Here is a 144,179-nt window from a genome sequence, read left to right on the forward strand (position 1 = left end):
GGGCTTACAAATCTAAATAAATTCATTTCTTCAGTGGATTTATGATTTTAGATATAAAAGAGGATGCTATAAGGTCTCGTTCATTGATAGACCATTCATGAAGACAATTATAGTGGTGATTGATGTTGATAATGGTCATCTCAAGGTGCGTGTGCAAGATGAAATAATGACATTCAATGTCTTAGAAGTCATGCAACACTCTGGAGATAGTAATGCTTTAATATGAAGGCTTTGGAAGAAGTGATTGAAATGAAAAAAGTCATATGCATGTGAAGTCTCCACTTGAGAGGGTATTGATTGAGGCTCGTGATGGTCTAACCCTTGAAAAGGAAGCAAGAAGTGACAAAGCAACCAAAAAAGGTCAACGAAAACTACCCCGTGAAAAGTTGAGTCAGAGAAAGAAAATGTTGATGGAAAAAAAAATGAAATTAAGCTTAAAATGTTGCTTGCTCACCTCAATTATGTTTTCTTGGAAGAGTGAGTGAAAAAGCTAGTAATAATCAGTAGCTCTCCATAAAAAAATGAAGAACAAAAAGTAGTTAAGGTTTTCAAGGCAAATAAAGGAGCTATAAGGTGACACATATATGACTTGAAGAATGCACAAGATCATGTTAAAAAAGGAGTTACAAGAACATAGCACAACCACAAAGGAGATTGAATCCAACTATGAAAGAAATAGCGATAAAGGATGTGTTCAAATTATTGAAGTCAGAATGATCTATTTGATCTTGGATAGTACTTATGTTAGTCTAGTACATGTGGTGCTAAAGAAAGGAGAAATGACTATCATAAAATATGTGAATGTTTAATTAATAATTTGGTTCTTAAATTTAGCCTTTTATTTACTTTTTATCCCTGTATTTGGGACCAAAACAACATTTTGCCCCATGAAAGTTATACTCGCCAAATAAAATACTCCTTTTTGGAAAAGTTGGCAAAGTCTAGTTTTTGATAAAATTAAGGAATATTTAGTAAAAAAACATAACTAGAGACAGAGACAAACATAAAAACTAGATACATCCAAAGCTTAATAACTTCATTTTTCATCATTCATTTCACTTTTTTTAATATATTTTTTCTCTCAATTATAATATTCCGATTCAACTTACATATATTTTTTATTTAATTTATTTTGTAAATTTTTTAAAATTATATAAAACTCATTTTGGTAACTATATTTTCATTTAATTTTGGACACGATATCCTAACTATGTTTTTTATTATAATATTGTTGCTAAATTTTACTCTAAATATTTTCAAACTACTATAAACCAAAATATTTTTATCTTGATCTCAACAGTGTATTTTCTTTTAGTATACTTTCAACTTTACCTCCATCAAAGTATGTTTAACTCAATTGTAACCAAAGTATATCATATTTGGTGTGGATTATAGTGTTTTAAATCCAACTTTAAAATATTTTCATATCAATGACTATGTAATCACTAAAAGTAGATCAAATATTAAAATTAAGCGATTAGATTGATCTTAACCCATATAACTTATATATATATATATATATATATATATATATATATATATATATATATATATATATATATATATATATATATATATTATATATTTATCTCTGTAGGCCAGCGCAAAAATTGGCGGAGTTGTACCCTTTTTGATGAGTCTACGACCATCTTATAAATTATTATATTTTCCAAATTCATTGATATTTATAATTATTATTTAAAATTATATGAATCACAATACTTTTTTTTTTAGTTGATAGTAGAGGATTTTGTAAATATAGTTACATTTTCTTTTTGCCTTCAAAGTTTCCCAATCTTGACAAATTCCGTCTTCCGAACTTTCTTTTCACAAATTTTTTGATTGATGTGCGTTTTTATAAGAAGAAATTCGTTTATTTTAAGAGTACCATCCAACAGCCTTGCATAAAAGATAACTTTTAAAAGTAAATAACAACAATAATTATACTAATAATATCTATATCGAGTACGAGACAGTGCCATTTTAATTCTTAAAAAAACTATTTTTTTTATAAAAAAAAATTGGTCTTTTTGCATAGAAAAGAAAAGCCTTCGTTTAGCTTTGGTAACTAAAATTTGAGTATTTTAAAAATATATTGATGGATGTGAGACCCTAAATAATTAGCAGTAATAAATCTATGTCACATCAAATTAATTTACGTCACATCAATGCTTATTTCCTTTGGAAGCTCATTCCCTAATGTTATACGTCACGCTTCTGTGCACTGGAAAACGGTACCACATCATTTTTCTGAAACATTAAAAACTCACTTTGCACCACATGCACATACGCCACCTGTCGCGGGAGAAGCTTCCAGTTCAGAATTTAGTGTGCAGGTGTCAGCTTGGGACACGTTCGTTCGAACGAATGTGGGATTAACAAAATCTGGATTTTTGGAAATCTCTCTCACCTGCACGCACTCATCTCCTTCCTCAGAACTCAACCCTTCATTTTCTCTACCTTCTCTCTAGAACCAGTTCACTTTCTCTCTACTGTAACTCATCACCTTCTTCTCCGATCACGTTTCAGAACCGTAGAAACGTTCCTGAAGACGTGAGCGTCATTCTGATCCGAACAGAAATTGGAACGGAACTGGTAAGTCCTCATTGCTAAGCTTTCGTCCTTTTAGTTTCATGCGAACCCTAGTTCTGGTTGCATGCACGAGTTTTAGGTCTGAGTCGTTTATGATTTTTTGGTGTTTTAGATTAAGTGTTAGTTGTTGAGCAAAACCTGAGGGTAGGACGCTGTTAGAGGTCGCACTAAATCTTGCTCTTTGGGAATACACTGCTATCCAGGTAAGGGAAGCTTATATGTTTAATTTATACCTGCCTGTTGTATGATCTGATTTGGATGTATGAACAGTATGCGGTTTGAGCTGTTAAGAACGATCACTGATATTGTATATGTTCTCTGTTGATTGGAATGCATGATGATTTGGATACGTATGAAAGTTGTATGATTATTGTATAGTTGGTTTTATTAAAATGATGAAATCTGTATGATGATGTTGAATGTGAATTAATTTGGAAATGAAGGTTATAAAGTGTATAAATTTGAAAATCATATGAAGCATAAAGTATGAGTTGAAATGTTGAAATCTGGAAATCTGTTAAGGTTGAAAAATCTGAAACTTAAATCATTACCTATGATAAAATACGCTCGTCACCATACGGTCTTATACCGTTCGGTTTTCCTGGAAATAACTTAGAATGGAATTCTTTCATTTGGAAAGGACTCCGCTCGAGAACTGTAAAACCCATAAAAATAAATATATATATATATATATATATATATATATATAGTAGTAAATTTTAGCATTTTATTAGTAATAATAATTTTAGTGGATAGAAAAATGTAAATTTTGGATATAAAATTATAGTAATTTTATAAGGAGAAGTTAAAATTTTTGATAACTTATTTAGTATTTTTTTTAAGAAAATCGAATAGTAAAAATTGAATAGTGAATAGTAAAAAGTGAATAGTAAATAGTAAATAGTAAAAAAAAATAATAAAAATAAATTTTCAGCATTAAGATTCCTTAGCATGGAAGAAATTAGTAGGTAGAAACTAAGATCAGATTTGGTGAGTAAATGATTAAAATATTATTTTTTAAATAATATTAAAATAATAAATAATATTAAAATATTAATGAATAGTAAATTTTTTTTACCTATAAATAGCCATAGGAGGGAAGGGTATTTTGCACCAAAAAAAAAGAGGAATCAAGTGAGAGCTTGAGAAATAGAGAAGAAAGAGTTAGGGAGAAATTTTTAGTTGCAAGAAGAGTAGAGGTTCTGAAGAATTTCAGGGAAACAAATTCGGAGTAGGAGATTAAGTCTGGAATAGAGGTAAGGGGAGCTAATCTTTCTTGTATATGATTTTTATCCATGTTATGATAATGAATATGAGTTATGAGTATGTTAAAATTTTGGTAATGGTAGTTATCTATTCACTTATATAAATTTAGTTTTCATGATTATAATTTTCTTATTTTCAAGTTAGTATGGTAAAAATTTTCTTTTAATTATTTTGACCGTTGGATTTAGCTAAAATTTTAATATATGAATCTTAAGACCTATTTCTTCACTTTGACCGTTGGGATTTGTAATTAGAAGTCTGTACTTAGAGAAATAAATCCTGCATGTTTGAGTAAATTAATTACCCCTGTAGATCTATTACTGAGGCATCTCGGTAAAATATATATTACGACTTATTTGACCGTTAGATCAACTTGAAAATTTTATATATGATTCCTAAGATATATTAATACACTTTGACCGATCGGATTATAAATTGAAAGTCTATGTTTGGAGAAAATAATTTTTAAGTTTTGAAAAATCTGATGAACACTATATTTCTGTTCTTAAGTTATTATGGTAAACATTTCATATATATTTTATTTACCGTTAGATTGAGCCCAAAATTTAGTATGTAATTCATAAGACATATTAAGTCATTTTGACCGTTCAGATTTGTAATTAAATGTTTGTGCTTAGGGAAATTAGTTCCGCATTTTGAGTATAATTGAAAACCACTTAAAATTCTGCACCTAAGTTACCTCGGTAAAACCTCAATATCTATCTATTTAACCGTTGGATCAACCTGAAATTTTAATATATAGTTTATAACAAATAGTGAATTATTGTGACCATTCAGATTTGAAATCGGAGTTACAGATTTATAGATATTAATTTCGTATCTTCTCAGAGATCTCAATATTGCTTAAATTTCTATTTTTTTGGATATCTATATTAAATTTCGGTGTTAATATTATATGCTGTTGTTTTAAATCTGTAAATAAGAAATTTGTTAAAAACTATTTGAGGAACACTTTGGCTAAGGAAAGACTTGGTACTTAAGTTGTCCATTGTGACGCACCTCTCTTTCCTGGAAGTCTACTCGACAAGTTTTTAACTTAAATCCTATTGAACAGATTTTGGACTGTTAAATTATTGTGTAATATATCTTGTTGGAATATATTCAGTTTGTATGATTTCTGAAATAATTGGATTTTATTAGATTTGAATTTATGCATCTGAACATGATTGTGAATTATAATAATGTGATTTATGTGGAAAGTATGTGAATGTATGTGATTTGTATGACTTTTGGGATTGATGGACGTGATGCATATTGGTGTATGCATTCTGATTTGGTGTTCGATGCATATTGGTGTATGCATGATGCATATTGGTGTATGCATTCTGATTTGGTGTTTGATGCATATTGGTGTATGCATTGATGCATATTGGTGTATGCATTCTGATTTGGTGTTTGATATATATTGATGCATGCAATGTGGTTTAGTGTGTAACTCATATTTGTTTATGTAATTTGATCTGGTATAGTGAGCATAGTATGGTTTGATATCGAGGTATGTTTATTGTATTGAATTGTTAGCTCACCCTTACATGTGTGTGCATGTGAATGCGATGATCGTATAATGCGTGATATTATACGGGAGCAGATGAAGGAATGTCGTCTGAAGCAATACCAATGAAGAAAGAGATCGAAGATAAGTTAGAAGGATTCAAGTTATACTTAGGAGTTTATAGTTGAAATATGAGTTTAAAATATGTATATCAACTGTGAATTTTTAAGTGTGAGATTACGGGATGTTACCGTAAATGTAATAATATGAATTATCCAATGTGAGATATTGGGATGTTACAAGAACGAGCGTCCCCATTTGAATGTCTGAGCGTTCGGTTCAGCTCAGCGGTATATAAATACTTTAAATTTTAAAATACGTAACGTTCGGTCTTATACCGAACGTTCGTTCTATATAGCGCTCGGTCTTATACCGAAGCGTTCGTCCTAAATAGCGCTCGGTCTTATACCGATGCGTTCGTACTAAATAGCGCTCGGTCTTATACCAAGCGTTCGTCATGATCGGTGCTCGGTCATCTACCGAGCGTTCGCGTTAATGAAGTGTTCGGTCTTAAACCGAACGTTCGTCCTTATCTTTGATTCCTTAAAGAACGTAACTAGCGTTCGTTTAAATATTATAATATTCATCCTCTTACGTTCGTTCAAATACTGGCATCGGTTCTTTCATATACAAAAATCTTCAAGGAAAATTCTAAGTGATATTGACCATCCTTGGTACATTAAATCTGGTCCAAGATCTATATTATGAAACTTTTCTAAGTATCATTATACCTTCAATAGAGTCAGTTCATTTAACTGGCCAAACAGAGAGTCACGTCCGTCCATCCAGTACTTTATTTTGGACGTTCGTCCTAATTCTTCAAAGGACTGAACGTTCGTCCTTTTGTGCTCTTAAAGTTAAAGATGAGAATGATGATAAATTATAATGAATTACACTGCGAACACTATATTGGGTGATTTTATGATGATGGATTTTGGACGAGCGTTCCAAGGAGGAACGTCTCAGATATGTTAAATATTAAATTTGGTAAAGTATGACCGTGGATAAGTTAAGACTCGCTGTCCATCCTGATGTTCCGTGATGCTCATCTTCATGTAGAGGAGGGTAGTCATGTGTGGGAACGGCAGGAGGTCCTTAGTCCATAAGTTAACATGGGCGACGTAAGAACGGATTAACCTCGAGTGGCAGCTGTGAGATTAGATCAGTTACTACACCACTCGGGTGCAAGGACGCTTGTAACTACATGGTTCATACAGTCCGGACGGTCTGTCTTATATATATATATATATATATATATATATATATATATATATATATATATATATATATTTATTTATTTCTATGTTGTTCTATGTTAAGTTACATGTTGTATGTGTGAATGGAAATGTTAAATGTATGTGTTAATTGTATGAATTAAATATTATAAGCTTACCCTGTGTATTTTTCCTTGTGTTGTCATACTGTCTTTGTACGTTCGTCCTGTCTTGCAATGATCATCCGTGTGGATGTGAGCAGAAGGCGAGGCTACCCTGGAGGATGTGATCGAAGAAAAAAACTTGGTTGAAGTTGAAGTAAAGGCGGAGCAGTAGTACGCTCGTCTTTACGTTATAGTTTAGGACGATCGTTTTTGGAATGGACGTTCGGTTATATCTTTTTGTAAAACCGTTCGTCCTTATATACTGTATTCATGTACTTAAACCGTTCGTTCTAGTTCCCTCTGTATACGCTTTAAGCGCGTTATTTTTGTACTAAAGCCGTTTGGCTCTTGAAATTCGCTTAAGTATTTAAAGACCGTTTATGTTACTGATAATTGTAATTAATTCTGATTTATGATAATTACTGTATTTTGGGATGTTACAACGGACCTTATTAATTTTAAAAATTAAAGATAATTTCATCTTGATATTGTAATTAATCCGACGTAAATGATTTTAGATATCGAGAATGTAACATAAATTAAATACTTTACAAAATTAAACTAAGATTAAAAATATGAAATGAACTATAAATTCACGATTTAGTGATAAAATAAATATATCCTTTGGTTATATTCACGCAATTATATCATTGATTTTGGTAAGACCATTCATGACAGTACGACTTAAGATATTGTGTATAGATAGGAATGAAGACTATAAAAAAAGCCATTTGAGATAAGCAAATAAAATAATAGGGTTATGAAATAATAGGGTTACGAAATTTAAACCTCTAAGATAAAATAAAATGAAATAAAGTAATAGGGTTATGATTGTATTGAAAATGTGAATATATGTATGAATGGGTGAGTTGAGGAGTTTTGAATATTGTTTTGTGGGTGAAGATTTTGAAAAGAAACAACACATATTGCAGAGATCATTTATGGTCCCCTCTTCCACTTTCTTCCCTATTGTAAGGCTTTTTATTGCCTCATGGACCCTTTTTTAATTCAATTATCTTCCTCCCTTTTATCATTTATTCTTCAAATTTCGTTAACCTAACTTATTCATTGCTCTCCAAAATTAACACTATTATCAATTTCGAATCTTTCATAGATTCATTTAATAATCATTTGGATTTTTGTAGATATATTTTTCAACATTATCAGTCCCTGAAGAATTAATGCTTTTCCGTTGGGAAGAAGCCCATGCAAAAAATTAGAAAAATCATATATAAAATATAAATTAGTATTTGAATGTGTATTGTTTTGATATTTTATTTTAAATATTATAAATTCGTTTGCAAGAAACTGAAAGTGAGAGGACATATGTATGACTTTATTTACTTTTGAAAAATTACAATTAGTAAATTTTGTATTTTAAAGGAGAGTTACTTAGAGATACAAGTATAGATATCTAGAGTTAAATTATGAAAGTCCGTTCCTATAAAAGTAAAAGAAAAGGTTTGCATGTATTTAAATATATTAGGATATGTAATCCTTAGTTTTAAGGCTAGAATTCAAAGAGGGATGTGATAGGGTTGGTTTGTCATGCAAAGTGACATATTAGTTATATAATTTGTTGACTTTGAAAAAAAAATTAAATTTTACTTGAATATTTAGTGTTGATTAGATTAATTAAATTAAATAAAATATTGGTACAATTATATGACTCTAAACATTTATTATTATTTTATTAAGAGTTAAATAGGTTTTTGATCATTTAATTTTAAGTGAAAATTCAAATTTTTTTTTTCAAAATTTTGATATAATTTAGTTCTTTAACTTTAGAACTATGTGAATTTAATTCTTTTAACTAAATTTTGTTGAGTTTATTTTATGTTTTAAACCCATGTCATAATAGCATTTGAGTTGTTTACACATATTTACACATTTTTTCTTCGATGTTAGTTGAAAACTATGTTTGAAACCTAGACAAAATTAACAAATTTGGTAAAAAGACTAAATTCACGCTGTTCTAAAGATGAGAGACTAAATTAGTCCAAAGTTTCAAGAAGGATTAATTCTAATTTTCACTAAAAGTTAAGAACTGAAAACATATTTAACCATTTTATTAATTATGCAGAAATAGTTGTCTTAATCTTTGTATTCTTTTAAGAGTTGGTGGTAGACAATAAAACATTTTTAAAATATTTTCTCAATTTACTCTAACTTGGTCAAATACTTCATTCTCAAAACACATAATTAGATCTTTTGTTTAACATCGAGAGGAAGTTTGGAGTGATATTTCATATCATAATTGTTGATATACCAAAGACTTGTTTTTTATCGTCATTTTGTTAAGCATATTGTTCGAATAAGAGGTAAGTATTGTAATATACATTTGAATAGTAATTGAAAAAGATGTTGAAAAGTAGAACACCAAATGTAATCTTGTAAAAAAACTTTCTTGATATTTTGAAAGGGATGAGTTTTAAAATGGTTTGATCTAACTAAAATTAGTGTGCAATAAATAAATGGGATTGCATAAAAATGATAAGTGAAACTTGGCATTTTTCTCTAAAACACAAACAATTTTTACAAAAGTATTTGATACATTAGTTATATTATTTTTTATAAATTTCACATAAACTAAGAACAAATACAAATCAATTTTTTAAAATAAAGTTAGAAACAAACCTTATTAATAAGACAATCCAATAGTAATGAGATATTAAACAATTTCTTTTATAGATTTTATAAAGAGATTTCATTTGTTAATCTATTATAAAAGCTCGCGTTTACAATATTAAAATTATATTTGAATGAAAACGAGTCTCGTACCTCTAACAATATATAAATTAAAGCTAAATAATGTATTTAAATGTACTTTAAACTAAATATATTTCATATAAAGCATGTCAAACTTGGACTTAATTATTTGTTGGAGACTTAAATCTAATATCACACAATAGACATTCTTTATTTGAAATATAATCTAACTTAATAAGAGTGTCTATTTGAAATATAATCTAACTTAATCAGAGTGTATGGTATGATCTTTCATTAGTCATACGACGATGTTAGTATACGTAAATGTTTTTTCAAAGACTACATGAGTAAACAAACCTTATAAATTAGAGGTAAGATATTGATGGTGAAAAAAAAATTATTTTAAAATAAAGGAGAATAAAGAAGAATAGAAAAAAAAGATAAGAAGTAGAACACTCTTCTAGTATTTTTAAACTTGAAATCCTCAACTGTGAGCGTTTTAGTCTGTCAATAGTTGTTCAAACTCTGTTTGTTTAACTTTTTATACATGTTACCGTTCTTTCTTCACTTCGTTTGGTTGTATTAGAAAGTCATTTGTAAAAAATATTTTGATGTCAAAATCAACAAAAAAATTGACAGTCTAGTAATAAATGCATATTAAATATAACTAACCTATCACAATATCATATTTATAAATTTTAAAATGGGTTTTGAATTAGTGCCGACCTAATTATGGTCCAACTAGTAATTATCATGATTTGACTTAAGATAATTATCATCAATCCTAATTCTTATTTAAAGCCGATCACTCAATTCATACTGTCTGACTGACCGATTCATTAGATATTTCTTATAGATAAAACTGTTTGATTTTAAATTGACTGTACGATTATACTATATTGTGTAGTAACCAAAATTCACAAAACTTCTAGAGTACGTTTGTGAGAAACAACACATACTATACTTCAAAATTAGTGATAAAAAACCGTAAACTAGTTTATTGTTGATAATATTATATTATTAAGAACCGAAATTGTAAAACTATTTTCATTGACACAAGGGAAAATTAAAGAAAAAGATATTAGCCTATTTGACTAAAAATCACGATACCAAACTACATTTTTTTAATAGGTATCCGTATCATATTTTATCAATTGACTTGCAACGCAATATATAACTTTTGGAGGGAAGTACGACAATGAAATACTTCCAAGTTAATTTTTGCGACGTGCTAAAGAACTTGAATTGACGTGACAATACATGGTGGTCCAATGACACATCACATAAACACATACATGATGCATCCATGGAATGAAAAGTAAAACAAGTAATTATAATAAGACGTTCCATCTCAATTAACTATAAGACCTAACTTAACAAACAAATACATATATGTATTTATTTATATACTCGTAATTAATATTAGTCATGGTCGTGTTTGCGATATCATTTTCAATTTGTCATGATGTTTCGTTACACGACAAACGGTGTCAAGAAAACATGTACGCCACCTAGTTTTAAACTTTGTTTGAGACTCATATTTTTAGGTTTTAATTTATGTGGAACATTGCGCCGTGGGGGGTTGGTTTTATATGAGCAATATAAAAACATTATTAAGGATCTGAAGAGATTAAAATTTTTAATAAAAGATTTATGCTCAGTAATGATATTTGAGCAGGTGTAACCAATTATAGTGTGATTGAGTTCAAGATTTTAATGGAATAGTTAATTTTCATTAAAGTCGGATTCATTGAATGGTCCAGCCAATTAATTCAATACTTTAAGAGATCCGTTTCTACTTTGAGATCTCTTTTACACAAACTATAAAAATACTCAATCCAAATATCGGAACACATGAATTCGATATTAAATTATGTATATTATTGTAGCACACAAAATTAGGTCTAAAGTATATATCATCCACATATCATCATGCACACACCATTCCAAAACTAAGGTATACCTAAAATATATTATATACTGAATGGCAATTAATTAGATATAGTTAATTATATGATTAAATATATTTTTTATTTTTAGATATGAAATACGTGTTAAATAATGTTGAGTTTAGATGTGTTAAATGAGACAAATAACTCAAACAACCGTTTAAAAAATATGTTTAATACATTAAAATGATTTTACTAAGTTGAATTAAAATAATTATATTTATTTGTTTTTAAAATTTAAATATCAAATTATATCAAAATTTAATATAAAAATATATTTCAATTTTGTGTACGAGAGAGGAAAAAAAATTAATCTTAATTATACACATATTTACTAGTATACAAGAGTGGTTCAATGACCCTATGATGCTACTAATCAATTTTGGACCACGAGGCAAGAGTATAGAATATTATTTATAAGCTATGCCAAGGTGAGAGATGAGAATAAAAGTGTTTTCTTCCTTTTCTCTTTGTTTCTGGCTTAAAGTTCTTTTCTGTTTTAAGTACCCTTTCTTTCTTTCTTTTTTTTTCTTTCTACTTGTCTTCTTCTGGCGTGTGATTGAGAGATTCAATAAAATTATTTTGACACAATTTATTCTAAAAAAGTTGTTGGAACCAAAAGGAATATAGTTGTTGAGATAGTACAATACAATTTAATAGAAAAGAAATAGGAAATCATAAATTTACATTAGTATAATTTTTTTTTATGATTTTCTATATACATTTATAACTAAATATGAAATATTTAAGTGTTGAATATTATGTATAATTTAAATATGGTGTTTGGTGATTACGGTGTTTAGTGACTACAAATTTGGTTCTTCTTCATATAGAATATTCTTTATGAAACAAAATTAGTTAGTTGTAGCATATACATAGTAGTTCATGACCTAGTCAGTTATGGTCTAAATAAATTTATTAATGTTGACTATGGACCGGTCATATGAAAATATTTATTTATAACTATACAATATAAAAATTGAAAAGAAATACAAATTACCACTTGACAAGAAAATGTCACGAATTGATTAATAATTGTATTAATTATTTGATTAAAATATTAAGCCTTTCAGGATGGTGGGGACTGGGGATTTTATTGAAAACGTAAAGCCCAACTCGAAAGTCAATTAAAATTAAATTTGGTTGACTTAAAAAAGACTTCCACACTGTCAGAACTTTACAAAATTAACTAAAATTGTTTACATAGATACTGAAAGAAAAAATTACTAATCATTTTGATTAATTAAATATTATTTTTTAAAAGAGACACTCTTATTAAAGGCATTTTTTTTAATTATATTCTTATTTTTTTAAAAGGAAAGTATACTGTTATATTAAGAAACGGAACTAGTAACCTTAATACTGTTAAGGTTGATAAATTGGGTTTGAGATTATATATGTTTTACATAGTTTATTGTTAAGGTTATTCAGACTTAAAAATAGTGTTATGAATAAAAATGATTTTTTTAATTTAATTTTATTGCTCTAATTTTTATGTGTTAAGGTTAGATTATCCATGGATCTTCAATAAAATGGATGGTTTTAATTTCCTCACCCATTATTAAACCTATTTTTTTTATAAGAATAAAGTCAAGATCATTGTCATTAATAAATAAAAATGATGTACGTATTCCATATATTTATTCACATATAAGATAATGTGATGAAATATTTGTGTTGGAGATAAAAAAGATTTTCATATTACTTGCAAATAATGGAGAATGAATTTTAATAGTTTTAAATAGATATTATTGGACATTAAGACTACACTTAATTTAATATATCATTTGAGTCCTTCAAATTTATTGATCAAAATTCATCAGTGTATGCAATTAATGATATAATATGTTTATTTTTGTATGATAAATTTTTGTTCTTAATTTTGTATGTTTTTTATGTTGTAAATGATGTGAAAAATTGTATACATGTAAAAGAATTTCACATATAAATTATTTAATAAATATCTTCGTAATATAATGTGTTCTTATGTATCACATTATGCCAATTATTCTGGAATATAGAATAAACTTATTAAAGCTTTGAAATTGAAATTTGACTATAGGATATATATTATTAAGTATGATTTTTTATTTAACTATGTTGATGAAAGGATTATGAAGTGAATAAGATGAATAATAGTTTGTACAATCATTCTCTTTTGTGAATATTAATACCATATCATTATATCAACCATATGTAATTTTTTTTTCAATAAACTTTTTATCAACAAAATTTAAAAATAAAAATATAAAAGTTGGACACTATGAGTGTTCTAATCCTCTTACAAGAAATGTTCAAGATATCATCCAACTTAAGATATACATATTGTGGTACCATTACACTCAATAGTGCCAAATCTTGTAAGGCTAAATGTAACTCACCACTATTACACAAATTAACAATAAATGCCAACTAGAAAATAAAGAGGGATAGGGAGAGAGTCTCTTGCTAGAACTGAAATGAAAAATAAACAATTTTGAACTGCAACAATTTGATGAGATTGGTCACATGTAGTATCCTTGTATCACAATCCGACCATTTTACCATGCTAACCAATTTCATGTTTAATAACTCATGTAATTTATTCATTGTCTTGGTTGTTCCAACAACGTCTCAAGTCTACAATCCCTTCCTACATAACTATACATGCCAACAAATCGATTATTTTTTCTAGAAAAGGGTGAATTTTCAGCACATGCCTAAACTTGTTATGTTTTTCCCTTGCAAGTCATCTATGCTCATTAACATTGACAAGAAAAGTTAGCAATCTTAACCGTGTCTCAGTTATGAAATTTGAGGCAATCTTTGTAGGTTAACATAACTAGTATGGTGTTATTCCCTTTTATAGAGATTTTAAGCATTGAATTGGACATTGGCACCAATCAAAATAAGAAACAATTGCTTTGGATAGTTTATGTTTCATCCATAACCATACATTCAACGGTGTCATGCAAAGTATTTTATCTACATCTACCCTCCTTACCTAAAAGCTACCATGTTTTTGTGGTTCCAAATAGCCTAAACTATTGATATCCACACTACCTTCTAATTATTGTTTTGTTTCACAATAAGTTCCATGAGCTAAAAGTATTGGTAATGGATTTTAGGTTGGTTATGTTTCACCGAGTATTCACCCACCCACCTATCACAAAAATCTCATACCTGTTGAGCTATTTTACAATAGTAAAATAAGTGATTAACACTTTAGTATCAAATGATGAGTAATTTGTCACAATATATTCTTAAGACAAACTTTAGTAGTATAGTTTATTATCAATTATAAATGTAAAAAGAAGTAGAATATATGCTTGAGTAAGTTAGTAAGATAATATTTATAAAGAAGTTAATATTAAAGAATTGATACATTTTTATTAATTATACATTTTAGTTAAGTGGGTGTTATCACTAGTGCAAAAATAGACATATTAGAACATGATATTAAATTGGTTATAAAGGAATCAATGTAATAAAAAATGTGGTGACAATTCTATAAATAGTTGGAAGTATATTAGAATGGTTATGAAGGGAACTGATCTAATATTCTTGGATTATATCGATTATGAAGAAAACCAATCTAATATGCCATTTTTAAATCAAAATAGAAAATCAAGATGTCATATTAGATCGGTTATAGGGGGAACTGATCTAATATGCTTCCTTTTCTAAGGTGTGAGACCATTTTCTCTCTTCTTCTTCCCTCTCGCACCTTCCTTATTCACACCCACTACCATTTTTCATGCCCAGTGTTTTCGCTTCTTTCCTCCATTGTTGAAGCTTCCATCTCCATTGGACCGCAACCATTAAAGCATCCATTGACCACCACTTTGTGTTGCACGTCTTAAGCACCACCTTGTCGTTGCCACCGCTGCACACCACATCCACACCGCCATGCACCACGAAACCATTAGTAATGAGACCACATTATTGAAGCTTTCGTTAAAGATCCTCCATCCACTAGTCACGAGACCACCTCTTACCTCTTTTCTTTGACTGTTGCTCCCATCATTATTCTATTGACAAATGTTAGTTTTTATGCTATTCAAAACTTGATTTGAGTTGAAATCTTTTTATTTATGATTTCTTTTGAAAGAATTACATTTTAATACTTAGTTCTTATACTATTTCAAACTAGATTTGAGTTATAAATTTTTTAAGAGAATCAGGCTTTAATAATAAAATATGGTTAATATAGTGATAAATTTTATTAATGATATATTATATTAATATATCATTCCTAGATATGTATAAACCTAAGATGTAGTTGAGATAGTTTTAACAAAGCAACCAAAATATTAAACCTCAAAATTCATCCAATGGAATGGTTTTCATTAACAAAACTATAATATATGAATAGGTCCTCAAAAACCATTTATCTTTTTTTGCACATCTTGTGTTAATTAAGAATCACAAAAAGTGAATGTTTATAAGCAACATAATCACATGATGTAGAATTTTGTAACACAAAGTATACAACATGTCTTTTAAACCAAGTTCTTATGTTGTGTAGTAATGGATCAAAGTTGGATGAATGTGAGAAATCATTGATGTGTATGAAAATTGAATTGAAGAGTTTTTACAATTTGGTCATCAGAATGAGAATGAGACATGGTTAGAAAATCTAGAACGAATATAGAGAACTCTAAAAAGAAAGAAGTTTAGAAAGATGATGCAATATAAGATAATGAAACTCGTTTATAAAAATTCTATTTATACTTTAAATTTTTATTATTAAAATAATCGAATCTCCTCGGTCTATATTATCAATTCTAAAATATTATTTTCTAAGTTCTTTCACTTATATATTTTAATTAAGTCTTCATTAAAAAAGTTTTTTTATTAAATATTTAAACTATTTTTTAAGTACTATATTATTTAATTGTTTTCATTAACAAGTAATCAATTCAATTTTTATTTTATAATTTATTTTAACTTGTAAATTAACTCAATCGATAGCTAACAAAAAAGTTAACTCAATCGATAAGCTAAGAAAAAAAGTAAAGTTAATTAAAGAATTACTTATAGAAATATGACAATAACAATTATTTTATTTGTTTGAAGGATTTAGTTAAAGCAAACACGAAACAGAAGAATAATATTTTAAAAAATGAATTAAAAAATATTTAAATTTGAAATTGTTTCGGTGTACATTTTCCTGCGTTGCTCCTGGCTGTCTGGGACGCGTGTTCTGCTGTCTGGGATGCTTGCATTTCTTCAATTGTTGTTCTTCATGTTCGTCAAAGGAGGGGGAGGTACCTGCAAAGATACTCCGACGCTCAAGTCAGATATGAGTTATGGAGCTGAAGCTCAGAAGAGAGCAATTGGATACTGCTCTGAAATATTATTCAGGATCTCTAGAGCATAAAGAGAGCGTACCTGGACTTGGGTCTTGTCACTGTATTTATAAGCAAAATAATGATAACCACCTTACCTAAAAGTGTGGTTAGTGGCTTTGACTGATATTTTAACTGTCTAAAATATCTAAGATATTTATGTTATTACATAAATATCCTTACTACATAACATGCCCCCCAAGTCCGAGTTAACCGTTCCGTTTTATGAACGTGGTAACTCTAGGACTTATGAGTTTGATGGAGGCTGTCTTCGCTGTAATTAGAGAGCGTGTGCAAGTAAGGAATTTGATGGACAAAAAGGAGGCGAAGACGAACGGCAAAAACCAAAAGGTTGAACAAATTTGAGGCCGAACGGCCAACTTCTTGAGTGCTCGTTAATCATGAATGTCGAGCGATGTTTGAACGCTCGCTGATACGGATTGGCGAGCGCTTATGGAATGCTCGTTGAAACGGAATGTCGAGCGATGTTTGGACGCTCGTTGACGTGCATTTGATTGTCGAGCGTTGAGGTCGACCGATTGACTGAGTGGACGATCGTTGACATTTGATTGTCGAGCGTTGAGGTCGAACGCTGACTGAGTGGACGCTCATTGACATTTGATTGTCGAGCGTTGAGGTCGAACGCTGACTGAGTGGACGCTCGTTGACATTTGATTGTAGAGCGTTGATGTCGAGCGTTGACGCTGTACGACTGACTGAATGGACGCTCATACACATGAGTTGGCGAGCGGTTGAAACCAAAGGGAGGCCAACGGCCGACTGCTTGAACGCTCGTACATGGATTGTCGAGCGGTTGAAACCAAAGGGCGAACACCTTTGAGGCCGAACGGCCGACTGCTTGAACGCTCGTCCATGAATTGTCGAGCGGTTGATGTTCTGGGTGTTCTGGGGCGAACATCTACCAACGGGAGTGTGTCTCTTTGTTCTATGCACCTGGGTGTTCTAGGGCGAACATCGGCCAGCGGGAGTGTATCCCTTTATGCACGTGTTTGTTCGATGCACCTGGGTGTTCTAGGGCGAACATCGGTACCAATAGAACGAACGTCATCGGATGTTGAGGCGAAATTGCCGAACGCTGGGGACAGAGTGGACGAGCGTTGGAGATCAAGCAGACGAACGTTAGGAGGCCGAACAGGAGTCAGGCCGAATACTGGAGCGCTCGTGTTGAAGATTGGTCGAGCGGTAGAGGTCGAGCGTCAGAGTGATGAACTAAGAGAACTGGAGCGTCATTGGACGAACGTTATACATTCGAATGAGTAATTGCTGGAACGCGCGTTTGAGCTTGGGACGCCTCAAAAACGAACGTCGTTGAGGTACGCGAAGCAGAACTTGGGACGTTCCAGGACGAACGTTATTGACGCACGTAAGGCTGTTTGCGGGATGCGCGAGGATGACCGTTAGTTAAAGAGGCCGAATAAGAACGTGGCCGAACGAAGTGACGAACGGCTTGGGCCGAACGCTTGGAACCGAACGTCAATGATGTCCGAAAATTCTAGGTCGAACGTTACTGAGCGAACGTTACTCAGCAAACGTTATGCGTGTGGACGAGCGCTTGGGATCAAAAAGGACGAACGTTCCCAGAAAGAACGTCATGAGGGACGTTCGAGGACGAACGTCATTAGGGACGTTCAAGGAAGAACGTCATGAGGAACGTTCAAGGACGAACGTCGTGAGGGACGTTCAAGGACGAACGTCGTGAGCAACGTTCAAGGGCGAACGTCGTGAGGAACGTTCAAGGGCGAACGTCGAGAGGAACGTTCAAGGGCGAACGTCGAGAGGAACGTTCAAGGACGAACGTCGTGAGGGACGTTCAAGGGCGAACGTTGCTGATTATTGAGAGCGGAGTGGACGAACGTCGTTGGGGATGGTTTGAACGTTCGTCCCATTATTGCCAAGCTGCCTAAACCAAGTGGAGTGTCGAGCAGTGTTTGAACGCTCGTTGAAATGGTTGGACGAGCGCTCGTTGAAATGGTTGGACGAGCACTCGTTGAAGTGGATGGATGTTAATGACGAGCGAACGGTGGAACGTTCTGGACCGAACGTTAATGACGACCAAAGCAAGCATCAGCTGTAGTTGAATGGACGAGCGCCTGCAGATCTGAGGCTGAGTAATGGACGCTTCAGGACGAACGGTGTTCATATGTCCGCTTTTACGTATAAGATATGATTATCTGCACTGTAAGAAACAATACGAATCCTACAGGTGAGATCATTTGGTCAAGTTGCAAACCTGATGGCTGAACGTTCATTAGCCCGAATGCTGTACTCTTGAGGACGAACGTCTTCTGTTTGAACGCTCGTCCACGTTGAGTGTCGAGCCTGCGAATCCAAGGCCGAGGACGAACGATCCGAGGCGAACGGCTGGTGGCTTGAACGCTCGTCCACAGTCTTTGTCTAGTGTTGGAATTCGAAGGGTGAGGACGCTCGCACATACTGATGGTCGAGCGTTCGAGTATATGCGAGGCCAAACGCTAGAGGCCGAACCTTGATGATAAATGAAGTGACGAGCGCTCTAGACTGAACTTGTATGGTCATGCAAAGTGACGAACGCTCTGGGCTGAACGTTGATATTGATTGCTGAGCGTTCGGTCCAGAAGGCGAGGTCGAACATCTGATAGCTGGAACGCTTGTCCACGTTGAGTGTCGAGCGTTCAAATCCGAGTGCGAAGACGAATGGTTGATTGCTCGAACGCTTGTCCAATGGCGTTGTCGAGCGTTCCAAAATGAGTGCGTGGACGAACGTCAGTGACGTAGGCTGAGTACAAGACGTTTCAGGACGAACGTAGTTGGCGTACGTTCCAGGACGAACGTAATTGGGGACGTTCTAGGACGAACGTAATTGGCGTACGGTTGGCTGAGCTTGGGGACGCTCCTGGACGAACGTTATTGGCGTACGCTAGGCGGGCTGGTTAAACTATATGGCGAACGCTTTTGAAACCGAACGTCTGATTCCTTGAACGTTCGTGTGGTACGTGTGGTCGAATGCTTGAGCGTCCTCGTAGCTGTGAGGCCGAACGTACACGAGGCCATGGCGGGACGTTTCAGGACGCACGTCCTTGCCGAACGCGAGACAAGTGGCACGCTCGTACAAATTTTGAATGGACGGCTGGCGTTTAAAGTTTGGGGAATAGAAATTGGGTTGGATGACGTGGAGGCAGAACCGCATGACGCGTGGATGACGCGAGTGTTGCGGAAGACGTGGATAATGGGTGACAACCGTCTTCTTCCCGCCTCTCTGCAACATCTATCTTTACCCCAAAAAACCCTAGAATCAATCGCACCGTGGAACGATTGGAGACAGCGCAAATTGGAGATGCAGGTGTTGCCACTGGTGAAGGCGGCACTTGTCTGAGTCGAGGCGGCGATGGAGGATGATTTGGTGGTGCCCCTGTGACAGCAGCGCCTGGTGGCGCGATGGAGGCTTTTCTGTTCTTAGTTTCAATTTGGGGATTTGGGGATTTTCGGTGCTCAATCTCGATTCTGTTCCTTGGGGTTTTGATTCCTGTGTGAAGAGTTCGCCATTTCGAAGGCGTGAAGATGGTATTGACAGCGATGCAGTGATTTGAAAGAGCGGCGGCGCTATGAGTTTTTGGGTTGCGATTTGGGAATTTAGGGTTCCCGTCGTTCTGCGATTTCTGGTGTAATTGGGAATTTGGGAAATTAGGAATTGTGTGGCTTTTGTTTGTAGAAGGAGAAGATACAAGGGTTCCCTGGAGAAGATGGTTGCACGTTTTGGGGTTCTGTTGGATTGAGAAAATGGTTGTTCCTAATCACAATTTGGGTGCAGATTGCCATGAAGAAGGCACGATTTCACGACGGCGTTGTTCGAAGATTGAACTAGGATATGCGAATCGAGTTTTCAGAGGTTGGGTTTGATCTTTGTGTCTTGAATTATTGCGTTTCAGTGGTTCAGGTACAGATTTGTGGCTTTGATCTTCGCAGAGGTGTTCACGGTAGCGTTAACGGCTCGCGGAGGAGATTCCTTGTGGCGATGCTGCAGTTTGATTCATTGAGGCCGAGGCTCCTCTTGTGGCTTCTTTGGGTTGGCACTCGGCCCCACGGTGGGCGCCAAAATGTTTCGGTGTACATTTTCCTGCGTTGCTCCTGGCTGTCTGGGACGCGTGTTCTGCTGTCTGGGATGCTTGCATTTCTTCAATTGTTGTTCTTCATGTTCGTCAAAGGAGGGGGAGGTACCTGCAAAGATACTCCGACGCTCAAGTCAGATATGAGTTATGGAGCTGAAGCTCAGAAGAGAGCAATTGGATACTGCTCTGAAATATTATTCAGGATCTCTAGAGCATAAAGAGAGCGTACCTGGACTTGGGTCTTGTCACTGTATTTATAAGCAAAATAATGATAACCACCTTACCTAAAAGTGTGGTTAGTGGCTTTGACTGATATTTTAACTGTCTAAAATATCTAAGATATTTATGTTATTACATAAATATCCTTACTACATAACAGAAATATTTAAAAATCTTAATTAAATTATGAAAGAAATAAGAAGACATAAAGGTTTGGGAGTTGAAGTTAGTCATGTGGCCCGTGATGAGCACATTCCTCGGTTCCAGCCTATACTAATTATAAAATTGAGCACCCAACAAACTATGCAAATTTTGTTAAACGTGTTGTGGTTCATTGAACCGTATCTACTTTATCTTTAAAATTATAGATTTTGAGAGTACTTTAAGGATTCCATGTGTTTAATTAATTAGTTTAATCATAAATTTAGGTCTAAAACAAATAATTAACCAAAACAAAACCCTGTCCTCAAGGATACGTGTTGGGACAACCTGGCTCTTTCCCTTGTCCCTCCGTAAGGTCACAGGGACATTCTTTCACTCTTCCAACCATTTCTATTTACTTTCCCAATCCTCACACAACTTTTACCTATTCATTTCTTTTATCATTTTTTATTTAATACCTATCATTTCACGTTAATGTTAAAAGTAATACAAAATTTTATCATAAATAGGATAATCAAATTTTAGTCTCCTTTATGTTTTTCACTGTTTGATGCTATACATTAATAAAAACTGCAAAAGTTTAATATATATTATATATTCTATTTTATTATACATAATTTTTGTGGCACAGAAGGTGTTATATATTTTTGATAAATTATTAATATAGTTAATTGTCTGATAAAATTTTAAGTCTTAAAAAATTTAAGTATTTGTAACTAAACTTTATTAAAAAATACATTTCATTAAATACATAAAATTTGTATATTTTTTAATATTATATCTTTATTATTAAATTTTATTCATGTGTCTTCGTGTTTAAAAAAGTAATTTAATTAAGTTTTAAAATTTTCTTTATTATTATTATTTTATTAATAGCCAACAATAAATTAAGTTTTAAAATATTATTTATTAATAGCCAACAATAAATATAAAAAACTAAAGAAAAACTCAATAAATAAAAATTCACCATTTTTTCATCATTTCACACTATTTTGTTTTCAAGTCTTTTCTTACTTTTATTATGTATTATTAAAAATCACCTACACCAAATACACACAGTTTTAACAAATAATCTTAAATTTATCCTCACAAATACCTACAAATAATAAATTATATATACGGCATTAAAGAGGAACACATTGACTATATAGTAGACTCTGCATTTTAACTCTCTTTGGACACTTTGAAAACTGAAAAGGTGTCAAAGCTAAAATAATCTCCAAATTTGTTCGGACAACACGATTTGGAGGAGGAGAAAGGTTGAAGAATTAATAATTATTACTTAAATTGAAATATTATAATATAACTTTTAAAAAAAATTCATTTGGTTTATCACCTACCCAAAAAAGCAGTTATTTATTTTTAGAATATATTGGTTATTTCTCTAAAAATAACATTACATATTATACAAATGAAAAATATTTGGTATTGAAATTATGAAGCGCACTCTATTATTACAAGTTATCAAAATTTAATTTTACTGAAGTTTGAAAAGAAAAATAAGAATAAAAAAAGTAACACTTCATAATTATTTATAAGTAAAACTAATTAGTTCGGATTGGTATTAATATTAACAATTAATATTGAAAAAAATTAAAATAAACTTAAAAATTATAATAAAATGATTATTTCTCCAATAGTCAACTAAATACTTGATGGGTTGAAAGATGGGCTTCCAGTGGACAATATAGGTGGGCCCTTAGGTTGAGCAGCATGCATCTGGGCTTGGGTTAGTGTATGGAATGTCATGGTAGTCAATAATCTTTCAATAAGAGTTTTTTCCCCTCTATTAAAATAGTTATACTAAAATACGTTAAAAAAACATTAAAGACATATGAATTTTTATTTATTAAGTAATAATACTAATAAAAATATATATAAGTAAAGTAAACATGGGACTACTTGGTTAATCAATTTATGGAAAAGCAAAGTAAAGTAAACAGTTCAACTACTCATTAAGCATATTTCACAATTTTATTTTTATATATCATTATTTTATAATGGTCTTAGTCATTAGTACTTGTTTACTTGCATTTATAAACATAACAGGAGGATTACAGCAACTTTATTTCAAATCTTCAAAGACAGACTAGTCTAATGACATAGTTTATAGTGGATGTAATGTAATGGTGGAAATGACACTGATGAAACTCGTTAGAAATATGGTGGTCAAACCATTTGAAAGTGTTAAAAGTCTTGATTTATGTCTAAAAATCATACTATTGTTTTGAACATTTACATTTTATTGTATATTAAAAAATATAGTTTCTATCAAAGTAGAAAATTGTGGGATGCATGAAGAAGTCATCTATTCACATGTAGTATATATACCATGTGTATTTATTTCATCATTTCCAGATAATAAAAAGAAACCTAAACAAATAATTTAAACATGAGAACAAATATCTCATAAATAAATTAATACAAAACAAAATAATATATATATATATATATATATATATATATATATATATATATATATATATATAAAGGTTTACATGTATTACATATATAAATTGTTATATCCATATATAATATTTACAATATATACATTTTATAATATAAATTATATTTGAAAATTTAAAATTTGAATTATTATAAACATATCGTTTTCGTGGATGCTATCATGTGTGTATGCAAAGAAGGATGTACGATGATTTTAGTTATTCTTTTGTGTTGATTGTAAAATGAGTAAGGTGCAGATTTCAGGAATGGATGAAGTTTTACAATTCTTCCAATTTGGTCGGATTTGTGTGGATTGATGAGGAAATTCCAAAATGACCCTACTACAATTATCATATTTACTTTAAAAAAGTTGAAGTTTCTATAAGGTTAAGATCTATAATCGATTTTAAGTGAGGAGGAACCAATTCCACCAACCTTTCAATGTTGTTAGGAGTTCATGTGCACCTTTTGCTTTGTCATAAACAATGTTGCTTTTGCTTTGAGTTGGAATGGTAGAGAGTCCTAAACAAAGAATCCTGAATGTACATAGTGCAAGATTTGAAAAATGTTGACTCGTTTGACTCCTTCACATAACCACTGTTGGACATTAACTATTGCTAAGTAGCATTGATGACTTATAATAAGTTCTTTGCTCAGATATAAACTCCCCACTACTGTTAGAGTGTGCACTGTGCATATTGAGAATATATTGAGAGTGTTGAAGGAAAAATATTTGAGTTTCGAAGAATAAGCCAAGTTAGTGTGTTGGAAGACAACCTAAGGTGAGTGTTGTGGGTTTCATTGGACAATGTAGTTTGTGGTTGTTCTATGATGTAGGTTTGGCAAGGTTAGTGGTAGATGAGGCTTGTTTCACATGAACACGAAGCATGCAAGTCGTTCCATAGTCCTTAACAATGAAGGAGATGCAACTTTGTGGTCTAGTTTGGACGTCTAAGTTGAAGAGGTTGAAGATGAAAGTCATGTCCATTGAAGAGGTTGAAGATGAAGGTGGTGTCCATGGAGGTTGTAGCTGGAATCGATTCTAGCGAGACTTTATTTGATTCCAAGCTGTGTGATAGAATATAATATAGGTGTATCCGATTTTGCAGGCAGTACATTCGGTTCCAGTGAGTTGTATTCGGTTCCAGAAGAAATGTATTTGATTACATCATCCTTTATTCGGTTCCATTGTTTCGTATTCGGTTCCAACATGAGTGTATTTGATTCGAGCTTTGGCTAACCCATTCATGAGCTTATGAGTTTGCAAACCTTGATGGTTGCTTGGAATAATAAAATAATTTGTAGTTATTTTATTATAATAAAAATATTCTATTTTTTAGTTTTATAAATAAATCAAGAAAAATAAAAAAGTAAGGGGACTAATGCATATGTTTTCTATTTTTTTTTAAATATTGATTTTATTTATGAAAAGTAGGACAATAACATTTTGAACTCTTTTTTTCTATTTGTGTTATGTATTTTTTAATTAACATAATTTTTTTGTATATTTATTTAATCAATTTCACCATCTTGTTTTACCGATTTAAATAAAAGTATTTCTTAATTTATGTATTTGCATTAATCTAAATCACACATTTTTCATTGTTAATAGAATCATGACGTAATGACACAGGTGTATATTTATTTCACAAGAGTAAAATAATTTAAAAAAAATAAATTTTTATATTTAAAGAAAAAAGTAAATAAAAAATATTAAATAAATGTAAAAAAATATTATGTGTGACGAATTATATTTTTCTTATTATTATTGCTAATTTATTCAACTTAAAGTCCAACCAAATCAAAATAGTCAACAATGGCAAGAAACCAAACGTCACATTCCATAGGTAAGCACGTGCAACTACTCACCAGTTCACCTTTGTTCTGAACAAACACAAGTTCTTATATTTTTATTTTTATAATTAATTAAAAAATACTTTATTATTATTATTATTTAGTTTTGTTTTTCAGAAAAAAAGAATCATTTGCCACACGTTAGTCTGAGAAAGATGTTGACAGAAGAGTTTGGATGTTTCAAAATTCAAAGCACTCCACGTTAAAGTGTGGAGGGACAAAGAAACAGAGCGCAACATACTCTCCTTCGTTCCTTCCACTGTTCAACTTTTGCGATTGGGAATGAACCCAGGGCTCCTTGCAGCTGCAACCTTGCTTGCCCTCTTAGCCATCACCTTCTCCTTCTTCAACCCTCTAGCCCTGTTTTCTCCGCCCCATGTTCCGGGATCCAAGGATCACCTCCACGCAGCGCGGATACTCCATGTCTCCGGCGCCGTCGGCCCTGAAAGTCTTGTTTTTGACGCTCACGGCGGAGGGCCCTACACCGGCGTCGCCGACGGACGGATTTTGAAGTGGGAAGGCGAGCAGCAGGGCTGGACTGAATTTGCTTTCACCAGTTCCAATAGGTACTGTTTTTATAATTATATATTGTTGTTACTATCACTGGTACCACTACTATTTCCCTTTTATCACGCCTTTGGTTTTCTCAGGCTGCATGTTAGTGTTTTGTTGGTGAGAGTTTAATTGGGTCACTGGGGTTTTGCTGATGTTTTAGACTGAAGGTTTCATTTTTACTCTAGACTGTGAAGGTTTATTGTTACCTTGAAGAAAGGTCCTTTCCCAGTTGTGGAACAGTGTAGAGTTGCTCTAACACACTGTTATCATGTCTGGCTTTTATATGCTTTAAGGGGAATTCTGCTTGGTAGGTTTTTGCATCATAATAAGTGTATGTGCTAATTCTAAATTATAATATTAGCATGATAGGCTTTGGAGAAGGTACAAAAAATGAAAAGAGAATATATGAAGTCTGAGTCTGTAGTCCAAATGGTCTTATCATTGTTTGAGCAGGCAATCATGGATACTTACTCAACTTTTGAATTGTATTTGACTGGATGTGCCACGGATTAATGGATAATGAATAGTTTTCTGTCAATTTCCTCCATTGAGTTCAGTTTACATGAACTTTCTCTGTCAAAGGAGATGAGCGGCATCGGGATTAGGCTGATTTTTATGTTTAGATGTCAGGACAATAATTGTACTTTAGGGTATCTTTAACTTATGAATTTAACAAGTTTAGTTGCCTGATTTTGAAGGTCGAATTGTGTTCGTCCATTTGCACCAGAGTTGGAGCATGTTTGTGGGAGGCCTTTAGGACTAAAGTTTGATAAGAAAACTGGAGATCTATACATTGCTGATGCCTATCTGGGCCTAAAAGTAGTGGGATCTGCAGGGGGTTTGGCCACGGAAGTGGTAACAGAAGTTGAAGGCCAGCCCTTGCAGTTCACCAATGACATGGACATCAGTGAGGATGAAGATGTGATTTACTTCACTGACTCAAGCACAATCTTCCAGAGAAGGTAAATTCAGCTCAAACACATCTTCCTTCAACCGAGGAAGGCTAGAAGTGTTTCTGCTCTCTTAATTGATAGTCCTTATTTATTATTGTTTTCTAGCTCTGCAGTGTATTAAATGAAGTTGAAAAGAAAATATTACAGTATAAAGATCCTGGTGTGGAATATTCAACCCTAATAAAGGAGCGAAATGCCTAACCAAGTATGAAAAGTATGAGTCACTTGCTCTATTGCTCAAGGCAAATACAAAATGAAGACTAATAATAAGACTTATGAGATTTGCATTTTCACCTAAAACCATAGTTTTCTGCTCTAATTTCTAGCATGCCAATCTCTTTGTAATGTGTATCTTCTAATAGGACATGCTCCTAGAAGATGCGTATGGAACTAGAATTATGCAAGTACAATAAGGCAACTTTTTATTTACTGAGTCTAAATGTTGGCCCACTTTTGTTTGCAGGCAATTTATGCTTGTGCTCCTTAGTGGAGACAGGAGCGGTAGGTTAATGAAATATGACAAGTCAACAAAGGAAGTGAAGGTTTTATTACGTGACATTGCTTTTGCCAATGGTGTTGCTTTAAGCAAAGATGGATCTTTCGTTCTGGTAGCTGAAACCACTACTTGCAAGATCTTGAAACTATGGCTTCGTGGACCCAAGGCTGGTGAAGTGGATACTTTTGCCGAACTACCTGGTTTTCCAGATAATATTAGAAGAAATTCAGAAGGGCACTTTTGGGTAGCTCTGCATGCAAAGGGAAGCCCTTTTGCGAAATGGGTTTCCTCCAATCCATGGGCGGGAAAGTTGATGCTAAAGATTGGCTTTAACTTCAAACAATTGCACTCATCAGTTGCAGGGTGGAAGGCTCATGCTGCTGCTGTAAAGCTAAGTGAGAGAGGAGAGATACTAGAAGTCTTGGAAGATTGTGAAGGGAAGACCTTAAAGTTCATCAGTGAAGTGGAAGAGAAAGATGGTAAGCTTTGGATTGCATCTGTGTTGATGCCTTTCATTGGCATTTATAGTTTGTGAGAGTAAGATGATGATCTTGCAGATCATCTTCTCCTAATAAGATGTAGTTGTGTACGCAGATTATGTAAAATTCAGAACTACTTTTAGTGGTTGATGAGGGAGGTTTTTTTTTTTTTTTTTTTTTTTTTTTTTTTTTTTTTACTTTTGTTCATTATAATAAAACATTGCCTTCTACTTCATGAACAAATGCACAAATATACATGTTATCTTTTAACTGCTTAAACAAATCAACAATGATTATACATTCATTTTCTTATTTAATTTTCATCATTTTTTTAAGAAATGTTGAAAGACAAGAGATATCTTTTTTGCTTAATATATTTAATTATAACTAGCCTAAACACAAAGAGCATGTGAGTACACATTTCTTAAATATTTATAAATTATTTAAAATTTAAAACTAGTAATTAAAAGAGTTAAATTGAAAAAGCAAAAAAGGTATATATAGTTATAGATATTATGAGTAATTATTTCAGTAATGTTGTGTAAATATTATTATGAGTAATTATTTAAATTTGAAAAAATAGTTATTAAAATGATAAAAGAGTAAATAGTTATTTTATAATGAGTAATTATTTGAAATATTAAAATAATGAAACCGGCAAATAGATTTTTTTTTTAAATTTAAAAGTAATGATTAAGAAAATAAAATTAAAAAAATAAAAGTGAAAAGAAAAACGTATTCTCTTTATATATAATTATTCTTTCATACAGTATTTCTAAGAAATTTTTTAAAAGAGTATTGTTGTGAGGAACTTTTCTCAATCTATTCTAATTTATTATTCTTACGTGTTTATTTTGAAAAATAAAAAAATATATAGATAACATAGTGATATAATATAACTTGTTTATTATAAGCTAAATTACTAATTAGAACAAAAACAAATGTGTGATTGTCTATTTACCTAATTTATTGATGAGAATAGAACCTTTTTGGTTGGGATGGCAAAGATATAAAATTAAAAATATTCTGTTTCCTAAAAATAAAAATATATTTTCGAGAATGTGATGTCGAAAACATAACATTTTAGGTTTATTATGAGTGACTCATATTTTTCAGCAATCTTCGTTTTCATGAGAGTAATAAAAGCATGTTTTACTTGATTTCGATAGAGGAGGAATGCAAAAGCTAAATTTTATATAGGATAACAATATTTTGAGAATATTTTTTTGACAACATTTTAACATGATCTACAATATTTTTTTGACAACATTTTAACGTAATCTATGATGACTCCAAAATTACTCCACAATCAATAATAATAATCATAAACATTAATATGGACTAATTACAGAATGACACGTAGATGATGTTAAAATGTTGTCAAAAAAATGTTGTCAAAGTATCATTATCCTTTTATATAAAAGCATCAGAATCATTTCGAAAGGATATATATTTAGGAATAATTCACTCGCGGATAAAATTTGCGACGGATAGTTAGTATCGGAGGATATTTACTATCCGCGGTGCGGTATTTTTATATCCGCTTATAAATATATAGATGCGGGTATTATACTATCCATGTTCGTGAATATCCACTACTTGCAAAAAATAAATTAAAAATTTAATTTATATTTTATTAAGTTAAATTTAAATTAAAATTAATTATATTTAATTAAAATTAAAATTAATTTAATTAAAGGTGTTCGGGAGTAGAAAATTGTATTTATTTTAAATATTTGTAGATGATGTTAGGTAAATATTAGATATATTCAAGATTACATTTTGAGTTTATGAACTATTTTATGTAACTATATTAGGTAAATATATTTATGAACCATGTTAGGTAAATATTACATTGACTTTAGGATTTATTTTGATGTGTAAATAGTAAAGACAATATTGATTATTTTGCTCGTAATATATTGATTATCCGGACTGTATTTTGGGATTGAATTTTATGCAAGTTTGGACATGGATGGTAGCATATACAAATTTGATATAAAAAAAAAGTCATTTTTTTTTTATTAAAAGTAAGACTTTTTATACATATTAAATTCATAAATTCATAAACCGGTATAAAAGTGAGACATTTTATACCTATTTTGACAACAACAGGTGCTAAGAAGTAGATTTTAAGCCTAACTCAACCCCACAAAATCGGCTTGTAAGGTGAGGTTTGCACCTACTTATATACTCTAAATTGACTTTATCTCTAGTCGATGTGAGACTTCCAACAACAGATATAAAAAGTGAGACTTTTTACACTTACTCTGTTTATACTTGTTTTGGCAATAATAAGTATAAAAAGTGAGATTTTGTATATACGTATTCTGGAAATAACAAGCGATGATGTTTATTACAATTTAGGTGACTACTTTCATCGATTTCTTTTACCCGTTTATGTTCGTTCTATCCTTGGTAATTTATTTTCCTACATTTACATTTTTGCACTTAATTGATGATTGGCATTATCATCGTTTTTATTTTATTTATTTTTAACTCTAAGAGAGAGACTCCTTCTAGAGGTTGAAAGCATTGCTCAATATATTCTTTTCTAGTATTCAAAATCTATAAGAGTAACTAACTCGCTTATTCATCTAATTGGACATAATGTATTTTCAATCTTTGTGATTTTTATTATTCAATATATTTATTTATCATTACTCTTGTGTTCTATTATTGATCTTAATTACATGATTTTATTGATTGCATATATGTGGGTATTTGATTATTGAACACAATGCCATAACCTATACTAGAATAGAACTAATTGATTGAGCATCATAAAGTTCATCGTTAGTCATTTATAATATCAAAATATTGAACTAATGCGAACTTATAATAAAAAATGCCAAGACATTAAGACTTTTATTATTAAAGTTTAGACTTGTCACTAAGAAATTAGGTATTTTACATGTAGTGTGATTGCTAAAGTAGGAAATATAAGTATATTGTTTAGTATTTTTCATATTGATTTGATGCATGAAATCTAACCTTAGTGAAATCTTTATCATAATAATTTCATAAATTTTATTGTTTTCTCAATTTTAGATTTATTTCATACACATTAACAAATTTCATTCTTTTAAATTTTTTAACCTTAATTAATTAATAAACATATTTTTCTTCAAACAATGAAAGTTTTTGTGAAAAATGATATATAGACTTGTTCATTTTATTACTTGTACGATTTGATATTTATCAAATTTTGTAACATTTACATTTTCAATTTCTCAAACATTTTCATTTTAATCATCTTCATTCAACAATTATCTTAATTAGATTCCATCTCCATTTAAATAATTCCACTTTTATCTAAAATCAAAAAGTATGATCATCAAATGAATTTCTTATTGGTATTCACGTAAAATGATAATTCAATAAATTAAACTTATTTTTGAAATTGATTCCAATATAAAAGGTTTACACATTATCTTTGTATTAATTGTAGAATCTTGAAATAAAACGCCCTTATTTGGATTGAAAGACAGTTTTGCTAGTCCTATTTACAATAGATCCACGTCGAGCTTATTTGATTCACCAAAATAGAATAAACAAAGTATCAAATAAAATTATCGAAAAACGCTTATATTTTAAAATATGATGTTGATGTATCTTGAATGGATTGAGATTAATTAATAATATATGATATGAGATTTTGTAATTTAATGAGTGAATAGTCCGTGGAATGTGGAATGAGTATTAAGTTAGGTAATTCATTATGACATTCATGTTCCAATGATATTCATATAAACAAAAAGATATGTTAAACATTGTTCTTTATATGTTAAAATATAAATTTATAAGTCATTCTTACTTTATTGTTTTATCTATCAACTTGTATTTTTATAAAAGAAAAATAGAAATTAGAACGAGTCTTATATTATGAGTATTATATCATCTGTCCATTTTAGGTATTTTTAAATGTTATTTTGAACATAAATTAAATATGACAGCCAGTTTTATGTTTGTTTTTATTTGAAACTATATATTCTTTTATGTATCATAAGAAATTTTGATATAATGAAATTTCAAAATTTTCAAAGATTTAAAATTAGAAAATTATGTTTCTTCTAATTGGTTTACCTTTCTTTTCGAAAAAAAAATATTTTTTTAATAAACAATTCGTTGTAGGAATAATATTTTTTTATATGAAAATATTTCATAGATGTAAGAATATAGTATACATTTTTTGTTAAAAGAAACCATGTACTCTCTAATGTAATAATATCACAGAGAAATTACGATTTCCTTACTAGGCATGCTTATTATATTCATTGTTGTTCGCATTGCATATATAAAAAAAATTACTGTGATGTTGACTCATAGGTCGGCAAAGTGGACCCATGATCAAAATATATTTTATTTATGTGTTAATATTTTGTTTTGTGTAAAATTACAACAAAGAAATACTTTTAAGAGTCTGCAGAAATCTTATTGTATTTGTAAGTCAGAGTATAAGAGTTAATATTTAAATTTTTAATAAAATGAATAGAAGGTCCATTAAAATAATATTAACATTTGAAATTGAGAGGAACTAAGATATTATAAGAATTAATGTTTCGGTTCCCGTTTCAGCAGAATATCCCATTTTCAAACATACAAAATGAAAAGTGTTTTTGCAAAGTAACTTATTTTTTCCGAACATAGACTACAAGTTAAAACTCCAACCACACACTCTAATCTCCCAGCCTATGGTGAATAGGTTGTTAATAACCAAGTACAATCATCTTCAAATCTATAAAGACAGGTATTATTATGTCTATATACACGTGGATACAACACAACCTTAAAAACATATTCATATTAGTTTAACGTTATAAAGACAAAAATTATATTTTCGAGATAATTTTGAAACATGTTAATGTAAAAATATTATAATTCAACGCATAAAGCCTGTAAAGGAAATCTAGTTATTCCATGAATAATGTAAAAACAACTATTCTTTATATTTTTCATCCTTTATTTTCATGTGAACTAATATAATCCTAAAAAAAAACAATTAACATACTTAAATCGAAAAAAATATTAAAAAAATTCTGCACATGACATTATTCTGGCTTATATATAATTTATTATACACATACTTAAATAGAAAAAGAATAGCGAATTGTTTTGGCATTTTCTATACTGTTGAAAAGGCCAGTGCACACAGACCGAAACTCAACTCCCTCATCCTTTTCTCTTCTCTCTCCAATCCACGATGAGGCTTCAACCGCACTTCGCGGCGGCCGTGGCGGCGTTTGTGGCGACCGCTTGGGTGGTGCACATGCGCAGCGACGTTCGGAAGTCAGGGGAAGACGTGGAAGGCATGCAGGATTGGCAGTACGAAGGTGTTTCGATTGACGGTGGCGTTGGACCGGAGAGTTTCGCCTTCGATCCTCGCGGCGAAGGGCCTTACACGGGCATTTCCGACGGTCGAATCATCAAATGGCAGCGCTCGGAGAATCGCTGGCTCAACTTTTCCGTTACTTCCCTGCAGAGGTGCGCTCTCTCTCTCCCCCTCTCTTCATGCTGCATGTGTACAAATTGGAGAAAATTACGCTTTATCCAAACTTTTTCATCTTCTCATGGAATCAAACAATTCCTAATTCAGTTAGTATTTGATGTTATTATTATAATTATTAATAGGGATAAAAAGATATCCAACATGTTTCTACAAGCTTCACGTGTGTCGATTGGTTGAGAGGTTTTTTATGCAAATTCAGCAAAAATCAAATTGAACTCATCCACAAATTCACCCACAAGCTCATCGTATTGTCAATTTACCTAAAATGATTCAATTTATGCTTTTAACTAATTAATCAATCAATAAAACCTAATCCACCTATTTAGACTATAATTCTATCAGACTTCGAAATATGTTAATTTAGTTTGTTTCACATAGAGAAAGGACTAAAACGAGTGTACATAATAGTAACAAAAAAAAGTGGAAACCATGTTAAATATAATAACATATTGGTTATTTGATAAACACGTTAGGGTATAATAATTCATTCACCCTTCTCAAAGTAGTGAATGATACGAAACGGAGAAAGTGAAATAAATACGTGATAAAGGAAAATAAATGAATGAGAAATAGAATATTGCTTGTTTGCTTTAAGAGAAATATAAGCAAAATAATATAAAAATAAAACTGTAAAGTTATTTGTTTTAACAAAAGAAAATAAGAGAAATCACAGTGTATTCTGTTTTCATGTAATCAAGCTTTGCAAATTGATTCTGCCTTAAACATGATGAGTTAGAGTTTAGCAAAATTATTATACGGAGATTGCTTTGATATTAATTAATTATTTAAGACTTAAAGTAAACATAAAATTTAAGACTTATATATAATAAATATACTGTGATCAATTTCATTTTATTTTAAAACTATTTTATTTATCTAAGCACTATACATATATTGCATATTTAATTAAAGTATTTATCAAATATAAATTTACTTAAATGTTTAATATGTTATGTTTTTATAACTAATTGGGATATGAAACGGAATTTTTATTTTATTAAAGTATAAACAATGTGTTTGAGTCAAACATTAAAATTAATATATTATGAATATGTATTCAGAAAAGATTATTTTCCCAGTAAAAAGAAAGTTATAAAATAATATTGATGTGAGACTCTTTCACACAATCACTAATAAAAAAAAATTGTAATACATAATTACATTACATTAAACAATTGGAGAAGAAAAGTACTTCCCCTAAATTAAATATATAGTTTCTAAATAAAGTAAATATCACCTAAACAGTATTCATTAAGGTCCAAATTGGACAAAAATTGAAAGATATAATTACAATTTGGGTTGCATTAAATAGTCATATATGAAGAATTGTGATTGGTTGAAGAGCATTTGAATTCTCTACAGCTGTCCACCCCTACAGCAGCATATCAATCTTTCATAATCGGTCATGTAATCATTTTTTTACATTCTCACTTTTAATAACCGTTAGATCTAAATGTAATGGCTAAGATTACTGTTGTCGAGGTAGTATGGCTGTAGAGGATTCATGCGCTGGTTTTGGTGGAAACATTTGGTTTGTTGGGAAAACTGTTCTTTTACTACCTGTTCAAGATACCGTGGGCCCAAACTAAAGCTTTATTTATTTTTCTTGCTTATTCATCCTCCTCTCTGTCTACCCATAATAATGAAGGGAGTTTTTGCTACATTTATATTTTAAAAATAATAATTTTCATTTTTTAGATCCACACTTATATAAAGAATAATATCAGGGATCTTTATTTATTTTATTTTACTTTTTTAAGCTTATAGAAAATGCTATTTATGATTTTTTGAAGTTTTATCTAAAAATCATTTTGAAGTTTGAAATATTTGATCAAAATAGTAAATTAAAGTGAGTTCAACAATGAAGTTAACTCAAATTAATCGGATAAACAAAGAATTGCCTTTTGTTCCCTGGGTTTAAATTTATGTGCTAATCTTCATATAATCTTGAAAGTTGAAATAAACTAAAGAGGAAATTGGCAAAAAAAAAAGGGTTAAACCCTCGGTTGGTCCTTGTATTTATATGGAAATCTCAAATGGATCATCGTTTTTTTTCCGGTCTCAATTGGGTCATATTTTTTGTAAAAATGAGCAAATTTTACCCTAATCGTTAAGTTGTTCCAAATGGCGTTAAATTAGGTTGAGCTGTATTTTTTGCTTTGATGACGTGGCATTATGCATTTAATTGAATTTAATTAAATGGGTGATGTGTTTTAAAATCATCAGATCTCCGTGGTTACAGTGCTTCCTCCAATCACTTATCGCCTTTCATCTTTTTCGCTCCTCCGCCCAAGTTGTTTTCTTCTCACTCCCACCCTCTAACCCTCACTCCCCAGACACAATCTTTCTCCCTCTCCGTCATGTGAGAACAGAAACCCCAATCTGGAACAGAAACGCCGTTGTTCGGACAAGGATTCCTCCAAGAGACTCCTCCCGTGGACGCACAAGGATTCCGCCGCCATCGCCGATGTCTGGCCTTCTACTTCCGCCTTCGATGTTGGTCGGGGATGCTCTAGGCTGTCAACTGATGTAGTTTCTATGATGTATCTGTCTTTCGTCCGAATGTAATCCTCTTATCCGTGGCAGCTGGAGCAACCCTTAAAACGAAGAAGATGCCTCCCAGGCGCCGTGCACTCTTCTACTCAATCCATGCTTTTCTCCAAAAATAATGAAAACACTCGTGAAGCCCCCCAGTGGCGGCTGGACCCTTCTCTTTCAATTACCCCTTTCTTTCCCCAATCCTTGCTGGACTGCTCACTCATCACCTCGTCCATGTGCTCTTCATAAATGGAGAAATGAATTGTTTTTTTTTCCTGGCGTCTGCTGCGTGTTCGTTTTTTTCCAGCCAAAAGCCCCTTTTTTTTTTCTTTTTGACGCTACCCTCCGTTGCTGCTGCCTTGGACCAAGACTATGACACTTGTTGTCTGCGTGGGTTGACGCTGCTATTGGGTGGTGCGTGAAGATAGCTGGATGTCACCTCAAGTTTAGTCCAAGCACCTCAGTGAGGGTTTGAAGGTAGGAGGGGGAACGAAGCAACTTGGGCAGAGGAGCGGAAGAGGTGAAAGGTGATAAGTGGTGGAGGAAGAAGAAGCACTGTAGCCACGAAGATTTGATGATTTTAAAACACATCACCCATTCAATTAAATTCAATTAAATGCATAATGTCACGCCATCAATGTAAGAAATACAGCTCAACCTAATTTAACGCCGTTTGGAACAACTTAACGGTTAGGGTAAAATTTGCTCATTTTTACAAAAGATATGACCCAATTGAGACCGAAAAAAAAAACGATGACTCATTTGAGATTTCCATATAAATACGAGGACCAACCGAGGGTTTAAAGCTATAGGACTCTGTTGAATTAAAGAAAGCAAAAATAAATAAACTGAAACTTATAGAATAAAAAAATATAATTTTTCCTAAACAAAATGGATTTGATTTCCAAAAAATAAGAAAATGAGCAAATAACATGTAGAAGAGTGGCACCATCAATATTTGATCCTCGATGATAGAAAGAGAGAAAGATGATAAGTGATGAAAAAGAGAAGGTTGATAAGGTTGTGGTTGGCAGGAATGAAGAGTGTGGAGGAGCATACGAGGAGCATGCGAAGAAAGAGCACGTGTGTGGGCGTCCACTTGGGTTGTGCTTTAGCATGGTATCCAATGAACTTTATATTGCAGATGCTTACAACGGCTTAGTTGTTGTTGGCCCCAATGGTGGCACTCCATCAAGACTCATATCAACTTTAGATGTACAAGAACAAAAAGAACCCTTGGCTTTCACAAATGGTTTGGATGTTGATCAACGAACTGGTGCAGTCTACTTCACCACCAGTAGCTCTAAATATCAAAGGAGGTATTCTCACAAACATTAAGATTCATCCAATCATATTTTCCCTTGAAGTTTTAATAATATTTCTGGAATGCAGGAATTACATCTCTTTGATCTTGAGCAGAGATAAATCGGGGAGGCTAATGAAATACGAGCCAGAAACTGAACAACTTAGCATTGTTCTAAACAATCTCTCATTTGCAAACGGTGTAGCATTAAGCAAAGATGGTGATTACATTCTAATAATAGAGACGACAACATGCAGAGTATTAAGGTATTGGCTAGAAACTCCAAAAGCTGGAACATTGGAAGTGTTTGCTGAAGTACCAGGTTTCCCAGACAACATAAAACTAAGTCCAAGAGGGGGGTTTTGGGTGGGAATTTACTCAAGAAGAGAGAAATTTATCGAATGGATTCTATCATATCCATGGATTGGAAAAGTTTTGCTTTCACTTCCTTTGGACATTACAAAAGCTTATTCATATTTGGCTAAGTTAAAAAGAAGCAGTGGAATGGCAATTAGGCTAAGTGAGGATGGAGATATATTAGAAGTTGTTGAAGACAAAAAATGGAACAAAGGAAGGTCTATTAGTGAAGTGGAGGAAAGAGATGGAATATTATGGGTTGGATCCATTGATGCACCTTTTGTTTCTAAATATAATATTCCTGTGTCAAAACAAAACAACTGGTAAAAGAAATTTGAAGATATACTTGTATTGTTTTCCACTGTGATGTTGTTTTAGATTTCTAATTTGGAATATCAATATTGCAACCCTTGCACAAAACTCCAACACTCTTGTCTTAGTGGAATACTATATTTTTTTGTCATTTACAAAGTTGTGGCCCATACCATGTCTAATGATGTGTGGTGCAATTCTCAATAAGATACGTTTTTTTTTACGTAACTAGTAGGAGAAAAATTACGCATATAGGCAAATTCGAAAATTATTACCCTTATGGGTAAATTGTGTTTACTGAGAACGCTTCCTACACACGGTTTCAGCTGGTTTTGAAATGTTCAAAGGAAATCGTGCCATCTACTCATTTACGTAATTTTTCTAAATAAGTACCCCAATTTCGTAGGAAAACCGTAAAACTATAATATCTAACAACAACGTGAATGAACTATTTATTTCTCAATATTGATTAACTTAGTAATCCTTTTAAAACCTCTTAAAACATTCTATAAACTTCTATGTTGTATTTCAGTCTAAATTTATAATACATAATACATTCTTTACAATCAAAGCAAAAGAAAAATTTACGGAAAACTATAAACTTCTTATTTGTTGTTAGCAAAGAAAATATATGTGTTTAATTGATGATGATTTTGATGAAAATCAATTATCTTCTTTTCGTCATTCATTATCTAAGTTTGATTAAAAACTGAAAAATATTAATCAATTTTTAAGATAATTTTGAACGTATTCACTTTTAAAAACTAGTTTTATACTGTTTCTCATCATAATACGTTATTAACTATATAATCAACTATGTTAAAAAAAATAAATTGTGTTAGTCAAAATTATTTTTTACAAAAAATAAATGATTATTTAAGGTAATAATCAATTATACATTTATAAAAAAAATTCAATTCCTAAGAAATCCATTATGTTTAATAATAATATAATATGTTGATTGAAAATTATTTCTAGATAATTAATGGTGAGAAAATATTATACTATAAAAACAATTAGGATAAATATTTTCATATGACTAAAATGATTTTTATCAATAAAATTTAAATAAATAAATTAACCTAAAATTTAAAAGAGTAAAAAAATATCAATATATAATGGTAAAAAAAATTTATATAGTATAAAAAAAAGAAATTTATGATAAATATTTTTCTATAATTAAAATTACTTTTACAAATAAAACTTAAATGAATTAATTGATTAGTTAGCAGAAGAATTAAAAGAATAATAAAATATTAATAATTATTTGTGAAATAATCTTATACTATAGAAATAAAATTTGAAATAAATGTTTTCGAATAATTAAAGTTATTTTTGTCAATAAACCAAAAATAATGAATTAATTAATTATTAAAAAAAATTAAAAGAGTAATAGAATATCAATAATTAATGTTGAGAAAATATCATACCATGGAAAGAGAAATCTGAAATAAATGTTTTTCTATACATTAAAATTATTTTTATTAATAAAATTTAAATAAATTAATTAATTAACTAACCCAAAAATTAAATGAGTAAAAAAATTATCAATAATTAATAATAAAAATAATATAGTTTAAAAAAACAATTTATGATAAATATTTTCCTTTAGTTAAAATAAATAAATAAATTAATTAATTAACTTAAAAATAAAAATTTTAATAAAATATCAATAATTGATAATTAAGAATGCATAATTAAAATTATTAATCTAATTTTTAATAATAAATATTTTAAGATTTTTATCAATGAATTTTAAAATTTTAAATATAAATAAATTTTATCAAAATTGGTGAGTGAATTATTGATAAATTTTTTCATTTGATAATTTTTTTCGGTAAAGAAAATTAAATTTTAAAATTAATTAATAAATTTATTTGATAATTCAAATTTATTAACAAATTTATTTCTTTCGATAAAATTTTATCCAAAAAGTTTTATAGAATTGTGTGATCTATTTGTTCTTTAAAATTTTTAACTAATAAATATATTCATTTTTGTTAAGAAAAATAACATTTAGTTAATAAACATCAGGGTAAAAAAAAATTCGATAAAGAAATATAATAATTAATATATTTAAAATTATTCAGATTTTTATAACTAAGACAAAAAAAAAATTACCTGTATGTCTTATACATAACACAACAGGTGGTATTATTATCTGTTTTTTCAATAAAACTCCGCTCTATCATCACATAATTTAAAAAAAAAAAAAACAAAAAATCTCCGTAATAAAAAATTACAAAAATTCTAATTAAACCTCACTTTCTACTTTTTAGAAGTCCATTAGTAGAAACTTTGTTTTAATTTATCAGAGTAACTAAGTAATGATAAAGCGTTTACTAACAGACTTTTCCGGGTGAAGTCAAAGTATTGGCATGTCCAACTATTCCTGATATCTTCTCTTTGGAACAAGTATGTTAAGTGAAGCTAAAAGAATTAAGATTTAAGGCAGAAGAAAAGAAATAATTGAACAAGAGTTGCAACAACCATGTCAGAATCAAACGCAATTGCAAATGGATTGGCTGGTGCAGGTGGTGGAATCATTGCTCAAATCATCACTTATCCTCTTCAAACGGTACTCTCTCTTTCTCTATATGCTTCTCTCTTTGGCCTTGCGACCAACTCCCTTGAAAATTTTCAGGTAAACACGCGTCAGCAAACTGAGAGAACACTCAAGAGGAACAAGCAAAGTTTGCCCTCTAACACAACCACTGCTCCTGGCACTCTTCTTCAGATCTTTCAGGTTCAAATTTTTCTCTTTTTTCTCATTTGATTGCTTTATTTTATGATGGTATATTCATTATATTTGTGACCCTTTTTCAGGTCATTAGAACTGAGGGTTGGGGTGGACTCTACAGTGGCCTCAAGCCTTCTCTTCTTGGAACTGCTGCTTCTCAGGTTCTCAGTTTTCGACCATACCCCACATGGCAAATCCTAGCAATACACCCTTGCGAAATCTCTACTTATTATTGATTCAACATTTTATGAAATTACATAAGTGTGCTGGTTTCACTTCTTATGTAATGAACTTCAGTCATGAATTTGTTGTTTTCAATAAAATTTGACCAGTAAAGAAGATTGTCTTAGAAACAACTTTGAATAGGTTGCTAGCTAGCACTCTTCTACACTATAATTGCTTTTGTTCGTTATTCATTATTCACCTCTTATAAGATGCAAAATTCAAGGCTTAAGGCATGAGGTATAATTTTGTTGGTTTCACTTATTTAATGCATTTCACACATGAGGTACATTTTTAACACCTCTCTACAGATAATAGCTTATGCTTATTATATAGTATTCGCCTGTTATAAGACGCAAAATTCAAGCCCCAAGACACGGTGTGTGGTAAATGAGATTGTGTCTAGCGAAAGGGGCTAGTCTCCAATAACCTCATGAATTAAGATTCAAATATTTATTGAAAGTGGTGCTCAAACTTAATGTTTGACTGTGTCTTGGAAAATATTACATCTGAAGGAGGATACATGTGGTGTGGGAAACCATTAAACCAAAAACAAAGTAACATGACTACTCAGTGAGTTGTGGGGTAGTTATCTAATGCTTATTTTTCTGTTTTCAGGGCATTTACTACTATTTCTATCAAGTTTTCAAGAACAAGGCAGTGGCGATTGCAGCTGCACGGAAAGTGAAAGGGCGTGGAGATGGTACTGTTGGGATGTTTGGTTGGCTTGTTGTGGCTGCAATTGCTGGGTGACTATTCCATCATACAAATTTTATTTGAATGTTGCATTTCAGGATAAACATGTTTGTGTTGTGTTGGTGATACTAAACCCAACTTCTCTCTCTTTGCTTGATATTCTTGTTGGAATTCTCTTATTTTTCAGGTCCTTGAATGTGTTGCTGACAAATCCAATATGGGTTTTAGTGACTCGGATGCAGGTGCTTTCAGATGCTTTTATTTTCTTCCTGGACTGTTTTATATGATTATAGGTTGTCAAACAAAATTCTGGTTGCTTTTCATTAGATCTTTTTCTTTTCTATTTTATAAATACGGTCACTTACAGTGAGACATTATGTATGTTAAGTTAATTTTAGTTTATAGATATCTTAATTTTATTTTTTCTTCTTATTTTCTCTTCTAAAAATTTTATGAACAAGTTTCTCTGAACATACCCTTAACCTTTAACTGAGTCAAATGGTGTCGTGTAATCTATGTATCTTGTGTCTAAAAGTTGTGTTACGTCTAACAAAAAGTTCAATAATTTTCACATGAAAGTGCCGGGATGTGGCTTAAAGCCAAAGAGTTAGAATCCACAGACTTTGAATGCTTAAAGCTGGATACTATTTGATTGCCCTGTTGCTACACTCAAACCATGCATCCATGATTTTGGTCTAGTGTCAATGATGTGTGACATTTTATATTTTGATTCTAGACTCATACTCAAGCAGAAAGGAAAATTATGGAGGAAAAGAAAGAAGCTTTAAGGAAGGCTGCTTCTGAAAGCGCCATAGCAGATTCCACATTGCAAGATAAATTGGATGAACTGAATTCTATAAAACCTCGACCATTTGGAACTATACATGCAGTAGGTCTCTTATTTCATTTTCCTTCGCTGACTACTGTTTATTCTTTACATTGGTCAGGGATTGAGTGTGATTTTTCTTCTTGTTCTTGTTCTTGTTATTTTTACAGCTCTTAATGACTGGATAACTGTTCAAACCATAAATTTGAATTATAACAACACCAATCGAGTTTTATTTTTCCAAATCTTTAGAAATTTTAGTTTTTTTATATCAGGAAAAATTATCTGTCGTTTGACATTCTCCATGCTCCACTTTGTCAGAAACAAAAAGGGGTTGGGTCTTCCTGCAATTACTATCACGATCTTCTTGTTGAAGTGTTTATATGTTATATTGTTAAAAACAAAAGGCATGGATTATTCAAAGGGTTGTCCTGGTTGGCAATATAAAGAATACAACTCTACCTAAGATTTGCATATTCCCAGCTAAATTATCACTTTCGCTTCTGTTCATTCTGATATGAATCGTTGTTTTGGTTAAAAGGCTAAAGAAGTCTACAATGAAGCGGGTACAGTAGGATTTTGGAAGGGTGTCTTCCCTGCCCTTATTATGGTCAGCCTCATCACTTGTTTTTAATATGCACCAAGTTTATGTGTAATATTTGTATAATCTCCGTATCTTTGAGAATTTTCATTTCAGGTATGTAATCCATCGATTCAGTTTATGATTTATGAAAGCTCATTAAAGCATCTAAGGGCAAAACGTGCCGCTAAGAAGCAAGGGAATACAAGTATATCCGCTTTGGAGGTAATGAAATAAGTGGAAAACATGTTGCAGAAGAACATTTTGAGTTGTTTCATGCGAGTTTATATATATATATATATATATCTTTCCATGCTTCGAATATTAGTAAATAAGCATCGTCCTATCCTTCAAAAAGGTCTTTTTGGTGGGAGCAATAGCTAAGCTTGGAGCCACTGTGACAACATATCCATTACTAGTTGTGAAGGTAAATCCACCAATAGTTCCTTCATTTTTTTCCTCACTTATTTATTATTAAGATAAAACCTCATGAAGTGATCATTAGTATAGGGCGTGCTTATGATCCACTTCAAAGTATATATCCTACAAAATCATTGGTCCACTATTGTATTAAATAACATTCCAGGAAATGAAACCATAGTTTTCTTTCTCTTCAAGTCTTGGTACAGCAAAGAGTTTGATTCTTTTGCAGCTTTCTGCAGAGTCTCATCATGTCTTAAATACACTTGCATTATAACACTCTTGTATGTGCGTGATGATTAATACCACTACATGTTTCTTTGTACACAGTCAAGGCTTCAAGCAAAACAGGAGATTGGTGGAAATAAATCCTTAAGATACTCAGGTTTGCTTTTAGATAGATGAGCTATATCTTGATTTGCCTTTGGATGTTGTGAATATATTTTTCTTTTGTTTTAACCTCATTCTTACCAATATCTGGTTGAAGCGATCAATGTTCATTGATTTTCTGCTATTTGTTAAATATTAAAGCTATGGAATCATTAACATTGTGACTGAAACTTCATTAGCTGCTGTTCAAAGTGGTTTATATTCCCAGTACACAAAAAGAGGAATAAAAGGGAAGAAAAAGTGTTAGGGCCTGGCGAGTGTATGAGAGGAAGAGATACAGGAGGGTGATGAGGGGCGAGGACGGACGCCCCAACATGGACGAACGTTCAGAGCAAGGGGCGAGGACGAGCGGGGACGAGCAGAATGTGGACGAACGTCCTAACATGGACGAGAGGACGAGCGTCCCTGCGAGGGGCGAGGACGAGCGTCCATAATGAATAGCTGGCCAGCGGATGGATAGGCAGATTATTACTGTAATTAAGACAGTAATAAATAGAGTTAATAAGGACAGATTTATTCTTTCCAGATAATTACATTAAATAGGCAATTAAGTTTAATTATAATAAATTGGCAATTATGATTATTCCTTACCTTTTCTGGAAGGCGTAATTAGTATTAATTAGGAGAGGCACCTAGGGTTAGGGGGGACTTTTGATTATTGAGTTTATTGTAAGAGAGGTTATGCTCTCGTGTGGCTGAAGGAGAACCTGCTCCCAGTCATTGGTTTTGTTCGTTAATTCCAGAATTTCATTAATAAAGAGGTTTTATTCACTTGTGTACTGTTCCGTTCATTGTGTGAAGCAAGGTTACGTGGTCAGGCACGTAACAAATTGGTCTGACCTGCCGGATCATATTAAAGGAGGGAGAGCGTGATGGAGGGGAAAATGACTGCCATGGACGGGAGGATAGAGACCCTAGAAATCTCCATGGGCGGGCTGGAATCAGCGGTCCAGGAACTAGTAAGGATACTAGGCGAGCGAGGTCGACGGGAGGAGGGACACCTGGATAGTAGCCAGGGGTCAGTACATGGAAGAAGGAATGACGAGGATGAGAGAGCTGGAGGAGGACTAGGAGGGGGACACCGGGAAGACCAACCTTATTGGAGGAAGAAGGTTGAATTGCCCGTATTCGAAGGCAGCGAACCTATGAACTGGATTTATAGGGCGGACAAATTCTTCGAACTCCAAGGGGTGCCCGAGGACGAGAAGTTGCGGCTGGCGTACATCAGCATGGAAGGAATAGCAGGACACTGGTTCAGGTTTTGGAGGGAGAAGGCCAGCAACCGGTCATGGGCCGGGTTAAAGGAGGCATTAGTGGTGCGGTTTGGGGGCCGAAATCAAGGAACGGTTTTTGAGAGACTGGCAGCATGTAGACAGACGGGTCCCGTGGGAGACTACATCCAAGAATTCGAGGTGTTGGTGAGTCAAGCAGAACACATACCCGAGGCACAGTTATTGGGGTATTTCATGGCCGGCCTACAAGAGGGGATTCGTAACCAACTCAGGTTGCTAGATCCGAAGGACTTTATGGATGTCATGAGACTAGCCAGGGACGTAGAGGCGTTCCAAACAGGGACGCGGGGAAGTGGAGGAATCAGCAACAAAGGGCAGTCGTGGGGAAAGACGAGCGGGTCCGTGGCAAGGGTGGACCCTAGCCGCAACAACCAGAACCGAACGAACGTTGAAGGAGGCCCCAGGAGGGGGAATGAGCGTACGTTCTCTAACGCTCAAGGCAGGAACGTACGGGATTTACCGTACGCAGAGTACGTCAAGCGCAGGGAGGAGGGGAAGTGTTTCCGATGCGATGGACCGTTCGGTCCAGGCCACCGATGCCCTGAAAGAGGGCTTAGGACGCTGATCTTGGCCGAAGAAGAGGAACCAGGAGGGGAAGAGGAGGAAGAGGTAGAATGCGGACAACTGGAGCTGTCTGCTTTCTCAGCCGGAGGGCTCACCCAGCCCCAAACGATGAAGCTGCACGGCCAGATAGGGACGCAGCAGGTTCTGATCCTAATTGACAGTGGCGCCAGCCACAACTTCATAAGCAGGGAGCTGGTAGAAGACCTAGCCTTACCCGTGGTGGATACACCATCCTACCGGGTGAGTTTGGGGGATGGGCGGAGGAAGGAGACGCGAGGGTGTTGTGAGTCAGTAACGGTCCAAGTAGGGGATGTGGTGATTAACGAACGTTTTCACTTGTTCGACTTGGGCGGAGTGGATGTGATACTGGGGGTCGAATGGTTGGCTAAGCTGGGCGAGGTAGTCATTAACTGGAGGCAGCTAACCATGGCGTACGTACAAGCAGGGAGCAGGGTGATTATCAAGGGAGATCCAACGCTAACTAGGAGGTTGGTAGAACCGTCAGCCTTGCTTAAAATGACGGAAGTTGAGATATGGTCATTGGTGTGGGAGCTTGGGGAGACCGAGAAGGAGAAGGGACCCAAACCGTACGTTCCGGAAAAAGAAACGTTCGGTCCAGAACTGACTCCGGCGCAGACGCTCGACATGCAGCGAATCCTGGAGCGATACGCGGAAGTGTTTCACGAGCCGGAGGGACTACCCCCTGATAGAGGAATGGTTCATCGAATTCCCTTGAAGGAAGGCACGGACCCCGTAAACGTAAGGCCATACAGATATCCCCATGTAATGAAGGGGGAGATTGAGAAACAGGTGGCGGAAATGCTGGCGGCAGGCGTCATAAGGTCAAGCACCAGCCCATATTCAAGCCCTGTAATTTTGGTGAAAAAGAAGGATGGCAGCTGGCGGTTTTGCGTGGACTACAGGGCCCTCAACCGAGCCACCGTGCCTGACAAATTCCCTATTCCCTTGATAGAGGAGTTGTTGGACGAACTGAGGGGAGCCAAGTACTTTTCGAAGGTGGATTTAAAGTCAGGCTATCATCAAATACGAATGGGAGCCGGTGACATAGAGAAGACTGCTTTCCGGACGCACCAGGGCCACTACGAATTCATGGTAATGCCGTTCGGCCTCACCAACGCGCCAGCCACTTTTCAGAGTGCCATGAACCAACTATTACAGCCTTACCTGAGGAAGTTCGTACTAGTATTTTTTGATGATATACTGGTGTATAGCCGCACTTGGGACGAGCATTTGGAACAGGTGGCGACGGTGCTAAGGGAACTGGTGACACATAGCTGGGTCGCCAACCGGAAGAAGTGCGAATTCGGCCGGACTCAAATAGGGTATCTAGGCCATCGGATATCAGAGAAGGGGGTGGAGATGGACGAGGACAAGGTGCGGGCAGTGTTGGAGTGGGAGAAACCGAAGACAGTAAAGGCCTTGAGGGGTTTCCTAGGGCTGACCGGCTACTACAGGAGGTTCGTTAAGGACTATGGGAAGATTGCCCGGCCTTTGACCGACCTCCTCAAGAAAGGGCAGTTCGCATGGACGGAACAAGCAGAGGGCGCCATGCTTAAGTTGAAGAAGGCCATAACGACAGCACCAGTATTGATTCTTCCGGATTTTAATCAGCCGTTCCACATTGAGTGTGACGCATCCGGGAGGGGGATAGGAGCGGTACTCATGCAAGGGAGGCAGCCCATAGCCTTCTTTAGCAAAGCGCTGTCGGAGGGAACGTTAGGGAAGTCTATCTATGAGAAGGAACTCATGGCGCTGGTTTTGGCCATACAACATTGGAGGCCGTACCTACTGGGGCAACGATTTGTGGTTCACACGGATCAGAGGAGTTTGAAGTACCTTTTGGAGCAACGCATTACCACACAAAATCAGCAGAATTGGCTGGCCAAGCTCCTGGGATACGACTTTGAGATCGTGTACAAATCCGGGGTGACCAACAAGGTGGCTGACGCCCTATCACGCAAGGATGAGGATGAGCTGCGAGACGAGAAGGAGTTAAGGGTGGTGGCTCGGCCATATTGGCAAGATTTCAGAGAGATTTTGGAAGAAGTTGAGGCGGATGAGGAGCTACGGAAGGTGATTGAGGACTTAAAGAAGGACCCCAACTCCCACCCCTCGTACACGCTGGAGAACGAGCGTTTGCACTATAAAGGGAGGCTCGTGCTGTCCGCTCGTTCGGCCTGGGTGCCCAAGCTGATAGCAGAATTTCATTCCACTCATACAGGAGGCCATTCAGGGGTTTACCGGACGTACCGCAAGGTGGCACAATCACTTTACTGGGTGGGAATGAAGAAAGCAGTGACCGACTTCGTGGCCCACTGTCTAGTTTGTCAGCAGCATAAATATCTAACCTCATCTCCGCAAGGACTGCTGCAGCCGTTACCCATTCCCAACGCCATCTGGGAGGAGATAAGTATGGATTTTATTGTCAAACTACCCAAGTCAAGAGGATATGATGCTGTCTTAGTGGTGGTGGATCGGCTCAGCAAGTACGGACACTTCATACCCCTAAAACACCCATATTCCGCTCGCACTATAGCCGAAATCTTCGTGAAAGAGGTTGTCCGCTTACATGGGGTACCACTCTCGATCGTAAGTGACAGGGATCCACTGTTCTTAAGTAACTTTTGGAAGGAGCTGTTCAAGTTACAAGGCACTCGACTGAAGATGAGCACAGCCTATCATCCGGAGACGGATGGACAGACGGAGGTTCTCAACAGGGTCCTGGAAGGGTATCTTAGATGTTTCTGTTCAGAGCAGCCCAAGGGCTGGAGCACTGTGATACCATGGGCGGAATATTGGTACAACACCAGCTATCAGGAATCAGCCAAATGTACGCCATTCGAAACTGTCTACGGGAGACCGCCACCCTCCCTGCATAGGTTCGTCCCCGGAGAGACCTTAGTGGAGTCCGTCAGTCAGGAATTACAGACGAGAGATGAAGCCCTCCGCCAGCTAAAGTTCCATCTCGCCAGGGCGCAGGAGTTGATGGTAAGGCAGGCAGATAAGGCAAGAAGACCGTCCCAAGTAAGAGTGGGAGATTGGGTCTATCTGAAGATTAGACCTCACCGTCAAACGACGATGTCGTCCATGGTGCAGTCTAAATTGGCCGCTCGCTACTTTGGTCCCTTCTTGGTCATTCAGCAGGTAGGGGCAGTCGCATTTAAGCTGCAATTACCAGAGACCGCCCGAATACATCCCGTGTTCCATGTGTCCCAATTAAAGAAGGCAGTAGGGGACCACCCGGTCGAGCCAGAGTTACCCAAAGATTTGGAGGTGGAAGAACCGTCTCCACGACCGGCCAGAGTGTTGGATAACAGGCAAGTACACCAGGGGGAGGACGCACGGCAGGAAGTCTTGGTCGAATGGGAAGGGGGAGGACCTGACGAGGCTACATGGGAAGATGCCCTTACCATCCACGACCAATATCCTGACTTCAACCTTGGGGACAAGGTTGATCTTCAGGGGGTGGGTAATGTTAGGGCCTGGCGAGTGTATGAGAGGAAGAGATACAGGAGGGTGATGAGGGGCGAGGACGGACGCCCCAACATGGACGAACGTTCAGAGCAAGGGGCGAGGACGAGCGGGGACGAGCAGAATGTGGACGAACGTCCTAACATGGACGAGAGGACGAGCGTCCCTGCGAGGGGCGAGGACGAGCGTCCATAATGAATAGCTGGCCAGCGGATGGATAGGCAGATTATTACTGTAATTAAGACAGTAATAAATAGAGTTAATAAGGACAGATTTATTCTTTCCAGATAATTACATTAAATAGGCAATTAAGTTTAATTATAATAAATTGGCAATTATGATTATTCCTTACCTTTTCTGGAAGGCGTAATTAGTATTAATTAGGAGAGGCACCTAGGGTTAGGGGGGACTTTTGATTATTGAGTTTATTGTAAGAGAGGTTATGCTCTCGTGTGGCTGAAGGAGAACCTGCTCCCAGTCATTGGTTTTGTTCGTTAATTCCAGAATTTCATTAATAAAGAGGTTTTATTCACTTGTGTACTGTTCCGTTCATTGTGTGAAGCAAGGTTACGTGGTCAGGCACGTAACAAAAAGTGTGCTATTTGTTATTTTACTTAAGAGGAGTGCTAACAACACTTGAGATCCACCTAATTAGTGATCTTTGATCAATTTTAAGTTGTAGTCAAGAGTCATAGAGAGTATACAGATTCTTGGAAAATTCTTATATTTTGAGTTTGACTTTAACTCAATCCTACAAAAATCAATTTATGAAATCCGGATTAATTTTTTATAGACTTTGTTTTGTTCTTGCTTCTAGTCTTAGGACTTTGATTTCTTTGGATACATGCCTGTGATATAAACCGCTTTTTCTTCATTTTAATTTAGCACTTCTTTATCTTTAAGCCTTTCACTTACTATCATCAACAATCATAACAAGAAAGAAAACAAAACTGTTCCATTTTGTCAAAGTATGTCTTCCTATTTCTAAAGCTATAAATGCAGGTACTTTTGATGCTGTACTTAAAATGATCCGTTATGAAGGAATAACTGGCTTCTATAAGGGGATGAGCACAAAGATAGTGCAGAGTGTTTTTGCAGCCTCTGTTCTATTTATGATCAAAGAGGAGCTTGTTAAGGCTTTTATAGTTCTAACCAATAAGAGCAAAAAAGTTTCATCAAATTTGAGTAGTTGACATTTTTACCATATGAAAGCGATAATAAGTATATCACTTGGTTTACCTTTCCCTATTGTTTATTCACTGATTGTGGGGAGAGAGAGGTGAAGTCCTCACCAAAATAATGGATGAAGTTAACTCCACTAGTGTAGATGAGCCATCCTTATGTTATCCCTTTGGCATGCAGTGCTGCAGAACTCCTTGGAATTTCTCATAGTTCATTTCAAGAACCAAGGAACTGACAAAATTCAACAATCATGAGAGTGACTTCTTCCAACAGCAGTGTTATGCAAGCATTCTTTTCCAAAGAATTAAAAACCAAAGTGCTTTGTGTATAATTCTTGAATAAATTAACAGACAATCATTATGCTGAGCCATTGAATTGCATGTATGTTGGTATGGTAAGAAAAGTTCATATGTCATCATGGATAAATACACTACAGTGACAGATAATTTTTTTTTTCCATCTGCAATGAGTTGTTTATGTACCTTATGTTTGGTTGATTTGAATGTGCTTGATTGAAAACTGGAAAGAGGGTATCGATATATAACTTATAAGAAATTAAAATGCCAAACATTTTTAATACACAACATGGTCAGTAAGTGATTGAAAAGCTTTGTTTGTCTGTGTAGAGAGTAATGAACAAAACTGTTTGATTTGAATAGAAGAGAATTTTATTATTGTCTTACCTTGTAACCACTCGTAAATTAATCCAAAAGTTATATAATCATATAGAGTAATTAGTTTCGTAGTTATATAATCAAATGAATTATTTGGTAAAATATATAGTTAAATCTATATATACAACTTTAAGATCTATTGTAAAAATTTCAAATTTTCACCTTGGTTGAATAAAATATGCAGTTTAAGGATTAATTGGATAAACTTAAAAATCTGACAGTTTATGAAAGAGGAATATAAAATTGAAGAAGATATTTGTTAACTGAATAAATATTTTAAGGCGGACGAGATGTTCAGTAGGCACATTTAATGATAAGACCAAGTTGAACACATTTTCACTTCTAAGGATATTTTAAAAAATATACTTTTTAAAAATAAATTGTGATAGCTTCTAAAAGTGTTAGGCTCAAGTTAAATAGGCCAACTATTCCAGACTTTTACTTCTTGCATCCCTATAATTTCTTTCTGTATCCCTCAAACTTTCATAATGACTTATAAATTACATATTCTGGAACTTTTTCAGAACAACATTTTCAAAATTAAATTTTCATAATATAAGTTTCAAAATATAATTTCCCGAAACATTTGAAATGTATTTGAGAATAATTTCAAGACAGAATTTTCAAAATAAGAGTAATAAAATAAATTTTTTAACATTGTTCCTTTTATATATTATAATAAATTATGTAATTTATTTATAAAAATAAGATTATTTATAATTTTTTTTATAAATAAATTACATAATTAATTATACTTTATCATAATCTATTATTAAAAAAAATGTTAGGAAATTTACTTTATTATTTACATTAAATTTTTCATAACTGTTCAAAAAGTTAATTTTTTAAGCACTTTATTTATTAATTTATATATATATATATATATATATATATATATATATATATATATATATATATATATATATATATATATTTAGTTTCACATGAATACAGAAATTATTCTAGTTATTTTACTATTTTATCATTTTGTTTTGTTTTTAAATTGATTTGTCTTAAAAACGAAAATATATTTTTATACTACTTTTCATTCTAATTTTTATCCTTTTATAGTTTTTAAATATTTGGTCATTTAATAAAATTAAGTTTAGATAAATATATTTTACTTTAATTTTTAAAATAATAATATTTTAAAAAGTAATATATATTTACCAATAATACAAATTGCTTACACTTAATTCCATACTATTAATTTCATCATTAATTTTATTCTTTTATAACTTTTATTTAGTTAGTCATTTCATAAAATTAACTTTAGAAAAATAGATATTCTTATTTTCTGTCTCTCTGTGTGTTTGTGTGTATCGGTGACTATGTTTGGGTGTGTGTCTGTGTGTCTATGTTTGTATGTGTCTATTTTTGTGTGTGTTTGTGTCTATGTGTGTCTTTGTGTTTATGTTTGTGTGTGTACGTGTTTGTTTATGTGTGTGCGCGTCTATTTTTCTATCTTTGTTTGTATGTGTTTTGTTTGTGTGTTTGTGTTTGTGTGTGTCTGGGTGTGAGTCTTTGTGTGTGTTTGTGTATGTCTGTGTTTTTGTTTGTGTGTTTGTGTATGTGTGTGTGTTTCTTTGTGTGTGTTTATTTATGTCTCTCTCTCTCTCTCTTTATGTGTGTAGGTTTGTGTTTATGTGTATATGGGTATGTGTTTGTCTGTTTGTGTTTGTGTATGTATGTTTGTGTGTGTATGTCTATGTATGTGTTTGTGTGTGTCTGTCAATGTGTGTGTTTGTTTGTGTGTGTGTCCTTCTGTATTTTTTTGTATGTGTTGTGATTGTGTGTGTGTTTGTTTGTGTGTGTTTATGTTAGTTTATATGTCTAAGTGTGTTTGTCGGTATCTATGTGTGTGTGTGTTTGTGTTTATGTGTGTCTGTATATGTGTGTGTCTATGTTTGTAAGTGTGTTTCTTTGTGTGTGTATGAAAAATCAAACTACTTAATATTATAAATTTTTTATATATATTCTTTGATTTCACTTTCCAACAATGTTTTCCACCTAAAAATATAAAACGTAAGATTTTAGTAAGATTTAAACAAAAAGTAACAACTAACGTATTATTAATATATTTATATTGTCATTATATGAGTCTAGAAATATATATTTGATGTACATTGATTAGACGTATCTAACATCACCCACTAAACAAATATAGTGTTAGAAAAGTGATGCCTTATGTCTCAAGTCAAGACGGGGTGAATTGGATTTACTTAAAAGAATTTTCTTTCAAAATGCTTTGTAAAATCTTTGAGTTTTCTTGAAATTAATAAAACAAGTATATGAATCAACAATAAAATGGAAAGGATAGAAAGATCAACACAACAATATATCTGGTTCGACCAAGCCTACATCCAGTTTCCCTTCAACAACCTTATTTGAAGGGCTTTCACTATAATGATAGAGTATACAAGCAAGAATACAAAGATATCCCCTCTAATTGCACTTTCCTTCCCCATTCAATATCACTTGCAGTACAAGATGTGAACACACTCAAAATCTTACCAAACCAAAAAGCAATCCCAACTCTTTGAGGACCTTAGAGCATTCCCTACTCTCAATGAAGAACACCACGATTCTTTCCTCCTGACTATCCTGCACAGGAACACAATCCACTTGATTGCAAATGTAGAAACTGATCTTCAAGGAATACGCCAACAATGCAGATATGATCAGAACTCTTTTAGCTTAACTTTCTTACAAGAATCTTGATGATTTAACCCAAATTGTGATATTGATTCTCCAAGACGTTCTTAGATGCTCATGCAATCAAAACTCAATCAACAAGTTAGTCATAAATTTGAAAGTTCATAGAAATGTATTGAAACATCACGCAAGACATTTATATATAGGATTTTCAAATCTTGACACACTTTAATCGATTACGTAATTAATGTAATTTGTTAAGCTTTTCCTTCTGCTTTAACAATTTTACATTTGTTTAGAATTTAACAGATTAAACAAAGCATGCAATCGATTATGTAAATCATACAAGCCAAAAAGCAATTAATATGACCATTATAGATAGTTAAGACTTTAAATGAAAATGATTTTCACAAGATTTGGTTATGTAATTGGTTATGTTCCATACTTAAGCAAAATTTGAAATCAATTTCCATTTCAAACATATCATTGCACTCAACAAACATATGTTGGCATAACAACATATTTTAATCGATTATACAACTAATGTAATCAATTACTACACAACTATTTTGCCCTTGTTATGTATTGAAATATGGAGAAATTTAAGAAATTATATACATTGTCTAATCAATTATTTCTACTAGAAATGCAATGTGCAATATGTTTAAACTAATGATTCATTCACATACAATGAATACATGTATCAAGCATTTCAAGCACAAACACAGTAATGATAAAGTAATTGTTATGCCATTTGTTGTGCAAGAAACCATGAAACATTTCTTTTGTTCATCATCAAAAACATAGATATATGTGTATAAAGCTCCCCCTATCAACATATAGCAAAAAACATTAAATGAGTCTAACAATATACACATTAGACGAGTCTACACACTGATTAGAAAAATATAGCAAAAACTATTAGACGTTTGTAGCAGTGCACTATGAACAAGTATATCCATACACTAATTATATGAGGATAACAAAAAAATATTAAACGAGTTATTCCATACATTGATTAAACGAGTCTAAGTATACACTAAATACAGGAGTATAATAAAAAATATTGAACGAGTTGGTTCATACACTAATTAAACAAATTTACCAATATACATTAGATGACTTTATCCATGTATTCACTAGACAAGTTTAGCAAAAGACATTGGACGAATTATTTCACACAATGATTAAATGAGTCTAGGAATACCATTAGATGAGTCTGTCCATGCACTAATTAGACGAGTATAAGAACAAACATTAGACAAATCTGTTCATGCACTAATAAAACGAACTTGATAATATACATTGCACAAGTTTATCCATACATAAATTATATAAGTCTATTAATACACATTAGTCAAGTATATTCATTCACTGATTAAACAAGTCTTGCAATACATATTAAACGAGTCTATACATACATTGATCAGTTGAATTTGTCCATACATTAATTAAACGAGTGTAACAACATACACTAAACAAGTATGTTTATACATTGATTAGACAAGTCTAGTAGTATACATTAGACTAGTCTATTCATACACGAATTAAACGAATCTATTAATACACATTAAATGAGTTTTTTGAATCACTAATTTAATGAGTCTGACAATACATATTACACGAGTCTAAATATATACTGATTAGATGAGTCTAGTCTTACTCGTTATACGAGTATATCTATATATTTATTATACAAGTCTAACAATACATATTAGATGAGTTTGTCAATGTGTTGAATAAATGATCTAATAATATACATCAGACAAGTCTTTTCATACAGTGATCACACAAATATAACATAAAAATTACACGAGTCTAACAATACGCAACAAATGAGATTGTCCATACACTAATTAGATGAGTAGAACAAAAAATATTAGAAAATCATTTCATTCATTGATTAAACGAGTATAACAAAAATGATTATATAAGTCTAGGAATACATTGATTAGATGAGTAAAACAAAAAAAATTAGACGAGTTTGCCTTAATCAATTCTAAATTATTTTATTTTTTATTATTTCTTCATCCTTTGGATTTTTAACACTTGCACCTTTTAATCCTCGATAGAAGGATAACAAATATTCTTAGCACACAAATGAGAGATTGTACGTTCTTAATTTGATGAAATATCTATCATTCTCCACTTGTTTTCACTCTACCATGATGGTCACCAATCTAAGCCACTCTTTTAAGTGCAAATAAATACTAATTTGCTTTGGGTAGCCTACACATGGATTATAAAATTGGTCATAATTAACTTAATCGTACTCAACTATGAATTATCTATATTATATTATATTAAAAAAGTTTAATTATTTTTACCAAAAATTAAATTATATTATTTTTAGTTTAGTTTAAAAAATTGAACCTTTTATATTTATACTTATAGTTAATTTTTTGAACTTGAATGGTCTTTAATTTTACATTTCTGTTTAATTGTGTCATATCCATCCTATTTTCTTTTCAATTACCATCGTTGCAAAAATTGAGAGTTTTCATCGAAGGTTCTTTTGTCGTCGAAGATCCTATCATTGTTGAAGGCTTATCACTGTTGAAGGTCCTTGTTGGATGTAAGATGAAACCATTACAATTTATTTTCGCTTCCTCTCTTTTTTCTAATTTCTCCATTTTGTATCCTTTCATTATTTTTGATTGATTTTCAAAAATACTAGAAAAAAAAGGGTTGGATGTTGCGAATGAGTATTGTGTTGTTGATTTTAGTTGAGGGATTAAGTTTAGAAAAATAAACATGAATGCATATTGATGCATTTGATTATAATGCAGATTATAAGTAGATTTATTTAAGTTTTTTACGAAGTCGTAAAAGTTCAATTATTTAACTAAATAATTAAATTTTGGGTTAAATATGTTTTTAGTCCCTAAATTATCAAGCGAATTTGTTTTTAGTCTCTCTTTCAAACTAAGCAACATTTTCGTCCTTCCTTTAGGAAACCTTAAATTTTCAACGACGTTAAAAAGAAGCTAAGGTGGCCAATGTCTGGCCACGTGACAACATATTTCCTTCCTAACTTTTGTCATGTGTGATTGCATGTTTGATGACATGTGTTCAGTGGTGAGGCTGTGAAAGAAATTAGGGTTCTTAATACTCAGTGAATTTGGGATTTATTTACGCGAATGAGAATTGGGGTTCTTATAGTTAACATTAGTAACTATCTAGAAGGTAAATCACTATTAGGGTTCGTGTTCGTTCCATCGATTTGCTTTCGCGATTGTTATGGCTCGAGTGCTTGGTGATTATTTACTTTCGCGATTAGGGTTGGTGTTCCATCGAAGAAGGTAATTATATACTTTTGGTTTACTGTGGCTGTAGTGTTTGTTGTGCATTGTGTGTGTAAATTTTTCATTTTACCATGTAGGATTAGCAATGGTTTTTGACATCTCTCTGCATCACATGGGGAAGTTCATGAAGAATAAGGTACTAGAATATGTGGAGGAGAAATACATGTTATAAAAGGAATTGATCCCGACAGGTGGTCTTACTTTGAAGTAGTGGGATTTGTTAAAGAATTCAAGTATGATGGAGAGTTCAAGTTATGGTGGAAGGGGTCGAAACAAAAGGCCATGAACAACCTGAGAATACTCAGTGATGATAGCGAAGTAATGTTGTTGGCTAACTATGCAGAGGCAAATAACAATGAGGTCGAAATATATGCCCAACATGTCTAACCTAGTGAGCCAGTTGAAGAGGCACATGAAGTATAGATAAAGGAGATTGATAGGCTGTCGTTGAAGCTATCAAATTAATACTACTTTTCAAGGCAACTTCAGTATTGCCAAGTAGTATTCAAGAAGGTAGATAGGGCTAAAGTAACCCTGAGTCGTCTCCCAACGAACACGGAATTGCTTTTGAATATCTGACTCTTATGCTATGCAATGCTTATGAATAAAAATGATGTTTGGAGAATGTTTAAAGAACAAATAATAAACTTAAAAACAGTTATGATTAAATAGGCTAATTCCACTGTTTTTCCAAGATAGATTCATCATCGGTTATTCACGGATAATTGTTCAATTGATTATTGTTTAAGTTTCAAATTAATTAAAGTACATTCTTAATTAATTTGAGGGCGATCATGCATTTAACCAAAGTAAATTCTCAATCAAATGCAAAACCTTTCTAGATTATTCACAATAAATTCAACCAAAGTACATTCTCAATCAAATTCTATTGTGTTTAATCATGTCTATTCTTAAATCTCCTAACCAAGTTAAAAGTTAATCAATCAAAGTAAATTCTCAATTGATTATAGTTGAAATTATTACTACCAACCAAAGTACATTCTCAATTGATAGTAAAAACCATTTAATCATATGAAAGTTCCTAAATTAAATCAAAGTAGATTCTCAATTTAAACCTAGAAACCCTAAAACTCATATAATCAATATGCATGTAGATTCAAACATATTATGATGCAAAAATCTTTGCTTTTAACAAGATAGAGAGATGAAAGACATAGAGAGAACAACTTAAATCAATAACCAAAGTAAACAATTGCATTAACTGAACGTAACCTCAGAATCCGTCATGAAATTACAGCAGAATAGCCCTAGATGCTTAGCTCTCCATGAATGGAGTTGAATACAAGATGAAAGAAAAGTGAGAGGAGTATGAGAGAATGAATGTCTCAAGTGAAGTCCTCTGGGTCTCTTTAAATAGGGCTTGATTGGGCTTGGACTCTGAATAGTTTGTTGATAAGATATTTTCTGTTGATATATTATATCTTTCAAATATTCATTAGATTAAATCAGTTTTAAAGAATATTTGATAGATATTAACTTAATTATCTTATATCCTATATCTTCCAAATAACTAAAAGATTTAGATAATGATAAAATTATTTGGAAGATATTTTCTGTTGATATTCCCAAATTAAATTCAACAACTGAATTTTATCTTTTAGATTTTCTGACTTTCCAAAATTGCACAAATACCCTGAAATTTCCTCTATCTGCACTTTAGCCCCTTCTGAATTTTCCAAATAAAATCTGACTTTGGGCCTTGAATTGCCATTTGGACCAATAAAACTTATATTCTCAGCTGCACAAATAAACATTAGAAAATCCAAGAATAATTTATGCATTAAAACTCACTTTTTACGTCTCTCTATTTTCCAAAGCCAATAATTCCAATCATCACAAATTCACTTAAAATCAACCATTTAAGCACAATTATCCCATCAAAAATTTGAATTTTAAAGCATAAATGTGGGCATAAATATGCACTCATCAGAGATGGAGGAAGAGATAAACATGGGTGACGAAGAAGAGGTTATTGTGGATGAACAACATGGTTATGTTGTTGAAGAACATGCTAATGTGGATGAAGAAGATGGTTACTTGGATCAAGAACATGCATTTGTTGGTGAAGAAGATGACATAGTGGATGAAGAAGATGTTTATGTTGGTGGGGTGGAGGGGAATGTGGAAGTAGAAGACGTCCTAATGGATTACGAAGAGGAAGAGGGGAATATTGGGGGAGAAGATGTAGAGAGGGGTGAGGATGAGGAAGAGTAAGAGCAAGACGAAGAGGGCAATGTGGTTGAGGCCAAAGTGACGGACAATGTGGATGACAATGAAGAGGAAATAATGGAAAATGATGATGATGGGTTTGACATGGAGAATGATAGGGTGGAGGCAGAGAGAAGAAATATTAATCCTTTTTTGGATAGGTGGAGTAAAATGAAGAAGAAGAATAAAACTGTCAGGAGAAGAAACCAAGAAAGTGAAGGGTCATTTATGATTAACGATGAAGTTGGAGAGCATGAGATAAATGAATATTACATTTCAGATGAGTTGTCTTCAAATGTAGATAGTGATGGGGCTGTGAGTGAGAATAAGAGGAAGTTTCCAACATATAGAGCAAATGATATGACCAAGAGCTTCAAATTTAAATTGGGATGAAGTTTAAGTCATTGAAATATTTTAAAAGTGCACTACAGGAGCATAGCATTTTAAATGGAAAAGAAGTGAAGTTTGTGAAGAATGATTTGAAGAGAGTGAGGGCAGTTTGTAAAAAGGGATGTGGTTTTCTAATCATGGCTAGCAAGGTAGGAGGTAGCCAAACTTTTAGAGTGAAAACACTGGTTGGACGTCACAAGTGTGGAAGTGTTTTTTGTAACAAAAGTGCAAGTGTACAATGGATTGCATAAGTATTGGTAGACAAATTTGTAAATGTCGGAGGCATGACTGTGAACCAAACCGTAGATGAAATCAAAAAATCATTTAGTGTTGGAATAACTCCCTGGAAAGCTAGAAGAGCAAAGTAAATTGCCATGGATTCTTTAGTGGGTGATGGAGAACGACAATATGATCATCTTTATGATTATGTGGCTGAATTGTTAAGAATGAAGGCTGTAACCTTCAAGATTAAAGTCAATCAACCCCAACCCACTTTGTCACCAAAGTTTGGGTCATTTTACATGTGTTTAGAGGGTTGTAAAAATGGGTTCTGAGGTAGTTGCAGGTCATTCATTGGGGTAGATGGTTTCCATTTGAAGACAACTTATGGAGGTCAGTTGTTAGTGGCAGTGGTAAGAGACCCTAATGACCAATATTTCCCACTAGCTTTTACTGTGGTTGAAAATGAAGGTGGTTTTTGACACTACTACTAGGTGATATTGGGGGCATTGATTGTCAACGCTAGATCTTCATTTCGGATCAACAAAAGGTAACTTCAAATTAAAGTTGATTTTTTAATTTCATTTGATTATGTACTAAAGGATGTTGTCCTTTCTTTGCAGGGATTAATGACAACATTTGATGAGATTTTGAATGGGGTGGAGCACAGGCTGTGTGCAAGGAATTTCTACAACAACTACAAAAAGAAATTTGGTATAGGGCTTCTCATTAGAGACCTTATGATGGGGCTGCCAAGGCAACATACTTTAAGGAGTGGGAAAAAATGGGTGAGTTGAAGAATGTCAATACTGATGCTTATAATTGGTTAATGACAATTCTTACTAAATGTTGGTGTAAACATGCTTTTAGTGCTTATCCTAGATGTGATGTGTTGATCAATAATTTGTCTGAGTCATTTAATAGTAGACTTTTACTTGCAAGAGACAAACCTATAATTACTATGATGGAATGGATTAGGTCATACATTATGACTAGTTTTGCAATACTTAGATAAAAAGTAAACAAATATCCTAGTGATGTTATGCCTAAACCAAGAAAAAGGCTGGATGAGGAAGTAGAAAAGAGTGGGAATTGGCTTCCAGTTTGGGCAAGTGGTGCAAAATTTGAAGTGACTCATGGGTTTACAATGGACAAATTTGTAGTTGATCTAAGTAATCATAGTTGTACTTGTTACTTTTGGGATTTGGTAGGAATACCTTGTAGACATGTTGTTGCTGCCAAACAATATCAATTTAAAACCCAGAAGATTATGTTCATCCATATTACAAGAGACATACTTATCAAACTTGTTAGGCACCTCAAATAATTTCAATCAATGGACAACAACTTTGGCCTACATTTGACTCTACACCACTACTACCACATTGTTGATGGATTGGCAAGTGTACCAAATCACACAAGTAATATAAAATGGTAAGACCAAGTATCGTATCCCTGAAGACTCTCGACACTAAACAGTTGTGTGATAACTTAATTAATTAAGACTTAAATAAAATGAGATTGTTGGTTTCAAATGTAAAGACATAAAATTAAATATGAATGCAAATTGATCAATAGTAGAGTAACACAAAGATGAACGGAGGTTGTTTATAAAATGAGATGATTATGTTGTTATGGTTTGATTTCACCAAGTTTACTCTCATGTATATAAGAATTCTTATTTTTACATTAATATTAACGTCACTCACTAAATTACTTAGAACCATCCCTTGACGCAATAAGCCTGCCTTAATTCCTAGTTTGTGCAATTCCTAGCGTTCCTAGAAAATTAAGTCTGAAGATCAAGAGCTTAAGACGACCAAGTACTCATACCCTCATCCTTGAGAAATATTACCCTTGGGAGAATTCAACAAGAACCTGAATTGTAAGGAACCTCCCGACACTCATGCAATTCATAAATCATGCTACTAAATGAATTAAATAGAGTAAACATTGAAACAGATGAATTCCCTAATAATTAATGAAAAAGCATATAAATTAAGAATCAATTCAAATACATGAGAGTTTACAAGGTTACATCATTCCCCAACAACAAATAGAGTTTAGTTCCCCATAGACATGGAGAAACTATATGAATAATGGAAAAGCATGAGATAGTGAAACCCTAAGAGTAGAAGAGGAAGCTCCTGCTTCCAGCTCCGCCTTTAGATAGTAGAAGAGTGTGCTGTTGTGTTGCTCCAGCCAGAGATACAAAACCTAGAGCGCCTGGGTCCTTTAAATAAAGTCGGAAAAGAGTAGAAACAGGGCCCAGTCCAAAATAGTCAAAACAGAGCAAAAACTGGGCCAGATCTGCAACGCGCGACGCCTGGGCGGTGGACGTCGAATTCCGTAGGGCTTGAGCCTTCAATTTCGTCCAGGCTTCGGGGGTTCGACGCCCGGGCGGCCTAGGGCGCCCGGGCGGCGGACGTCGATTTTTCCACGCTCAAGCCTCTTGCAGGTCGCCCAAGCTTCGTGCGGTTCCCTCATCTAGTGCTTTTCTAGGCCTTTCTGAGCTCTATATCCTTAGCACTTCGTCTCTGCTTCCTGTATTAACTCATTTTCTATCAAAACAAAGGGAATTAGTCATAAAATCATCAAATTCAACCTCAACTCTCTTATTCACACAACTTAATGAAAAAACATGAGTCCAAGCAAGTTTCTAAGTCAAAAAGGGTGAATTTAATATCAAAATTACATCACAAATAACGGTATTTTCAACCATTAACACACCTACATATAAAACACCTCCTAGGAGGTCGAAAAAGTTAAGAAGAAGAGAAGCTGATGAATATGTCAGTCATTCAAAGTTGTCCAAGAAAACTATTGCTATGAAGTGTAAGAGCTGTAATGAACATGGACACAATGTAAGAAGTTGTAAAAAGGGACAGAAAAGCAAGGTAATTGTGTCTGCTATTGTTATTTAAAAGTCCAATTATTTACAAGTTTCTCAATTCTAACTACCTTACTCGTTTCACGGAACACAAGGGGAGCTGCCACACATGCAAGGGCTGCATCAACTAGAAGATCAGTTGGAAGAACATCAACAACACAAACTTCAAGTGTTGGACCATCAGGGGAGGTGTCACACATGCAAGGGCTGCATCAACATCAAAATTGGAGGGGCTGCAAGGATGCCTGAAGGGGGAAGAAGAACATCCACAAGACTGGCTGCACAAATTATAGGGTCTCAAGCTAGTTGTAATTGAATTTGTAGTGTAGGCATGTGACTTTTTGTAATGGTTTAATGTACTGAATGTGACCCACTTAGGCAGACCATTTATAGTGGGCACAATATTTTGGGACCACTTTTTTGTCCTCTAGCACTGTTTGCAATGTTAATTAAAGTAGTCAGGGACCACTTTTTGGACCACTAGTAATTGTTTAATGCAATGTTAATTAAAGTGCTGAGAGACCACTCCAATTACTATTTATTGTTAAAGTATTTAATGGTTTGGAGTTGTTGCTGGTGTGATTCCAGCTGGGAGCTCTTTAAATGTCTTTCAATTAGTTTTATTCATTCTGGTTTAAATATGGTTTCAATTGGTTTACATCTGGTTTCATTCTGTTCAACTATTTTCATTATGGTTTACATCTTTGTAGTACCGGTCTGCGAAGCCTTATTTCTGGTGTATTTGGAGTACTAGTCATTTTAAGCCTTATTTCAATTGCTTGCTGTATTTGGAGTAGTGGTCATGCTAAGCCTTATTTTTGTGCATTCAAACATGTTTCAGTCATTTTTAATAGTGTTTGGTCTTTTGATTCATTCAAACCTGATTGTGGTACTTTCATGGAGTATTTTACTTCATAATTGGCCATAGCAAGGTCTAATATGGGTTCATGATGTTTTTCTGCTATTTGGAAGCTTTAACAAGTTTAAAAAGATGTATAAAACTTGCTAGCACTGTTCATTTAATGATATCTCGTCCTATATGCAGAAATGCTTCTTAAACCAACAAATTTTGAATGAAAATTGGAAGTGGAGTTATGAATCTGTAATATTACCTGTTTCTAACTCATTTTACAGTTTAGACACATGTCAAATCACAACACAAACTTGTCTCAAAGTTCAGTTTCGAGCTTAAACGACTTGTATGCAATTTTCATTGTCAAATCATTCATTTCAGGTCACCTTTTCTTGTGCAGATTAACTTTCCAGGCACTGTTTGTTAAATTGCTTTGCTTAATGCCGATACAAATGACACAAAACACTGAACTTCCATATTTTATTCAATTTAACACTTCAAACTTATGCTACATCACACCATTACCAATCTAATTACAATTTATCTTCAACACAAAATGCCCATGACAATACAAAGAAGACCATCATCATTTTGAAGTATTTTCTCTCTTGCTCTACTTTCCTCTTCAACTTCTCCTTCTTCTTCCTCAGATCCAATACAACCTTTTCAACACAAACTTCAACTTCTTCACTCTTCCTTTGTAAGCTTCCTTCAATTTCATAATCTCCTTCATCAACCCATTCAAAGTAGTTACAGCTTGAATTACTCTACAAAAGAAATTACAAATCAGGAATACAAACACAAAGCAGAATAAGTAAAGCACTTCTTCTCACTTACTGTCCAATTTCTACATCTATAAAATAGTCTCCCTTTGTTCTTCAATGTAGTTGCCTTCAACAACAACAACAATCTTTCTCCACAACCACATATTTTTGAAGCTAAGTGAGAGGAGAATCCACATGTTTGGGACATTTCTAAACCAATGCTCCTTCGCGTGCAACCAATTCCTCCACTGTCAGCTTTCATTTCCCTTCAACAGTGATTTCGAAAGTGAAGAAGGATCCCTTTAGTCCTAACAAAACCCTATATCCCAAATCCATCCATTTATTCAGATGAAAGAGAAGATTGAACTTACGTCACCAACTACACCAATGCTGAAGAAGATGAAATTCAACCTTGTGCTCTTGAACCTTCTTTCTAGCTAAAATGTTGACCTCGTCGTTGCTCTTCACCCTTCAGACCACACTTTCAACCAAACTTTACCAATCAACCTAATAAAACAATGTTCTCACTTTGAATTAAAAAATACCAACGTGGCAAAAGTTAGGGAGAAAAGATGTCATCACAAGTGGCCAAACGTTAGCCACCTCAGCTTCTTTTAACCCGTTGGTTTTTTAGGACGAAAATTTAAGGTTTTCTAAAGGAGAAGGATGAAAATGTAGCTTAGTTTGAAAGAGGAACTAAAAACAAATTCGCTTGATAGTTTAGAGACTAAAAACATATTTAACCCTTAAATTTTTATGACTTCATAAAAAATATAAAAAATTGAATAAATAAATTTTATTATTCAAATAATATTTAATGTTACATTTTAATAAAACAATGGATTAAATATTTTAAGCGACATTGGAATTACATTTTATTTCAAATTTTGATATATTTTAATTTTAATGGATATATTAATTTTTATTTTACTTATTAAGTATTATTAAGTAGTGTGAAATTAACATTTGAATTGAAAAATATTAAATAATATAATAATTTAAATAGCAATCTTGACACGTAAAATGAATTCATCGTAAAGATGAATATATTTATTTATTTTTTAATTTTATTATATCAAAACTTAGAAAAATTTGTATTTCAACTTTGCATCAAAATTTAAAAAAGGTTTAATCATTCACTAAGTCCATTTTTTTCGCGTGGAATCTCAATTTAGTCCCTTTGTTTTTGGAAATCTCAATTGGATTCCAATTTTATGAAAATTGCAACAATTGGATCCTTTCCGTTAAATTGTCTCCAACGGCGTTATTGTGTGTTTGACATGGCACGCTGTAGTCAGTTTCTTAACTGACGTGGCTGACTGAAGTAGGGCAGCTCAAGCATGTGGATAATTCAATTTTTCAAGTAAAAAGAAAATGAAAGTTTTAAAGCAAAATTGGGATTGAGAATGTTATTTTATCGAATTAGGGATTGAGATTCTTCTGAGTTTTTCTAGGGTTCGTCCAAAGTTCAATCCAGTTCAGAAATTGGGGTATCATTTTGGGGATTTAGGGTTCAATCCAAGTTTGTAGTTTTTCCACAACTACACGCTTTGGACTTTTCGCAAGCACCTTGTATTTCTACTTCTGGCACATTCAACACCCTCTCCTCACACCATTGCCGATCATGGCCTCTGAGTACACCTGCACAGCGTGCGACTCCAACCTCAATCTCAACTTCGCCTATGCCTTCCCCCCGGACTTCTACTTTGAGGCCGGAAACAAGGACTCCGTCTCTTTCTCCACCGTAGACGAAGCCAAGTTCAAGTTCGAGATGGAGGACAATATTCGCCCCTTCTTCGAAATCGTCAACTACTGGGGAATTCAGAGGAAGATAACCAAGATCAAGTGCAACACCTGCTCCTCTCTCCTTGGCCATATCTACGATGACGGTCCACCGCTTACCAATTCTCCCGGTCAGTTTCACATGGGACCTAGCCAAGTCATCCCCCGAGCACCAAGATATAGGTTTAAGACCAAAGCCATCACAATCTCTTCTACTTAATTTCAAACTATGTCCTTCGTTATACAGACCACCGTAGCTTATAGCTTCTGTAATATTGTACTATTCTCTTTGAATTTGTGTGTGTACATTTTTGATGTTACTATATGTAATCTAAGTTCTTGATTGGCATTTTGTGTTTAGAATCATAATAGAACACTGGTTTATACTTCGATTACAGATTGCATTGCAAATTGCATCTGTCAAGGTCAACTTGGATTAAACCCTAAATCCCCAAAATGATCCAAATTTTGCTTTAAAATTTTCATTTTCTTTTTACTTAAAAAATTGAATTATCCACGTGCTTCAGCTGTCCCTACTTCAGTCAGCCACGTCAGTTAAGAAACTGACTACAGCGTGTCACGTCAAACACAGACTAACGCCATTGGAGACAATTTAACGGAAAGGATCCAATTGTTGCAATTTTCATAAAATTAGGATCCAATTGAGATTTCCAAAAACAAAAGGATTAAATTGAGATTCGACGCGAAAAAAAAAAGACGATTAAACCTTAAAAAAAAAGCAAAACACTCCTATCATTAAAAGATCTTTTAGCTCAATATTTACCATACATAGATGAAGTAGCCGAATAAGGAAGATAAGGTTTTTCTGTTCTGGGTGATATATAAATTAATGAAAGCTAACATCCGATAATACAACATTCCACAAAGAACTGAAAATCTGCCATTGTTGTCCACATGAAGCGTAGTTCTCACTCCATAACCAATCATTGCCAAGAACAATAATATGAAGTTAAAAAAGTAACTGAGAAACCCAACCAAAACAACCTTCAACAGTTTATAGCTGTCAGAGAACAAATACAAGGTTGGAGTGAAGATAAACCATAGAAAACTAAGGTGTCTCGGAAAGAGACCCTCACATTGTAGCGTGTCTCTTGGGCTAGAATTTGATCACAAAATGTCCAAAGGTCTTCGAAATTTGAGGTGCCATGGGAAGTGGGTCCCACCTGCACGACTTTCGATGATTTTTATGAGGCCATGGTTACGCAAGACAGAATTGTGGTGCGAAGGATTTGATAACGATGTGGGACTTGTCTGTGTTCTCATACACATACTTTTATATTTGTGGTGGCATTGATGTTTCTGTGTTTTGGAAGTCTCCATCAATCGTGAACACTGATTTATTACATAAGTTTATCATACATCACTTCATGGCTATGTTTAAATTTATTGTGACTAAAAATAATGTTAGTTTTTATAAAATAATAAATTTAATGTAAAATATTGTTTAAAAGTTGAGACATTTCCTGTGTTTAAATTTATTGTGACTAAAAGTAATGCTAGTTTTTTATAAAATAATAAATCTAATGTAAAATAGTTTCAAAATTGAGTTACTTTATGTAGCTTGTGTAAGCTACTACTCAATTGTATATGTATTAAAGATTTACCTAATCAATTAGACAGAATATAAACTGTTAATAAATTGGACATCTCACCATACATTATATAATTTATTTTTCATAGTTAGAAAAAGAATAAAATTATTATATATTTTTAATCTTTTAAATTATCACAATAATTTATTTCTCATCTCATTTATGTTTTCATTTCCTTACTTTGACCAATTCAAACAAATACTTAGTACTATAAATTAAGACATATTATAAGGTATAAGGTTTAGAAGATATCTTGGATTGTTTACAAAATAACTACATGTTATATCATTGTTTTTATGATATCTTCTTTTCTATTTAGAACCATTTTTTTTTTCAATCCATGCAACCTTCTACAGTCTTTTTTTTCTTCCCTCCCACGACTCATTCTGTAGAACCAAGTGCATGAAAAAATGGTGAAGATCAATAAAACACTGATATTCTTATTTTAATTTTATTATGGGTTTTATAATTTTTCATTTGTAATTTTATGGTTTTTGATTTCTTACTATGTTATTTCTTTCATCCTTTGGTATTTTTTTTTTCACCATAATTTGCTATTTTTTCATTTTATATATGCACCATATCTTGTGCGTGTCATTTCGTACAAATGATTGATGTGTTATTTTTTATTTAAGAAACATCAAATCTCGTTTTCAAGGAACAGTTATTCTAACATGCAAGTGGTTTATTCTTTTAACTTCAATCATCACGACAATTTCATCCGACACTGATAATGCATTTCCCTAAAAAGGTCTTAGGGATATACAAAGAATCGCTCTAGAATAATTATGTTGAAATAAATATAAAAGGATTTTATTAATAAAATTGTGTTATTTTTAAAAAATATATTTTTTAAATTTTGATTTAACAAAATAATGATTTCTTAAAAATAATAACAAATAAATAAAAATTAATTTTATAATGTTTAGTGTAACATTCCAGATTATATAGAATCATATAACAGTAAGTCCACATTTATATAAAAGAGAACAATTAGAGTAGACTGTAAATAAAGTTTTAAGCTTAGAGTCATCCCAAATTGAGTCTTAATTTAAAACTTAAACATAATAGAGTATTTCAAAAGATAAGGAATAATTGATAGAATCCTAAGGAGACTAAGCAACAACATCATCTTCCTCCAAAGCCTGCTCCAGAGGCACCTCATCCATCTCTGCTCACATCCAAGTGGAGGATCATTACAAAAGAAAGCATACCTAAGCAAACACAAACACACAAGCAAGGGTGAGCTAGATATAAAAATCATGTTATAACAGTCATAGGCAACATGCAGGTAAAGACAAATATACTATACAAACATGACTTGTGGCACTTAAACTTGACTCGTCCGGACTTAGAATGATTGTTGATCTATGGCGGGTTATGCACTCGTGGTGTCTATTGCTTTGCAAAGCCATTGCCAATGGGTTTCACCCTACCACACTCACGAGGTTAGTCCGTTATCACTCACCTTGGGCCATACTGGAAGCACCCAAGACTAGGACCTCCTGCTACTCCTCACCACATGGATCAATCCTCTCTACTTGAGAATGAAAGACCATTGGAGCGTCAGGAAAACCCTCAAGACTGAGCTACCATGCAAATCATTCTAAACACACTGAAAGGGCACCACCATGTATCCCCCTTGAGGATCATGGAATTACGTCCAATACTAATACTTTCCACTTTAACACAAACATGATAATGCACACATAAGCCCTTAAAGCAACTGGAACAATTAAGTAAAATAGCATACTGGCATAAATAAGAATATAGGCCGAACGAAAAACATCAACACATAATGAGCAGGACCGAACACCCCGTGAATGGTAGAGACCGAACAATACCTCACCTCCCAAAGGATAGGACCGAACGGTCCATAAAAGGTAAGAATGAAGAAGTGGTCGAACACTATTCATGACCGCTCACTAAGAGAGACCGAACGCTACCTAAGAGAACGAACGCTACTTAAGAGACTGAACGCTACCTGAGAGACCGAACGCTACCTGAGACTGAACGCTACTTAAGAGAACGAACGCTACTTAAGAGACTGAACGCTACTTAAGAGAACAAACGTTACTTAAGAGACTGAACGCTACCTGAGAGACCGAACGCTACTTAAGAGAACGAACGATCATGAACTGGTAAGACTCAAAAGAGACCAACCCAGTTATGACCGAGAGCAGCACAAGACCAAACGGTCAACTACAGCGTTCTGCATAATTCTGCAGAATTCTGCATAATTGCGAACAGAACCCAACATGACCATTTCTAACCATTTTTACTAACTTCTAACACCCTTAATTCTTGTTTTATACTTAATTAAACTTATCTAAATGATTCTAAACATTCCTACTACCATTCTAAAGTGATTAAAAGTCAATTTTAACTCTAAAACACCAATTTTCCCCAACTTAGGGACCCAAAACCCAATCCCACGGCTTTGCACCTAGTTTGATCAATTTAGTGACTCAAACAAGTTACATTACATTGGCTAAGATTGCCCCAATAGCCCAGTTGCGCTTTAGACCTCAAATGCCCAAAATCACTACCTCACTTCCTCTCAAAGTGACCTAAAAACCACAAAACCACAAAACTCCAAATTTCTTTCCAACCAAAAATTTACCAGATTTCACACTTAAATCACTTCCAATTGGTCAATTATAGCAATTCAAACTCATCCAAATCAATTCCAAACAGCTCAACACAATTTCAAGGATTTCACATACCAACACATACATTACAACATATTCAAAACGCAAAATACAACTCCAAACAGTGCACCAATTCAGAATCCAATATACATACACTTCATGCAAGCAATTTAAAGAAGTATTCTAGCTCCCCTTACCTTAGAGTAACTTGACTGGATAGCTCGCAAGAACACACCAAAAGTTCCTTCACCGCAAGAACTCAATAAAACCCTACAACCCACCAAAATGGTGATGGAAACAGCTCTTAGAGCTAGAATGGAGTGGAAAAATGGAAAAGAAGAAAGCTTAAGGCACGTGAAACAACCAAAATGCATGTCCCAGTTCAAGAACGGAAAAGAGGTTGCATGGAGGGACTTACCAGCTTAGAACCCAAAATGAATCGGTTAGTTTTGAAGCCCACTACGTTGCGGACGTTTTGGCGGCACCTGATCGGAGATTAAACGGTTCAGAGAAGAGATTTGGTAGAGAGAAGATAGAGTTGTGGTAGAGAGAAGGTAGAGAAAATCTGAAACTGAGTTTTAGAGAGAGACAAAATGCTTAAGCTAATGGACCAGGATGTTTTAAATGGGCTTTTTAATGTCTGATCCTATTAACTTAATAACCTTTTTGCTCTTTTAAACTCTATTTTTCAGGTCTTCACATTTAGAATTAAAAGACTCTAAATGGCTAATACTATCTAAACAAAATTAAGTCAAACACTAAAAATAGATTATAAACAGGAGTAAAAGTAGTTTAGGATAAAACACATCTTTCTTAAAGTTATTAAGAGATGAAAGACAATTTATCCTTTAAATTCATAAAAAATGAACAACTCTTTTGGTCCTATAAAGGATGAACAAGTTTTGGTATAAATAATAACAACACTCAGTTTCACAATAATTTATTTCATAAAAATTATCGATCTATGATATACTCAGATTCATCTAACTTTTATATTTTTATATGAAAACCTACTATTTTATTTGAAAATTAAGTGAAAAATCTGAAAAATCAAATCACATTTATTATTTATAATTAGAGAATTTTTTTCTAAAAACATTTTTTTTATGATAATCTATTACCCACTATAATAAATTATCACAAAGACTCTTTTAATTATCATTAATAATAATCTCAATTATTAAATAACTTCTTAAATAAATAAAATCTTTTCTCGAATAATCTTTATGCATGCTATTTTATGATCTTTAAACAAAGTCTTATAACAATTTATTACAATGTTTAATCATAAAAATAAATAAAATACAAATTTTCTAATATCTTCTATCTTCATCTTTAAATTCTTGAATTTATTTTTATCATTATTAAAAAAAATTTCTTGACAAATGATCTTCATCATTTTTCTTCTTTTGTCAAAAGATATTACATTAAACTATTCAATAACAAATCGACATGCGTAAAAATTTAAGAGATTAATTTTGCAATTTAACTCTAATTCTAAAATTATTTTTAGAAGATCCATAATCTTGTTAGAAAATGGCCAATAAGAATTGTTCATTCTATCATTTTTACAATTTTAGGGACTAGGAATAATTTTTTATCAGTACACGTATTCATGGATGACTGTCGGAATATTTATAAAGTTTAAGATAATTTAAATTTTATATGAAGTAGGAATAAACTTTGAAATTATTTTATAAGCCTTAAAAAATAAATAAAAAAATTATAGTTGTTTAAAATTTTTGGTATAAAGTGTAATGTGAACACTACTCTAGAAGGAATGGTTCAACAATTAAAAAAGTGACTGTTAGTATTAATAAGATCAAAGGTTTTATTTGTTCTAATTTCTTAACAAAAGGAAGCAGGAGCTTTTCTTTTCCCTTCTTCTGCATCACCACTGAGAAAAGAGCGCATCTTGGTTTCCAATGTGAAGCGAGCTTTACCAAACAAACATGGCTACAATAGCTGTCAGGATTCTCGGTTCCAATTCGCGAACCGCCCTCCGTCGCTGGTGTCGCTCCTCTTACTCCTCTACCTCCGCAGCGGTGGCGGAAGCGGAGAGCACGGAGGTGAAGGACTACGCCGATTACCGGCGCTCCCTATACGGACAGATCACCCACAAGGCGCTCCTCGTCGACGCCGTTGGCACGCTCGTCCTCCCCTCGCAACCCATGGCTCAGGTACGTCACGTGCTTCGATTTGCGCGCCAAGAGAAACTCAAACTGAAACGGATTTTATATTCGACTTGGAACTGATTCCGGTTTGTGTGCTTTTGGTAGATTTATAGGACGATTGGCGAAAAGTATGGTGTGGAGTACTCGGAGGATGAAATACTGTTTAGATACAGAAGAGCATATGGGCAGCCTTGGGGAAAATCTCGTCTCAGGTTTGCTTCTTACTTCTACTTTTATTTTTACTTTTTATCGTTCATGTGAAAATAGTTAGATTTTATTACATGGATATGACTTTGGCTGAAAAAGAATTTTGGGTTTTAAGTTTTAAAAGTTTCGCATTAATTGATTTTTCGAGAAATTGCAGACTAATGTGACCGCAACTGTGGTTGTGATGTGATTTCAGAGGGCAAAAAAAATTTGACATTGTGATCGAAATGGTAGTGCTGGATCGTTTTTAAAAATCTTGATGTTGATATTGGTTGTTGCTTTTTGAGTAGGTGTTCATTAATTATCATGAATTGCTTTCACGGGATTGAAAATTTCTTAGTTTGGATCTTTTTATATATCTACCTTAAAATTCAAAAAGAAAAAGAAAAGGAGTTGTTATCAAATTCATGGCGGTTGATTCTGCCTGGTGGACTAAATTTCTTAATGGGGTCCTTTGTGTAGATAAGTGATTCACTTGCTTGTCTAATGAGCAATTGTACTTTTGCAGACGCTACTGGTAAAAATCTCAATATACATTAAAATAACTTAAACAGGGCTTTGTTGTTATATTTTAACCAGAGTTAAATTTGTTTTTGGTCATTTAACTTTAAATAAAAATTGAAATTAGTTTTTCTTTTCGAAATTTTGGACTAATTTAGTTCTAATCTTTAGAACGAGTGAATTTAATTCTTTTAATAGTTAAGTTTATTTGAGGTTTTAACAGTATTTTTCAACTAACATTAAAGAAAAATGTATTAAATAGTGTAAAAAACTTATGCTATTATGAAATTTGTTTGATACGTCAAATAACTTGATAAAATTTGATTAAAAGGATTAAATTCACACATTTTTAATATTGAGGGATTAAATTGGACCAAAGTTTTGAAGGGAGACTAATTTCAATTTTCATTTTAAGTTAATGGATAAAAAACATATTTAACCAATATTAATATTTTTATGTTTGAGTTTTTAAATATGATTGGATTTGTAATATGCTAGAGTTTCTCATGTCTGATTAGTTTGAAAGTCTTGGAGCCAAGCATCGGTCATTCGCATATAAATGTTGCCAAGGGAATTTCCGTTGCTTTTGAATGAAATGACAAGAACAGTCTTTTGATTGCATAATAGCTTGTTTGTTCGTGACAATAAAAATATATAGCTTGTAGTGAATGATATGTCTTAATTGCCTACATAAAAGTGATGTAAACATTTTCATTAGTGAGAAATTTTTTAGCATGATACATATGAACCATATTATCAAAATCCAATTTCTGATTGCAGATTTATGATTTAGCTAGACAAGCATCATGTGGTTTGTTTTGTATGCAGCTTCAAATATCCATGGTTATATGCCTTTTAACTTTAAAGCTACTGTTTTCATATACACATTCTTTATAATTTGTCTCTTAAAATGCTTGAATAGTATGCCACTAGCCTTCAGGTTAAATAACTCTGTTTTGTGGAAATAAAATTTGGAATGAAATGCTTCTCCTCGCTTTCTCTGCCTTTGTATTCAAAAACAGCCAAAGCCTTATCCATGCTAGGTATCTTGACAAGTTTTATGTTGGTCGTGTGACTAAATAAAGAAAAAGCAATCTCTTACATATTTATTATAACTAAGATTCCTTGTTTTTCTTTTATATTGCAGATATGTTAATGATGGTAAGCCCTTCTGGCAATACATAGTTAGTTATTCCACCGGCTGTTCAGATCCTCAATACTTTGAAGAACTTTATAACTATTATATGACGGACAAGGTAAGACCACTTATAATGATCATTTTCTGAGATATAATATGCATATTTCTCAAAATAAATTGGATAGTTTTTTATATTTATATATGTCTATAATCCATACAGGCATGGCACCTCAATGATCCCGGAGCAGAAGAAGTATTTAGAGCTCTTCGAAAATCAGGTGTGAAATTAGCTGTTGTATCAAATTTTGACACTAGGTTAAGACCTCTCCTGCGGGCATTAAATTGTGACACTTGGTTTGATGCGGTAGCAGTGTCAGCTGAGGTAAGATAATTGTTCTTTTCTTTTTGACCTATGGTAGCGTGTCTTTTTGTCGCCCTAAGCTTATATGGTAGCGGGTATTTTGTTAGCCATAAGCTTATCCAATGCGATTCTGAAAGTCACATCGGAGTAGAAAGCACCTCAACATGATTCTGGGCTTGAGAATCATGCTGCAAAGCTTCTTCACCATTGAGCCTTATATAACAAGTTAACCTTTTTGGAACAATGAACTTACGCCAGAATGTCATTACTTTTAGCTTTGGAGATGATATCAAGCAAATTTGGTGAAGAATCAAATGGAAATTTGATGGCTAAAATTTACTGATAATTATAAATTCTTTTGCACAGACCATATTTTTTAAGGCATGTATTATTGTTGCCTGTACCAACTTACAGGAATTAGCCATTTGAGCATCCATGTATTGACATACTGGTTACATTGGTTATGTATTAATCAGGAGGTTTCATAATTATGTAATTTTCCTTTTCTACATGATAGTTGGCTGATAAACTTCTCTTATTCAAACGTGTTTGTGGGTGGTTGGTTGTCTTTTAATTAGGTTGCGGCCGAAAAACCAAATCCAACTATATTTCTTAAAGCATGTGAACTATTGGATGTAAAACCTGAGGATGCTGTTCATGTTGGGGATGATCGCAGAAATGATATATGGGGTGCCAGAGATGCAGGCTGTGATGCTTGGCTTTGGGGAAGCGATGTTCACTCTTTTAAGGAGGTATTTAAAATCTTCATCTCTTTCTAGTACTGTACAGAAATTTCACTGTAGAGTATATGTATATAAGGTGATTATGACTAGGGTAGCATAATATCTCATCCCCATCAAGGCACCTCCTTTAGTATTTAGAATCAGTGATCCTCTATATGCAGTTTGCTCCTTCCCCTTAGATCCCAAATTCCGAGTTCTCCGAGTTCCTAACTGCCTTGTTGGTACTCTTCTAAATATAACTAGTAAATAACATAGGGAATATAAAAGGAAATAATCAACCCACACAGGTTTTTACCTTGGGGTATATGTTTGCACAAATTTATCTAAAAGTGTTTTTAGGAGAGATAAATAAGAAAAAATGAAATACTTTTTCAGAAAGTTAAAATTTACTTGTGTAAATTAAAAACTTGCGTTCTATATAAGATTCCACAAATTACTTCCTTTTCTTTATGAGTTTCTCTAAAGCTTTTGAAAAGAAAATTCTCCAAGTATACATGATCTAACATTGATAATTTTATGAATGCATCTTCTGATACTTTTAACCTACCACGATTATTATTATTATTGAAATGACTTGAAAACCTTATTGATGCAGGTAGCACAGAGGATTGGGGTTCAGGTTTGAAAGGTGATAGCTTTTGACAATAAGTATGATGTTATGCAAGTGGAGTACTTTAGGCTTTTAGCTTTAAGGCCGCAGATGTAAATGTTGTTCTCTTCAATGTGTGTGTATGTATATACATGTTTGAAAGAGATGTGAACCTATAAAAACCATTAATCTAAGAGGTTTAGGTAAAGGTAGGAGTTTATATCTTTTAACTGATCTATGTTTTTTCTAAAAGCTTAAAATCATAAAGAAAATAAATGAAAAATAAAGCGAAAGTAACCGTAGGCTGCAATTTTTTAAAATGATATTTGAGAAAATTTCATCCTTAACCCTTAGTTTTCATTCATTCAACGAGAAAAGAAAGGAAGTTTGATAACAATAAGTTTTTATGGAGGGTAGTGAGATTAAAGGATTAAAAGCTGGGAACAATGCTTAAGATTGACTAACATAAGCAACTCCATTTCTATCTATTAAAATAAAATGGACTTGAAGAGGATACTGATGAGGCCCACTTAGGTGGTAGTGTAACTGCTTCATGCATCTCATTTTAATCTTTATTTTGAAATATATAATCTGAAATATCCATTTTTATTCTAAATTATACAAGCTGAAATATTATTTTTATATTCTGAATTATATATTTAAAAAATATGTTTTGGATTACATATTTTAAAATGCAAAATAAAAAATGTATTCTGAAAAAGTTTTGGAAATACAGGAAGAAGTTGCCCTATAGGTATTCAAACCATTTGGGCCTTTAACATAAAGCCTGAAATACAATGAGATATGAAGTGGGAGGTGGGGTGGGTTAAAAGGTCTCTGCCAAACTCACCCAAATTTTGCTATTTTCATTTCACATTTTTCTCGCTGTTTTCCCAAAATACCTCTAAACCCAAAAGTACCTAATAATGCATTTTTGCTGTACAACGGAAAAACATGTAAATTTCTAGGAACATGTGTTCTCCATATGTTTTCATTGTTATTGATGTGAACAAGACAGAGGAAATCTTGTTATAATTGAATATAATTAATAATATATTTATTAATTGAATATAATTAGATATATGGTTATAATTGAATATAATTAATAATATATTTATTTGACTTCTTACTCAAATATGTCGTAAACAGTTAATGATATTATACAATAATATATTATTACTGTCGTACGGGTAAACACTCTTAAAATAGTGAAATATAAAATAATGATAAATTAAATTTATATATTATATTAATATGTTATTATATTTTGGGTTATCTTTTGTTATACTTTTATGAGAGTTTATAAATAATACCATTTATATCAAAGAGTAATCTAACTCAACGTTTATTATATATTAAAATATTTATAAGAATATATCTAACTGATTTTAATATTAGAGTATTTTCACGTAAACTTTTTTTTTTATAATAAAAACTCGGATACAAGTCAACGACAATTTCAATCTCTTCTAAGAATTCAAAATATGTTACAAAATATTAATAAATAATAAATATTATAGAATCATTTATTATTTTAATTATTTATCTTATTAAATATAAAATAAAACTATGAGTAAAATATTAAATTAAGTTATTTTATTTTAATATTTTCTGTTTTAATTATTTATTTCTATTATATAAAAGAACATGTATTACTAAAATATTTTTATTTATCATTTTACTTAATCATTTTATATAATATAAAAATATATATCAATATAATTTTTATAAACATGATATAAATATTTTATTATATATATATATATATATATATATATATATATATATATATATATATATATTCAATTAGACAAAAAGAAAGTTTATTATTATTATTATTATGTACACTTTATTATTTGCAAATCATAATGTTTCACAGTAAAAAGTTTATCATCCTATTTTTATTTCCTTTTTCATGATTTGGTTTTCGTTTTGTATAAACAATAAATACTTCAACCCAAAGGCATTTTTAGTTAAGACACTCATTTACAATAATTTAAAGATAGAAAAAGATATTAAAAAATACAAGAGGAAGAGAACAAGAGTGAGGTGGAAATAACCTGTATTTTATAGTTATGATCTATGATCTTGGTTAAACGATGTAGATGGTTACTAACTCCATAACTGTTTTATTTTGAACTATAGTTCTAGAAAGTTAGTTATTAGTTTTATTATTTACGATAATGTGATGTAATACAGTAGTATCTAATGTAATTAACTAATATCATATTTAATTTTGACATTCCCCGCCTTAATTAATAAATTCGTGCAAACCAAGGAAGCCAAATGCTTGTGTATAGCATGCATAGCCACGTGCACCTCAAACCAAACAAACCCACACCATAATCTACATTGCCACATGTCATTAGATTGCATATAACATTCATTTTATATTTCTCTCAACAATATATCCTTATCTTTGTGTTTTCATTTGTTTTTTTATTTTACTCTTTAAATAATTTCTTTTTAAAACTAAAATAATTATTGTATTAATTTTATCTTTCAGTAACTATTTTTTAAATTTAATGTTTTTTATTTGACCATTTCTTTAAACTTAACCATTTTTTAATTATAAAACTACTTAAGAAAATAAAAACTATTTATAATAAAATTATAAAATTTATTTATATTTAATTTTATAATAACAGCAATAATTTTATAATTATGAAAAATAAGAATATTATATATATATATATATATATTTATTGTTTATGAAAAATTATTAAATTGTAAAATATTAAATTTATTGAGTGAAATTACTTAAAAGTTGATATCGTTGTTTTTTTTTTCGTGTTTTGATGTGTTGTTTGTTTTAGTAAATAAAGTTAATTTTTCCAAGTTTCTATCTTGTTTGATTCTTAAGTTTATCTTTTTTTTTTATGTTTTAGTTATTTTGTGCTAGTTTTAGTTATAATATTTCTTTCGAGTAGGTGAAATAAGTAAGTAGGAAATCATCCTAAAAAAGAAAAACAAATTAGACTTTAAGGAAGCATGGTTAGATAACAAAATGATGGAAATTTGGAGTAAATACATTTGTTGAGTGACACCAGAATCACGTCACTATAAGCACAGAGACAAACAATATTATAGAGGAACCTACCGTTGAGCAGTGACTGGACAATGGATGAGCGGTGGCTTCACAAAGGCTATTGTTTCACATTCTAACTAATGGCGTCCAACTGTGCTAAGATTGCACCGGGGGGTAACGATGTTAAGTTTTTAAAATAAGGTACTTATTCATGTCTTCTGTGAAGGGGCCATTGGAGGTTGTTTTGGTTTTTGGGAAGCTCTCCCACTCCTTTGGTTTTTAATCTTCATCCATGGTATTATGCCCTTTTGGGGTTTGATGAAGGAGATGACCTACGAATTGGAGGTGTTGATGCGAAGGAGAGGAATGATTGGAGCATGAAGTAGTTGTTAAGAACCTTCAGAAAAGTTGTGCATCTCTCTTTGGTTTCAATTTCTTCCTTTTCTCTTCAAGTTGTATAAACTAGGTTTTCCACCATGGAGAGCAAACTCTATTTGTTGAGACTAGACATAATAAACTTGATTTTTGTTGTTAATGTGTGTGTGTGTTGCTTTCCCAATTCAAGTTAGTATTTGATTTCCATGTTTAATGCTTCTTGTGGCTTGATGGCCCTTGGATTGTTTGAGGTTCTTGAGGTATTAAAAAATGTCTTTTGAACCTAGAACTAAAGTTGAACTTAATGCATGATTGTTTGTTGAGAATTTAAGGAATTGGAACTTGAAGAGTTATCATAGGTTCAAAGTCACTATGAATAGAATTTGAGTAATCTTGTGAGTTGATTTTGACATGAATTTGGAATTGATATATTTGTGAATGAATGAGAATGAAATGGATGAAATGTAATATTGACAATTATATATTCTATGTTAATTTCTTGTTGCATAACAACTATTTGATTAAAACCAAAACAAAGTTTCTTTGTGTTTTTGTGATCTTTATGTTTAATTAAGTTGTGAATTGTAAGAGTTATCAAATGTTGCTAAAATCCCTTAGAAGAGAGTAATATTTATCACTTTCTACGTGTAACCGGTGCACTTGCCATGTTATCAACTTTCCACTAACAATAGTCCAAAATGTTTATGTTATGGATATTGGCAAGTGTACCAAATCGCACAAGTAATATAGTGGATAAGTCCAAATATCATATTCTTAAGGGACTTGTGTTGTTAAAAAACAATATGATTGTTTACTGATTAAGGCTAAGAACTTTTAAATATTGAAAAGTATTGATTTTTAAGAAATGATTCTAAATTCTAGAAAGCAATTAAACTTACGAATTAACTATATGGTAGAGACTTCACCGAAGTTAGATTTCCTGTATCAACACAATGTGAAAATACTAAACAATTGACAAACCCTAAGTCACCTTAGGTTCATACAAATAATGGTTTCCCTCTTCTATGTAGTATAGGGACAACCAACAATCAATCCAAAAACAAAACAAGTGATTAAGTAGCTTAAGTATATGTGTTATAAATTTGAGTGGGGAAACACTATTAATTCTAAGGTTAAATGTATTTTTGGTCCCTTAACTTTCATTGAGAATTAGTTTCTCTTCGAAACTTTGGCCCAATTTAGTCTCCTAACTTTAAAAATGTGTAGATTTACTAGCCAAATTTTATTAAGTTTATTTAAAATGAGTCAAATGGTGTAAACAACTCAAATACTATCATGAAATACATTTGAAATGTCAAATAAATTTAACAAAATTTGGTTAAAAGGATAAAATTGATGGATTTCTAAAGTTTGGGAACTAAACTAGGCCAATTTTAAAGATTGACTAATTTCAATTTTCACTAAAAGTTAAGAGACCAAAAACATATTTAACCTTAATTCTAATATAAAAATATCTAAATTGTGCTATATTTTTTGAACTAAAAATTAATTTGATCTAAAACTAATTAAACTACTATATGCTAATATACACAACAAACCACACAAAAATCCAAATTACAAATGTAGCAGTGGTGGTCAACGAAAAATACATTCAACGCAACCCAATCTTCATGCAAATTCAAATTAAATCTTATTCTTGTTCAAGAACAACTCTGTGTATCTTGAACGAAAGTGTGGTAGTTATATGGTCACTGAAACTTAGTAATGACTATATATTTACTAATTTCAAGAATGCAAAAATGATTGACTTTGCATTAACGAAGTAACACAACAACATATTCAAACATAACGAAGTGACATTAATTAGTGAAAATGAACAAGAATACATTAACAATGGTTCATATCACAAAAGTTACAAAAAAGAAGGTTGAATTCACACTTTTGACCATGATGGAAATAATGACCATGATGAATGTTTCAAGCTTCTAGTATGTGCCTTTGTCATCTCTTTCTTAATATTTGTTTTCTATTCTCCAAAAAAAAATTTATCTAAATTTGTGACACACTTTATTTAATGTTTTTGGAATTTTTTGAAATGGACTAGCCAAAATTTTATAATTAAATGAATTGTAACTAGTAATTTTTGATATATTCATCAATTTTTTTGAGACTTTTAACCTACAAAAATATTTCACAAATAAAATTCAAATATTTATGTGTTTCAAAATTATTTTTAAAATCTTAATTTTTTAAACAAATAATAATAAAAAATACCAATAAAAGATAAAATACTTATATTTTGTAAAATTATTTAATAAGTCTAATTACTTAAAAGAATAATAAAAAAAATAAAAACAGCATAATAAGAAAAATATGATAATGTCTATTATTAGTTTAGGAGAAGAGTTATGAAAATTGTAAATAAATGATTATTTGTAAAATGTTTTACCAGTTTCTCTCTCCCTCTCTCTTTTGTTAAATGAGCTTTTAATCAATAGAAAAATAGTCTTTCCTACTTTGTTTTCTCTCTCTTTCTTTAACAGCATATAACATTTACTGTTTATTAACGAGAAACTTGGCCTGTTTAGTTTCATAATTAAGAAGCCGTTAGACGTTATCAAAATTTTCAAATTATTATTGTATTTTCCTTTACAATTATAATTATAGACTATAGTTTAAAAAAACTATTACGTAGTTCTATCCCATATAATTCTGACTAATTTCTATGTTCAGCATATATAATTCTTTTAAATTATGAAAACATAATAATAATAATAATAATAATAATAATAATAATAATAATAATAAATAAATAAATAAATAGATCATGTGTGTCATGTAAAAATTCGTTAAATCATGATAATCCAAGACCACCTAATATTTATTATTTCAAAATTAAAGACCAATGTATATTATAATATGACATCTAAATGTATAGTTTATTGAATCAAAGTCTTGCAAATTATTGTGTTTTTTTTTGGCCTTTTATTATGGCACATTGGATATAAGGTTGACTTGGATAAAACTTTATGTAATGCTAATTATTAAGGATGTAAAAAATTCTGAAATGCGAAATTTAATTCATAATAATTTAAATTTATATTTATTAGTAAAAAACTTTGTATAATGTCAATGATTTTTAGACTTTTACGTCGAATTTGAGGTCGACGTTAAATTAACGTTCAAGATAGAACAATTCGACGTTAACAGTAAAGCAAAATAACGTCGAATTTGGTCAATATTCGACGTTAACAGTAAAGCAAAATAACGTCGAATTTGGTCAATATTTGACGTTAGTCAATTTTTTTAATTAATTGTGATCCTTTTTTACAACTCAACAAGTTTTAATTTTTGGTATTTTATAAAACATAAAGTATAATGTGTAGTGTAGTTTCAACAACAAACAACAGAAACAAACAATAATAACAAACAACAAACAAGTTCAATCAAACAACAAACATGTTCAACCAAACAATAACAATAAATAAGTTTAAAAAAACAACCAACAAGTTCAACAAATAAAGTGATTGCCACCACTGAGAGAGAAAGCAAGAACATGAAAATAATCGGTCAAAACAAACGAAAATCATACCTAAAGTAGTTAATTAACATGCATTTGTAACAAATGAAAGAAAGATTACATGTGATGGTCGTCAAACTTCGATCCATAAAAGTTTGAGCAGAGAAGAAGGTACCGCGAGTTAAGATAAAGTGAATAAATTTTCAATCTCCCGCTCAAATTTTTATTGAATTCACTAACATTTTAACGTCTAACGCGGGGACATTCGACATTTTATATCCTTTTGACGTCTAATTCTAGGGAATTAAACGTGATACGTAAATACATTTTCACCTTCGCGTCAAACATTTTAGCAAAATTTATCCAATATAACAAATTGACATTGAATTACAACTCTAAACAACGTCTAATAATATCATTTATTTACAAAAATGCCACCGGTCATTTTTAAGGTTGGATATTCAGTGGTTGGACGTTGAACGCGTGACGTTATACGCTATTTTTGCACTAGTGATTAAGTTAAGTATGTTTGAATAGATTTATTTTAAATTTGTACTTATATTTTTGGATTTGAAATCTAATTTATTTAATTAAATTTGATTCAAATTTAGATTGAATAATTCTTTAGATATTGAAAATTCAAAATCACGGTATATCTAAGTTGGGTCATGACCGTTGAAGATCAAGTCGAGTTAAGTTAATCCAGATCAAAAATCGAGTTAAGTTAATTCACTCCAAAAGGTTATACCTGAGTTTGTTTGAGTCGAAAGTTAACCTGAATCAATACCAAACAATGTTATGACAAATTAGTTTAGGTCAAGATGAGCCGATCCAAATCAAAGATTTAATGGAGTTTACACATATAAAAATTTAAGTTGAGTCTGAGAAAAAACTGAAACATGTTTGTTTAAGTTAAAAGTCTATAGATTTTAATCCATATTGAAAATCAAATTCCGTCTAAATTAAAAGATTGAGTTTGACTCGACTTAAACTAAAAACATAAAATCGAGGCTAAAGAAAGAACCAAATCAACTCATCGAAAATCAAATTAACCTTTTAAAAGTCAAATTGTATCGGGTAAATAAAAATAGTAAAAGTGAGTGATTCCACGTATAAAGTAAAAAAGAGTTGAGTCAAGTACTTTCAAAAGTAAAAAAGAAGGAGAAAACATAGATGCCACGTAGACAATTAAAGAAGTAGAGAAATGCACGATGGTTGGGTAGTCATCCACGCTCTCCCACCCTCTCACCCTCTCTGCTACATGCACAACACATACAAGCCACATTTCAAACACGCGTTTACATGTGCTCCCATAAACTATCATCTCCCAACATTGTTAATGTGTTTGGTTTAATTTTTAAACATCTCAGCTCATACTTGATCAATTAACTTACATTTAAGTAATCCAAGTGACGAGGAGAAAATGAGAATATTTTAATTATCTTCTGCAGCCACTTATTTTTTATTCAATTATATTAAAATGCTCGATTACGTAAAGGATAATGACTGCTGCATATATATTCAGAAGTCGAGATCATGATTTCATTGTCTCAGAAACTTGTTAACTGCTCCCAACAAATCATAATCATTTACCATGGTCGCATTGTTCTCTCCTATCTTCTCACCCAAAGGCTGGCTCTTAGAGGAGGAGCCATTGGGCTATAATAATAGCCATAACCTCTTCTACAAAGATGATGCGTCTTCTGAGTACTCCTTTCCCTATCACTTTTATTCACCACAGACACAGATTGAGCTTGAAGAAAGGTCTATTGCACCATCCTCTGACCCTGCCATGGTCAAGAAACTTAGCCACAATGCTAGCGAACGGGATCGCCGCAAGAAGGTCAACAACTTGGTTTCTTCACTTCGCTCACTTCTTCCAATGGCAGATCAAACGGTACTTTATATATATATATCCCTTCTCTCTCACTTTACCACAATACTATAAACTCGCTACTGTTTTCTTTCAATCAAATTTAATTTAAACTTTGACTTTTGCTACTGCACCATAACATTTTAGTTTCTTTATATGGAATATGAGAGCAAAATTTCAGTTCTGATTAAGTCGAAACCAAAATATCCATGCAACTGTATCTGTCTGTACTCTGATCTTCAAATTAGCAGACATATGCTAATCTTGTTGGAAGTAATTTCATGAAATTCATATTACTCTTATCCATATATAGCTTCCATGAGGGTTCCTGAGATTTGTCAACTGGGATGTGTTCCCTTAGATTTCCTTTATTTTATGGTTCACAGCATGTATTTTCTATGCATTTAGGCTTATTTTTGGATCATATATTCAAATTAACTTTTCAGATAACGTTTTTTTTGAGTGATTTGTGCAGATGAAAGATAATTAGGGGTTAGTTTATGTAAAGCCTCTTTATTTGTTAGTTTTCATCAAAATAAGAACTTTTATGCAGTAAAACAAACGCGATAAAATGCAGAAATATTCCGCAGTGTGAAACTGTGTGATTCCTATCAACATCTGCAAAAATTGACCGAATGGATGATGTAATAATTTCTAATAAAACAACTATTTCTAACAATGACGTGCTAGGCCTTACTTGGTTCACATTTAATTAATTCTTTAGACAAATATGTGAAAAGTAGACAGGAATTAGATCAGCATTATTACATAAACAAACAAATAAAGCAGCTGAAATCACAAAATCAATAATATCTTAACAAAAGCAAATGAAACTTCCCCTAAGTTGTAATGTAATAAATAGAGATCTCATAATTCCATATTAATTTGCAGAAAAAAATGAGCATCCCTGCAACAGTTTCTAGAGTCTTGAAATACATACCTGAACTACAACAGCAAGTACAAGCACTAACAAAAAGAAAAGAGGAGCTTCTAGGCAGAATTTCTCGGCAATTGCAAGGAGATGCAGTGAACAAAGAATCTCAAAGGAAAATTTCCCACCACAACTCTTCTTTTGTTGTCTCAACAACTAGGCTTAACGAATGTGAAGCTGTAGTTCACATTTCATGTCATGAGACCCACAAGGCTCCACTATCAGAGATCCTGCAGTGTTTAGAAAATGATGGTCTTTTTCTGCTAGATGCTTCTTCCTCAGAAACCTTTGGAGGAAGGTTCTTCTACAATTTGCATTTTCAGGTATCTTTCACAATATTCCAATGTATGATAACTTCATTGGTTCAAAGATAATATTAACTATTAGGTTTCTAATTATATCCTTTATTTCATTCTTATCAAGAAAAACAAAATGATGCATGAGTGAATATTAAAGTAGTAAGACAGAAAAAGGACATTTAACAAAACGACAATGCTAATGTTAGTGGTTAATGATTTAAAAATGCACCAAATTAGGTTATAATACTCTATAATTTTGAGAACTGATTAATGAAGTAATGCTGGTGTTTCTGCAGGTGGAGAAAACTAATAGATTAGAGCCCGAGATATTAACAGAGAAGCTTTTACCAATATATGAGAAGCAAAGGATTTTCTAATGAAACTAAAGTTGGCTCCAGGATCAAACGATTTTAAGTGCTCTGATGTTAAATTTGACACTTAAAATCGTCTGCACATATTTGGCATCTACTGATTGCAAGTTCATAAGGAAGAAATCATTTGTTGATTTAGAATTTAATGAATATTATAAATGTTACAAAGCAAAGTGCTTTGTCTCTTTCCTTTTAGTACATAGTGTAGATGGCTTTAGATTCAATTTTGAGGTTTTCATATCTAAGTTATATCATGGTAGTGGCAGATATATAGTCTTTAGTTATTATCTCATTTTCTCAATCATGCCCTACTTTTTCACATAGTAGGTATCATAAATGAAAATGGGTAATTATGTATGAATACTTACTCTACATCTATACAACACACTATTACAAGACAGTCTTTTTAACAATGGTTAAATAAGATTTATCACAACGATCACGTAACCATCGTTAAGCCAACCATCATTATAAATTAATGTTTTTAACGATGAGATTCACTGTTGATTAGATGTTACAGTAGCAACCAATCTAACAAGAACATTGAATGCGTAATAATATGTGCTTCACAAAGATTTGTAAAGATCATCCGATATTTACGGTTGAATTGAATACAAGAATGTTTATAAAAGTGGTGTTCATCATAAAAACAAAGTTGAACTAATATTTGGAAAATATAATGATAAATGTGTGCTAAAATTGAATTTTATCTTTCCTTCTTCTACTGTGATTTCATCACTCTTAGAATGAATTCTTGTACATAACTCATTTTTCCAGCCTACCCTACAGAGTAGAAGCCTCTAGCAAAAATGAGATTATTTGATTGGATCACAATTTGAGATCAATCTTCCAATTTAATCTAAACTAGTGAAATAAGATGAGTTGTAAATTCATCCAAATATTAAGCATAAACCAAATCACAAACTATTGAATAAACAAGCATACATAAATATTTAAAGAGGTAGTAGTACAGTGAATTAGATTCAATTAAGCTAAGAACTAGATACCTAAATCTAGGACCAAAGCCTTGCAATTATAGATAACTTTTGGTAGTGCTCAGCAATAGAGGTTTACTCTTAAGGTGGGTATTCTTCTCTGCTTAGCCTTTTGATATGGTGATAATCAGCATTTGAGTTGTCCTTCTTTTGAGGGTTTCTTTGGTAGCTTATCCCCTTTATCTAGTGCTTTAGGTTTTCTCTTATAAGGAATTTCCTTTTGTGGCTCAACACCATTTCGCATCATTCAGTTGGAAAGCTAAGATTTAATGCTCTGTATTTTCTGCTTTCAGGGTTCAATGCTAGTATTTGTGGCTTATTTTCATCTTTTCTGTTTTCCTCCAAAATGGTTGCAAAACATCAAAATATCATTAAATTCACTAATTTATAATTCTCCAAACCTCATTTTGTTACTTAAAGCTAAAAAGGATTGTTTCGATTACAAATGTGGTCAATTAGTGTATGATAAATGTCAAATTAATGTGAAATTTTAGACATTCAAGACACTTATCAACCATCATCATAAAATTTAACAATGACAACAATTGTTTGGTATAACCGCCGTGGTAAAGAACAAAAACCATGTCGTCAATGACAAATGTCGTTTCTACAATTAGTTTTACGTTTTTCTCAAAATTGATAATTATAAACTATTTGGGTTCAATATTATTTACTTAATAGAAAATAATACTTAGTTCCAAAATTTGAAAAGCTTTAACGATTATTATTATTATTATTAAAAATTATTGCAATTTTGTAATTGTTTAATAACTATATTTTAGTATACATATTAATTTTATCTTTATTAATATAGAAACAATTTTACTAATCATTATATTTTTTATATTTTATAACTGTTTTATAATTCTTTTTTAGAATATATTATTTTATAAATTCAATAATATTTTTTATTTTAAAAATAGTTAAAAGAATTCCTTTATATTTTTTCTATTATCATGAGATAAAGCCGAAAACACGCCCGTTTTCATTAATTATTATTAGAGGGTTTCTCCCTCCACCACCACATATTTTTTCCTCCACCACCTCATTCCATGTTTGCTCCTCAGTAAAAGGTTAAAAACAATAAAATAAAAATGTTGAAGACCTAAACGGAAATGGAAGATCCGTTAACGGATATTGACATTAGTTAAAGATCCAATGGATCTCCATTTCCGTTGAAGATCCAGCGATTCTCTATTTTCATTGAAGATTCAACGAACAACCAAACTAAAAAATAAAAGCACCGAAAGGAAGCCTTTGAACTTGAAGAGATGAGAGATACAAGAGAAAGAGGAGGAGAGAAAATTCAAAAGTGCAAGAGAGTGGAAGAAAGGGGAAAGAGAAAGAGAGAAGGAGAAGAAATTAAGGTGGAATCAGGGGGTGGGGGGAGTGGAGTCCTGTGGCACTGTAGTAAGAAGGAAAGGGGATTAAAGTTTTAAAAAGTGTGGGGGTGAAAAATGGAACAAGAGAAAGAGAGAAGGAGAAGAAATATGTGAAGGTAGGGGTAGGGGGTGGAGTGTTGCAGCTGCAACAAAAGGAAAGGGGATTAGGTTTTTTTTTGGTTTAATCATTCACTAAGTCCCTATTTTCGCATGGAATCTCAATTTCGTCCCTTTCTTTCTGAAAATATCAATTGGGTCCCAATTTTATGAAAATTGCAACAAATCGATCCTTTCCGTTAAATAGTGTCAAACGGCGTTAAAATTTTTTTTGAGTGGATGCTGAGATGACGAACGAACGCTCGTCCACCAACGAACGAACGCACGTTCACCAGCGAACGAACGCTCGTCCACCAGCGAACGAACGCTCGTCCACCAGCGAACGAACGCTCGTCGACCACCGAACGAACGGTCGTCCAGTGTGGAACGAACGGTCGTCCAGCAGTAAGAGGTCCACGAGCGTTCGTTCGCTGGTGGACGAGCGTTCGTTCGCTGGTGAACGAGCGTTCGTTCGCTGGTGGACGAGCGTTCGTTCGCTGGTGAACGAGCGTTCGTTCGTTGGTGGACGAGCGTTCGTTCGTCATCACAACATCCACTCATCAATTTTTTTAACGCCGTCCAGCCAATTTAATGGAAAGGATCGATTTGTTGCAATTTTCATAAAATTGGGACCCAATTGATATTTTCAGAAAGAAAGGGACGAAATTGAGATTTCATGCGAAAATAGGGACTTAGTGAATGATTAAACCTTTTTTTTTTTAAGAAAAAGAAGTAAAAGTTAAAAGGTAAAAGTAAAATTATTTTTACCAAAGGCCATTTTAGTAAAATAGAAAAATTTGGGGAGGTGCAGGGAGAAATTGGAAAGGTGCAGTGAGAAACCCTCTTATTATTATTATTTAATTGTGTAAATGCAATTTTACTAGTTAATAAACTCGTACCAGAAGATGGACCTTCCCCGAAGATGACGGGTTGCTCTGACATAACTGTATTGGATTGGGCTTTGCGAATGAATTGTGGGTCTTTCTGTCTGCACTCGCATATTATCTTCATGCACCCAAAGTTGTAATTCCAAAATTACCTCTTATTAAAATTATAACAAAAAATTCTACACTTTCTTACTTTTTATATTTTTTTGGACTGATTATTTCAAAATATATTTGAATTCAAAAAAAAAATCTTTCGAAATATTTCATTTAAAAAATATGAAAATATATATTTCAAATTGAGTGTTTCAGAAAATATTTTTAGATCCAAAAATAATTAAACATTCAATCAGTAATATAAAATTATTTTTTGGAATAATCAAACACCACCATCTTCTCATGCTTGAAATGGGTGCCCCTAGGTATCTGCCATTCCACCAGCTATGTCTATGCACCCTCCAATGTAACGCCAATGTCCGTGCAGCGGACGAAACACATGATTCTTCCGGATTGTTCATTCCGGTATGTGTCTTCCACCCAAAAATCAGCGGCAGCTTCTACTACCACTATGCTTCTTCTTCTTCCCCCAACACGCAACAAAGACAGAGAAAGATAAGGTTTATCAGCTCCACAGCGGCTGAAGAGAAAGGAAGGAACAAAAATGGATGAAAGATGTGTGTAGAGAAAAGATGGACCAAAAATGAAGGAAGCGCTTACATGAAGAGCTGCACATGTTTAAAAAATGGTGATATGTATCTTAAATTCATATTCTTTACTTTTACTCTTTTTTATACATACTTTTTATAATAAGCTAAAATTCATCAATATTCTTCACTTCAGAATAATTTATAGGACTCTTGACATTAAAACCTACAATCTTATCCAATCAAAATCTTGAACATAGTAATTTATCTTTTGTCTTTCTTTTCGGTTTTCAAAAAATATGTTGCATGGAGAGTGTTTTGTGTTTGCATGTGGTATTTAAGAATTCAAGATGAATATTTGTTCAGTTATGATTAAGTTGAGCAACTTGTATTAGAGCCTATATGGCACATTATATGACACATTTTTTGAATTTAGCATATCCAGGGAAGCTAATATTATTTTTATAAAACTTAATTTATATTGTCTAACTTAAATGTCTAATAATATATGATTGTATTAGTTATTTTTTGGTTGATGTGTGTTTTGATTTGGATAAATAATATGGGTTTGAATGGTTAAAGTGATCTTTGAGTTGTGAAATTTATGGAATAGTATCCTTAGCCTCTAATGAGTGATTTTCACTAAATGGGTACTACTTATGACTAGTATAACAAAATTTATTTACTATAATATAATAATTTAACGTCATTGTTGTGAATCTTGTTTATCACCATATATTAAAGTTCAAAAGATGAAAATTTATATCATAAGTTTCAATTATTATTAGTTAAATATATGTTCTTTCTCTTATTTGATTCAAGTGGTATAGTATAATCTTTATTAGTATAGAAATATTTCATTAGAACTTAAAAAATAAGAGTAAAAAGATATTTAAAATATTTTTAAATTTGAATGTGTTTTCTTTTTGTAATTTTTAAAAAATAATTTTACATTTTATCAATTGTATTTCGTTAATGTTTGCAAATTTAATAAATAATTTTGTTGTGGTTAAATATAGTAAAAACTATGTATGAGATTAATCTTTCTTTGTTAAATATACATATATGGTACTCTATGTATAATAGAAGAAATATAGACTAAACACAAAATACAAATAAAAAGTAATAAAAAGTAATAACAAACTAACTAAATATCAATATAAGATATCTAATATATCTAACAATTATCATGAAATTTTATTTGGTACTCTAATTTAAAATGTATACCATTATAATTTCTTTCTAAATATTTGATATTGAAGAAATAAGAGTACATTTTGATATTGAATATTTGACCATATTATGTTTCTTTTGTAAGAATTTTTTATTATTTTATAAAAATTAATTAATATTGAAAGAGTAAGAAGAAAGGTACGGATACGAGCATAAATATAAATGTATATCCATTATCCGATGGGAATGAGAATTGGACAAAACTTTCATATCCATTGAATTTGGGTATGAAGATGTGGATAATTTTTTTGTTGAAGAGGGATATGAGATATCGAAACATGTTTTCATTTCGTCTTGTTGTCGTTCATAAACCTAAACACCAATTTGAAAAATTTATTTTAGAAGTTTTATTTCTAATCCAAGTTCATGCTTTCAATTAAGCACCTCTAACTATTTACACCTGTCCAACTTTGTATTTTTAAACAAAACGTTGTTTTTATAATTTGATATACTTCTCATTAATGTCATCCATGTAACCTCCCATATTAGGTTTTCTTTTCTATTCAATTCAAACATGTAAAAATGATATGTTGCATCATTTTGTTATATGAAACTATTATTATTCCTATCTAGTTATAACATACACCCCAAACTAAGTTCGCTACCTTACATTAAAAAGAAAAGTGAAACTCACTCTCCAAATATAATGTTTGATATTGATATTGCATCTGTCTTCCAAATCATATTAAAAATTCACCATCATCACCATTACTATGTAGAATTTTGTATACAAATTTTATGGTGTATATATATCGGTAACTCGTCCCCTTTCCATTTCCAAGCATATTGTCTTTGTATTCGTGGTGAACACTTTCTTACTTGTCTAAACATATTTACAAAATTATCATAACTAATCAATTTTGCAGATATGAATGTGTCACATCAGAATATCTGTGGGACAGATATATGGACTTAACATATTAATATATATTTAATTAGGAATAAATCCTATATTGTGATGGTCTAAACGTATCTCAATATGTATGGATAGTACTTTAGTAAATCTCATGCCTTTAATTTTTTTTTGTCTATTTTTGTTATTCTAAGTATTCATTTTTTTTTGTCAGTTATGAGGAAATGTTGTATAAAACTATTTCCTCTGCATACATTAAGTTAACCACATATATATATATATATATATATATATATATATATATATATATATATATATATATATTATATATATATATATATGTATGTATGTATATATATGTATGTATATATATGTATGTATGTATATGTATGTATGTATATATATATCGAGTGAGAGGCACCAAGACTCTTTCATTTCAGTAGACAAGTCATAGAAGAATAGAGCAATTATCGTGTCATGATATGATATGTTTGTAGATATTTTTATTCGATTTAAAGTTGCTATCAGACAAAATTAGATGAATCTATGAAATATAACATATTATTCATATAAAATATAGTTGAAAGAGTTTATTAACTTTAAAACAATATAAAAAAAAATGTACTTAATTAATGTTATTAAAAACACAAGTGGAAAGTATTTAAAAAGTTAAATCACTTGAGTTGTCATTATTTTTGTGGGTTTTTTTTCAGTTCGATCCCCATTAATTAGAATTCTAAATTTAGTTCTAAAAAATGCTAATTTAAGTCAATTAGGCCTCTATCGTTAAATTCGCTTAACCGAGTTAAGTTTTTTATGACCTGACATCTTGACGTGATAAGTTTTTAGTATGTGGCATTCGCAGAAATTTATACGTGAAATTTCATAACATTAAACATTTTAAATTTAGGGGTTATTGGTGAAATTTTTGGGTTTTGGTATGTGCAGGATTCATGGCGGCTCATGGAGGTGGTTCTTGAGGAAGATGATTCGAACAACGGCAAATTGTTATGGTTGTTGACGGCGGTAATTTGCGACGAAGAAGTCGCTATTAGAGGTTTGTTGAGTTAATACCCTCTTTATCGAAGGCGAAAACTTGATCCCAGTCCTTGCTCTCTATCTCACTTTTAGTATTCACGCTTCGCGTCCCAATTGAAAGATTCGCGTAAACGGTCGAACCAATTTCCAGTCTTGCTCGCTTGGTCTTGACGACTCGAACATATAAAAATGGCATGGGATCTACGAGGTCGTAAGCGTTGCGGCTTCTATCGCTACTCAAAGAACGCATTTGACCATTGCTCACATTCAAATCCTTACACTTTAAACTTCGTGGTGCCTTTCATTCCCTTGTTTCAGCTTCTCTGTCTGCACAATCGAAGGATTTGACACCTCCTGTTTTGGAGACGCCGTTTCCTCTAAAATCTCCTCCTTTGGCTTTTCAACTACTGGTTTTTCTTTTGGTGTATTCTCATTTGTCTTATCTTTTTCTGGTTCATCTTCCTTTGTCTCTCCTTCTAAATTCCCAGGCGGCTTATCCTCTAGCAGTGGTGCTGACTCTGCTTTCTGCTCACCTGTGTTTTCTGCTTCCAGTGGGTCATCGACGTACCAAATTTTGAGACCGAGTTCTCCTTTGATCTCAGAGAATACGCTCTTCTTCTCTAACAGATAGTACGCAACCGTTTCGAAACCAGACTTCACAAACTTTTACCCAACTTTTTGCCAAATCACTTATCCTTCTTAGATGAGTAACCCTGGAAATGGGGAATCAAACACCCAGATCCCTGAAGATGGAAAAAAGTTTTAATCTTTTCAGGTACAATTCACTGATCATTCATGTTCAATGCCCTCTTCGGCATGCTCCGATTTTTGTTCAAATTTTAAAAACCCTATTTTTAAAAATGTTTCTTTTATTAAATGCTACATCAACTTTTCAGCTCATCAAAAACTTAACTCCGTTAAGCCAATTTAATGGCAAATACTTAATTGATTCAAATTAGCATTTTTTTTGGACTAAATTGAAGATTCTAATAAAACGAAGATTAAACTGGAAAAAACCCACACCACAAAAATAGGGACAACTAGAGGGGTTTAATCTATTTAAAAAATATATTTCTTTTTTGTAATTGAAATCCGTGAAAATTAAGTTTAGAGAAATGAAATAGGGTGGTAGTTGTTGTTATTGACATTTGAGTGCAAATTGTACAATATTAATAATGAAATTTATTTGTTCTACGTTCTGCTTCTGACCTTAGGTAGTGCCTAGAGTCAGATGTTCACGAAGATGCATTGCATGTTGCACACAAAATGTCTACGTACATCATACCACTCACCTCCATTGATTGCTCTTTTTACTATTCCGTTTTCTTTTTTCTTAAAACTTTATGTCCTTCCGACAGTCACTAAAACTTACCATTATTATCTTAACACCTTAACATTATTTTCTATTTTTTTTCACCATATATATGAATAGATCCAAAAATTAGTATTTCTTGTCAAATATTTATATACATAGTACTTTTTTCTAGGTTGAAATTTAGATATTTGGAAACTAAATTATGAATTATGATTGAGAGAAAATTAATTGAAAAAGAAGTCAAAATTCAATTGAACCCAAGTCTGAACAAAATTTTTAATTTATTGTTTTAAATTAAGATGGAAGGAGAAAGAATTTTTTTTAAAAAAACATCCGATTACAAAAAATAACACAATTTAAAATTTAGTTATTCGAAAATCGAATTTTAAATTGAAAAAAAAACCCATACTATTTATATAGATATTTGGTCTTATCTGGGTAAATTTTAAATACAAATATGCTATTTTGGTGAAGAAAATCTCATCTTTAAAAAAAAAAACTAGGTAAAAAATAAATAGGATAGATAATCTCTTTCAATATTGCCCATTTTATTGTTCATATTTTTTAAAAGTTTAATTTTTGTGCTAAATTCAATTTAAAGCTTTTTAAATTAACATTTTGCCTTTATATACAAACTTTTTCACATTGCTTCACTAGGTTTCATGTTATCATCTTTTATTCAACTTTTTTATTTTTCGCTTAATTAAATTTTAAATATTTTACAAATTTAAATAATTTTAATTATATTTTTATTAAAAGGTTTCCTTTTCGTGAATATTTGAAATAATTTGTTAATTTTCATCTAGCACTTTACTGTTTTATTTAATCGTTAAGATAATAACGAGATAACTATATTTGTATTTTCAGATTTAACTCTTTAATTAATTTATTTATTTTCTCAGTTGATCCTAAAATCAAATGATAAATTATTTAGATAAAATGAAATAAAATTGAACATTCAATAAAACAATTTTTTTTATAGAAAATTAATTAAAAGGTATTTAAATTTATGAGAAAAATTCATATATTTTGTGAACCTTATGCATTAGACAACTTAGAACCTTTTATCACACGTCTTCGACTTTTGATAAAATGAATTTGTAGGATGGATTCATTGTTTCTTATTGATAGTGATTTTGGAAAATAAGAGCTACAATTGTTTGGGACAAGAGAGAAGTGAGAGAAGCTAAGAGAAGATTGATGTCGATGAGATTCATGTTAAAAGAAAGTGTGAGATTTTAAGGGTAAACAGAGTTTGTAAGAACAAATAAAAAATTAAATCGTGAGATGTTTATCCTTTTGTTTTTCAGCATAAAAACATGCTATTGAAAAATTATGTATACTATTTTCTTCCACTTTTTCTAATTATTTCAATTCACATAACTTCAAAAATTTATCATTTTCTTGCTGATTATTTATTTTGTTAGACTGGAGTTAAATTTTAACGATTTCTAAATCGTTAGACTTAAATAAGGATGCATAACTTTTAAATTTTATTATTAGTTAATTTAGTATAATACTCTAATAGAAAAGTTTAATCATGATATATCTATGTTATCAAAGGATATAAAGATAATATTGTTCTTTCTCTAGTTAGGATGTTTAGTACGAGAAAGATTTCCATAAAATATTGTCTAATATTATTCAATTGGAGTATATGGATGAATTTAGCCATCTTTCGATGTGGATGATTTAAAAATACTCTTAATTAAGAAGCAAAGTAGATAATAAGTATGAAAAATTGTTCAAGAAAAGCAATCACGAAAATAAAGTAAAACATAGGATTTACTCACATTTGCACAATAAGTAGAGTAAGCTTATTTTGTGAGGTGGAATACAAAGTGACGAGATAGTGATTTTGATGATACCAATATCTCTTTGGTAGCTCATGTATTAAAATTATTGTATTCCTTGTGTTAATTAATTTTTGCATTAATAAGGTTGTAATTTGCATTAATATTAAGTTTTATCTATGTTTAAATATATGTACATTAAGGAGTTTTAACAACCGCTAACTGTTTCAAAGGTTGTAGCGAGAAAAAAAAAATTAAAGATGGATTAATGATAAAAAATTGTGAACTAGTGATAGGTTTGAACTTTAAGTTAAAATTTAATGTTTGTTCTATGTTTTGTTCATAACAATCATATTTGACTTCATTTTCAAAAGAAATATAAGTAGCACCGAGAATAAGCCCAACACACATACTTGAAGGTTTATCTTTCTAAAACTCTCACATTGCCTTCATTGATGATAATGAAATATGTTTTAGTGTTGTTGGCAGTAAAAATAAAAACACTAGTAAAAAAAGGATACTAACGCGTCTATTATGTGTCGGTTGATTAGAAACCGAAGCATAATATGACAGGTGACATATTTGAAATTTTTGCTAATGTATATGTCTCGGTTCTTTGTTAACCGAAGTCGTATGGTAGATATTGCCTCGGTTATGAAGGTAACCGAGGCCATAAAATCTACGAAACCTGCCAACAAAAGACTTTTAACATGAAAAAATATCTGTATAGGGGTTTTGGTATCGGTTGTTCTTAGAACCGAGGCTATTAACCCCCTACTCCAACTGATAATCCTTTTGTGCAGTCTGACAAAATCCCTATGCAGGGGTTTTGGCCATGGTTGCTCCTAGAACCGAGGCCAAAAACCCTTTGTCTCCCCGTAATTAATACATTAGGATGAAACCCTAAAAAATTTTAGTAAATCACTCTTCTTAAAATCAAAACTCAGGATTGGGGGAGAGAGTTTTTTGTTGTTTCGTGGCTTTGTGGTGGCGATAATATGGGTTGTAACTCGCGGTGTGGCTCCAGGCCCTAAGTAAAGAGCTCGCGACCCCGTTTTTTTGAAGGAGGCAACAACACTATGAAGGTGCGATCTGGCTAGGGCTTGTGCATCGAACAAGGAAACCTTTTTCTTCTTCCTCTTCTCCCTGTTTCTAGTTCGACGATTTCGGGGAACTCTCATTCTCTCCGTTTTGGTTTGTGGCGCAAGGATGGAAGCTCCCTTCCTCTTCTCCTCTTCTGGTTTGTCATGCAAGAAGGGGAGGTGTTATTGATTTTTTTTTGGGTTTTCTGTTCTTGTTTACGATTCTGATCTTGGGGGTTTCAATTTTCGTGTCAAGAGCCTGAATGCGTGAGGATGGCGAGGGCAACGGCGACCTATTTAGCTAAGGTAGTGGTGACATCGAGTTTTGGGTTAAGGGTTTTTTTTCTCTGATTTTGGGGATTAGGGTTTGCTGAAATTGAGAAATTAGGGATTTCTGGTGTAATTGGAATTTGAATGATTGAAATTGGGGTTTCGATCTTGTTTTGTTTTTCGATTAGCAGTTGTGGATTTTTTGATTTGGGGGTGGTTTTGATTGCGCATTTGGGTTCTTTTATTCGGGGATCTGAGGTTACTGGTGGTTTTGTGGTTGAAGCATGTGTGGCGCCAATGAAGGTGCTGGTGTGTGCTGCCATTGGGGCACAACGGCCGGCGTTGACAACTCTGTTCTGACTGAGGAAGATAATTGAAAATAAACATAGGAAAGTTAAACGGCTTAGAAATAAAATTTAATTGAAAAGGAAATTGAAAATAAAGTCTATTAACAGTATAATTGGAAATAAAAGTTAGCTAGTTTGAAAAGGAAAATAATATAATTTTAAATTAATTGAAAGTTAAATAATTAATATTAAATATTTTGGAATTAGAAATTAATTTATTTCCAAAAAAACAAAAGGCTTTGGCATCGGTTCTAGCCTGAACCGCTGCCATAAGCCCATATTATTACCTCGGTTAAACCGACCCCTCTCCCCCCCTCCCTTTTTTTCTTTCTAACTACTTCGGGTGTAGGGGAACTGAAGCAGAAACCTTTGACAAATTACCTCGGTTTGAACCGAGGCTAAAAGACCCCACCTTTTTACCTCGTCGGTATATGTCTCAGTTCGAAAACCGAAACATATTGTCAAAAATAACCGCTATCGTTTTCCTTCGCTGCACTAGTGAAGGGTATTGTATATGGACTTTGTGCATTGAGCAAAAGGTTTACTACTTCTAAAGGTGGTGATTATAGTATAAATTAATCTTTAGTGATTCATCAAATAGAAGAAATGTGTGAAACTATCTAGAAGTTAGATTCTAAACTTATGACAAAAGGATGCTAAGGAGAAAACACTTGAAGAAAAGATGGAGCAATTGATGAAAGATCATGAATAATAGAGTAAATGTATATACCAACAAGATGAGCAAAAAAAAACTTATTTTATAGCATATCGTAATGAAGACTCTTATGTCAAACCCTTTTAGTGGAGATGATATATTAGATCATAATACTTATGGTAGACTAAAGGACTATTAGTTGTATATTCAATTCTATTATAACTTTAAAGTTTAAAGTTTGCATATTTATTTAGAACTATTTTTATTCTGGTTTTATATGTTGGATCATGTATATACTTTTAAATTTTTATACTACTATTTACTACATTATATACATTATATATTGGAGTTGATAATTATTTATAATCATTAAATTTTTGGCATTTCTAAAAGGTTACAAGATATTTTACAAGCAAGTAAAAATATTTCAATTAGGTAGCTTAAAGACCTTGAACATTAAATTAACCATCGATATTTCTGTTATTAAAATATTCAAATTTGATATTTAGTGATTGAAATATATTGATCACTAAATGTTTATATTTTTGCCATTGATTTAGCCATTGAAAACTATTTTAGTTAAATTGAAAATTTTACCTATTAGCAACCAAAAACTTTTCATCACTAGTTTACATTTTGACCAAATTAGCAACCAAAAATATTTTTGAATTTTATAAAAATTTGTTCCATTATCGACTAAAAAATTGGTCAATATACACTTTCATTTTAGAGAACCAATTAATGACCATATTTACCAATATGTTTCGATTGTTCCAAGATTATAAGTCTCATGGCCACATCTTCAAGTTAAAGAAAGTCCTATATGGGTTAAAGCAAGCTCCTCAATCATGGTATGAAAAGCTAAATGAATTTATAATAAAGAGTAACTTTTAAAGGGATAACATTGATTCTACAGATTTTATCAAAAAATCTAGGAATGAACTCTTATTTGTGCAAATATATGTAGATGACATAAATTTTGACTCTACTAATCCACTATTGTGTTAAGAGTTTTCTAAGTGTATGCAAAAAGAGTTCAAAATGTCTATGGGTGAACTCAACTTCCTTCTTGGATTTCAAGTGAAACAAAGCACTGCAGGAATTTCATCCACCAGTTAAAATATTTCATTGAGTTATTAAAGAAGTTCAAGATGGATGACTGCAAAGAGTCTTACCCTCATATGGCTACAAACTACTACTTAGATAAAGGAGAAACTGGTAAGGTTATAGATCAAAAAATGTATAAATGTATGATTAGATCATTGTTATATTTAATAGCTAGTCGTTCTAATATAACGCATAGTGTGTGTGTGTGTGTTTGTGCAATATTTCAGTCATGTCAAAAAGAATCTTACTTTACTATTGTAAAGAGGATAATGAAATAGCTAAAAGGAACTAAAACTCTTGGTCTATGGTATCCAAGGGGTGAGAACATATCACTTGTAAGGTACATTGATTCAGACTTTGGGGGTTGTAAAATTGGTAGGAAAAATATTAGTAGAACCTACATAAAAGTCAATGCTTCTAAGTAAAAGATCTTTCTTAAAGTTGTCTATATAAAGAAGACCACATGAATATAAAAAAACAATAACTGCACATACTTTTATGCCACTAATATTCTTTTTTGTCGTCTTACTCTTTGAAAAAGAAAATTCTATGTAACAAGTTTTCTATATATACTTTTGTATTGATCCAAATACTCTCTAAGAGAATTTTTCAATCTGTACTTGTTTGAAAAACACTTCGTTATTTTTGACTAATCAGAAATGATTTTGAAACATCTAATTGTTTATCTTATGAAGATTTAAACGTTTTAGTTAGTTAGACTATTTTATACATGAGTGATTAAACTTGTTGTAAAATCATAAATATTGAAATTAGTTGTAACATTTTAAAGTTAATAGAACCCTTTAAAAATGCTTAAAAAAAGAATTAGACAAAACTTATTTAAAGTGAATTAATATAAAAATAAGTTTTCATCTCTCTTATGTTATCTTTCTAAACATTTTCGAAAATCCTTAAATATTTATTCCTATCAGAAATCATTTCTATTAGTAATTGTGAAAATATTTTTGAACTCTGTTAAACCTATCATTTAAAAGAACCGTTTAACAAGTTATTTCAACTGTGGCTTGCCTACAAACTTCAGATGATTAACTAAGTATATACATATATTCTATATATATGGTTGTTTCTGAGTGCTTACTCTTCAACATAGAAATCGAGAAAAGAGATCCTGTGGATGGGATGGGGAGGCGGCGAGATGAATGAGAAGAACTATGACATTTATTTACGTTGGGTTTTGTGAAATCTTCGCAATTTTATCTTTCTTCAAACCTTAGACGAACATGCACGTATTGCACGCATCATCGTGAGGTTGGACTACATCATAACAAAATTTTAACTCCGACCTACCAACTTTCTCTACCTTTAGGTCAAAGATTACTTCTTTAGTTATAGAAGAAAAAAACAATCCCTTTGTTTCTTTATATATATAATTACAGAAACATAATATTACTTCTCGTTATTTAATAGTTTTAAATATTTATGTTAAAAAATAAAAATATCAATTTTCTGTTTAATTGAAAAAAACATCAATCTTATAAATTCCCACTGAATGTTCGACTTTTTAAGTGGTGTATGACCTAGTGTACATCATACCTATGTTAAATTAAACCCTCTATTAGTAAATTAGGTTTAAAATTTCATAAAACTTAGTTGAATAGTTCAGATTTTACACCCTTCAGAAATCTTTTGGACCAAACAAAATGATGAATTTCCACACGAACATGGTGGCTAAGCATCCTCCAGTGTGAAGCACACATAAGCAACTTGTCACCTTCTTGGTCAACATCCTCGTCCTATTAAAAAGTGATTGTACATCTACTACTACCCGATTAAGTCACTATAACCTAACACCACCCATCACACTCCAAACCACCAAAATCACCACCTTATACGACTTGAACAATGTAATTGTCTCCCTCATGTCCATAGCAACAAATGCAACCATTGGGTTCCTCTGCCCTAAACTCACTACTCTTATCCTCAAAAAATTTCAACGCCACCTTATGTTGCAAATCTAAAACTGAAATCCATTCGCACCATACCATGTTTTTCACAGTCAATGGACTCGTAGGTCTTAATTGTGTCACCCGGTTCAAATTGCCATTGACTTTTACTGAATACAACGCGAACCAAGCTTAGTGACGAACTCCTAGGTCAATACAACGTGAACCACTGATTTACTTGAAGAAATTCATGCATTATCAAGTTTTGTGCATATATGAGGAACATGATGGGATAGAGTTGAATGTAAAATGTGCTTATGGGGAAGAATTATGGTCGGTGTATGTACCACCTTCTCTTGTTTTATTTTCTTTTTTCTTTTTCATCATACATTTATATTTACATAAAGTTCAGAAGGTAAACATCATTATACATTTATTTACCTTTCTTTTGACCCAGATATATATTTCTAAGATTCGAAAAACAATTAGACTATTTATGACTTTCCATATTTTATATATTTTATTTTTGATATATTTTTTAAAGAATAACCTTAACGTTAAGTGGTAATAGTATTTTAGCCCACACAGAGAGAAATCTTATGAGCTTTTTCTTTTGTTTTTTACAAATACTATCATTCTTCTACATAAATCAAAAGTCTTATTAAGCCTGCTGCCAATTGATAATCATAAAACACAATTTAGGGTTTTGTTGTTAATTTAATTGGTTGATGAACATGAAGTAATGGAACTCAGCTCTTAAATTTTGGTTGCAGGGAACACTGGGAACCCTAGCTAAAGCTTGACTTGTTGTAAAGTTGGAATTGAAAACATCCTTTTTTGAACTTAAAACGTATTAATATAATGCTACTTGCATGTAGACATAGGGTTTATCCAGTTCAAGATACATTGAACAAGGAGAAAAATTTGGATGCTTTTGGATATTTTTCCCGTTTAACATCATCGATGCTTTTACTAGTTGTCAAGTAGCTATGATTCCGCAACCATTTGTCATATATCATGTTCTTATACAGGAGAAAAACTCACCAAAAGTTGTAAATACTCAGTGCTAAATTATATTATTAATTTCTTCACTAAAGAAGCATAATTTTCCTTATATGGCTACGCCTAGCTTATAGTTGATTTAAAAGAAAAATATGTAGAGTGGAACAATGGTGTAGGAAAATGAAATGAAAGAAAATAATTTTTCTTCATCTGTAAGTTTTAATTTGATCTCAAGTATTTTGTTTTTCATCGGTGAGAAAGTAAGCTTTTATAATATTTTAGACAACCAATTATTATATCATAATTTTTTAAAAATATAATAAAATCTCATAATAAATTATTATATTATAAGATACTATCTGTAAAATTTCTAAAAATATTTTATAATATCTTAGGATATGTATATACTATAGTAGTTTTCAAAAGTATCAATCTCTTACCTCTCCCGGATATGGTTAGATAAGATTATGTCAAAGTGATATTATTTTATTAATTTAAGCGCCTGAAATGCTTTTATAAAGTTATAATTTTATAAATAATAAATATTTTATTATTATCTATCAAAGTTAACCTATTAGATAAAATTGATATTTTAATTTAAAGATAACGATTTAAAAACCATTTATGAGGTCAATTAATAAATATATGGATCTGTGTAATTACCCAATGACTTAATTTTAATTTATTTATTTTTTATTTTAAAAGGATAATAATTTCCTTTTATTTTCATGTTATTTTCTTCTCAAATAAACTATTACACTTTTCACTAATTATTTTCTTTTCTTTTTTGTCATATATTCTTTCGTTTCGACCCAACATACCCTTACGGATTGTTTGATATGAGATAAAATTTTAGTTTGGAAATATGAAAAAGAAAATGCGTTGCACTTAGATCTAAATCTACATAAATTTAAGATATATACTAAATAATTTTTCAAGACTTAAATATTAAATATTACATATATATATATATATATATATATATATATATATATATATATATATATTATTTTATAATAAAAATAGTATGTATACATAGTAGTTAATCATAAGTCTTTAGAAGAAAGAAAACTTGTATTAGTAATGATATAAAAACATGCTTTCAAATTATGGTTCCATAATAGTCATAACTAAAAATAAACATTACAGAGTCTCTAGTGCAAAAATAATATGTTTCGCTATTATTTACTTTCAACTGGTATATATTATACACATGAATTCTCAAGTTTATTACACTATAAACGAATGTCTCATAATCTTAGGAAAAAAATTATACGAAATATAAATAAAAAAAAATAGCTTTTAGTTTGTGAAAAGAATCACAATGTGGCTCTCATATGTGTTTTGTTATTCTATGTAGATCTGTTATTTTATTTGGATTGGAAAGTATCACAAGAAAAGATGACAAATTACACTTCCTCAATACTTTCTACTTTTCAAATAAAATAGCCAAGTTATTATCATGAGTTATATGATGTGTTACCATATTGCCTATTTGGTTATATAGTAATAATATCCTTTTCATTATTTCAACCCGTCAACCCACAACAACTTCAAGTCTTCAACTAGTGGCCTTAGATAAACATCGATGTCATTTTCAGGCTGCTTTGGACCATATGTCAACATTGACAATATCATGTACTTTCTTTTCATGCACAATCCAGGAGATAAGTTGTAAATTATCAGTATAATGGGCCAACAACTGTGATTGGTACTTAAATTACCAAATGGATTCATTTCATCAATAGCTAAGCCAAACCTAAGATTTCTACATTCTTCACCAAATTGGGGGAATTCTTGATCAATAATTTTTCATTGCGTTGAATCAGCTGGATGACGAAGCAGTCCATCAGTTGTTCTCTCATCTGCATGCCATCTTAGGTTTTTAGTGTCTTTGGGATTCGCGAACAAACGCTTAAGTCTGGCAACTAGTGGAAGGTACCAAACTACTTTCACTGCAGAACCATTCTTTTCTGTGTGACCAACATCTTCACCGTTGTTTTTTGACTTGTATCGTGATAACCCACATTTTGGACACTTTATCAAAACTTCATTCTCATTCCTATATAATATGCAATCATTCGGACATGCATGTATCCGTTTATATTCCATACCCATCGGACAAAGAATTTCTTTTGCATCATAATTACGATTGGATAACGTATTTCCATCTGGCAGCATTTCATTCAACAACGACAACAATTCTATAAAACTCTTATCACTCCATCCATTGCTCGCCTTTAAATTCATGAGCCTTAACACCGTTGAAAACCGTGTGAACTTAGTTGAACCCGCATACAAAGGAGTCTTTGCATCAGTGGACATCGTTTCATACACATGCGCTTGGGCAAAAGCTTCTGCGCCAACATCGCGGATCATGTCCTCTAAGTTGTCTTCTTCTGCTTGATCTTCCATATCCATTGTGGAATCATAAACATTTTCAGTTGTAGAGACAGTTGGAAAGTCTTTTAATTCGCCGTGCCATATCCATGTTGTATAACTTCGTATGAAACCATCACAGATAAGATGTTCCCTAATATCAGTTGCATTCAACTTCCTCCTATTCAAACAGTTCACACAGGGACATCTGAACTTGACTTCATCATCACCACTTGTACTCGCATTATGTTGCGCAAACTCTATAAATTTTTCTACCCCTCTCTCGTACTCAGTGCTGATGCGTGGTAAATTAATCCACCCTCTATATCCGTACGCATGTTTACTGAAATTGTTTACACAATTTTAATAATCTTGAATGATCACTTTGATCGTGTTTGTATTCAAGGTGTGACCCTATCCCATTCAAGAAGATTCACTTTTTTTTAGTTTATTAAACATATCAATTTTAAACGACATATCTTAAATTTCACGAAATTTTGCCAGCATTTCGCATTGGTCTTCAGGTTACACGAAATGAAAGTGATTATAAATCACAATCAAATATGCACCCGAAGATCAATACAAAACACAACGACAAATTTTCGTGAAATTTAAGAAATGTATATTAAATTTGATATGTTATAATAAACTATGAAAAAGTTATTACTCTTCTTAAACTGTCCAACCGGACAATTCAAGATTCAATACTTGTAAATTATTATTACCATCTCCTTTATTTTCAATTGTAAAAAGTACGTTTGTTAAAAAAATATGGAGATAGTAAATAATTTTTGTACTGAATCTTAAACGGGAAACTAAGGCTAATTCACAACAACAAACAGTATATTCAAGCATATCATAAAATTTTAAGAATATATATCTATAATTAAATCAAGTTTATCAATAATAACCAGTGAGGCTTCATTTTTGCTTCCGCAATTTTCTATTTTTCCCTTGCTTTTGGTAAACTACATGCTCCTTTATCATGCCAAATCTATAATTAAACAAGCAATGAATTGATTTGGTAAACTACGTGCTCCTTTATCATGCCAAATTTTCTTTATCAATACCACAAATAATTTGAATGAATAACCTATACACAAGCAATGGAAGCAATGGAAATTTTCTTTATCAATACCAAGGAGCGTGGCAGCAAGTGTGGCAGCAAGTGTGGCAGCAAGCCGCGACTGAAATGGAAGCACCGGCAACGGAGATGGAAGCAGACGATAGCCACCGAAAAATGAGACGCGCCGGAGATGGAAGCAAAGCGGACGAAAGCAATGGTGACCACACGGAGAGGAGGAGACGACGAGGGTTGCTGCTCGCGTCAAAACGTCAACCGATGCATAAACGACGCTCACCGGCGATGGAAGCAAACGGAGATGGCACCGAGGGTTGCTACTCGCGGGTTTCTGGCGCTGAGAAGAAGATGAACTAAAGTGATGCAGTTCTGCTGTTCGCGGAAGAAACTTAAACACTTTACTGCCTCGGTTCTACACTTAACCGAGGCATAATACCTTACCAGCTCGGTCAAAACGTCAACCGGTGCATAAACAAAGTCCACCAGACCCTTTAGGCTTCGGTTCTCAACCAAACCAAGTTAGTTTCATGACGAAACAGAATCGGTCTTCAACAAACCCCAGGCCCAAACCGTGTACATCAGAGGTTGGCAGTGGAGTAGAGCTTTACGCTTCGGTTCTGATGAGAACTGAGCTAGTAGCGTGGCATGTCTTTTCTGGCATGGCAGGTGGTGGCAGGTCTGAAGCAACCCATCTGCATCGGTCAGCACAGAACCGATTTCGTAGCTCTCTTTAGGCACCGGTTTCTTGTAAACTGAGTTAGTAAGTGCGGTCAGAGGTTGGAAAGTCACATCAGCTGGAAGGTTTATGCTTCGGTTAGGGGTAGGACCGAGGTAGTATCGTGCTTTAGACATCGGGTTATTTGCAACCGAGACATATAGGTTAGTTTTATTTACGGTTCTACCACCGCGCTTGTATACGCTTCAGGTTTGCTTAAACCGAAGCGTATATAGCGCTTTTAATTTTTTTTTTACTAGTGAAGAGTTCAATTAATCTGTGATGGAGCTTATAAATTTAGATATTTTGAGTAATATAATGTGCTTTCTGTGTGGAACTTTAATTTACCACAGTCAGGTTTGTGAATTATTCTCTGTTTGCAAGACATGGTGTCTTCGAGGTATAGGTTGAGCAGTTCTTTTCCTAGTCCTATCAAACGATATCAAAGAACTTGAAGGTATGATTTGATTAACTTTATGTTAACTTATATTCCATTACTTTTTCACTTTAGTCACTTAGATGCATGAATCCATATCCTCATATAATTGTTTTTTATATCCTTCCTAACGATGGGAACACATCCAAAATATCCTAATCGAAATGCCTCCAAACCTAACATTGCCTTCTTAAAACATAAATTTATATTTCTCGCAGTTACATCTTACATGTGTAGCGGACTTAATAAAAAACTGAAAATAACATTCATAATTTTTTATATTTTTGTTAGTGTGTTGGGTTTTCCACCCATTATATCACTGAGAAATGTTAACCAGTGAAATGTGATTTCACTATATTTTTTTTTTTGCTCTGCACATTCACTGCATTCATCCTGTAAAACAAGTGAGAAGAGTTTCCCAATTTTATATATATATATATATATATATATATATATATATATATATATATATATATATATATATATATATAAATTGTTTATTTGATTGAAGAATACATTGAACAAGAGAGTTGTTTAGGTTTTCACTATTTTGAAATTAATTATTGGAATATTCAAAAGAAAAGACTCAATCATATTCTTTCACTTTTGTCAATTGATAAACCCAAAGCCAACAAAATAATAAACACTTGAGAAATTGATTCTAGCTGTAGGGACATGTCTGGAGCCAGTCAATAAGCGAAACGAAGAAAAAAATTATGCTGTCTGTGGGTTCTTAATTTATTCCTGCCATATCTCTAAACCTCAAATAATTCAATTTTGCTCCACCAAAACTCAAATACAAATAAAAATGCCAAATTTTATATTTTACACCAAAATAATAACTTTTAAGAGTTACGAGACTCTAATTTTAAAAATTAATTCAGTATATTTATTAGGTCTGAAATCTATAAACTATTGACTTAATTGCTTGCACTTTTGTATATATATATTGCGTGTGCGGAATGTCGATTATAAATCAATTTAACTTTCTTAATGATATATAAATATAAAGGTTTATTTCTTAAGGTACTCTTAATCATGTTTAACAAAGATGGTACTCACATACATAAATATAAGGATAATTTAGGAAATATATTTATATGTTTTTTTTATCAGCAGAATTATATTATTATGTAAGGTTGAAGTAACATTGATGTATACTTCAGTTCCATGAAATTTAAACTGTGTATTTCCATTTTGTCTATAAATCTAAAGAGAAACAATCATGAATTATGCAAGGACTGTTTTTGAATGTAAAGGTTATATATTAATCTTTCTCTAATGATAATATATTGAAAAGGCTACATCGATATTTACAGTATAAAATAAATAACATCTTTTTACAAAATAATTTTATAAGATCATATTGAATTTAAAATCTATCTTTTCAAATAATATTATAATAATTCAAAATCGATCATAATAAAATTTATTATTATTTAAAGTTATCCTGTCCTCCATTGTATATAAATGCATGAGTCATTTTCTGATTTCAGGCTTTTGACAGACATAGGAATAGTTAATCTTGGATTGGAAAGGGGCAGCCGGCTACAAACTGATGAAAAGCAGAAGCACAATAAATTTGAAGTATGCATGAATCTTGGCAGACATGCATTTTCTTTTCAGGAAATGTTTCAAACATATGCATCTTTATCCACAATCAAGTTGGATAACATCGTAAGAAAATTCAAACCCTAGGGTTTTCAACTTATTTATCAACCCTTGGAATTTTGCTCAAGAAAATTTTTGTTCTTTTATTTATAAAATATCTTTGGTTTTAATGTCAAAGTGTAAAATAATAAACAACGCGACACTTTTTCTTTTTGGTACAATTTTTTGAACGCTTTTTCTTTTTGGCACAATTTTTAACCTCTTTTTTTACAGCATCTTTTAATCATTTATAAAAATATTAAATAAATATAATATTGTCATCTCATTAAACCAAACATGCTCTTAACTTTCAGTCTAAAGGGAAACGGAATGATCATTTCCAGTTTTTCTTAGCTTTTATCGTATCATGTAATTCAAGCTACTGCATATAATATTGAAGTATATCCATTAGGATCACTCTAAGGTTTGAATAGTTTGCATTCAAATATTATTACAATTATCATATATAAAAAAGTGCTGATAAAAAAAATCTTATATAAAAAAGTAACTATTTAAACATACATACATACATATATATATATATATATATATATATATATATATATATATATATATATATATATATATATATATATATATATATATATACACACACACACGATAATTTGATAATTTGATGTCATTTCATTCAATATATATGATCTTCTTTAAAACAAAAGGAAAAACAGTTGTTTTTAAAATGTATATCTTCATTTGAATTTCTACCTCGTTATTATTTGTTCAACAATAAAATAAAATTCGTTGTTCAACGAAAGAAAAAAAGAGTTCATTTATAATACTCTTATAATATATTAATGAACAAGGTAGAGGTATATCTTAACCCCATTACAGCTAAATTGTTGCTAGTAATATTATATACACAATCTTCACTACCAATCTCTCACTTTCATTATTAAATTTATAGGTTCATAAATAATACACAAGCAATAATTTTGATTTATGAAAGAAATTATTTTATTTTTTCTCCATATGTTGAGAGTAATTATAAAGAATATTGAATCTGTGTTGTTGTGTATGAGTGAGCATATAAAACAAAAGTTAGGGTTTTGCAGGCGAATAAGCATACAGTGATATTAAATTGTGTGGAATTGCGAGGAGCAATATCTAAAGGGTGAGTAGTTGCATCTTGAAAAGATAGGAAGCCAATTGCATATATGAATCATTAAACTAATGCTATAGTTGTTGACGTAAACTTTTTCCAGGTCACTGATACACTGAACAAGGCGAAAAATCTTGATGTTTTTGAAACCCTTTTGCATTTAACAACGTTACAGTGTTTATAAATTGTCAACTATATATGATTCCACACGTATCGTCATATATATCGTTGAAGATGAGAAAAATCCACAGAAATTTTGGGTGCTTGTTGCTGCAAAATATTCTTAATTTATTCACTAAAACTAATTTCACTACCAATGGGTTGGTACGGACACCATCACCCTTTATTATAATTTCGATGTGGGAAACAAAGCAAGGGAGTTATACAAATTTAAAAATTATAATTTTTTTCATAAAGTGATCCACTAAGGTTTTAATTCTTGCTATACTTCGAAAAGAGATATCTTTGGGCAACCATAAAAAGTAAGACAAAATTTTAATTTTCAAAATATTCTCTTTTTTTATGTTGTTTTTTTCCTCCTATCCAAATGTATGGCAAAGGGTGTCAAAATTTGAGAAGAATACAAGGAATGTACTTTTTAACACAATTTTAACTATTAATACTGATTTAACCATTGAAATAAAATGTATACAAGTTATTGAATGTGATGTTAAGACATGGACATGACTTACTAATAATGTTCCTAATGCAAGTTTCTCTTATTGGAATTGTTGTTTATGTTATACACTTAAAACATGTAGGTTTGTAATTAGTCTTGTGGATCTATGTATATACTGGTATGAAAGTATTGTGGTGACCTGGTCTAATTGGGACACATGCAATTGAAAGAGAAACTAAATAATTATATACACATACAACAATCTTTAATGTATGTCATTTCATTATCTTTAGATTTTATGTTGGTTAATATTGTAAATGGATACGTGCAACAAAAATAGACATGTTGATTCTATAAATGAAAAGAAGGAACAATGGTTTCAATTCTATTGGCACATATATGAATTATAAAGGTGAGATGACACATGTAATGCTCCTTGATCAAGATTTTAACTATTTGGAGGTTGTTAAAAAGTATAATATATCATTGTTATAAAAGGTATGAGTGATATATGTGACTTATTAGGTGGGCGTTTAATTGAGTCCATGTGTATAAAACTTGGATGGACAATAGGGTAAGGTGAAAAGTTAGCAATCTCAATACAAAATCTTGCAAAGTTTTCACTATTTTAGGAAGTTAAAAATATTTTTATCTATGTACTAACCATTCACGGATGTATAGTCTAGACTTGCTTTTTGATGTTGCAGAAGCTACTCTTCTTACAATCATAAGTTTGAAAACTTCTGACATCATCAAAGGCATTTTGAATGGCGCCATAAAGGCTAAATATTTTTTTGTTTTGTATTTTTTTTTTGTCTACATGTGTAAAAGGGTTGGAACACCATAAGAACTCTATTATTAATATATTTTATTGCTGACAAAAAAAAATGAAAGACATTTTAAATGACGTGAATTTAAAAGTTTAAAATGTGTTGCTTAATTAAAGGAACTTCCTTAAATAATTAAAAAAAAAACAGATGTGAAACGTATCATATGGTGATTCCCAAAAGAAAAATATATTTTTTTATCTATCGAAAATTTCCTAAATTACATCTTAGTTTAAAGTTAGTTCTCAATTTTTAGGTTAGTTTCAAGCTTTCTGCATTTTTAATTAGTGCATTTGTGGGTGATTCTCTGTTTTGACATTCCATTAACATCATTTCATACATGTTCAGAAGATAGAAACATCATTCCATGAATAGCATTCCATTACATCATGAAATATGCACTTAACCCCAAAGTTATCAAAATCAATATTAAATAACTTTGTTGTCAAGTGTGTCAGTGGTTTTGCATTTTCTGCATATTTTATTTTATATTTGCATTGAATCCATACCCTTAGGCATATAGAAACTTATTACAATTGTTAGTATAGCATCATAATCTCAACACCATATGATCATAGCTGTTGTCACACCCTATTTTAAATTGTCTTTGCTATCAAAATCGGTATGGTAGTGATTTTGTTATTCTTGAGTTTTTGGTACCGTTTGAGCATTCATTTTATCATATAAAAACATGTTTAGGTAATTTTCATTGCAAAATTCTTACGTTAGTTCATTCAAGCATTTTATTAAACATTTGGTGAAATTTAGGATTTTATTGAGGTATTTCATCAAAGAGTTTCTGAATTTGTACTTAAGCATGAAATTATTCAATACATGTTTCTTTATATTCTTATTTTAATTCCCTCACACAACCAATTCGAAGATATCATTGAAAATTTACATTGAAAATTTACATTGAAATAATTATTATTGAATTTGCTAATGTGAGTGCCTTGAGCTTTTTGTTTATGCGTATTCCTAGCATCATTCTCACATTATTTTATAGTACACTACTTTGTTAATCTTTTAAGGCTATCATAAACTCAAATTAGCTACAAAATGAGTTGATTGTCCTTGGATTGATACCTTGGTTAGCTTTCTATAGATATTAGGGGCAAACTATGATTTTTGTTAATTCCTTAGATGAAAGAGGAATCAACAGACATTTTCTCTCTTCTTGTCAAATGACATATATTTGACTTATTGTAATTATATACCACTTAGTGTAAATATTTACCACTTAGATTATTTTTTCTTAACAAAATAAAATGCATTTCTTCATGGTGGTGACCTTGAAGAAATCTACATTGAGCAACTTCCAAGATTTTTTTCTCAAAGAGAGTTATCTAGAATGGTTTGTTCATTTTCGGACTATCATCTAGCAATTTTGAATGATACGAAGTGTTGTTAGTCATTCTATATTTTATTTTCATTTTTACTTATAATGTATCTTCTAATTATATATGTAGATAAAATTGTTATTAGATGTATTATAAGGAGGATATTGTACAACTAAAACAATATCTTGCTCAAATATTTTAAGCAAAAAGATATTGCCATTTAAGGCATCGTTGGTGTAGAAATTGCACAATCCAAGGATAATTTTGTCATTTTTCAAAGAAAATATGCTCTCAACATTCCAAAAGAAACATGGATAATAAACACTAAGCTTGTAGAGACACCAATGACTTTAACAGTCAAACTCGTCTTAGACTAAGGACAACCTTCTCTTATCCTACGACATTGAGAAGGTTAATTAATTACCTAATTTGTCCTGACATCATTTTTACAGTAAGTTTAGTAAGTCAATTTTTAAACCCTTCTTGACAAGACCACTCGAAAGTGGTCATACAAATCTTAGAGTATATTAAGAAACCCCTTGAAAAGGAACTCATTTATCAAGATAAGAGAAATACTTAAATTGTTGGGTATTTTGATGTTGACTAGGTAGGATCACCAAGCAATAGATGTTCTACTTCAATATATTGTGTTCTTATTGCGGGTCATTTAATATCATAAAAAAATAAGAAACAATAATATACTTAGAAGTGGAAAAAGATAAAATATGGTATGGTATGGCATTGCTACGGGTAAATTTCACCAGGTCCACTCTCTTGCACACAAAGAATTATCTCCTCTCCATCAAACACTAATGTCAACCCACAAAAACACTCAAGCCTAAATCCCATAGGTGAAAGAACTAGGTTTCCACCTAAACGTCAATCCCTTGAACACTTAAGAGAAAACTCGCCTCAAGATCTAGAGTTTAAGACAACTAATGGGTCATGTTTCATTCCTGGATATAAGCCCCCACTAGATCTCTAGTTTTAAGTCTAGGTTTCATTGGCTTCTTCCAAAACCATATGAACCACAAATCAAGTCATGAACATATATATATATATATATATATATATAATGAAAACATTTACAAGGTACACGAGAGTTTATTGGTTACAAATGTCCCTAAAAAGATAGTTTTGACTCTCCATTTTCATGGCAAGTCTCAAGCTATCTAGAATGAACAAGAAGTATATAACACAAAATTGTGATGGAGTTGTATATAATCATAATAAATAATGTGAACATTATTAATAATATCCTTCTTTATTTATTGTCCAACATTGTAAAGAAATCTACAAGTTTTGCTTTAAACATATCGATTAAAGAATTTCATCTTTACAACTATATTACTTTCAAACAAGTTTTACTTCTACCACTCATCTCAGTTTTCCTTACTTATATGACTAATATTTAAAGTCATATCTTAATTTTGGACGATAAGATATTTTCATATATAAATATTGAATCAAATACTAAAAGTCATGATTGAATTTCATGTTCACCATATGAGTTGTTTGTGAAAAATAATAAAAGAAACTTGTTGTAAAACCATTACAAATACAAAATGATACATAGAATAAGTTGCCAGAAATAAAAAAAAGATAAATAAAAATGTAAACATTAAAGAATCAAACATATACATTACATGATTCAATTAAAATATTAGTATTCATGACAAAATTCACTATAAACACTAAACTAGCTTTTAATGTGTGTTATTTTAGGCTTTTGACGTCTATTAAATGTCTGACGTCATAGCAAGAGACATTAAATTGACATCTATTATCTTTGAACAAACGTTAATTAACATATGTTGCATTTATAACAAAGGTTAATTGATGTATGTTGTAAACCACACACGTCAATTTCTGGGCTTATTTTTTAAAATTTTTACCAATATTTTTCACTAGTGAAATCATGGAAAATTAATATGCAATACAAGAATAGACCACAAAAGTTTCCAAAATTTTAAAAGTAGTAACAACCATCGAAAAGTATAACAACCATCGAAAAGTGTAACAACCAATGAAAATGAAGCATCTAATGAAAATGGAACAACCAATATACATAAAAATCCAAAAAAGAAACTAACCATGAGTGTGAGGGAGTAGACAGGTGTCGCTGTGAGGGTGAGAAGAAGACAACCACTATCGGAGAGGAAAAAAAGAGAACTCGATGGTGCTCCAAATGATGTCTATGCACGAAAAAAATCGATTAAAATTAAAGGAAATCAATCATACATAAACCATCAATCAATGAACATTTGTTAGGTGGAAGAAACAATACCTTTAGTGGTCGTCGAAAGCTTCCCTGGAGACATTCGACCCGCAATGAAGAAGTGCACACAAAAACAGTGCAACAAATGTTCTTTCTCGCGCTCTATTAAAATATATTCACTCCAATTTTTTATTAATTTGAACACTAATAGACGTCTCTTCTTTAACCAACACCCATCAAAAAGATAATTAATTTATGTTCTCTAACCAATCGACTGGTAATTTTATTTATAATATAATATTTTTAACGTTAGGTGTTTGTTTATCAGACTAGGAAACTAGATATCACTTGAAACAAATTAGCAATTAAACTTACAATTTTTAATTATGTGAAATAAAATTGGTTGATAATGATTTAATAGATAAAGCCCCACGTCCGAACCTTTAGTAACTACAGTACTTGTATATATATATATATATATATATATATATATATATATATATATATAGTAATAATATTGAAAATGTGGATAAAGCCCCACGTCCGCAGCTTAATAAGTGGATGAAAATGTGGGGAAAATGTAAGGAAAAAAGCTAACCAGAGAGGAAAGTTGTAATTGTTGTAACCACTAAATGGGTCGTTTGGCCTTGGTTACAAGAAATTGGCAAAAACGTAAAAGTTGCGGGATTCACAATGTTTCCTCTGGTTTGCCCACGTCATGAAAATGATACATGGTGTTGACATCACTGTCACTGGCAAAATCCTCAAGGCCCAAACACTTTGTTCCAAGCATAAGTGTTTCGATAAGTATTAACTGATTCCATAGTAGCGAGCAAAAATGATCCTTCTAGCCCTTTCCTTTCCAAATGGGGTCCAAAATGCACAGATTTCTTAGTTTGCAAAGAAAGAAAAAAGGTGTGCAAGAAATTAATGACTCTGCACATTGAATGAACAGGAATTAGTAATTTTTTTATGCAACGTACATTTTAGTTGGTTGAACCGAGACATTGCTTGATCTTGGACAGTGACCCCTTTGGCATATACAATGACTAAGACTTGACCCTCAATCCTTGTCCCTTTCTATACCAATAAAACCCCTCTTTCATCTCCATCACTTCCTTCATTCTCTCTCTTTCTCTTTCTCTCTTTCTTTCTCTGTGATGCTATCTATAACTTCCATAGCCCCGATTCATCACTCACCTCACTACCCTCTTGGATCATCTCCACTCTCTTCACCTCTCAATGTGGTTTCTTCAACAAGGCATGACCAATAGGTGAAGATGATGATAGTGCATCCTCGTGACCAAGTAGGTGGAAGAGAAACACGCAAGGATTTACTGCCTGCAACTTCTTCTTCAAAAACAACAAACTGTGCATGCATGGTAAGTTACTCAGTGTTGATTCTCGGACTTCTCACTTTATCAATTTTGTTGCTGCCCTTGGTGTTGCCTCCTCTGCCACCACCACCCTTATTGCTTCTCTTTGTTCCCGTTTTCATCCTCCTCCTTCTCTTTCTCTTTGCCTTCTCACCTTCCACTCTACCCAACATGCCTGTTCTTTCATCATGATGTCTCTTGTACCCTTGCAATCAAAACCTGTCTTTTCCTTGTAAGTTCCAGAACAATAAGCAGCAGTGGAATTAATATATATATCTTCAGTTTTATCAATCATGGACGATGTAATTTGTATCTAGCGTGTTATTGTTCCTTTGCTTGGATTCTATGATGTATTGTTATTGTTGGCACCCAGAAAATGTTAATTTTTGAAGCAGAGTAATGATTAACTGACGGGAAGTTTGCAAAATTGAGTCTTGGAAATGGTTTTGATGATCTGTATTAATTGTTATATATATATATATATATATGCAGAAACATGGCCAGTTGCCTACATAGCACGCTGCAAAAATTAATGATGTCACGTGAAACTACGGATGAACAAGAAAACTTATATATATAGATTTTTATTATCTAGGAAGAAAAGTAATGTAGGATGTTATTAGTGTTGTGTTTGGGGGGATGTATTTGACTATTTTGTTTCGTTTTAATAAGTCTTGTTAAATTGGTAGTTTTGTTGAGATAATATATAAAGCAATGTATACGAGAAGGAGATTGTGGAATTTTCTCGCCATTAATTAGTCAATACCAACCATAATTAAGCGCAAATACCAATCTTTTCCATGGCACCAACGTCATCTACGCTTTGAATTAATGAATTAATGAGAGAGAAAGAGTTGTTAAAGACTGCATTCAGATAACACGTATATCAGTATCATCCACAAGGAATCGCAAAAACCCATTTTTGAACGGGATTTCTCAGATCATTTTTTTCTTTCGTGTTGACTTGGTTCTTGCCGAAGAAGAAGACCTGTACGAGAATTAACCCACTTCTAATTCTGAAAGTTAACGATGGACATTAACGTTTGACTTTTCTGGGTTATGTTTTCATTCCTTGTTACTTTCTTTTTACCACTTTTGGAATGCTTCTTTCTCGGCCTGCAAATATATTAATATCTGCTTTTAGTTTCTCTAACATTTTTTATAATATCAATTTGTTCTTATTTTGTCTTTATCATTACCTTCAATACATAAATACTCGTGTCATGCAACTCTATGTAAATATTTATATAACAAAAGAAATTTTAACTTTAATATGACAAGGATCGCAAAATAAAAGATGGATTCATAAAGTAAAATCTAACGTATTAGTGTGCTTACATAAGTGAATTTTAATTTTTATATAAAGTTTATATTTAAGTTTTACGAATAAAAAGATAATTGATTAAAAAGAATAAAACTTACTTATATTATTTTTAACAAACAATAATAATCAACAAAGCATATAAACACATCAAGCGTGCCACCAAAAAATTTTATAAGTATAATATTTAAACGTGAAACCTTAAGAATCCTCCATGACGGTTCTTTGATTCAGTGGTTGAAATGTGTTCCTGCATCGTGAATTTTTTATTTTAAATTATTTAAAAAATAGTATACTTTATAACTAAAAAAGATATTTTAAAAATTGAAAGTGAAGCGAACGGAAGGAAAAGAAGTCGATGGCATTATAATCTGAAATCACGGTGTGGGCTCTGTGTGCAGTGTTTTGTGCAGAAATATGATAGAAAAAATGACAAAGTAAAGGATCCCTTGAAGGGTGCAGTTTAGGAAGAATAAAAAGGAAAACAATGATTGCATCTTCACCGAGTTCTCATTGTCTTGTCCTATATATCAAGTTAACTGAATTTGGCTAAAGAGATGAGAAAATACATATATATTTTGTAATTTATAATATGGTGCATTGCATGCATTTTCATAGTACCATGATGATTTCACAAAAAACAGTCCTTTAATCCATCAACCATGCGTTACATAAAGCGACCTTTATCATTCTTCAAACATCAGAATCATCTAAAACCTTAGACTTTTTTGTTGGCTAACCAAAATCTTGGACCGCTCCAATATATTTCTAATATATATAATATATAATATAAATCTCATATATTCATTGAATCAAACTATTAATTTTTCACATATAAAACTCTTTTTTAAGACTACCACCAGCCAAGTCTAACAATTACAATTAAATTGAGGTTTATTTATCGTACACATGCAATTTTTTATTAAATTTACGGAAATTTATAAATTTTTAAAAAATTATATAAATTGTTGTATTTTCAAAATTCAATGTCTAATTATTTTATTTTCAAAAGAATAAAAATATAATAATAAAATTAAATCGTGTATCTCAACCTAAATTTCTGATAAAGAAAAAATATAGATCATGATTTCAAAGTATGATTTTGTTTTCATTGGATTAAAATCGTGTTTTGGAAATACAGCTTTTTTTTCATTTTAAAATAGTGATTTCAAAATGTGACTCGTAAATTTTTAAAATTTACCTATATTAATAAATTTTACTTCAAAATGCATTAGCGTTGTAAAAAGCTTTCTATATAAATATTTTTATTAGAATAAATTAATAAGAATTTATGTATAAATGAAAATTTTATATTAAATAGAGATAAAAGTTAAGTAGATTGTTGTTATTTAGGAGAATAATGTTCAACTTTAAAATTAAAATTAGTGGTAAAGTATGAAGTGGAGTTTGGTTGAAGTTTGTGTTGAACTTATGGTGGAGCCTCTTATGATATTGTTTATTTTTCAAGATACCGTTTAAGTTAATGATGGTTAATCATGATAATATTTGTATTTGTGTTGTAAATAGAAACGTTTTTTCTAATAATATATCAACAGAAATTGACTTTTTAGTTGATATGTTTTCTCGGCGGATATTACTTTGTCTTTTTGGAGGATTTATAACATCTAAATTCACTTTATCATGATCTAAATTCACCTTAATAAGAAGTGTGTTATAGTTTTATTCATGGGTGATTGACAAGAAATGATAGAAATATGTTTAATAAAAAAATGAAAGATAAGTTTAATAAAAGAAGGAAAAGGCTAAATTGTAAGTAATGTGGGTGAAATACATTGGAATGAGACACATTATGATTGATGGGGTGGGTTTGAAAAACAGAAACAGAAGCACGCGCCCACCACACCCTAACCACTAAACCTTTTCCCCGAACCATGCAGCATGAGGGACTCCGACCAACATGTTCATGGCTGCCATCCCTAACCCACATCACTCACTTTCCCTTTACTCAATAATTATAAACTACCAAACAAACAGACACAAAGGATGCTCCTTTTCCATTCAATTAAACCAACTTCATTCTTCTCCTTTACACACTCGTCGGCGGATCCACTATTTCTTCAAATGTCCTATGATGCCTTTTCCACCTCACACACACATTTTCACAAACAGTTTCCATCCTCTCCCAATACAACTAATCAATTTTATTCTCTTACTCTCTGTTATGTCCAAAACCAACATCCAATCCTCTCTGTTACTCCATCAGATCCATTCTCAAAGCTACTGTGATTACCAATTTAAAACGACTGTCACAAATTATTTTTAATCAACCAGGTTGAGCTTCCTTATATGCATAAATTATGATTATATTTTATCTTATTGACTTTTCGGTTTCCAAGTATGGTTGGTTCATCAACATGTGCCGGTCTGCTTGATGGAATTCAAATCGATCCTTTTTATATGAAATATTCAAATCACCTTCAGCAAGTGGTTTTCATTGACTATGTATATGCAAGAAAATTCCAACTCACAAATATTCCTCATTTAACAACATTGCCGCCTCTCACAAAGAACAATATTCAATGAAGTCCTCATAATTTTGTTTTCTTTTTTTTCACAATATACTCAAATATTGATACACCTTCAAGAATTATCACCGGCAAAATTGTTCTTATTAGTCCGATAAAACTATAGCTATGTGTCATATAATCTATTATAATATACATATATATAAATATACATAGAATCCTTAAGAAAAATAGAATACATAATATTATAATGTCTAAACACTATTTATTCTGCTCATCCAAATTGATCACCACTATCTACAATGTAATCTCTGTCGTATCAAATATAATTATAAGAGTTTACACAAACAACAAGCGTGTAATAGTAAATTAGTCTACAAGAAACATTTCAGTGATACCTAGAAGCATTGTCATGTTCATTTACATCCATATAAATGTCAATGAATTCATATTTAGTCGCATATATCATTACTTCCATTTTGAAAAACTTTTAAGAAAAATAATATAAACAAGTTTTACTATATGATAGCACCTCAACTATCTTGGACCCAACAAATCTTAGTGGATCTATTTAAAAACATTAAAAGAATATCTTTGAAAAATTTAAAAATAAACTCGAGTTATAATTCAAAAGGAGTTATGATTTAATTTCATTTAGTTTAAAGACGATAAAAGTGAGTAAATGAAAGTAATATATCTTGGAAGGTCTCATATTACCTAAGATAGGCTAGTAAATTGGTGTTGGTGACTATATAATAGACTTTAAACCCATAATGTGTCTTGTCTCACTAACGATGTATTCACTTGAGATGAATACACAGTTTACGCGTTTTTGCAAGCGATGATTTGAAATGAATTTTGTGTTTATTTCAAAAGAAATGCGCAGAAGGATTCGAAGGGATTTACGGGATGATCGCCTTTTACTTATCTCGCGTATTTGCTCAAATTTGAGCTAATTTGAGTAAAAACGTGATTTTACCCTCACATTCGTCGTGATGGATTCGGTTCCATGGTTTTAAAACATACAAATGTGATGTTGTATTTGATTCCTTTATACCTTGTATTTGATTCCTTTATACGTTGATTTGGTTTTACCATTGTATTTGATTATAGCATTTTGGAGAGACGTGGATTCGGTTCCTAATCACATTGTTTCAAAGGAGAGATATATATGCAGATTGTGAGAACAGTAACGTAGAGAGTGCTTGAGACATTTTTCTTCTTTCTCACCTTTTGACTTTTCTATATCAATTTATTAATTCAATTTCTGTCTCTTACGTTTTTTCAATTTCAGATCTCAATAAAATCATAAACGATATAATGAAATATAATAAAATCATTTTTTGTAAATTGAACTTTATATTTATTTATATACTAATAATAATAATAATAATTAATGTTAATTATTTATTCTTTATAAACATTTTTACAATTAAATATAACATTAACCATTATCATTTTATATTACTTTAATAACTATGGACATTTTGGTAATCTTTAATTTCTATTAATTAAACAAATATTTTTTATTTGTCACATCAATCAAATCCTACACTAATTATGATAAACTTTACATCCAAATTCACTCTCATTTATATTCAAATTCATTCAAACAAACAACAATTAATTTATCCTCAAATCCATCTACTCACTCTCCCCCAATTTCTCTCCCCCAAGTGAACACACCTTAAAAGACATTTTAAATTTATATTTGACTTTTCGTATACTCTTATAGTATAATGCTATGTTGTGAGATTTGAACTAAATTCTTTAGAAAGTGTTAATATATTTGAGATCAAAGAAAATGAGAAAGTAATTTATGTGTTATATATTTTTTTAGTAATTTTATTATTTAATTGTATTTAGACAAAAGCGTTGTGAGTTTCATCAATTTTGGAGTTTCCACCTTATACAGTGATTCTTGAAAAAGTAAAGACCCTAATGTTTTTATTATTGTGTGTGTGTGTTTTTTTTCCAAAAAAAAAGTAGAACTAACTGAGATTTTTTCTAAAATGACAATATCTTAGTTTTTTTAAAAACAATTCGTTAAATAGTACAATGCTCTAGTTGAATGTCACTTCATTAAATTAATATATAAATTTGTTGGATAATTAGTTATGAAAAAATTTAAGTTATGAGTATTATTTAAAAGATTGAAAGGATATAAAGGTAACTTTTTCAAAATAATAATAGATATAATATAATAACTGTTATTTAAATTTGAAAATATTGTATAAATCAAATATTTGAGCGAGGTCAGTGAGAGACTCACTATTTTTTAAATTTAATATTAATTATTGATGATAACCAATAGAAAAAATAATATTAGTGTAGTTATATTGTAATTTATATTTTTATAATGCTAATGATAACCAATTCAAATAAAAAGTGAATTAATGATAATATTGCTAATTATATAAGATTATTTTATTCTAAACTCAAAGTATCGATACTTCAAATCAAGAGATTCACTACTAATCAAGGTTGGTTTTACAGTGGAATAATTTGTTAAATGTAATGTAATTCTTTCTCCTTTGCATGTAGTTACATTATTTATAGCAAAACCAATTAGAACAAATAAAAACAAAAAAAAAAACAAAAACAAATTAAAGTTACATTATTTGCAGAATAAATCAGTTCAGCCGACGAAATTGAACACTTAGGCTATGCTTAAAATTTATGATTTAATTTATTTACCCCTTAAGTTTGAATCTCCAATCGGAATAAGAGTATTCTTAGCTGGAAATTTTAAATTAAAAATAATTGAGTGTTTTATAATTTATTACAACTATTATAGATTAATGATGCATCTTATCAACACTTAATTTTATTGTTAATTCTATTTCCTTTGAGTATAATTTTCAATTTTTATTTGATTTAAAAAAATATTATTTTTAATCTTTATTCATAAACTATCAATTTTTTAACTGGTTATTTCATTTCTTATTTTTCACCTTTATTTTCCAAATCGTTTTTCTATAATTAAAAATAGTTCGATCATGGTATAATTAGCGTGTTGTAAATATAAAATATAAAATAACTAGTGTCTAAAAGCCTTTATTTATTATGAAGTTTCACTGTAATATATAATTTACATGTATATAGTTAATTACATTTATGCACATATTTTTTTTTTAGAAAAATAAAGATTTATCCTATGCATATGGAGTAAATATAAACTGAAACAAATATCATCAAATATTTTTGTCTCCCGCTGTATAACTTTGTTTTATGTAGCAAGTCACAGTCACTTAAATAATATCTACTTTGTTTCTTTGGCCCGCAATTAATTGCTTTTAATTCTTGGTAGCATTTGGTTTATATTTTTAGCTTGTTAAACCAAACTTTTAATGTGGAGGTGCCAAGTGGCATAAGTATCTTCCATATAAATGAAGGTGCATGCATGTATTCCCTTACTGTTATACTATTAAGTACAATAATTATTCTGCAAGTGGTCCAATTTCATGTTTAAGTGCCATGAAAACAAGTTTCATTAGGATATCCAATGATCGAAAAGTTAAATAAAACTGTGTACAAATTAATTATTAGGGTTTACTTTGAGGTCGTTCTCATCTTTCTCCAGCATTGATCAACAGCTGGATTGTGTTCTTAAATTTCTGACAGAGAAACAAGAAATAGAATACCAATCCAAATTCGAGACAAACATATGATAATGCTTATTTTGGGTAAACAAAAACACCTTGTAATTATTAATAATAGAAGTGAGTTCTGTTTCGAAAGTAAACTCTATGATATAGACTTTATAACTCTTTCAAAATATATTTAAATTGAACTCATAACTATTTTAAAGTATAACTAAGTCTTAATCTTTCTAAAAGGATTAATTCAAGATCTAAAATATTCATGTACTAATTCTTTAATTTTCTATTTTACTTCAAGTGGTACAGTTGATTTTAGTTTCTATTTCTATGTTTACGTATATAAATATATTATCAAAGCAAGAGATAAGAAATAAAAAAGAGAGAGTTAATTTTTACAAAAATAAACTTCAATCTAAAAATAAATTTTGTTTACGCGGTCAGTTTTGTTTTAAAAAAATTTGTCCTATATATAATTAAGCTTTAAAATAATCAATTTTGTGATTCTATGGCCAAATTTAACATCTTAAAATCTATTTTATTATTATATAGCCTTATATATATGAGTGTTAAAAAAGGCAAGAAAAAAGAAAAGAAAAATATATTTTATCATCATAAACTAACATATATAAGATTGTTCTAACTTCATTAACTGTTTTGACTATGCAATTGTGTTTAATTTTCAATGAAAGGCTTATAAAGATTATAATAACCGTGTTATTCAATTCATGCAAAATTGCCATATATACCTAAAATATAACTTTAATAGTTTTTTATTATAAAGAAAAAATGATTTATTTATCGTAAAAGTAGTACTAGGAGTTGGTGTTTTTATTGTTTGGTTTTAGATTCATTGGTAAAAAACGACATGTTAGATGCAGTTTGGCAATGTTTTCGAGTTCATGTATGAAACTGTGTCTGATGAAAATCTTCCTTAGATCCAGACCATTTAAATTAATATGGATTAACATCTGTAGAATATGTGTCGTTTAGTTTAGAGAATCTAACAGGTAATTCCTTTATAATTTATTATAATCTTAATCAAATGTAGATGATTCAAGTGTTTGACTATGCATAGATTCCCTCAACGTTTCCGTACTACATTAGTTCTAGTTGAAGTTTCAAATTTTTTATTATTTCTTTTTCATTCCACTAGGTGCCTCACACCCATATTTATACGTACTTTATTTTGTACTTACAATTTTAATTACAATAGTATATATAAGCTAAATGAACAAGATACACCTTTTTATACCTAATTATTATCTATTTTTCTTTTCATTTTTGTATATTAATAAAAAAATAATTTGACAGCGAGACCCAGGCAAGGAAGCTCTAAATAGTAGTAGCTACTGCCTAGGTGAAGTTAAAGAAAGAAAAACCAACAAGTTTCACAATTTTTAATGTAGTGTCAGATTCACATGGTCTTGGTTTTTTTCTACCAGCAGACTGCATGTGTCAGGTGGTGATTTTAAATCCATTGTACGATGCCTATAAAAGGAAAAATGTACAGTTGGTACAGCACGATTTTGAGATAAAGGTTAAAAACAGTGCTAACTATGGAAAAACACGAAAAAGTAAAAAGGTAAAATAGAAATTTAATGAAAAATAAGTAAATATTAACAAGAGTTTCTTGTTTTTGCGAGAATGAATAGAAGCACGAAAATGTAAAATATTGGAATTTTGAAACAAAAACAATAAAAAGTGATCTAATTAATCCTTATTAAAAAATGGCAAAAGAAAAGAAGTGGTCCTTTAGCTTTACTTTGTTGACAATGTAGAAGAAATAGCAACTTAAGGCGAGACAAGAAATTTGAAATTAAAGAAATAAAGTTGGTTTGGGGTTTTACGGTAGGTTCATGAACTTAATAAATGAATCTGAGTGAGGTCAAATTTCGCTTTAAAGTAAAGAAATTATTTCAAATTTCAAAAAGTAAGAATTTATCACTTCATTAGTTAAACATACATCCCTTAACAACATATTTAAAAATAATATATTAAACTTTTAAGAAACTTGAAAGAAATTGTTTCCCATATTTCATTATTATGCTTGGTTTGTTTGGATAAAGCTATGCATGAGTTTTACTGGATAATAACACAATGAATTATCTATTTTCTCTTTATTTATTAGAGATTAAAAAATATTTTAAACCTTTTGCATGAAATAAATTTAATTTATATACTTGGTTTTATAGAATTTTTTATTTATCTTTTTTTTTAATTATGAAACTAAAGTTTATTTTATGAGTTATAAAGTGACATAGGAATAATAATCAGAAAGACCGTTGGTTCCTTCACTAATATTTCACATTCTTAAATTATAAAGTTAATTTGATGAGTTTAGAAAAAAAAAGTGAGAAAAATTATGAGTTGAACTCTCTATTAATAAAATACTAATAACAGACATTTATCAATATATATATATATATATAAAAGTTTATTTGGGTGTAAACTTAGAGTATTTTATCTTTATTTTCTTCTTTATGGTAAGTTAATTTATACGGCATACTTAAATAGGTTTCAATATAATTTCTCCAATAATGACAGTGAATTATGTCCCATTCCAACATTATTACAAACAATAATTTTGATACCTCTAGTTGTTAGCAATTATAATATGATGTTGGGAGAAAATGGAGACGAGCCAAATCTTGTATTTTAAGACTCAAATTGATAAAAAGAAAGAAAAAAAAAAGACAAATTAGTTGAATTTGTTTTATTGGTGTGAATCCAATAACAACCGAGTTAGATCTTCAGCTAAATATTTGAAAAATATATCGTCACAAAGTTGGATCTAAAAGATAAATAAACAAAATTACAGATTACGAATAATTAAACATTATTTATATATAGAATCGCTGCGTGTGATTTGAAGAGTCTCGGCTCTTGGTTGAATATTTAGTGAATGATTATCACTATTGAGTATTTGAGAGTAACGTAGAATAAATCATGCGTAGGTGGAACATACCTGGCTTGTGGTCCTGACTTCATATTTATAATTTATCTCATGGATCATGAACTGATAAAAGCCCAATAAAAATATAAATAGATTACCTAAAATATATTAAAATACAAGAACTTTGAAAGGCATAAAAATATATGGAAGTTGCAATAAAATCTAGCATGAAAGAAAACCAGCTTGATCCCAAAACGGCGATTAATTAATGGACTCACTTAGTTTATGGATATAAGTGCACACATTGGGAGAAAGATGCAATGAATGTTGACAATAAAACACTACTCGACTGTAACAGCATATCAAATCCATTGACATTTACGTGAGAAATTGTTAAAACGATACCAACCACAAGGACATCGTTGTTGTGGTTTAAGAATACTGTGTTCTTTATTTTATGTGTCGTTGGATTAGGGCATTTTAAAATCAATGTCCTTCACAAACTAATGGCTAAAAGTGTATAACCAAAAGGAGAGATTCTGATTTGTGATTATGCGCAACTTGGCAATGCTTAATTCAATACAATGCTTTGCTTTAATGTATTGACAAAAGCCAGCATCTATAACGACAACATGTGTTGGAGAATGACTTATAGATCATGCGGCTTCCTATGCTGTACAAAAATCAAAGTGAGACACGTACCAACATCAACACAATATTTCACCACATTACCATTAGATTCATTCTTCTAACTAAAAACAATCATTTCAAATAAAAACACCTTCCATCATCTCTAAAACCTTATTATCTTATTCGTACTTTCACCTTCAATCACACTAATACCTACCCACCTTTAACACCAAACATTATTCTAAAAGAATATTCACGTGAGAACAAGAAAAAATATTTCATTTTAAATGTAAATAAATTAATTTTATAAATCTCACGTATGATTATTTTTTAATACTTTTATATACATATATATTATTGTATAAAAGTTTTTTTATTATTCAAACAACATTAATTACCTAAAATATAAACAAGAACTGATGTTATTTATAGTACACTATCATAAATTATTAAATTAATTTAACTTTTGAAATTTATTCTAAACACTCTTTCAATGTTTTTAAAGAGAAAAAGTTCTGGAAATGAAACTAATATAACCCGGATAGGACCTCCATATCACATTTTCTGCTTCATTTTTACGTGTTATTTTGTGTTCCGTTGTTATGCTATGGATATAAAACTCATTTAGGTAAAAAAGAAAAATGCTTTTAATCTAGTAAGATTTTTTTTTTTAATTTAATGGGGGCACCAAAGCCTTTATTTACACATTTGTGCAAACAGCATCACTACAAAAGTTTCTTCAAATTAAGATTTAGTACTATATATATCAAAAGTTTAATAACACACAAGAGGTTGTTCATTATAGGCTATAGCCAGCTAGCTAACTTTTTGTTTAACCTAATTTATATATAAAATATTTTAGTTTAGCCAGAAACATATTTCCAAATGCTACCGTAAAAGAACCGCAAAGTTGTAATAAACAAAGGGTTTCTTCTTGACAGTTTTAACAAGTTGCCGAAAATAACGTTGCCACCCTATCCAATAGGTTTCGGAATCAAAAACCTATGACACAATTTGTGTGATATTTTTTTATGGCACAAAATTAATTCAAATTCACTAGCTGTAAAGAAGTTGGTTTATTTCAGAAGTCTACTGGTGAATAAGTGAATCCCTGGGCATTAATAGCGATGAGTTATTCTATTAGTGGGAAAAGAAGTTCAACTTCAGACTGTGTTAGATGCACTGCATTTATTAATCTTTGACAATTTAAAATAATTTATTTAATAATTTATGTAAATTAAAACGGGCCATTTTACAAAATTTTAAATTCAATATCCAATAATCAATAAAATAAATTGCAATTTTTCAATTGAAATGATAACTCATAAAATGTATTTTCATTTCATGATAACGTATCATGTTCGTTATAATTTATCTCCCATAATAAGTGACATGATGATAAAATTGTAAATATGGTAAGATTTTCTATGTCGATTATCATTAATATTGACATAAAAAATTAGTGTGGTGATAACTTCGGAACATAGTAGAAGACTTTCTATGGTGATTGTTACTAAAACTGACATAGAGTTGATAAGGTGGCAATTTCATAATAAAGTAGAAAACTTTTTAAAAATTATACCTATAATCAAGATATATGAAAAGTGAAGCGATGATAATTTTATAATAAAATATAAAACTTTCAAAGTTTGTTCTTTACTATAACTCACATAATATCTTAAATATTGTTTTTTTACTTTTCTCAATTTGCTCCTCCTTTTCACTTATTCTCACTTTTTCGCCACATTGTCGCTCTCCTCACTCTCCTCGTTGATATCTCCCCGTTGCATTGTCGAAGTCTCCCTCTCGTGGTCTTTAATCGTTTTCGTTCCTCATTGTCACAACTTTCATTCTCCTCGCCACTACATTCGTCTACATCATTCTTGCTTTCGTTGTTGCTCTCGCTCTCTATGGTTCTCTCATTTTCACTCTAGTCAACCTTGAATCCTCATCTATTATTGTGTTTATTGGGTCAGTTATTGGTGTTTATTTTGTTTATTATGTTAGTCATGTCAATGTTGGAGTCTCAGGCCTTCTTGACAAAGAAGTGCACGACAAAAGTGGCATTGGAGGCGAGGAAATGTTTGGTGAGAATGTAAACCTCATATATGTGAACAAAGAGGCGAAGAAAGTGAAGTAGTGATTGAATGCTAGCAATGGTGAGCATGAGGCTAGAGTGTCGCCTATGGAGAAATTAAGGTTTCATAGATAATTTGATAATGAAATGGGGATGAGACTTTCTATGTCACTTGTAACATAAGCAACATAAAAAGTAAAAATTTCTATACAAACTATATGAATGTCAATTTTAAAACTGACATAAAAACCTATTTTGTAATAGACATTAAAAGTATTCTCTACACTACTCTTTTTATATTAGAAACTAAATATTTGATATAAAAAGTTGTTTGAAACTTTTATCAGAATTTGTGTTCTTTTCTATCTTCTCTCGTATTACCCTTATTTCTTTTTAATTATGTTTTTTTTCTAATTGACTCTACTATTGTTCTTTTACCTAAGATTACTTGTGTTTACCATTATGTTTTTCCTTGCCATTTTCATCTATCAACTAACTTAAAATCTCCATCTCTATGTAGTAATACATCACCACAACACGTAATCACTATGGGATGCCACCAAGAAGTAAGTCATATCTCTAGCATTATTCTTTTCATGGTATCTCATACTCACATTTTTTCACGTTATTAACATTGTCTATTTTTTGTTCATAGCATACTCATTTAAGCCACTTTGTTCATATTATTCCTCTCACAAATTTTCACTCATTTAAGCTAGTTGTTTATAGTATTGATTTTGCGAGTTGTGTTTTGTTCTAAAATAATCAAATTTATATATGTCATACATGTTTGATTGTGCTCTTACATTTAGGTATATAGGTAGTGATATTAAACTTTATAATATACCAGAAGTATATCTTTCAAAATAGTCCGTTTTAAATTTATGTTTCATGTTGAGATCGAGACCTAAATTAGACATGAAATTTATCTATTCTGAATGTAATTGTTTATAAAATTTTTCTTTCCTATTTAGTTGATAAAAAAACGGTTTGTCATTTTATTTGTGAGAAATTCATATCTTTTAAATGATTATTTAACTTTTATATATATATATATATATATATATATATATATATATATATATATCCTTAATAGTTATACTTGTTTAATATTGATAATAAGTCAACAATAATAAGTTTCAAATTTTTTATTATTTCTTTTTCATTCCACTAGGTGACTCACGCATATTTATACGTACTTTATTTTGTACTTACAATTTTAATTACAATAGTATATATAAGCTAAATGAACAAGATACACCTTTTTATACCTAATTATTATCTATTTTTCTTTTCATTTTTGTATATTAATAAAAAATAATTTGACAGCGAGACCCAGGCAAGGAAGCTCTAAATAGTAGTAGCTACTGCCTAGGTGAAGTTAAAGAGAGTGTTTCTCCCTCCACCTCACCAGTCTCGTCCTGCACCTCCCAATTTTTGTATCATTCCACTTGTGTCCCTATTACTCTGTCATGACATATAGAATATTTTGACTGTTTTTATTTGGATGAAGTTGCACAGTTATCCGTACTTTGAAGTGCGGCTGTAATTTGAAATAATCTAAGTATAGTTGGAAGTGTAGTAAATCATGCACGCAGTTCAAAATGCAGTTGACGCACTTGAAAGTGCGGTGAAGCTTTTTATTTATTATATTTAATTTAATTTTATTTGCTTTGCATTTGGAAGTGCGGTTGAAATTAATTTGTTGTATTTTTATTCATACGGCACCGCAGTTGAAATTGCGTAACCGCACTTGGAAGTGCGGTTCATTTGGACGTAACTGGAAATGCGGTGAATTTTTTTTCTCGCTTTTTGTTTTGATTTACTATTTTTTGAATTTGATTTGTTTTTTATTTTTTTTATCAGTTTAAAAACTAAAAATTACGCATAATAAATATCTTTTAAATAAATAGATAATTTCAAAAACATTACATATTAACAAACAAATATAAATTTAAAATTAATTATATTATAAATAATATTTAAATAAATATCAATATAATAAAAATTAAAAAAATGTTAACAATTCAATATAAAAAGTTTAAAAAGATCACAAAAATACAACAAATTAATTAAAAACAATTTAATATTTAAATAAACTAATAAAAAAAATATAAAAAGCAAATAAAATTAAAAAACAATCAAATATAATAAATGTAGAATAAAAAAATTTCAACGCACTTCCAAATGCAAAGCAAATAAAATAAAATTAAATATAATAAATAAAAAGCTTCACCGTAAATGCCATTTGGTTGCACCATCGCGAGCACTTTCCTTACCCCAGATAAAAGATCAAAACGAAGAAGAAGAGAACGACCAAAGGTTGCCATGTCATAATCTCTCAAATTAAATAAAAATTCCACGTAATAAAATATTTTGACATCAGCGTATTAATTATGTAACACGTCAGCACTAACTAACGCCGTTTGTTACAATTTAACGGTTATGGTACAATGTGCTCATTTTTACAAAAAATATGATCCAATTAAGACAGATGAAAACTTGAGGACCCAAATGAGATTTCCATACAAACTTGAGGGAGGGTTTAAACCTATGTAATATTCATTTTAGTAGTATTTTACTATTAAAAATGGGATGTTACATAAATTGAAATCATATTTTATATTCTAATTTTTTTTTAATTTAAACACATTTTCAAATTTATAAATATATTGTAGATTGTATCTAGGTAGCTGAAGAGTTAAATAGTTTTTGAAAACTGTTTAACATATTTCTTCTAAATTTTATTTTTAATTTAATTTTTAATAATAATTAATTTATTTTAATAATTTTTTTAATTTAACAAATTTTTAAAATTTTACTTTTTAATCTAAATTTTAAAAAATAATCAATTAATTTTAATATTTTTTGAATTTAAAAAAAATTAAATTACTTTTATTATAAAATTTAAAAAGTATTTAGTTTATTTTAATATAATTTAATCTATGCTATTATTTTAATTATTACTATGATAATTATAATAATGAGAATAATAAAAATAATAATAAAAGAAATAATAAGAGTAATATAAAATATAAACAGTTTTCAAAATTCGAATTTTCGAAAATTGTTTAACATATTTTTTAAAATTTTCTTTTTAGTTAAAAATTTAATAATAAATAATGATTTTGTTTTAATATTTTTATATGTAATAATAATTATTAAAATAATAACTTATATAAAACAAACTAAACTATTTTTTCAATTTTACAATAAAAGTAAGTTAAAATGTTCTCAAAATTTAAAAAATTTAATTAAAATATTAAAAAAAATTAATTCTTTATTAAGTTTAAATTAGAAAATAATATTTTAAAAAAATGCGTTAAAAACTTTTCAAAAATTATTGGTGTCACTCGATTATATTGATAATATACTTAGTTTATCCACAAACTTAAGGTAAAATTAGAAATATTATCTTTTATCTTTTATATTTAGTGAATTTATTATTATTTTTATTTATATTTAGATTTATTTCATATTTTTCTATTATAAATATGATATTTAATTGTATATTTAGAATAATTTCATAGATAGTTTTTAATATATTTAACATAAATCACAAAGAGATATTTTTTTGATGGAAAGTCATATATTAACAAACGTTTAAGGTAAACTATATGAAAAGAAATATTTTTTTCTGGAAGAAAAATATATCAATATAAAAGAAACTAACCTTAAAATTTTTTGTAAAGAATGATATGAATTAGTTAACCTCGATTTTTGTAAAGAATGATATTCAAAAGGGTTAAATATGTTTTTAGTCCCTGAATTATCAGGCGATTTTGTTTTTAGTCCCTGCTCAGAACTTTGATGGTTTTTATTAGTCCTTATAGTTTTGAAACTCTGAGTATTAGTCCTTAAAAATGGATGGTGTTAAGTTTTTGTGGATGTGGCAAACGGAGATGCCACGTGATCACTGATCTCTCTGCTTCACTCTCTGCCACGTGGGATGTTTAACTGTTGAACTGAGATTAAGTCAGTTAAGCACTTCGTGATCTTTTATAAATGAGATTTGAAGAAGTTTGGTTGTTCTTCGTGGCTGCAGCTGAGGAGAAAGAAGTTGGGTACATCTGAAGGTTGGAGTTGGTATTGTTGAGGTAAGTTCGTATGTTTTGGTTTTGGTCTTCTTCTGTTCTTCGTGTGAATATGACGATTTGGGATATAGGGTTTTTGTGGGCACCAAAGCTGATGAAGGGATTGTTTTCTTGTAGTGAAATGAAAGGTGGTGACAGTGGAGGAAATGGTTGGACGCGAAGGTCAATTGGTTCGTCTAAGTCGCAAAGCTGTGGATCATCTTCACGGCTACCTTCTAAATTGTGTGGTTGTGGTGAAACATTGTTGGTTTTGAAGGCAACTACTGTGAAGAACAAAGGAAGATTGTTTTATAGATGTAGAAATTGGGCAGTAAGTGATTAAATATTTCATTTCATTTGCTGAATTTTGAATTAATCCTGTGTTGTTTTGATTGCAGAGTAATTCAAGTTGTAATTACTTTGAATGGCATGATGAAGGAGTTTGTGAAACTGAAGGAAGCTTTGAAAGAAAACGTGAAGAACTTCAAATGTGTTTGGAAAATGAAAAACTCGTATTGGATCTAAGGAAGAAGAACGACAAGTTGAAAAGGAAATTAGAAGAAGAGAAGAAAGTTGGAAAAATGATGTTGTTGTTGTTTATCTTGTCATGGGCGTTAACAATTTTCTTTTGTATTATGTTTTTGTTAAAGATGAATTGTAACTAAGAATTATGGTTCAATAAAATGAGGATTGTCTGGAAATTGTTTATGTTGTTGTTTGTTTTCCCTTTAACATTCCACTGTTACTGGTATATTGATTTATGTTAATAAAGAAAACAGTTCACAGCATAAGAAAGCAACTCGAAGTTTAGTGGTCCCTTTGAAAATGAAGTGGTCACAACACAGGCAGAGTATCTGTAAATGTGGACTTGGAATAAATAAAGTTAACTTGACATTATGCAAAGATGGAATATGTCCCTTTGAAAATGAAGTGGTCACATACTATTAAATAACATAAGTTTAGTGGTCCCTTTCCACTACAAAAAATATTAAAAGCAACCACACCAACCACTGTAGCCAGTACTATAATTGTTCCCTTAGTGGGTCACTGTGAATTACAAAATTCAATACAATAAAGGGTTTTGGCTACAATAATTCTTCAATTGGTACTAGCTTGGGATCCTAGATGTTGTGCAGCTAGTCTTGAGGATGTTCTTCTTCCACCTTCGTGCCTTGATGCAGGTCCTGCTCCACTGGCACTTCTTCTTCCCCGTTTTGATGTTCCTCCTCCTTGGTGACTTGATGCAGCTCCTGCTTCACTGCCAGTTGTTGTTCCCCTTGTTGATGTTGGTCCTCCTTCTGACGTTGATGGAGGTGGTTGTGGTTGAGAACCTCCTGCACTGGAAGTGGCCCTTGTGCTGCCAAATCCTCCTGTACTGGAAGTGGCCCTTGTGTTCTGTAAATGGAAGTAAGCAACATTGCAATTGTAAGATTGTAAATAAGTTTGAATGTGTAAATAAGTGAAGTTGTAAAAGATTGATTTTGTACCTTTTTGTTTGCCCTTTTACATGTTCTTACATTATGACCAAATTCATTGCAGCTGCTACACTTCATAAGAAGATTCTTCTTTGATAATTTTGTATGAGTGACATATTCATCAACCTCCCTTCTTCTTAGTTTTTTAGGCCTCCCAGGGGGTGTTTTATAAATTGGAGGCAGTAGGGGACCAAATTCAGAAGTAGACCACAATTGTTGTCCATTGATTGGAACAATCTCAGGGCCATAACAAGTGTCATAAGCCTCTCTCTTGTAATAAGGATGTACATAGTCTTCAGGGTTTTCTTGTTTGTAATTGATGGCAGCCACAACGTGCCTACAAGGAATTCCTACCAAATCCCAAAAGTAACAACTACATGAATGGTTACTAAGGTCAACTACAAATTTATCCATAGTAAACCCGTGAGTGATTTCAAATTTTGCTCCCCCTGCCCAAGTTGGAATCCAATTTCCACTCTTCTCAACTTCCCCAGCAAGCCTATTTCGTGGTTTAGGCATCACAAGTCCTGTATATGTCTTTGCTTTTTCTCTAAGTGTTGCAAACCTCCTCATAATGTAAGTTCTAATCCATTCCATCATAGTTATGATAGGTTTGTCTCTAGCTAGTAAAATTGTACTATTAAATGACTCAGACAAATTATTTAACAAGACATCGCATCTAGGATAACTACTAAATGCATGTTTACACCAACGATTAGTTGGAATAGATAGCAACCAATTGTAAGCATCAATGTTAACATTGGACAACTCACCCATTTTCTTTTCCCAATCCTGTTTGAATGTGGCTTTTGCAGCCCCCATCATAAGATCTCTAATAAGCACTCCTCCACCAAACTTCTTCTTGTAATTGTTATACAAGTGCCTTAAGCACAATCTATGTTCCACTCCTTCCAAGATCTCATAAAAAACTGTCATTAGTCCCTGCAAATCATAAAAGTTTGTCATTAGTCCCTGCAATTCAGAAAAGGTCTTGCTCAATAGTAAGTATTCCAATTGCTACTGTATAAAAATAGGGAAATATTAAAATGAAGATACCTTTTGTTGATCAGAGATGAAAACCCAACGTTGACAATCAATTCCTCCAATATCTTCCAGTAGTAGTGTCAAAAACCATCTCCAACTCTCTTTGCATTCATTTTCAACCACAACAAAAGCTAGTGGGAAGTATTGGTCATTTGGGTCTCTGCCCACTGCCACCAACAGCTGACCCCCATATGTTGTCTTCAGATGACAACCATCTACCCCTATGAAGGGCCTGCAACTTCCTAAGAAGCCTTGCTTACAGCCCTCTAAACACATATAGAATGAGCCAAATCTTGGAGGCAAACTTGGTTGGGGTTGATTGACTTTAATTTTAAATGTTCCAGCCTTCACTCTTAGCAATTCACCCACATAATCATATACACGACCATATTGTCGCTCTCCATCACCAACCAAAGAATCCAAGGCAATTTGCTTTGCCTTTCCAGCTTTCCAAGCAGTGATTCCGACACTGAATGACTTCTTAATGTCATCAATTATTTGGTTGACAGTCATGTTAGCCACATTTACAAACCTATCTACTAATACTTGTGCAATCCAGTTCACATTTGCACTTTTGTTTCCAAAGGTCCTTCCACAACTGTGTCGTCCAACCAATGTTTTCACCCTAAATGTTTGCTTCCCTCCTACCTTGCTAGCCATAATCAGAAAACCACATTTGTTTTTACAAACTGCCCTTACTCTGTTCAGGTCATTCTTCACAAACTTAACCTCTTTTCCATTTAATACACTATGCTCCAATAGTGCATTTTTGAATTCCTTTAAAGAACAGAACTCCATCCCCAATTCAAATCTGAAGTTCTTGTTCATATCATCTTTTCTAAACTTTTTAAATTTCCCCTTTGACCTCACATCCTCATCACTATCTACATTTGAATCCAATTCATCACTGTTGTATTCTTCATTGATCTCATGATCTCCAACTTCTTCATTCAGTAAAAATGAACCTTCCCCAACATTGCCTCTTCTACGGACACATTTCTTCTTCTTTTTCATTCTATTCCACCTATCCAAAACTGGATTAATGTTTCTCCGAAATTGGTCCACCCTATCATTCTGAACATCAAACCCATCATCTTCATTAGCCATTCTGTCTTCTTCACTGTCATCCATACATTCTTCAGCTGAAGCTTCTACTTCCCTCTCAACAACATTCCCCCCTTCCTCTTCTTCCCCAAGATAATCATATTCATCACCACCAACAAACTCTTGTTCTTCCTGACCCATTTGAACATCTTCATGTTCATCATGACCATCACACTCTTCTTCTTCCTCACCCATTTCAACCTCTTCATGCTCATCATCACCATCACACTCTTCTTCCTGACTCATTTGAACCTGTTGCTGTTCATGACCACCACCAAACTCTTCTTCTTCCTCACCCATTTGAACCTCTTGTTGTTCCTCACCACCATCACACTCTTCCTCCTCACCCTTTTCAACCTCTTGTTGTTCATGACCACCATCACAGTCTTCCTCACCCTTATCAACCTCCTACTGTTCATGACCACCATCACAGTCTTCCTCACCCTCTTCTAGACCCATTCCACCTCTTGTACAATCTCATCCACTTTGGAAACCACTTCCTCGGTGTCTATGTTTCCTTTTTCAACATCACCCTCTTCCACTTCCTCAGCCACTTCACCACAACTAAGAAAGTGAACTTCCACTGCCTCACTAGGAACATGTTGAACATAAATTTCTACCTCTTTGTTATTCTCCTCTGCATAATTAGCCAAGTACAGTGCTTCACTGTCATCACTCAACAATCTGACATTATTCATCAGCCTTTGTTTGGACCCCTTCCACCAAAGTTTGAAGTCTGCATCATACTTAAATTCTTTAATTATTCCAACCGCTTCAAAATATGACCAACGATCCGGATCAACTCCTTTGATCACGTGTATCTCTCCTCCAACATACTGTAGCCCCTTATTACTAACAAACTTCCCCATGTGATGCAAAGAAATGTCGAAAACCATTTCTAGACCTACATTCACACATCAACGCTTTACGCACAAATTGGAACAACCATAACCGAAACACAAAAACAATAGCTTAACTTACCTTTACGCTTGTCTTTACGCTTGTCTTTGACGACCACCGGAACGACCACCGCAACCACCACCGCAAGGACAACCAAGATACAATGCTTCCTGTCAAAGGTTTCCACTACAATGCTTCCAGTAAAACTACGTTTTCCCCCCAATTCAAATATTTACTTTTGACAAATTCTGAACCCTATATCTAATTTCAATCAACAACGTAATTAACTGACTTAATCTCAGTTCAACAGTTAAACATCCCACGTGGCAGAGAGTGAAGCAGAGAGATCAGTGATCACGTGGCATCTCCGTTTGCCACATCCACAAAAACTTAACACCGTCCATTTTTAAGGACTAATACTCAGAGTTTCAAAACTATAAGGACTAAAAACCATCAAAGTTCTGAGCAGGGACTAAAAACAAAATCGCCTGATAATTCATCAACAACTACTAATACTTGTTGCTTAAAGGAAGATCTACCAACAAAAAGACTTTCCAATACTATAGTTAGTAAAAGAATTTAGGATCTATAAATTATTATCAAATGAGTATTCATTAAGAAATATTAATTGTATTTATAAGATCATATAAGTCGTGAGACCGTTTAAAAAAAACTTAATAAATATTAGGCTTAATTACCTACTTAGTCCCCATGTTGGGAGGTAATTTGCAATTTAGTACCCAGTTTTAAAAATGTAGGCATTTGATACCTATGTTTTGAAATTTGTATCAATTGAATCCTACCCACCTAACGCCGTTATAATTGATAACGTTTTTCTGACTGTGTATGTGATTTTTGCGAACGTGGCACTGAGGTTGCTTAACTGAGTTGACGTGGCAGGCTGATTTGGGAATTTGAAATGGGGTCACGTTTTTAAAATTGGGGAAAAAAACTAGGGTTTTATTTTCGTAACGTTGAAGAGGGCTAATTAGGGTTTTTTTTACAGGTAGGTAGCAGCAGAGGTGAAAGAGATGAACTGAGGTGGGGGTGGCCTTCGTTGTTTGGTTGGTGTGAAGTGGGTGCCCTATGTTGAGTAACTATTGTTGTTTTCTGAGGTGAAGAAGATCGCAGAGGTGGGGTGCCCTTCGTTGTTTGCTTCGTCTGAGGTGGGTGTCGTATCCCTGTTGTCTTCTCTGATTGTGGTTCATTTTTGGGGCTGGGGTTGTTTTGTTGGTGTGGACGACGACGCAATGTCAACGAATGACTGTTCGTCTTGCTCACGGGGGAGCTGTCGTGGTGCTTCATCAAGAGGAATGCTTGGCACACAAATATGCTATTGTGGAGAGCTTGCCGTATTGAGAGTCGCGAAAACTGCTAAGAACCAAGGCAAGCCTTTTTGGGGCTGCCCTAATTACAAGGTTTCTTCCCTTGGTGGTGTTTTTTATTTTCGGATACATTTATTTGGTTTTGCCTGAGATGATTTTGGTTTATTGTTTTGTACAGCGTAGTCGAAATGAAGAAGTGCGAGGATGTAATTTCTTCAAATGGGCCAGTGAAGATAATGTTGATGAAAGGGATACTACAATTGGGTGGCAAAGGAGAAGGATTATGAATTTGGAAAAATCACTTTTGGTTTGTCAGAGAAGGGAGAAGGTCTTCATCTGGATGTTATGTTTGATGGGGTTGATTAATATCGTCTTTGTATGTGTTATGTTTAGGGTTTAGTTGAAGTGTTGTATCAGTTACATTTTGTGATGAAGAACTTAGTTAAATTGTGAAGAAGTTACTTAAATTGTAATGAGATTGTGTTTGTAATGCCATTGTATTTAATGAAGAAGATGGTTATATTAGAATGTAATTTTCAGACAAGTGTTATGTTTATGGTTATATTAGAATGTAATTTTCACACGGCCCACACTTAGGAGGTGGCATCCAGCAAGCAAGGGTGTGATGGGCAGCTTTCTTAGGTGGCAAAAGAAGTAAGCACACGTCCAGCACACTCCACACGCATCCAACAATGTAGGGGTGCACTGTCCAGTGAGGCCCACCACGGCCCAAGGCCTGGGAAGCAGTTTTGGGGGTGCATCCAGCACTGATCCAGAAACGTGAGCGTCCATGGCAGCTTTCTTAGGTGGTGCGTGAAGAAAGAAGAAGCACACAGCAGCAGATGTTGCGTTGAAAAGAGGGAGGTGCACGAAGAAGCCAAATGAAAGTTGGTCCAGAGGAATGGGCGAGAAAAAGGGCACAAGTCATCTTTCATTTTTGGGAAGTTAAGACCCAGCCGCCACCTTGAGAGGCATTATTATCTTTCACTGAGAAAAAAAAAGTACTGGAAAGATGGAGGGTGATGTAGCTTGAAGTTCTTGGTGCCTTCTCCTTCGGTTTTGTACACTTTTCCATTTAAGCTTTTATTCATCTGCTGTTATCATCTTTGTATTCTATAAACTGCACTCTGTATTCTGTTTGTGCAAGTTGTTATTGTAATTTGAAGCTTTGTAATTTCATTTTTGAAGTGTTTCATTTCTTTTCATTTGTGTTGAATAGTCACGGCTGTGTTAGTGTTATTCTCCTTTCTTCATTTAGTTTTCTTTGATGCATTTGGGTGAATGTTTTTATTGTTCAAAGCTTGAAAGTTTCACGGCTGTCCAAAACAGAGAAACAAGAATCACAGTACAGAAAATGGAGTTTACGGTTGATGCACTCATCTTCTTTGCTGTAATGTTTAATTTTCAATTTAGCTTTCTTGTTCTTTGTTGTAATAATTTCATGCACAATTTAATTTCTAAGCAAAGTTTGGTTTCAAATTCTGTTTCTAAATTTCCAGATTTTACTGCCAACATTCTGCCTTCCTACACAAGATGGTGGGGTTGGTTTTGATTATCGCCTGCAAATGGCCATTGCAGACAAGTGGATTGAGATTCTCAAGTAACCTTTACTTTTGAGCACAGATACAGCATATTGTGTTATAAACCCATTTGGATGAGCTTCATTGTATATTAGTGTGAAAAGAAATCCATGTTTGATTTCAGTGCTGTCCTTTGTGTGTAGGAAGAAAGATGAGGACTGGAAAATGGGTGATATTGTCCACACACTAACAAACAGAAGATGGCTGGAAAAATGTGTAGCTTATGCTGAGAGTCATGATCAGGCCTTGGTTGGTGACAAGACAATTGCATTTTGGTTGATGGACAAGGTGTTTGTTTCTTCTATATATTGTTTCTCACCTATTTGAAACTGCATGATGAATTGAAGTGCTTATTTACATTACTTGACTATTATAAATCTTATGGAAATTTCTCGTATGCATTTGCAATCAGCTTCTGATGTTGAGTATCAGTTTAGAGATATAACATGGCCCGACTCTCTGGCTGTTTCTTGAATTCTTTTGGTTCTTTGCTTCTGTTGAATCATTTAAGGACACTTGTTTCTGCTGTATAAAGTGTATGAATGCAGTTTGCAACTGAACATTTATATTTTACTAATATTATGTTGCCTTCTTCAGGATATGTATGACTTCATGGCGTTAGACAGGCCATCTACACCTCGTATAGATCGTGGTATTGCATTACACAAAATGATTAGGCTTATTACCATGGGACTTGGTGGTGAAGGGTATTTGAATTTTATGGGGAATGAGTTTGGCCATCCTGGTAAGCATATTTGATTACCAAAACATTATTCTGTAGAGATTCAATAATTACATGACTAGTTGGATTTTAAGTTTTCAAATTAAGTTTTTCTCACTTGTTATTGCTCTGTTCAGAGTGGATTGATTTTCCAAGAGGTGAACAACAACTTCCTAATGGCTCGGTAATTCCAGGGAACAACTACAGTTATGATAAATGCAGGCGAAGATTTGACTTGGTAAGTTCTTGGACCTGTGCAATTACTAATTTATATTACCACTATTTAGTATTTATTTATTATAAGATTTCAGTTAGATGAGCACTGCGTTGATGCAAAATGTGTTCATCATATTATTGATGAATTATAAACTATACTGATCTTTTTCTATACATGTTTGAACATTAGAGGAATGAGTACCATGCAACTTTTTCTTTCTTCATCCCTATTCTTTCTTTTAGGCTTAATGTATTTTTTACAGGATAATTTTTGTTCAAATATTCTGAGTTCCAAGTATTTTATTTGTTGGTGGCAGTTAGATTAAGTTATGTAATGATTCGTATTTTTCATTAGCTTTTTGTCTTCCCATTTTGTCATCTTGGTTGATTAGTCTTTATTTTATTTGTTTTGCTTTTATTGTCTTCATGAGTATAAGCAGTGGTTATGGAAAAGTTGTTCTCTTTCTGCATCTTTGCTATTGTTGATTGTTTGCATCTTTGCTATTGTAGATTGTTTCCGTCTTTTTACAAACTGTTATCGAACAGTATGGATCCCTCTTCATCGAAATATAGACCATGTTTCTTTCTTCCTGAAAATCACCAAACTGATTTAGTGACAGTTACTGAATATAATATATTTGAACCTTTGAAATACATGGAGTAATGGAGGAAATAATATGAATTGGCTGTGATGTGAACATCTCTAACATTGCATGCTACGAAAATCAAATGAAATTGTTAACAGTTAAACACATGGACATGGAGTAAGAAAATGAAACTAGTTTCCTGAAATATCCAATAAAGATTATGATGAATCTGATAGAATCTTAGTTTTGTAGGCAAAACATCAAAATATATGTTTTGTTTTGTTTTCTATCATGCATTACCTTGACATCAAACAAAACTTCCATATACTTATTAACGGAATAGAGAAGAAAAAATAATTCATTGTTCAAAAGTTACAAAATTCATCTTGTATTGCTTAATCAGGGAGATGCGGATTATTTAAGATATCAAGGAATGCAAGAATTTGATCGAGCCATGCAGCTTTTAGAAGAAAAGTTTGGTGTAAGCATTCGTATCTTTATGTCTCTTATTTCCTAGTCAATGAATTATCCTAATGAAATCTTTTACGGCAATTGCTCATCATTAGAGATAACAAATATAAGTATGTAGTACCTCATAATCATAATAACAATAATATACTTAACCTATGTTCGTTAACTGTACTTAATTTTTTGTCTCAGTTCATGACTGCTGAACACCAATATATTTCACGGAAAAATGAAGGTGACAAAGTTATAATCTTTGAAAGGGGCAACCTCGTCTTTGTCTTCAATTTTCATTGGCATAACAGCTATTCAGATTACAGAGTTGGCTGCTCAACCCCTGGGAAATATAAGGTATGACATCTGCATGTAGTGGATACTATCATACATAGTTTATGACCAACATTAAGTTTATTTTCTCCTTTTCTTTTCCGATGTTAGAGAATTTGTTTCATAATGGATTATGTTTTCCTTTGTCCAGATTGTTTTGGATTCAGATGATGCCTTGTTTGGTGGCTTCAATAGGCTCAACCACTCTGCTGAGTACTTCACTAATGTATGAGACTTCTCTAAACTTGTGTCTGAGACTTCTCTAGTTGTGTTGTCTCTAGTTTGTATTTTCCTATGCTTGTTCTTTCACACACTTGCAGACCTGATTTTAGTGCTTTGACTATCTCGGTAAATTTTCTTGTGATTTTACAGGAAGGATGGTATGATGACCGACCTCGATCCTTTCT

At 31.8% G+C, this 144,179-nt stretch overlaps 7 protein-coding genes and 1 pseudogene across 11 annotated transcripts in view; all 8 read left to right on the forward strand.

Moving 5' to 3' along the window:
• The first annotated feature begins 25,751 nt into the window (after positions 1-25,751).
• LOC124825112 (Calcium-dependent phosphotriesterase superfamily protein) lies at positions 25,752-28,241 on the forward strand. Its single transcript, XM_047297652.2, has 3 exons — positions 25,752-26,149; positions 26,837-27,100; positions 27,555-28,241. Exons 1-3 carry the CDS (start codon positions 25,866-25,868, stop codon positions 28,120-28,122), a joined length of 1,116 nt encoding a protein of 371 aa, XP_047153608.2. The 5' UTR covers positions 25,752-25,865; the 3' UTR covers positions 28,123-28,241.
• A 4,927-nt stretch (positions 28,242-33,168) lies between these two features.
• LOC124830771 (protein STRICTOSIDINE SYNTHASE-LIKE 2-like) lies at positions 33,169-38,199 on the forward strand. Its single transcript, XM_088115188.1, has 3 exons — positions 33,169-33,550; positions 37,148-37,432; positions 37,506-38,199. The coding sequence occupies exons 1-3, from the start codon at positions 33,270-33,272 to the stop codon at positions 38,098-38,100; spliced, it is 1,161 nt and encodes a 386-aa protein (XP_087971314.1). The 5' UTR covers positions 33,169-33,269; the 3' UTR covers positions 38,101-38,199.
• Positions 38,200-40,441: 2,242 nt separating this feature from the next.
• LOC124830769 (peroxisomal nicotinamide adenine dinucleotide carrier-like) lies at positions 40,442-50,948 on the forward strand. Of its 2 annotated transcripts, none has more exons than XM_088115441.1 (11): positions 40,442-40,663; positions 40,730-40,831; positions 40,912-40,986; positions 41,666-41,796; positions 41,931-41,985; positions 42,480-42,632; positions 43,111-43,179; positions 43,267-43,374; positions 43,508-43,576; positions 43,900-43,954; positions 50,670-50,948. In XM_088115441.1, exons 1-11 carry the CDS (start codon positions 40,577-40,579, stop codon positions 50,741-50,743), a joined length of 978 nt encoding a protein of 325 aa, XP_087971567.1. In that variant the 5' UTR covers positions 40,442-40,576; the 3' UTR covers positions 50,744-50,948. The 2 variants fall into 2 exon arrangements, with proteins under 2 accessions (XP_087971567.1, XP_047160530.1); XM_047304574.2 differs by having other exon boundaries at positions 40,443-40,663; positions 50,310-50,948.
• Positions 50,949-59,076: 8,128 nt separating this feature from the next.
• On the forward strand, positions 59,077-60,443 carry LOC148197915 (uncharacterized; annotated as a pseudogene).
• A 5,649-nt stretch (positions 60,444-66,092) lies between these two features.
• LOC124830767 (uncharacterized) lies at positions 66,093-66,480 on the forward strand. Its single transcript, XM_088115114.1, has one exon. The coding sequence runs from the start codon at positions 66,093-66,095 to the stop codon at positions 66,468-66,470; it is 378 nt and encodes a 125-aa protein (XP_087971240.1). The 3' UTR covers positions 66,471-66,480.
• A 5,827-nt stretch (positions 66,481-72,307) lies between these two features.
• On the forward strand, positions 72,308-76,457 carry LOC124830768 (Haloacid dehalogenase-like hydrolase (HAD) superfamily protein). The gene is made up of 6 exons (XM_047304573.2): positions 72,308-72,694; positions 72,794-72,900; positions 74,544-74,652; positions 74,755-74,916; positions 75,474-75,647; positions 76,234-76,457. Exons 1-6 carry the CDS (start codon positions 72,467-72,469, stop codon positions 76,261-76,263), a joined length of 810 nt encoding a protein of 269 aa, XP_047160529.1. The 5' UTR covers positions 72,308-72,466; the 3' UTR covers positions 76,264-76,457.
• An 8,199-nt stretch (positions 76,458-84,656) lies between these two features.
• On the forward strand, positions 84,657-86,983 carry LOC124834837 (transcription factor ORG2-like). Its single transcript, XM_088091665.1, has 3 exons — positions 84,657-85,008; positions 85,876-86,238; positions 86,511-86,983. The coding sequence occupies exons 1-3, from the start codon at positions 84,706-84,708 to the stop codon at positions 86,589-86,591; spliced, it is 747 nt and encodes a 248-aa protein (XP_087947791.1). The 5' UTR covers positions 84,657-84,705; the 3' UTR covers positions 86,592-86,983.
• A 53,810-nt stretch (positions 86,984-140,793) lies between these two features.
• LOC148197916 (1,4-alpha-glucan-branching enzyme 1, chloroplastic/amyloplastic-like) overlaps positions 140,794-144,179 on the forward strand; it is a 4,024-nt gene continuing 638 nt past the window's right edge. Inside the window, exons 1-10 of one of the 4 annotated variants that reach the window (XM_088091510.1) lie at positions 140,794-140,937; positions 141,206-141,266; positions 141,376-141,476; positions 141,600-141,744; positions 142,054-142,201; positions 142,315-142,415; positions 143,384-143,461; positions 143,641-143,796; positions 143,924-143,998; positions 144,145-144,179. The exon at positions 144,145-144,179 is cut by the window's right edge and continues 638 nt beyond it. In XM_088091510.1, coding sequence (XP_087947636.1) covers positions 141,231-141,266; positions 141,376-141,476; positions 141,600-141,744; positions 142,054-142,201; positions 142,315-142,415; positions 143,384-143,461; positions 143,641-143,796; positions 143,924-143,998; positions 144,145-144,179 — 875 coding nt within the window. In that variant the 5' untranslated portion in view covers positions 140,794-140,937; positions 141,206-141,230. Of the gene's footprint in view, positions 141,267-141,375; positions 141,477-141,599; positions 141,745-142,053; positions 142,202-142,314; positions 142,416-143,383; positions 143,462-143,640; positions 143,797-143,923; positions 143,999-144,144 lie in introns of all 4 variants that reach the window. The other 3 variants (XM_088091509.1, XM_088091512.1, XM_088091508.1) reach the window with 3 other exon arrangements.

The sequence above is a fragment of the Vigna umbellata genome, chromosome 5 (genome assembly GCF_029865625.1).
Source record: "Vigna umbellata cultivar VRB3 chromosome 5, Vumbellata_1.0, whole genome shotgun sequence".
NCBI lineage: Eukaryota > Viridiplantae > Streptophyta > Magnoliopsida > Fabales > Fabaceae > Vigna > Vigna umbellata.

What these genes read in the sequence shown, in the direction of transcription:
- LOC124825112 (XM_047297652.2), top strand. Translation starts at nt 25,866, where the DNA reads ATGAACCCAGGGCTCCTTGCAGCTGCAACCTTGCTTGCCCTCTTAGCC. An exon ending in GCTTTCACCAGTTCCAATAG is followed by an intron (nt 26,150 to 26,836) that starts GTACTGTTTTTA and finishes CTGATTTTGAAG; the next exon opens with GTCGAATTGTGTTCGTCCAT. An exon ending in AGCACAATCTTCCAGAGAAG is followed by an intron (nt 27,101 to 27,554) that starts GTAAATTCAGCT and finishes TTTTGTTTGCAG; the next exon opens with GCAATTTATGCTTGTGCTCC.
- LOC124830771 (XM_088115188.1), top strand. Translation starts at nt 33,270, where the DNA reads ATGAGGCTTCAACCGCACTTCGCGGCGGCCGTGGCGGCGTTTGTGGCG. An exon ending in TCCGTTACTTCCCTGCAGAG is followed by an intron (nt 33,551 to 37,147) that starts GTGCGCTCTCTC and finishes TGTGGTTGGCAG; the next exon opens with GAATGAAGAGTGTGGAGGAG. An exon ending in AGCTCTAAATATCAAAGGAG is followed by an intron (nt 37,433 to 37,505) that starts GTATTCTCACAA and finishes TCTGGAATGCAG; the next exon opens with GAATTACATCTCTTTGATCT.
- LOC124830769 (XM_047304574.2), top strand. Translation starts at nt 40,577, where the DNA reads ATGTCAGAATCAAACGCAATTGCAAATGGATTGGCTGGTGCAGGTGGT. An exon ending in CATTTGGAACTATACATGCA is followed by an intron (nt 42,633 to 43,110) that starts GTAGGTCTCTTA and finishes TTTGGTTAAAAG; the next exon opens with GCTAAAGAAGTCTACAATGA. An exon ending in ATCCATTACTAGTTGTGAAG is followed by an intron (nt 43,577 to 43,899) that starts GTAAATCCACCA and finishes CTTTGTACACAG; the next exon opens with TCAAGGCTTCAAGCAAAACA.
- LOC124830767 (XM_088115114.1), top strand. Translation starts at nt 66,093, where the DNA reads ATGGCCTCTGAGTACACCTGCACAGCGTGCGACTCCAACCTCAATCTC.
- LOC124830768 (XM_047304573.2), top strand. Translation starts at nt 72,467, where the DNA reads ATGGCTACAATAGCTGTCAGGATTCTCGGTTCCAATTCGCGAACCGCC. An exon ending in CCTCGCAACCCATGGCTCAG is followed by an intron (nt 72,695 to 72,793) that starts GTACGTCACGTG and finishes TGCTTTTGGTAG; the next exon opens with ATTTATAGGACGATTGGCGA. An exon ending in TGGGGAAAATCTCGTCTCAG is followed by an intron (nt 72,901 to 74,543) that starts GTTTGCTTCTTA and finishes TTTATATTGCAG; the next exon opens with ATATGTTAATGATGGTAAGC.
- LOC124834837 (XM_088091665.1), top strand. Translation starts at nt 84,706, where the DNA reads ATGGTCGCATTGTTCTCTCCTATCTTCTCACCCAAAGGCTGGCTCTTA. An exon ending in TTCCAATGGCAGATCAAACG is followed by an intron (nt 85,009 to 85,875) that starts GTACTTTATATA and finishes ATTAATTTGCAG; the next exon opens with AAAAAAATGAGCATCCCTGC. An exon ending in TCTACAATTTGCATTTTCAG is followed by an intron (nt 86,239 to 86,510) that starts GTATCTTTCACA and finishes GTGTTTCTGCAG; the next exon opens with GTGGAGAAAACTAATAGATT.